The following is a 124220-nucleotide window of genomic DNA, read 5'->3' as shown; positions in this document are numbered from 1 at the left end:
ATAATTTTCTTTATATGAATTTAGTTCATTCTAATTACTAATTACATTGCATTTATATTATTACCATTTAACCAACTCTTATATTTGGTTGTAAATTTGTGGATTTCGGAAGGCGGACCTGTATATGGACTCTTAATGAATCAATACTCCCAGAATTTACTTATTTATTCGATGTAAGACGAATTGTACTACCATGTATGGATATTAATGTGGACATCAGGGTGATTTCAGAATACGGCCTTTAATGAGGGATTAGGTCAATTGTGGACCGAGGTCTATAGAATTTAAACGCGTGATTAGTTTTGAAAACAAATTTTTTTGTAGAATTTCATCATACTTTCTTAATTTTTGAAAGATTTATTAACTGTAAACTTATTTTCTGTATGAGGGGCATAGGAAACCATTCTAAAACATCATCATACATCAAATTTCGTTGCTATACTGATATTTTTAAGACTGCTATGGTCATACAATGATTGTCTTACAATGATTGTATGCAGGCTAGGGTTAAATATTGCCTGACATCTGTCATACTTCCCAACATAATTTACAGGTATATATAACCGACTTCTGCAAAATTTTATAGCGATTGCTACATAAACAACATATTTATTAATGTTTTAACAATAATCCGGGAGGTAATTTATGGGGGCTAAGTGAAATCAAGAACCGATTTTGCCCATTATTAACACAAAACAATATTTGTCATTAATAAGGATTTTTGGAGAATTTCATCACTCTAGCTCATAACGGTCGGAACCTATCCGGGTTTCAACAAAAAGACTGACATACAGACATCCCTAGATGATCTTAAAAACTTATAAAAAATATTTATTACACTCTTAAATTTCAGATTTATACAAATTTTATAAAGATATACACCAAAAAATATATTTTTTAGACAGAGAATTAGACGTAACCGCCTCAACATTGTTTATATCATAAAAATTTGTCTCGGCAAAAAAGACGTAAGCGACAAAAAATCGGATATATCGTCAATATAAAATCGAAACAAACTGTATCCCATATTTTAGATGTAATAATATTTATTAAAAAAAATTATTTATTAAAAAAAAAAGCTCTCCTGTAAAATTTAGTTTTTGCCGGTTACGTGTTTTGTGCGACAAGGGCTCGATATATTGTATATTTTGTTAAATTTTGTTTTGGGAACCATCATAAAACAAAATAAAGATTTTTTGAAGCTGGGTAAAATATTGAATTGAACATGAAAAATCGTGTCTCCCATAGGATATTTTCTTAAAAACTGTCCAGCTCACGAACGGACAACACTGAACCCAAAATATTTTCGGAAACATTATATTACATAACAGGGTATATTTTGAGGGGGTAACTCAAGCACCATTTTTTGTGAGTCGGTCTAATGTACGTATGTATGTACACATGTAAGTAACTATTCACAGTAGAACCAGGGATGTATTCTAAATACTGTTATTTATTTTATGAATATTAGCAGTCAATGGAAATTATGACATGCGCATTTTGCACATTTAAAAGCAATATGTACTTTGACAATAAAACAAATAAAATTAAAAGAAGCAAAGTAAAATAACTAATACAAAAAAATTATTGTAGCACAATTACACCATCTTCCAATTTTGTTTTTAAGTGCGATTAAATTTTATAACTTCTTCAAATAAATATTTTAAAAAGTTAATTTCTCCGTTATCGGTCAGTGAAAATCTCTCTACATATTTTTAATAAGTTTAGTTTTTAGACCAATCTAGTGTTAAAAAATTTAAATTACTATAAAAAATACTTATTCGTAATATAACACTAAGCCTTGATAAAAATTAAATATTTTCAATTCAATATTAACGTATGTATGTACTTCATACGTATGTATCTACATATATATGTATATACGTATGTAAATAAATATGTACATGTGGATTTACAAAGGTATTAAAATAAATACATACATACTTACATGCAAACAACTAACTGGTGTAATAAAAAAGTTATGTGTAAAAACGAAAATGTCAAGGAATTCACACGCAATCAGACAGAATCAGACTTAAATGTATAATTGAACGAAGAGAGTACGTACATATGTATGTATACAGTGGTACATATTATGCATTATCAAATACCAATAAATTTAAAACGGTTTCATTTGAAGGGAAATATTTTATGTGAGCCCATTAGCTAAAGAATGTATTTTAGAATGATTCGCCATTTCTGAGCTATTTAATAAAAGGTGGTAAAAATTAAATGTTGAAAATTGCAAACAAAAATATTTGCAACAAAAAAATAGTAATAAAGAACATATAGAAAATCCTTTTACCCCTATATGATAAAGATTTTTTGTTAAATTTTTGAAATTAAAACATATCGCTCATTTGCTAGAAGACTGACATAATCTAAAATACCGGTTTTCTGAAGTGAACACTACAAAATGTGCGTCATACTAAAGACTTTCATATAAATACACTGAAAAAAATCCATGCCTAATATATACGAAAAATGTCGTACATTGTACGAATCTTTCGTTGTTTCGCACCAAGAAATTATTTCGTAATATATACGAAATTGTACGAAATATTTTAGTATAATGCAAAATAATCTTGGAAAAATTAATTTACATAAATAGAAAAAAAGTGAATTTTGAATAAATATGGTCAAATTTACGAAATATTAATTTATGCAAACATTTTTGTTCATTTTAAAAAAATTTTTCTAATTTTAGTTCAAAATTATGCTCCACACGAATTTTTATTTTTTTTATGAAAATAGTTCGTCAATTATATTATACTTTTTCTTAAATTTTATAAAAATGTAGTAGTTTTATTTTATGATAATATACTTAATATTATTATGTTTAATTTCGCTAGAATTTAAGAAAAAAATATTACGAAAGGTTTTCGTACTTTCGTAAAAATAGAAAAGGGTTTTATTAAGTAATATTTCGTATTATACACGAAATTTTTGTAAATATTACGAAAATATAAGTTACGAAATTTTTTTTCGTAAAGTTGAGCATGGATTATTTTCAGTGTAGTTTTATTTATTAATTTAGAATAAAGGATGTGTGAATGAATTTCTGTTTTTTGTTTGCTGGGAAATTGTGTTAAACGAAATATTATTCATTTGTATGTGTATGCATACAAACACACAATAAAAGAGTAGGGAAATACAAACATACATATATAATAGTAAGTATGTGTGTATGGAAAGACTCGTATATAAAAGTGTTCAAATTTGTTTTAAGTGGTGCAGGTTATGAACCTGTTTACTCCGCTAAGGATGGTTTATACTACGAGTAGGCGGAAATTTCAATACGAATCAACTCCCCCTTTTAGTGGTTCATAGAAATAAAAAGCTCTAATATAGAGCTTTTCGCATATTATCCGTTCATAAGGAACATTGTACGTTTTATATAGAAATTTTAGAAATTGCAATTTAGTATCGTCGCGATTGCAGTGTGAATCAATACTCATAAATAATAGCTTCATATTAAAATGAAATGAAAATGAAATAAAAAAAAAAAAAAAAAATTGGGATAGACATGGTTGTCCTTCACAATATATTTAATTTTAAAATATTTGTAAAATTAAAATAAATGTTGTAATGTGTGACAAATAACGTAAATTAAACTAATCCTATTTTTAAGAATAAAGGAAAAAAAGTAAAATTTTCTGTATAACATAACAATTATGTATTTTATATTTTTTTTCAAGTGCTGTTAACAAAGTGAAATAAATGTATTATATAAAAAAGTTTTGAAACTAATCATATTCCGTTTTTAAATCAAATTATGTTCAAGAAGTGAATTCTGAAAATTATAGAATTTTACGTTCCGAAAATTCGATTTTCTTATGATTTTTAGTATGTACACATGACGATAAAAAGTTGTAGGCACATTGTCATTGAGCTACGTAAGGGGAAACAAAAGCTTTAAGTACTTATTTTGGCAGAATATCTATGAATAAAATACTAAATTATACCATAAAAATCATAATTCATACACGAAATGTTAATATTTTTATTTGAAATCAGATAAAATTAAATTGTATGATTTTATTAAATACACACATAACAATTTTATCGGAAAAAATCAAGGTTCTTAGCTTTTAAAGCGCTTTTATTAAATCGCAGCTAACTTCACTTAACAGTCAAAAAAGCTTTCAAATTATTAACCATTAACTTGTGGTGTTGAAATATATATGGAAGAGGAGCCACCACTAAAAGTTAAATGAAAGTTTGAAATCATATGGATTTTAAATGAGAACATAAATAAACGAATACCAAAAACACTACATAAGGATGAATGGATAAATTCACCATCTCTCATTAAATAAATAAATTTAAGCATATGAATTTGTATTGTGGATTAATAGATGAAGATGAGAGTGTATTTTTCTTGTAGTACATCATTTTCAATACTCGGAGGTGGAAAAGAAAAGTAGGAAAACATGAATTAATACATATATAGTTACTTACATACAACTGTTCATGTAGATGTATGTATGTATGTTTGTATAACAAAAAGAAAATATAAAATAGCGCAAAATTACTATTTGATGAGTGTTTACAATACAATCTAACTTTAATTCAGTTTAAACACATACAAATATTCATAAGCATGTATGTGTGTATGTATGTATGTACATATGTGTAATAAAAAAATTATAATTTCGGCTAAAATTGCTTTATTCGGATGTGAAGCATAAAGGTTGAACCAAACAATATTGAACAATTTTTAATCGCTAGTTGACTAATTAAAGTAAAATTTTGGTTTTGAATTGGCTATTGTTTTCTTGTTTAATTTCAATAAATAGATTTTTGATAGGTATGTATTTAAATTGAAAATAATGGCTTCAGAGCTTAATCTAAGAAATTTTCTTTTGTACGAATGTAATAATGTAATAAAAAGAAACACTTTACTACAAGTTTGATAGCAAAAAAACGTTTTCGAAAAACAGAAAAATCCATTTCGGTTATATTATGACGTTTATAATTAAAAAAATTTAATTAATTACATTAAATAATTCTATTTAAAATGTTAAAAACTTAAAAATTGTCCCAAATATTACGACATTTTTAATAATTTTGCTGTTGTATACAAAATTTTGTTATGTCATTGAAATCGTCTTCCAAAGAACTTTCATATGATACTAAATATGCATGTGGTTTATTTGCAAGAAATATGGTAACACTCATAAAAACCATAAAAAAGGACTTTTTATCCTTTGATCACCAAGCTCACCAAAAATTTACGTTAGGACAAACATTTTGAGAATTAACTAAATTTTCATTTTCGGTGGGAACATCAGCAACTTCCATTTTGGGACCACACTAATGTACATACATGTACATATGTATGTACATTAACAGAGCCATTACAAGCATAGTACTTAAACAATTAAATACTTACATACAATTTAGTTTGTCCTTATTTTCTCTATTTTTAGCTTTAAAGTGTATAAAGTGCACAATTTCAATCTGAAACTATGAATATAAATATGTAATAAAAAAATAAATAAATGTGTATATACATATACAATGCATGTTTTCACACATATGTACATACATATGTATATAAAATGGTATATAATATGTACATAAATACATTTGTAATATTTAAAGAATACTTGCATAATTAAAACAGTTCACTTTTTGGATTTGCATATTTCTAAATTATCTTTAGTATTTTAAAAAATTTTAGCGACTTTTCGTTATATTGTACATATTCTATGTATGTAGTTAAATTACCCATGTGTATGTTCTTAAGCAAAATGTTTTAATTTATAACCCTATAAGATATGGTGACATAAGAAGACTAAAAAATTAAAATAGAAAACAAAATATAACATATCGAAAGAACTGTTAAATTGTAAAATAATACATATGAACATTGGATTAATCAAACAACAGATTCAAAATGGTGTACTTAGAATTTAAAGAAAAACTAAAAAATACAAGCAAACCAATTAAAAGAAACCAATCAAGGCGAAAATCGCTATTAAGGCCAACACTACCACCAGTGCATTTAGATGAAGAGGACGGTATTTACTGTCCATTAATAAAAATGCCCACAACATCTTCACTAAGCAGTCTTTATAAAATATACACAGTATTAAGTAATAGCAGCAGCTGCAAAACCGCCAGCACAATAATTAATACTACTTCTACTGTAACTAGCAATGCTAAAGCTATTACAACTATTGACACTACTACTACTACTGGAAGATGCAGAATTAGCAGTAATCGTCTGTCAATGATGTTCTTACTTTTACTATCCTTAATAATTTCATGTTTAACAACAATTAATGCCTTTCAATTGGATGGTTCCCAGAGTTCATTCGCACAATTTCGGAAGTGGTATGTTGGACTGAATGGATCGCTGGAACTTGAATTTAAGACTGAACAACCAAATGGTTTAGTCTTATATACAGATGATGGTGGAACATATGACTTTTTTGAACTTAAATTAGTAGAAGGTGCTTTGCGTTTACGTTACAACTTGGGAGGTGGTGCCCAGATTATTACAGTGGGTCGCGATCTTCACGATGGACATTGGCATAAAGTTCAAGTAAGTATTATTAAAATTTAAATAAAAATATCAACAGCTTATTTTAACAGCGTTATGTGAGGCACTTTAAAAAAAATATTAGGATGTAGCCTAGGTACTATTAAATTGCATAGTTTTGTAATTTAAAAAATCATATAAACTAATCTCTGTTTCGCATCTCTGCCTAAAGTTGAAACTTGCGAAAATTTAGATAAATCTATATAAATAAAAGAGTAATATTTGTTCGTAATCGATAAACTCAGGAACTAAGGCACTTGATAGGAAAAAAAATTAAAATACATGTTCTAGGGATCGTAAGAAGTATTCCTGTAAAGTTTTAAATTTGTCCGACAGATGGCGCCGATTAAATTAAATATGTATTTCTATACAATAGAAGAGGCATATAATATTTTCGATATAAACAATTCCTATATCCTAATTAAAATATAAACTATTCAATGTATACTTAATGGCGTCTGTAAACATAAAAGATTTTTTTAACTGTTTTTGGAATCTTCACATTACTTAGCATAAATAAAATAACTTTTTTTAAGGTTATTCGTAATGACGAACAAACATCACTGATTGTGGATGGCGTCTCCCAGAGTCGTGCCACTAAGGGAAAAGAATTTCAATTTGGAAAGTTTGCTACCAATTCTGATGTTTATGTTGGAGGAATGCCAAATTGGTATAGTACAAAATTGGCGTTGTTAGCTCTTCCGAGTGTAATATTTGAGCCCCGATTTCGTGGATCAATTAGAAATCTTGTCTATTCCGATCAGCCTGGTGGACAAACCAGGCGACAGGAAATGAAACAACCACGTGATATCAAATGCGGCGATGGTCCTTGTGATCATGGAGAAATGCCGAAAGAAAAAGTTGTTCGTAACTCACGAGGAAGTAATACTACTGATGCATGTGAACGACATGATCCTTGCCAACATGGAGGTATATGTATATCAACAGATTCCGGACCCATATGTGAATGTAGAAATCTTGAATTTGATGGACAATATTGCGAAAAAGAAAAGGCTCCGTCAGAAGCTACATTCCGTGGTACACAGTTCCTTTCATACGATCTTGGTCAAACCGGCGCTGAGCCAATTGTTAGTGCCCAAGACGCAATTACATTATATTTTCGTACACGTCAGCCGAATGGATTATTATTTTACACTGGTAATAACTGTTATTTGTCCACAATATAAATAGATTAATTAAAATAAGAATTTATTAAAGGTCATGGCACCGATTACCTCAATTTGGCATTACGCGATGGAGGGGTCTCATTGACCATGGGTTTGGCAAATGGCAAACAAGAGATGCATATAAAACCATCTAGAGTTCGTTTTGATGATCATCAATGGCATAAAGTTACAGTCCACCGTAGGATACAAGAGATATCATCAATTACTAGTTTTTGTCGGGTAAGTGTTAAACATTTTATTACTCAGTGAAGAATTACGCGAGTTCGTGTAATCGAATAATAAATCTGATACATATTTTAGCTTGTTACCGTGGTCGATGACGTATATACCGATCATTCTCATATTGCGGGGAAATTTACAATGCTTTCCTCTTCCCGAGTCTATGTAGGTGGCGCTGTAAATCCCCGAGCTTTACTCGGAGCCAGAGTTCATAACAATTTTGTCGGTTGCTTGAGAAAGGTATGTTTACTGTTCAGTTTTAGACCAGTCAAGAAATATGTATATATGTATTTCCTTATGCATTTTCAATTTTTAAAAACTATTTGTACAGGTTGAATTTTCGGCAGACACGTTATTATTAAATCTAATTGATTTAGCTAAAAGCGGATCAAAACTTATACAGGTTGCTGGTAATGTTGAGTATCAATGTCCAATTGGCGATCCACAAGATCCAGTTACATTTACGACACGAGAATCTCACTTGGTACGCTAGCTCGAGTAATTTTTAAAACTTTATTCTGAAATATATTACCAATGTATTTTAGGTGTTGCCACCGTGGGAGACTGGTAAACAAAGTTCCATATCATTCAAGTTTCGAACTAAAGAACCTAATGGCCTCATTATATTGGCAACTGGGTCGAAGCAGCCCAGATCAAAAAATGTAGGTTGTGTGAAGTAATAATGAAATTGTTAAGTTTGTTTGCTAATTGAAATTTTAGGCCGTACTTTTCGCAATTGAATTGCTTAATGGTCACATTTACATTCATTTGGATTTGGGTTCTGGTGCAGCTAAAGTGAGGGGATCCCGGAGAAGAGTTGATGATGGGGATTGGCATGATTTCATTTTGCGACGCAATGGCAGAGATGCAAAAGTTAGTGTGGATGGAGTTTGGAATGACTTTCGGACACCTGGAGAAGGAACTATTTTGGAACTGGACGGTCACATGTACGTTGGCGGAACAGGTCCTGCATATAGCAATGCTAATTGGCCTCCAGCCATATGGACGGCCACGTTACGTCAAGGTTTTGTAGGCTGCTTGAGGGATTTGGTGCTAAGTGGCAAGGCAATAGATATCGCAGCATTTGCCAGACTACAAGACTCTGGTAACGTTAAATATATAACGATTACATATCTTTGATTTTAAAGTTTTTATTCGTCACAGCTTCGGTGAAACCTTCTTGCCATGTACAAGCTAATGTATGTGCGGGTAATCCATGTTTGAATGGAGGAAGTTGCATGGAGGGTTGGAATCGACCTATCTGTGATTGTACAGCGACTCTTTATTACGGACCAACTTGTGGTAGGGAATCTGGTACATTGGCTTTTAATGGAACACAGCATATGACCGTTTGGTTAGGAAATGGTCAGGGTACAAAGACTCAAACAGAAGAGCTCTTGCTACGTTTCAAAACCGCACGACCCACAGGTTTATTGTTGATGACCAGTGCGGAATCCAATTCCCCTGATAGACTTGAAATCGCCTTAGTAGCCGGACGTATTCGTGCCAGCGTAAGGTTAAGCGATCGAGAAAAGGTACAATACTTACAGATTTATTGAATTATGTTTTAAATGTTTAACATGAACCGTATTTATTCTAGAATCTTCTCGCTGGACAATCTGTTCTCAATGACAACAACTGGCACACAATACGATTCTCCAGACGAGCATCAAATTTACGTTTACAAGTTGACGGGGCTCCCCCTGTCAGGGGTATGTTATGTATGTATCACCAGCACCTTAATTGCCCTACTACGTGTCGTGCCGTGTCGTTTTTTACATCTTTTTTCATTTTAAATTCAGAAACAATTGAAAATGATTTCAATTTAGGTCTCCGCCTGCACATTTTTTGTACGTCATCCTTGTAAATAGGTTCTTTTTTATATGTGCAGTTTTTTTAATGCCTTCAAATGTGAATGACCTTCACAAAATATTTCAATTAGGTTGTAAATAGTTTTCGAGTTATAAACAGAACTTTACAATCTAACTTAACAAATTACTTATTTTGAGATTTAAGTATGTCAAAAGGTCCTTTATCCATAAAGTGTTAGTTTTAAATGCTATTGTGACTACTTTACATTATCCGACACTTCATATATAATGTACATACATATGTATGTATATGTATATTCGTATTGTACCCAAGCATATACTTTATTATGTAAGTATATACTTAAGGATGTAATTTTATGGCATAAGCAATAAAAACATAATTTTGTAATTTATATGTATATCTAAAAACTTTGACTGGTCAATCGTTATTTGTTTCTTTTTGAGTCCAGTAAATTAAAGTTTTAAACTAAAGTTGACTTGTCGGACAATGTAGAGTTATAGAAACATTCCTATAGTTTCATCACTTTTGTTCATACAGGGACTTTGAAGTTTTTCATTTAAGTTTTTATGTTATTTATTTGTTTTTTTTTTTTTTAAATACTTTGAAAAAAGGTTTACAACTCAAAACTTTTGCTCTGCCCCCTTCTTCCTTGTTCATTGTTAGTGGTGTTCATCAGTTTTTAGGTAAAAGAATAAAACCATAAACTATTTGCAATGAAAATTCCTCCTCTATGAATGTTAATGCAAGTTGCATTACATGTGGAACGATCGATAAACATACTCGTAATCATGACAACAGCAACAACATAACTGATTTTCTGTCTTCTTTGTTATCATTTTATTTTAACGATCTTTACATTTTCATATATCCCATAACCCAGAACTATGAATACCCATCTTAAATCATGTATAAAATTAAAATGGAAAACTAAAACTGTTTGCTACTATCACTCGATTAAAAAACATCAAAACTTCACATGACCAATCCATTCACTACAAAAAGAAAATCTGTACCATTTTTGTAAATTTTAAACAATTCGTTTTAATTTTTTACTTTGTACTTTGTTCGTTTGTTTTTGACAATTTTTGTATGGTTTTTTAAAGTACCTACCTATTTTCGAACAAAAATCTTGATGTTGTGTTCTTTACGTTTGCGCAAAATATAATATTTATACATATTATGTTGATTATAAAACCGTTACTGTAACGATAATCTTTTGTATTGATTTCAAATCCCATTTAGAATTCGTTAACAAATACAAGCAAGTCCATTGATTGTACAACTTAAAAACAGCAGCTTATTTTGTTAAAAAATTCGCTACATTTTACTTTTGCATAAATTAGCTTGAAAGTAGGCAGTAGGTTTTTTAGATAACACTCAGCATACACAATAACACAAAGGAAAAGGACGACTGGAATCTATTACATTACAATGAATAATTTAAACGAAAATTTAACCTATTAGAATGTAATACTAATAACAATGTTTGACAAAACTTTTTATTTTCATAGGATAAACACGTAGTTCATAATGATTAACAGAAATTTGAACTTCAGATTTTTTTTTAATTTCATTTGCAATTGATTTAAATACATACATACATAGGTATTTCTCAATGTTACAAATATTTCACAGTGTGACAGAATTACAAAAAGTGAATGTATTCTGCACATGACCTAGTGTAGTATGTAGGTCCAGTAGGGTAGTTCACAACACCATAATAAAAAGACAACTTCTACTATTTATACCCTACACCACTATAGTGGGGAGGTTATTTTGCGTTTGTGCTGATGTTTGTAACACCCACAAATATTGGTCCTACACCCACTTTAAAATATACCAATCGGCTCTTTTTTAAATGTACAAATTCTAATTATAATAGGGTGATCTACTCTACTAGATCTACAAACCGTACTTAGTCACAAGTTGAGTAATTTTTTCCTGTCACACAGTATTTTTAAAACCATTTAATGTTTCGTATTTTATTTTGTCAAAGTTGTCTACCTAAGTAAAATTTATCTAATTAACTTAGAAAATGGTGTTTTTAAATACATACATACGTATGTATGTACATTAGGGTATAACTTTTAGCAATTTTTGCGAATATCAAAAATACCATAGTAAGACCTTGTTGGGTGTGAACAGATGTTAAGGAATATATTATTTTCTCGTGATCGTGAAAGAAGTTGTCGCACCAAAGACGATAAAGTTATGTATAAATATTACTTATTCTAAATGAAAAAAATAAATATTTTTGCCAATATTTTTTTGCATTTGTACTACGTTATCTTAAAGAGAGCATTGTTCTTTATTGAATTTGAACTTGAATTTCAAACAAATCGCGACAATATTGCATATTATAAATAATAGTGTACGATTATATGAAAATAATTAAAATAATCTTTGTTAAAATAACGAACAAAAGCATCGGTGCGGGAAGTTTTTTCACCGAATTGACCTAAAAAATAGCCTTCTATTATAAGGACAGTATTGGCTATAAGGTAGTGCTGTGGTATTTTGCCGTCCAAAAAAGTTATCACCCTATGTTATGTACTTTGTATTTTCTGAGTTCTAGAATTCGTTCGCGCTATTCTTTATGGATAAATCAAAATCGGTTAAATGGATGTAAATATGTACATTAGAGGTGCCCAAAAAATATCGATTTTGTTTGGATGGGTTTTATTTCGTTCATTAGTGGCTAAATTTTAAAGTGTAAAATTGGGTGAATAATAGGACGTTTTTTGATACATTCAAAAATTGTGCCATTAAAATTGTCTTTTCTTAACATTTCCACCAAATCTTATCTTCAAAAAATTATCTTTTCTCTACAAAAAAATAATAAACAAATGAAAAAGTCCTATTATCAGTGATGCTTATATATATATATATATTAAATGTAATGAAATTTTTTTGTTGGGGGCACATAAAATAAATGTTTAACATGGAATCGTGATACTGCCATAAATCTCTCAATTGTCTTGTTCTTTTTAATCTTAACTGAAGATATATATATATATATATATATATATATATATATATATATATATATATATATATATATATATATATATATATATAGATATATATATATTTTTTTTTTAATTTTTAGGAATGAAATTTCTAGAATTTAAATTTTTAATTTTTTTACTTTCAATTTTACATCATAGAAATCTTCCAACCCTGACTCTTCAGTTAAGATTAAAAAGAACAAGACAATTGAGAGATTTATGGCAGTATCACGATTCGATGTTAAACATTTATTTTATGTGCCCCCAACAAAAAAATTTCATTACATTTAATATAATTATTTTAACTAAGGTTTACTTTTGCGGTTTACTTTTACAAATTTTCAGAACATTAAATTATTTTTTTCAATCCTGAGTTACTGCATTAAGCCCCTGACTACTCTATCTATAAGGAGTCAGAATACATCGCCCTACAGGATTGGCATTATCCAAAAAAGTAGTTTCAAGAAAAATGGATATGAATATTTAATGACATTTAAATATTTTCTTTGATAACTTTTAACTTTTAAAAAAATTCAGATAGTTGAGGTTAATATGTTTCTCATCTAAACTGAAATTCAATTTTTAGTTGTCTAATATTCACGAAAACGTGGGTTTTAGTTTTTACGTTTACAAAAAATCGATTTCACATCGAAAATAATAGACATATTAGAAATTTGATAAATCTATATGAAAGATTTTAGTATGTCGCATGTTTTGGGAAAAATCCCTACACTTGGCATCACTGCCTATTATTTACCCAATTTTACACTTTTCACTTTATCCGAAATGTAACACCAGTTAAATTTAGACACTAATGATTTTTGGGCCCCCATATTAATATATAAAAGGTTCTAAAGAAATATTTATTAATTATTTCAATACTTGAAGATTTTTGAAACAATAAATAAAATCAGTTGATTTGAAACAACTTTTGTGTTAAAATATTGCAATAAGTTTCTTTCATGTTCTGATACTTTTCATGAATTTTTAATTGTTGTTCCTTAAAAGAAAATTTACGATTGTAACTTTTTGATTTTTACAGCAGAAGTTTAAAAGTCAATACAAGAATTTCGTATGGAGTACACTTGCATATTTTAATTTTTGATGAAATCCCTTATAACCTTTTGACATTAATCTGCCTATTAATGAGCATTATTTTTCCAAAGACATATACGTACATATATATACATAGAAACGTTTATTATGTATGTGTATTTAAATAAAGGATCATTTAATGTAAGCTGCATTATTTTAGTTACTGTTTATTTAAAAATAACAAATTTAGTAACATTCTTGAATTTTCAATAATTTCTTGAAATGTGTGATTAATTTCAACTTCATTTAACACTTATGCTAAAAAAAATACCAAACAATCAACATTTATGTATGTATGTTTTGTGCTCTAATTTAATAAACATGAAAGTTTCAATTCAATATTTTCAGCTTATAAACGAAATAAAAATTACCTGCAGAGAAAAAATGAAAATAAAAAATCGACACGCAAGATCGGTGATATAAAACAAAAACATTTTTTTGCTTAAAGGTCAAAACAAAGTTTTCATTTGATTTATTGAAAGTTAAAACCTAAATCAGCAAAAAAATGTTTTGTAAAACGCCAGGGCTGTAATATTGCACCAAATTATTATGTATTTAGTTTAATGTAGAATATGTGTAAGTGTATGTATTTACATATAAAATTCAGCAAAAAATATATTAAAAACTACTACTACTCTACTTAACCACTTAAAATAAAATTTAAATATATATTTTTTTACTTCTACTACTTACTAATACTACTACTACTACATACAACTACTAATACTTAAATGCTCTTGTTAGCTTGTAGAAGCACTTATGATACTCTTACTATATTTTTAATAAATACATATAGTTTTTTTTTCATTTTCATTTAAAAAATGTCCAAATGTGGCTTTAAGTGAATTTTGAGAAAGGTTCTCTCCGATTTGGCTACGTGCGAGTAGTTGGTTGATTCGTGTTGTACAATGTACTTTTTTGTTTATGGTCAAAGTTCCTTTTTATGAACGGGGCCCACTTGGACATTTGCATTCTTCCGTCTAACACGCATATTGAATACTTAAAATAATATATTAAATAAAATGGAAAATAATATTTCCCCACGTATGACGTTTGCATGACAGCACTCATTTTTTTGCAAATTGCATGTATGATTCAATAAAAAAATATGAAAAACTAGTCTGTAATATGGAAAATAGCGTATAAAATGGTTTTAATTAAAAAATTTGATTATTCCAATGCAATACAAGAGGACAGTTTTGCACCCTATCATATCAACTCAAATGCATAATAAATATTAAACTTATAAGTTCACTATTAATAATTTAAACATGTACCCGAAATCTAAATTCTACTCAATTTTTAATATCCATTTTCGACTCTATATCCGAACAAAATTTGTCAGCTGTTGTTTTAGGTTGTATTATGATTGTGTCACTAAAATACGTACATAAATATGTTTATTTTCCTTTATTCGGTTGAACTGCGCAGACATAATTGTTTTCACCTGATATTTCCATTGCAATAGATTACATCACTTTATGAGTAGACACTATCATCCATTGCACCCTAAATATCGTACAAATATCGCACCATACCTTTTCACCAACCACCATTTTTTAATTTCAAAAATACTCGTATATTTTGTATACATATATATGTTAATTTTCGAATTCTTTTTTATATGCGGATTTATAGTTTGTTTTCATTATTTTTATATTTTATTCCGCAAAGGTTGGCGTTACCAGTATTCAGAATTGGTTGAAAAACATAATTAGTCTAATCATAAATAGGTTTATATCAATCAAATTTCGGATAGTTTTGGCCAAAAATCGTTTAATTAATTCTTTGTATTATGTTTTAAGTTCTTTATTCGAAACTATACTGCACTTCCCTAGTTTTTCAAACTGCAAGTACCAAGGTACAACATTTTTTTGTTAATATCTGCTTGAGACAAACATACATATTTTTTGTCAACTTTAAATAGATTTTTTTAAAACTGTGTCATATTATTCAGTGTGTCAAAAATATTTTATTGGAGCAATTCAAGAAGTGTCTGATTTTTGAATGTCGTCATTTGAAAATAACTTAAATATACATATGTGTATTTTAAGATATGAACGACCAATGTTTGAAAATGTTATTATACATATTAATTAAAAATCTATTACATACATATTTATTTATTTATTTATTTATTTCCTAACTTAGCCTTATTTATTAATACAAATAAATATTATAAATATATGTATATTTACATTAAGGTAGCCCCAAAGTAAAAGTTGTTGATGATCCCAATTAATATGAAAGCTTAATTGAATCTAATGCTCAAATTTTGCAAACATACCTAGAGTAATTTCTCTGCGAAAGATCATAAAGTTTAAAATATTTTTGATCACGCTCCAACAAAAATATCCCACGAGTAATTTCAAAATAACTTTTTATCTTATTTGAATCATAAGTGTAAAAATTGAAAAGCTAAATTTGAAAATAAATGTTATACCAATAAAATCAGTCCTATTATTTTAATTTCGCGCATATTAGGTGGAAGTTTGATTAAACTTGCTTGAATTTCAATAAAATACTTTTTTCCTATTTTTACACAATTGTGCAAAACACATTTCCAAAATAAGTAAGTTTTCAGTCTAATGAGGCTCCATTTGAGAAGGATTTTTAAAATGAAAAATTAAATATATTTGACACACTGATTTATTGTTTCGTTTAGATTTGCTTTTTATATGTATGTGTAGGTTGATCTAATACATATAAAAATATTTTTAAGTAATTTTTAACCGTGCTTCTTGTACCTACTACTACTATATACATTTATATAAAACATCTTCACCAAAAATATATTGATTTTAAACTATTTTTTTATCAACAAATAGAGTATAATGTAATTGATGTAATGTTTTTAGTTACATATTTACATTACAATCACACTAAGAGAATGAATTATTATTTAAATCATAAATAGTCTATATGATGTAAAGACGTTAGGTGTTAATAATAAAGTTATGAGTGTGATTGTCGATATTTTCTTAATTTATCGAGATATATAAATGTATTTAACAGCTGAGACAATTTTGGGACGGCATAGTACCATAGAGATACGTTCAATACATTTGGGCGGACTATTTCATGCCGAAGAAGAAATACAAATGACATCTACGATGCCAAACTTTGTTGGACAAATGCAGGGATTTATATTTAATGGTCAGAGGTAGGTACACATTTTGGGATATTAATTTAAAAAAAATTAATTTGCTTTGTGCTTTTTAAGGTACATTGATATTGTCAAGTCATTGGGCCCAGAATTATCAGCTCTGCCCAGCGCAACCTTTAAGTTAACAGCTCGATTTATTAACTCACCACCAGGAAATCCGTATCATGCAGCGACCTTCCGATCCAAACACTCTTATGTGGGTCTGCCTATGCTGAAGGCCTATTCAACAATTTCAGTTGATTTTCGATTTAAAACAGTAGAACCAAATGGGCTGTTGCTTTATAATGGCGGAAGGCGAAATGATTTTGTAGCGGTGGAATTGGTAAATGGCCACATACACTATACATTTGATTTGGGAGATGGGCCAATAACAATGCGCGATAAAACCCGAATTCACATGAATGACAATCGGTGGCATCAAGTCAGCATTAGGAGGCCTGGTCCGAAAACACATACTCTCGCTGTAGACGAATCGTTTGAGATCATTACATTATCGGGCAACAGCATGCACTTGGAATTATCGGGTATCTTGTATATTGGGGGTGTATTCAAAGACATGTATGCGAAACTGCCAGCATCCATATCATCACGATCTGGTTTTGAGGGTTGTATTTCTTCACTCGATTTGGGCGACACATCACCATCACTGACAAATGACGCTGTAGTACCGAGCTCGCTTGTTGTGTCCGGCTGTGAGGGCCCAACAAAATGTAGCCAAAATGCTTGTGCAAACAGAGGCGTTTGTGTGCAGCAGTGGAATGCGTACGCCTGCGAGTGTGATATGACTTCATATACGGGTCCCACATGTTATGATGGTAATTGATCAATTTCAATTTTATAAGCAGCAAAAATTTTATAAAATATTGCTATTTATCATCAATAGAATCCATCGCATATGAATTTGGCAATAATAAGGGAATCATCCAGTATACATTTCCAGAAAATGCTCAAGCTGATACTGAAGAGGATAATATAGCATTGGGTTTCATAACGACCAAATCTGATGCTGTATTGTTGCGCATAGAGAGCTCTACGACGCAGGATTATATGGAACTGGAAATTGTTGAAGGTAACATATTTATGGTGTATAATATCGGTACAAGAGATCTGCCGTTGGGAGAGATTGGAACAAAAGTTAATGACAATACATATCATGTGGTGCGATTTAGCCGACGAGGTGGAAACGCCACATTACAATTGGATGATTACAATGTACAAACTCTAACACCACAAGGTTTGTGCATGAACCACATTATTTTGGATGACATAATCAGCTTTAACTATTGCTTTGTTTTTCTTTAGGACATCAGTCTACCATGTTCAACACCATGGCTAACATTCAAGTTGGAGGGAAATTTAGTCGTACAGGTCGCACTCGCATAGAGAGACCTTTTGCTGGTGTAATTACCGGTCTATCAGTGAATAAGTTGCGTGTCCTGGATTTGGCAGTGGAACGTGATCCCCATATAACGATACGAGGAGATGTTCAATTGGTAACTGGAGTATTAGATAGAAATGATCTGCAAAGAATGCAGCAGGTTAGGGATTTTATTTTTAAATAATTTGAAATCTCTTCAAACTTTTTCAAGTATTTTTCTCATCGTAACAAATTTTTGCTCTGTCGTATTTAACATTAAAACAAAAAATCTCTCTCAAATCTCGAATCTATTTGTCGCTCAAGTCAATTGAGTTTTTGAACCATGTTTGAATTTATTCACAAACTTAAATTCTAACAAATATATTTGGGAAAAGCTGAACATGGTTCTTTAACTGTAAATGTGTCTGTCATAAAAAATATTTACTTAGAATTCAATTATTGTGTATTTTGTGCAACAAAAGAATCGTTTTATTGTTTCTTAATTTAAACTATGTTTACGAATTTAAACAATTTTCAAGATTAATCGCTTCATTCAAACTTTTTTCCAATATATTTTACATACATATGTACATAGATACTATATATTTATTTATTTATAAATATGTGTAAATGTACATTTTATACATATGTAAATTTATATCGTATATTTAATACAGCACTGTGCACTTTAATTTATTTTCTAGATTTTTTCTTTTTTTTATAATTTTACAAAGATATTTTTGCCAATATTTTTACATAATGTATCCCGTATGCCTCCTCTTATTTGGATTAACATCAATTAATATTTTCTATTGTTTTTCAATTTTATAATGCACTCTTAATATTTCAAAACTATGCACATTACTTACTAAATACACACATAAAAGTACTGCTTAAGTACTCTACAGTTCAGTACAAAATTTTGCATGCATTTACACTTACATACCTAAACGCATTGTATACTACTAAACATGTACGAAAATTCATACATACATACATATATACATACATAATTTTGGGTCGTACAACCACAGTACCGAATAACAACTATTCTACGATTTAATGGTAAAAATAGGGTAATGGAAGGTAGGAAGTCAATTTTTAAAATCTTTTTGAATGCACACATAAAGTTTTTGACGATTTCCTTGCATTTTTATAAATTTAGCATCAAAACAAAATTAAAGATTTCATGAAAACTTTGATTATAAAAAAAAAATTTCTTATAAAAAAAAGCAAATTAGGGATTTGATCCCCATTTTAATCGATGTGAATTCTAAGTATTTTACGGAAACTTTCATTACAAACAATTCCATTTCTCACTTTATTAGTAAAATAATCATAATATTCCCTTAAACAAAGAATTTTATATTAAAATGTATGTCTACTTAATAAAACTTACATATTTATATTTCCGAAAATAATTTTTTAAATGTTATTTTCATTTCTATTCCAGGATTTTTGTATTTGTAAATTTTGTACCCATTGAATTGGGTATTGAACGTATATAAAATGTTAATATGTTTTAGCTTTTAGTTAATAATGAAGTTTAGTGATCCTCCGTATTATTTTTTATAGAAATTTTATGAAATTCGTTATATCGAGTACAAAATTTACTCATTCACTCGTAATATAAGGTACTCAATAGAAACAATTTTCCCGTTCGTTAAATCGCGAATTCGCTAAACTGAGTATTCGGTAAACCGGGAAACCAGTACTTGTATATAGACTGGACAATAGACTAGTTCATATAACAGTCAGTTAACTATACAATAGACTAGTCTATAGATTTGTCCATAGATTAGTCATTCTATCACTCCATAGGATAATCAATAGATTAGTTAATAAACATTTCAAAAGACTAGTGACTATTGCATAGCCTTGTCCATTAGAGGTGTCCAAAAACATAGATTTTGTTTAGATGGGTGTTATTTTGTTCATTAGTGTAAAATTGGAAAAAAAATCCTTTTTTGATTTCTTCAATGCTCTTCAAATTATATTTTTAATATTTGGAAGAAATCGTTTCTTCTATAGAAAAAAAAACTGAGAATATAGTATTCTTTATTAGTCAAATGTGAGCGCACAAAAGTATGATTATTTTAAACATGTATGAAATAGTAATATAGTTACTAATCAAATAATTTCATAGAATTACAACATGAATACAAATTTTATTGTTACATATGTACATGCAAACATATTTACATACATATGCATACATATATATACAAAAGAAACATATGCACATAATAACTGTACAATTACATGCAACACAACAGTATCTTTAAGGAGACAATGTCCTAAAATTGATTAAAATTACACCTTTTATTTTTTATTATTTTTCTTTTTGTGTTTCTTATCTAAGCAGACACCCGCTAGTGGTTATCCTGGAGCAATAGACGATTTAATATTTTCTGGTGCTGGTTCTGGTTGTCGTGGCGATGACGAAGACGAATGTACTCCTCCATTTGAGTCGAGCGGAGATGATCTAATTACACCAGTCTATGTACCGCCTACTAAACAAACAACAATGACCCAAAATGTTAGTACTGATAAAACAAATGGCACCGAACGAGCTTGCGACGATGAAGACTGCATTCATGGATCTGGGGATTATGGCGAAACAACTGAACAATTCACTTCTACAAGTACCGCCAAAGGTTCTGGTAAGTATTTGATTATTAAAACACATCCAATCAAATTTCGTCGCCGTCATTTCATTGTATGTCATCTTTTTCACAATCACAATGAATTTATTTCAATTACCTTTCCCTTTATAGGCTGTAGTAGTATGCATAGAGATAGAATATGTAAATATTTACACTACTTTCAAATTCTAATAGGATTTTTCATCAGCATTTATTATAATTCCTACATAGAATTAATGGGAATGACAATATGTAGACAGTTTTGTATTGTATTTTTTAAAATTAATATTCACTTATGAATACTTTAGCACAAATTAAAAGATGATATATTCATCATTGCCTTGAATGAAAGTAAAAATATAAAACTCTTTAGAAACCATCCCAACGAAGTACTTCCAAAAGAATAACATTTATTTCAAAAGTAGCACTAATTTAATGTTTTTACCTTTTGAGGAAGTGATGTGTTTAAAGACTTCCGAAGAAGCAAAAATAATTATATTTTTTCAATGTTTTTTTGTTCTTAAATTCTTATGGGATAAAAAATGTTATATTTGGGCTTTTATATTTCATGTGTCTATTATCCTAATAAATGTTAATATTATTTAAGTCAAATTAGTTGTATTCTATAATACTACAATTTCACTTACGAATATCTTCCAAAAAAGAGCATCATTCTTGAGAATGACTTCAGAAGTAGTGATTTTGGAATCAAATATAAAGGACATCCCTCCTATGTGTTAAAATCATCACTTTTTCAGTACTTCTATGGAGTAAATTCTACTTCTTTTTCGCTTCTTTGGAGGTTCTTTTTTTGCTGGGCATGTATTGAAAATATAATCACTTATGTATGTATTGGTATCAGAACTGTATTGTTTTAAGTTTTAGAAAAAGAATTTCAATAACGATTTACAAATTTTATTAGTAAAGCGAAATTAGACTTTAATGGATATTTTATTATTTTATACATATCAATATTGTATTCCTGCTGATAGACAACAAAGTTATTGATCATAAATTAAGATAAAGGATGCATTACTGATATAAACAAAAATTTCTACACAAAAACTCGAATAAAATATTTGTGAAAAGAAAATTCCTATTTGCCACTTGATATTAATATTTTACACCTTGTTGGAAAGATAATAGAAGAAAATTTAAAAAGTCTTATTATTTACGTAATTTGAAACTTCTCAATCGATTTCTGGCATGGTTTTCTGTTATGCGATTGGGCTAAAATTTAACTTCAGTTAAATTAGACACAAATGAAGAGAATAAGACCCGTCCAAACAAAATCAATTTTCAGGACCTCCAATGTACATACATATGTACCACAATGTACCTGCATATGCTTTGTTAGTAAATATATGTACATATGTATGGGTGAAATGAGTCATAGACTAATATAACTTGTTAATTGATTTATTTTGTTAGAATTATTTTTCATATAAATGGAAAAAACCAAATAGATTTTTATTTGTTAATGCATGAGTTTAAAAATTATAATATTATATTCTTCGGTTTTTACTACATACATACATACTTCATAAAATACTTCTTCAGAGAACGTTTATTTTTAATGATATATATGTACATACATATTTAGTAGTCGAAACTGTTAAAAAAATAAATAAGGAGCTGTTTTTGCAGATTCCATTTTGTACTTAATGTAGTCTACACTTCTTAAATACTTTAAAGAATCGAATATTTTGGTCGAAGACCAATATTATTTTGAAACAAAATAGTATTCAATCGCATGGATATAGCAAACCATTTATTTGATTGATATTTTTATACAAAATCCAGAAAAATGGAAAACAAATTTATATTTAAAATAGATTTTTGAATAAAAGTCGTTCCATGATTGAAAATTTATAGAACATATATTTTAAAAAATAATTCACATTACATTTAATGCTTACTTTGAAATTAACTCACAAACTCGTTTAATTCTAAATAATACATATTATTAAATAATACAAAAAATTTTACAGCTATTTTTTTAAAGTTTTAATAACAAATGTAATTTTTTGTAAAAAAAAGATACATACACATACATACATTGACTGAATGTGGAATGAATGGGTTAATAATTTTTTTCTTATTAAAAAGGACAAGTCTGTTTGTTTTAATTCAAAAACATCTCGTAGAAACCGTAATTGTTCAGAGTTGGATTAAATTAATAAATACATAATTATGTATATTCACTTTTGTGCATAATTGACATTAAACCTATTCATGAGAACTAGTAAATTCAATCAAGTAAATAATATTAAATGTACAATGTAATGCTCTGGAATGTTGTAAATGGATGTTAAATTTGTTTGCTTTTATGCATTAACTTGTCTTTAAGGGTATATTTTTTTTATTAATTATTTTAACATGCCTTTATGCCTAAACATCAACAAAATGCTTTTTCATCCATCATGGCATTATTTAAAATAAGATCGTTATTCATTCATGTCAGCCATGGACACAAAACCACAAAATGCTAAAAATAAGAAAATCAAAGAAAAATGTAGCATTACAGTTGGACTTGTTTCTTTCAGAAATTAAATCCTGCTTCATAGTACTGACTGTGATTTTGCACCGGCTGCTCAGTAAACCGAACTGAATAACAAAATAAACTAAAAGCACTTGTAATATAATATATTTATACACATTAAACACCAAAATATACCGAAGTACATACATATATACATACATATGTATGTATGTACAAACATATTTATAAATATGTACATGTAGTATTTATATGTATTACTAATTACATAATTAAAGCAGAGCTGGACAAATGCATCACAATTTTTTGGTTCTCTCTAGTATATAAGATCATTCTTAAAACGTGTGAATGTTAAAAACAACGAATAAAACAATGAACAGCACCACCAAATGTATCTACAAATATTCATGTGACATACATACATGTACATACATATGTATGCATACATTAGACTTGTCCTTATAAATTTGATTTTCTTTGGATACGTAATAATTTGTACTGTCAAAACAACAACTATTTGGTGTAAAATTTGAAGCCAATCAGATTACGACTCCCCATGGAGTTTAATTGGGTAAATAACTGTACTATTTTATGTGGCAGCAAAGAAAAAGCAAAAATCTCAAGTTATCTACGTATTTTATATTTTCTATTTCTGTTATCCTATATTCTGCAACAAATCAGACCAGAACTATCTGTATTATTTAATATAATTTACAATAGTCCAGTTTTGTAAAGAACATTTGAAATAAGTTTTAATTTCAAAAGGTAACTATCGTTTTCTATCTTAAAACTTAAGCAGATTTCGAATAAAATGTTTTTTATAGAAAATATAATTCTCTCTGGAAGATTTGTTTTAAAAATTGTAACTGAACAATTAAGCACCAAAGTACAAATATTTTAAGGGCATGTAGAATGTATGTATGTACATTAGAGGTTCCAAAATTATATCAATTATGTTTAGATGAGTCTTATTTTGTTCATTAATGTATAAAATTAACTGGTTTTAAATTTTAGTCCAATATTACAATGGAAATCAATTAAAAAGTGTAAAATTGCGTAAACGATAGGATTTTTGGGCACCTCTAATGATGATGAGCAGAATCTATTTCTTGGGAAAAATCAGAAATTACGATTTGAATAAGGATATTAATTGTAAGCTTTTATAACTGCAGTCAGAATACAATGAGGCTAGTTTTCAAATGTCGAAACTAAATTCTTTATATTAAAAAGAGTTTCTGATTTTTCCATAACTGGTTTCTTTGAAATGTTTCCATGTCATGTGTGTTTATATGTCGAGTGTGAATATAATGTATTTATGTATATTATTACAACGATATGTATGATTATTGAAACATTAAGTAAAAGTTCCTTGATTTATTTCAAACGGATTAGATAGAGAATTACAAAGTATTTGACTTAAGCAAATATAAAATAATATATATATATATATATATTTACAATAACTAAATAATAACAATTACAACAAATATTTGATGAATGCGCGTAAATACATATGTACCTTAAAATAAAAAAAAATGTATTTAAATATTAAATAAAAGTTAAACATTTGTGATGCTTCTTTAAATTACTAATTATTTCTTATTTTCCATTTTCGTATTTGTTTTCGACAAAATTAGTTATTATTAAGATTTGTGCAATATACATATTTATGTACATACATATCCTTAAATTTAAAACTATATGTATACACTATCATTTGCATATACATACATAAGTTCATATCGTTGAATTAATTAATAAAAATAATAATAATAATAAAATTATAAACGGATTTATTAATTTTAATGGTGTTCAAGAAATATTTTTTTCGTCTAATATTCTGTGGTCTCATTTTGCATTTTTTAGAGTTGTTAATGCGAATTATTTACACTTTGAACATATATGAATATCGCTCTTTTAGATTCAAAGTTCCACAAAATATCCGGTTGTTAAAAAATTTCACGCACCAAACGCAATAAAGTTTTTTATTATATATTTTAAAAAATTTAAGAAGAATATATTTTATTCCTTCGTTAAGTTGTTTTTATAATTAATAAGAACTGCGGACATACTTCAAAAGAAAATTTAAAATAAGGAATGTATCCCTCACACTTGGAAACAAATTTGCAATTATTTATATAATGACTGATTCATCCTCGCTCAGCCCAACCGGTAAAGCTATAATCATGAATTGTTGGTATTAGGTTTCTTTACGAATGGATTATTGGAAGCTCGAATGTTTAGGGGATGAAATGGGTAAAAATGAGGTATAAATTGGTTTATTTAAGAAACCGGTATTAGTGCGTGATGTTTTGGATTCCAAATGACCAAAAAAAATATATATATATTCATAACTTATACAGCATTGGCCATCACTTGGTGGTATGCCGAAAATGTCGCAAAATTTGTTATACCCCTAATATACACACATACGTACATACATATATAAATGTTTTGATATAAACGAGATTCTATTCAATTCAAATATTCAAAGAAGTTAAAATGTACGTAATTAATACTTATAACAACAAATTATGTCCCGTAAAATATAAATAACTTGAGAATTTTTTAATTATTTTGCTAAAAATTTAAATTTCTATGCATTAAAATGACGTAAACATATCGCAAAACGGCTTATGACTATAATTGTAATTAAAATCGTAGGGTGGAGTGTTTTATTATAAGGCAGTAATGTATTTTTCTTTCAATTTAAATATTAATTAATAAAAGTACTTTCTTCAAGTTAGTTATGACACCATATTGTCTACAAACGATTTTATAGATAAACATTGAATATATGTACATATGAATTGTAAAACTATTTTGTTGAATTTCAGAATCGCATAATGAGGTAACTACGGACAGCAACGCGCGTAGACAAGATGCAACAACTGAGCTGCAACAGTCTACGTCCACAATCTCACATACTACAACGGCACAGCAAACTACTGCTTTAAGTACGACTGTAACAACAAGTCAAACGTCGGCACCTACTACAATTGTAACAACATCAACACAACGTATAACGACACCAACTACAACAACGTCAACCACAACAGTAACTACAACGGTCGCAACCCCATTGCCCGAAATACGAACGGCATCAACTGAACGGGATACAACCACATTCGATGTCGTTCAGGTATTCAAGCATGACGAAGAGGAGGAGAAATCAAATATTATTTATACACCACAAATGCCAGAAGAACGGCCACCACCTCCTCCACCCATTCATGAACCTGAACCCGGCCTACCTTACTACCCACTACCACAACCACCTCCACCATACAGCAATAACAATTATCGTCCAAAGGGAAAGGGAGGCCGCATAAACTCAATCGAGGAAGAACGGACCGCTATGATCATAGGTATTGTTGCAGGCATATTAATCGCAGTTATTCTAGTTATATTGCTGGTGCTATGGCTGAAATCGAATGGTGATCGTAATTACAAAACATCCGGTGAGAAAACCATTTACGGTACTCACAATCCGAATGCGTCTTTATTGGGAAATACCAGCACCAACGGTTCATATCACCAACAAAGGCAACAATCAAATAATCACCATCAAACTCAAGATACACGTTCTCGTTCTCACTCGGGCATAGCTATGCGAAATAACGGCAACACCGACATGTGCAACAGATCGGCGCCGATGAGAGTTGAACGCGTCTACCATGACTCAACCGACCATAGCGAAGGTGAGGATCGTCCGGGTTTGGTGAAAACGAAAAAACGTGATTCAAAAGATGTTAAAGAGTGGTACGTCTAAATGACCGAATATTGAAATATATGTTTCGCGAATGAACCAAACGTCAAATTAGCAATAAAAAACTGTGCATAACAAAATTAAACTAAAAAACCTAAAACTATTGTTAATCACTATCGTTATATTGGGCGGGTAATACTTAGTGCAATACATAATACAATACTTATTATAAAATATTATTAAAAAAAAATCCAACAAAATAGAAAAATCAATAAATCAATACTTATAATGAAGAATGCAAACACTTAGAAAATGATAAAAACATAAAATAAGAATAACATCAGTTAATGTACAAATAACTCATTAAGATGCAATGAAAATGATAATAAGTATAGAATATTTCAGCGACCAAATTTTTCACTCTCAATTGTTGTCTTTGATGTCTTTTGTTTAAATTAAATTAAAAATGTTTTTAATAAAAATGAAATTGGTGGCTGAGATGTTTTATAAAACCAAATATTTTTCAGTTTTCATAATTTTGTTACACATACACACCAATAAATTATTCAATATAAACGTTATACTTCACGAATATATTGCACTGGGAAAAATTAAAAGGAAGTTAATGCACTCAGAAACTATAAATGTTTATTCAATTACGAAAATGTAATTCCATTAATCCCTTTAAATCTGTTTCAAGTTATGTTAGTTCAATTTTTTAAATAATTCAAGTACGAACAAATTCTATTCAAATACAATATTTTTTGAATAAATAAGATAAGAAATTTGTATTTCGTGAATAGTCTTAGAAGATTTTTTTTAATAAATTTAACAATTTGACAACGTTGATAAGTTGTATTGATGTTTAATAATTCAATTTCTTTCCCATATATCTGCAACTAAAATTTCTAAAAAAAAAACTGTTGAATATATTTGAAGTCATTTTCTATCGAGAATATAAAAATAGTTGTTTTATAGGAATTTCAAGCAACTATTTAAAAAAGTATGAAATTCTTAGAAAACATATGAGTTATATTGTTTTCTTAACTTTTTCTCAGTGTTTTTATTTTCTGTGTCATTACACTCAAACAAATATTCACTAAAACATGTATTTATGTATATGTATGAAATGTCATACATAAATACAATACATACACATTCTCAGTTTACTAGATCTATCAAGCATTACACAAATAATTAAAAAATAATAAATTAATAAATAAATACTTACTTTAGCTAGCTTTTAGGCACTAAATATTATTAACAACTACAAACTTAATATCCTTTTCCCCCATACACCTTATTACGTACTTACTAGTTTAATTAATAAAAATAATACAAAAAATTATAATAAAAATAGAAAAAGGAACGATTCGACATCCCACCCCACCCACATGGAGTGTTAGATCCAAGTGTGTTGTGGTAGATGGATGCTGTTGTGAGTAGTATTGGGTGTGTTTTACAAGATCTAAATAGAAAAACCACGTGAATGTTATATAATGATAGAACATAAAAATTAAGATATTGTGCCATAGTAATTTAAGCATACCTAATAATTAACAATTGGTATATTGTATGTATGTATATTATTAAAATTATAATAATTATTATTAAATAAATATTAATATTATAATTGAAATTAATATAATCGATTGTAGATAAAGATTGACTAGTTAGATGTAACATGTATATGAGAAAAACTATAAGAATAATTAACAAAATGCTTTAAGAAAACAACAAATATAATTAAAAAATAATAACAATAATAATAATGAAAATTGGAATAGAACAGTAAAAACCTCTGAATAATGTATAAGACAATAGAAATACATATGTAATCGAAAAAATGTAAATTATATAAAATATCATTTGAAAAATGTTAGAAAAATTAAAGTAAAAGTCTTATATCCAAATTCTACAACACAAAGTTCTAAGTTGAGTCAAACAATTTCGTGTGTTTTATATTTGTTACAATAACAAAACACATGCTAAATTTTCATTCTCTTAAAAAAATTGTAAAACAGATACTGGTAGTTAATAAAAATAGGTTCATGCATACATGCAAGTACATGTAAATATTAACTATTCCTGCCAACGTGACAATTTGTCACGAAAAGTAATGCCAAAAATGTAATAGGTACCCAATGTATACATATGTAAATACATACATATGTACATTCATATATGTACTTACTTACATCAACTTATTTGGCAAAAATCCAATTTCGAATTAAAAATGTTTTTCCCGTTTCACCAATTTTCCAATCCTATTTCAAAACCCAACTGTTCCATATTTGATATTTTTATGTATATAACCAAATTTCAGCTTTGGAAACTATCGTATTTTGATTGATTAACGGAAAGAAATTAATTGATTTATTCGGCATTTCAGAATTTGCAGTAAGACAAAAATCCCAACAATTGAATACTCTAATACATAGACATTATTTGAAATTTAAAGAATATTTGCTAATTGTTAATTGTTGTTTGTTAGCGAAAGAAGGGGTTTTCTAAAAACTAAGACAAAATCTAAAAAGTGTCTCTAAATTAATACATGTACGAGTATGTATGTTAGAAACAACACCATTACACTACACAAAAAAAAACACAAAGATACACAAACTTACATACATACATATAAACATGATCCCCACTATTCAAATAAAAATAAATCTCAACATAAACGTTTTCTTTAATTTTTTAATTTACTAACATAAGGTGCTGTAATTGTTTATACATACATATAATAATTGTAATAATAATATTAAAAAAAAAAACAATTTACATTTCAAAAGAATAAATAAATGAGTCAAAAACCTAGTAAGATCTATTACAAATATCCTAAATCTATTTAAAAGTTATTATCTTTTTTTAATCTGAATAAAACATAAAAAATTAAATATTATAAAATTAAAACCTTAAGAGAGATTCAATTTATTAATAGTTCATACAAAAACAAACAATTATTTCGATGCTTCATTTATATTATACAAATTAAAATATAAAATAATAAGAAAAAAAAAAAAACAAAAAATATTAAAAACGTGCAGCTCAAAGTGCTTTTGCTTAAATGTTTTTACAAACTTGCAATTTGTTTTTTTGAATTTACATTATGAAATGATGAAAAAAACTGCACAGATTCAATATTATAATTTTATTCATATACTCATACTTATTTACTCAATATTACATATTATTCCCCTTATTTATAAACAACATTTTATTTTATAAAAGGTTTATAAAACAAAATGTTAATACAAAATTTTATTTATAATCGTTTATAAAATAAAAATGTGTTGATGAATAAGGCCTTATACATATATACATTAATAAGTTTTTCATTCCCGAATCAATTTTACGATTAATTTTAATAAATTGACAGACATATGTATGTATGTATGTTCATATATACATATAATGCATTTCCATTCTCTTTTTATTATTCATTTCTGCCAAGTAAAACAAAATGATAACATCATTTTCAAACGACATTGTTTTAGATCGAATCAAAATTCAGCATGAAAATATCAGTGACAATTCAACGTAAACAATTTATGCAAAAACTAAAATTCTTGAAAGGCAAATCAGAATTTTACATCAATTTTATTATTTACATATTTGTGCATAATTATTACATACATACATATTAAAATTAATATTAATTATTTTTTACTTATTTTTACGACATGAGATGATGTTTTGCATACATTTAAATAATGTATGTCTTGAATAGACTAAATGGAATAAATAAAAACTTGAACATATCAATCAACATTTATTTAAAGAAAACAATGAACAATTAAATTATTAACAAAACAATCGAAAATATGTTTACTTAAAAATACTAAATACATATTATGTATTTCCTTTCTAGTGTTTCCTTTTCTAATGCACATTTAATAAATTTTTTGAAATATGAAAAATATGTAAATATGCATATATGTACATTTGGTTGCTTTTATTTTTGCCCAAATATAGATTATTTTAAATTAACAAACAATGTTAAAGCTGCACAAGGAACTTTTTGCATTTAATGATAAATTTTTTAATGTATTTCTTTTTAGTTATTGATAATAAAAGGCATTGTTACAAATAAAAACTAAACCGATCCGTTTTTTTTTTTTCTTAAATAACATCAATAAAAGAATACAAAGAATTACATATATATATTGATAGACGATATTCTTATCCCCTTTTTGATTGGAAAAGCAGAAGATTTTATAATAAAACCCACCATTTATTTTTGCAAAATCTAAATATTAGTAAAAAAATAAACAAACAACAACACGCTAAGCTGTACTATGTAAAAGAAATAAGAATTTAGAATAATAAAAAATGTATTCGAAATGATCTCGTACTTTAATAAAAATTATATATACACAAAGTAAAAATTAATAAATCTTTAATGTTTTAAGGCTTACAACAACTAATTTTACACGACAACAAACACAGACAAACATATGTAGATATACCACTTTCTCTCACTTACATAAGTTATACATACATACATACATATGTACATATTTCTACAGTCAAACTCAGTTATAATGAGTTCTCGTAAGATAATCTCGAACTTGGCCGACATGGCCAGACATCAAAATGTCCCTCTCAAACTATCATTTAACACAATCAAAAAACTTACCATTTGAGAGAATAATTTGATGTGTCGCCAAGGCGCTTTATGTAAGGCATATACATAGCATACATGGGAATTTTTCATTAAGCATTAAAATTTCATTACCATTTATAGAAAAAATTGTAATGAAAAATATTTTAAGTACCATTTAATGAAAATTATATTTTTTTCATTATAACTTTTTTTGATAATGGTAATGAATTTGATAATGAATTTTCAAAAACGAATTTAATTAGTATTTATAATTGTCGAAAAATATATTAAGGAAAATTTTTCGAAGATTCGAGGTTTGAAAGCTTTTAAAACCAGTTCCCGTAGCCCAAATTGGCTGAAATTTTGCAGTCATAAGTACATCTGATGACAATACAATAATATGTTCGAATATTCGAAATTAAGTTCGAAAATTCGAAGTTATTTTCGAAAACTTTTTTATGTTTTTAAATTAATCTCTGTGTCATAAAACCTAAAAAAAAAATTTCGAAAATTCGAACTTGTGTTCGAAAAACTTTTAAAGCTGTTAAAACTAGTTCTTCTAGTCCGAATGTGCTGAAATTTGGCATACATGATTTCACCTAATGACAATACATTATAATGTTCGGATATTCGAAATTAATTTCGAATTTCGAACTAATGTTCGAAAATTTTTAAAATCTATTGAATAATGGTAATGAAAATTTATTTTTATATAATTACTAATGAAATCGTTTCATTAAAAACCATTACCATTAGACAAAATAATGCTAATGAAAAAAATAATAATTATAATTTTTTTCAATTTAATGCTAATGAAATCGTCAATTAATTAGTCGATATAATTAACTACTCCCATGTATGATACATAGCAACCATTAATTCAACAAAAATCACGAAAATTAAGAATAAAAAGGATATTTATGTTTCTACCAATTTGGCGACTTCAAAACATTTTAATTTTTTCAAACAACAACATCTTACAACAATTCTACAAACTTTGCAATTAAAACAACCTTTTCATAATGTATAAGTGGATATACGCGTATGCCTTACGAACTTCGCTAATAACAAACTAATTCCGTATATCGGCAGTGAAAGGCGATCACTACGAGAGGTAATGATGCCAATTTTTTTTCACTCGATTTGTATATTTAACACAGTCAAACTTGTTTATAACGAATTCTCGGTTAATTTTCAAGTATTGACATTTTGGTAGTTAGTTAGTTTGAAAGGAGAATGAGTATTAGTTTCACCAAATCCGAAGAAATACACCTAGGCCACCATCGGTCCTGTTGGGCGTTCCCTCACCAGTGCCTCATACACAACCTCCGGTCTAACTGATTAGAACACTAATCTACCGGAGTCCACGATATTTTGGTAACCATTGGGCTTAACGTATGCTCGGCAAAAATTAATTACTTTCTTAGTCCCATTAATATACAAAAGTACGTATTTTCATACAATTGAATAATATCAGGCCAATATATTTATGGAGTGGAGTCAAACTATTAATGTACTGATACTGAATTTGAATTTGACTATTCAAATACAGTGCAATGTCCGATTATTTACCGATTAAGTTGAAGCCTCGAAAACTTGCTTAATACAGTTTGATTTTTCAAATCTTTAATTCTGATATCGATATCATTACACAGTTACATACATTAATACACAAAAAACACATATTTATTTCATATATAGATATGTACATACCAATAGAAGTACATACATACATATGTGTGTACATTGTTTGTTAACATACATATGTATGTATGTTAATAAGGATTCTCCAAAAAAAATTTGTCAATGTACCCCATTAAAATGACAGTTTAGCTGATCACAAGATATTATTTTAAAATACATATTTTCGTTTCAGAGTCAAATAAATTTTAACTAATGTAAGAAACATCGACAAGTTTTTTTTTTTACTCCAGTGGGTCATTCGAATGCACATATGTATGTGTGTATGTATATAAGGACTTATAGATTATATATTGTATTGATTTTTTTATATTTTTATGTAGAATTACCGTCATTGTTTGTCAAATGGCTTTGTTTGTTACTTTTTGTAAAATTTATCGAACAAATCTCATTATAAATTAAAATCTTATAAAACAATTTACATATAAATAAATATTTTTAAATTCTATATTATTAAAAAAATAAACAGATATATATATAAATAATAAATAACAGAACGACTGATTAATACACAAAAACCAAAAGAAATTAAAGGAAATTATTAACTAAACAAATGCATATAAACAAATAAAATAAACCAAATAATCATAATAATACTAGAAAAATTATTAATTATAAAGTATTTATTGAATAATAAAAAATAAACGAACGAAAAGAAAAACTTTTATTTTATTTTAGCTTATGGACATTTTTGTGTCAAGTCACCAAACTCAAAAAATCGATTTCGATGACATTTACATCGAGGTTATTGGGTAGTAGGCTAAAAACAGTTCAATCTGTCAAGAACTGCCGGAGTTAGAGAGGATCAAAGTTGGACATTTTGGACATACAGAATTTTTTTCAAATGAGTGTAACTTATCACCTATTGGTCCTAACAAAAATTGTCCAGAGTTTAGATAGCTATTTTTCACTGTTTCCAATTTTTTTCTTAATTTTTGTTTAACATTTTTTTGGTTCAAAATGATAGATACATATGTCCCTTAAATCCCACTAAGTAACCACAAAGCTCTTTCCTCCGAAATCTTGAGATACGGGTAAAAAAACTATTTTTCGCACCTTTAAGCACTTATAAGCATTTAGCTTAGTTTAATCTAAACCGATTATAAATTTCTTAACGGATTTAGAAAGCATAAGCTGAGATCTTTATAATGACATATACATATGTACATTAGAGTGATTCAAGCCTGTATGAAGAAAAAAAATGTGTGTGACAGGCCGTCCCCCTCTAGAATTGTTCTATGGGTTGTAAAACTATGTCATACAAAAAATTATGCTGATTGGATAACGTTAACAGCTGCCGTAACGGCTCTGAAGTTTCCAAGTGCATTTACAAGGGGAAAATATCGATTTTTTCAGTTTTTGCTCAAATTTAGCCATTTAGTAATAAATTTTGAACTTTATTGTAAAGGGATCGTAATGTGCATTTCGGAAAGATATAAAACACAAAATTAGCTTGAAAACTTTAAAAGTTATTGCAAATTCCCCTGGCCATTAACGTGTTTCACAGCACATAAATTCGAAATGTGACAAAAATTGGGATATATTCTAAAAAACCATTTTGTTACTTAAAATATATCTATAATTAATCGAATATTAGTTTTGCCCTTATAAGATAGCGCTAACTCGTTCTCACTTATGGTCAAAAAAGTTTGATCTAATCTCTAATTTCAGTTTTTTTGATACTTTGTTAAACAAATTTAAAAATTTTTAGAAGATCTCATGGGGATTTATAGTCAATAGATAAGTCCAGGGTACACTAAGGGCCAATCTTTAGGTGAAAGATTAGCGATTAAATTAAAATTAATCCTCGAAAAATGTTTTTGAGTACTCAATTAGTTAATTTTGTTTGCAAGTTTAAGCGCCCAATGGAGGTGGTTTAATCTTAAGCACGAAATGCAAAAGTGTAAACAGCTGATGCAAAAAAATTAATAAAATTTTTATAAATATAAACATTAAAATGTTCTATTTATTGATTAGTATAAATTATGGACACTTCAAAATACATGTTTTTGTTTTTAATTTACGTTTTCATTAATTTTCATATTAAATTTATAATTGTCTTCTTCTTTTTTTATAAAATATGCATTGTTTTGATAACAAACAGTGACATTTTCTGTTGTTTTGTATGGCAACACTGCGTAGTTTAATCTTGTACTCAAAAACATCAAAGGGGATTAACATAAGATTAAATTTATTTTTAGATTAACTAATCTGATTATTAATTGGCATTTGATTACCATCTCAAAAACCCGCTCTAAACAATACAAAAACAACATGTATTTTGTTTTTGTACTTGTATGAGCTCAATGTCAAAATAAATAAAAATATTTATTGATGTTCGTATTTAAAAAAAATTCTTAATTTTATTTCAAAAAATATGCAGTGATTTTAAATGGAATTTTAAGGGATATGCATGTTTATATACTTATATTAAGCTGTGTATATGGATCCTATTGGTAAATGTTACAGGTGACCTGGCAATGGACCCAAAAAAGCAAGATTTTTGATATCTGAAATTACTGGATTTGTGCCACTAAATTTGTACCTTTAGCTAAAAGTTTAGCTAACGAAAGAGGAACAGGCAATGGGCGCAATACTAAAGATTGTTGATATCTGAATTGGCCTGATTTGTGCCAATAAAGTTGTGTGTGGTACACTAAAAATTCCCAAATCAATTCCCAAATGTCAGATTTTAATACAACTTCGGATATATATTTTGTATTATCTAGAATACTCTAATAATACTTTATTTTAAATGTGCATCAGTAAAGAATTAATAAGTATTCTCTAAAATATTACAAAAAAATGTGATTTTCCCGAAATCCTCCGAGTACAAATCGCAGGTACAGCTAAACTGTAAGAAATATTGATCTATTTTTTTTTACCGTTTAATAGCTTTATCTATTGACCATAAATCCCCATGAGATTTCCTAAAAATTTTGACATTTGTTTAACAAAGATTCAAAAAAAACTGAAATTGGAGATTTAAAACGGCCGTTGAAAAAATCAAACTTTTTGACCATAGCTTAGAAGAAGTTTGCGTTATCTTATAAGGGCAAAAACTAATATTCAAGTTATTATAGATATATTTTAAGTAAGAAAATGTTTTTTAGAATATATCCCAAAAAAGTAAATTTTTTTGTCACATTTCGAATTCATGTGCTGTGGGACACGTTAATGGCCTAGGGAATTTGCAATAACTTTTGAAGTTTTCAAGCAATTTTTGTGTTTTATATCCTTCCGAAATGTTTACTCTGTGCACATTACGATTCCTTTACAATAAAGTTCAAAATTTATTATTAAATGGCCAAATTTGAGCAAAAACTGAAAAAAACGATATTTTCCCTTGTAAATGCACTTGAAAACTTACGTGCCGTTGCGACACTTGTTAACGTTATCCAATCAGCCTAATTTTTTGTATGACATAGTTTTACAACCCAAAGAACAATTCTAAAAGGGGGGATGGGCAAAATTTGCAACTTCGTTTTTTTGGAGCTCTCTAATGTACATACATATGATGTTAAGTAACCTGGAGAAATATGTGTGCATTTCATCGGCAAACATATTTATGATTTTTGTTTTGCAAATTTAAATTATCTTTCCCGTAATCGCACAGTGTCAGATTTTGCAATTTTAGGGGAACTAAACTCTGAAATTATTAAGCATAAAGCTATGAAAACGTCAATAGGCTATATAACTTTTTTATCTTTGACCAGAAAGGCACAAAAAGGGGGAAAACGGGTAAAATTAGTATTTATATAATGTTAATTTTTTATTTTAACGTGGAAATATTTGTGTTTTATCTCTCAAAACCTTTAAATATATGTATTAGTAAAGTACTTTGCCAACCTTTCAGGGTGTAAAAACGGGCAAAATAGGGCATTCTACATTCATTTGTAAAAAATATATTTATAGAGTCAAAACTTTAAATATGAGTGAAAAATTCAATTAAATATTAATCTTTAGAAAGATTTAAAACACAAGGGTAAAAACGGGAAAATATTTGTATTTTTTGGTACTTTTTGCACGTTTTGTACATGTTCTAATTATGCCAGTACATGTTACAAACACATAAATTTTGAAAACTTGATATATCTACACTAGGAAGCATCAATGGCTAAATATTTTTTTCCTAACATGGCCTAGAAAGGGACAAAAGGACCAATAAAAATTGGTACTTTTTTGCTCATAAACAATAAATATATTTTTTCTAAAGTAAAAATTGTCGATTTTGCTAATATTTTAGTGGTTTTTTAAGTATATTTGTTTTAATTTTCACTGGTGTTATCTCGTAAAATAAAATCCAAGACTTTATGTAAGTTTTAAATGGCACAGCTGATGATTTTGAGTCCATGAAAAAATGTCTCACTTTTTAAATATACTTACAATTATAGGTTAACTTTAAAAGACGTGGACACCTCATTCTCAATCATACTTTTAAAAAAGTAATTAATTGCTATTATTAAATATAATAAAATAATAGTTCAAAATTAGGGAACATGCAGCAGGTAAAAATTAGTTTTAATTTTCTGTAATAAACACGACTTTTGAAGAACCGTTATTCTGTTTTGGGTCAAATTTCTTTTGTTTACTACTTGGACAATTGTCTTTCATATTGAATTCAAACAAAGGCAAAAAATAATCAAAAAATTTTTGAGTTTTTTCCCCCTAAATTTGCAAAATCCGACACTGTGAATCGGCTGGAAATTACGTATTTTTTGAGACCCATTTCTAAAAGACTGAAGTAATTTTTTTTCTAACATCTTGTAATGAGATCAAGATTTTCAATCGAAATAAACTTGATAAATTTATTGTTTTCAATAAAAACGTTAATATACATAAATAGTACAACAATAGTGTTATATGTGTGTGTTCTGGCTTCCGAATTCACAAGACCCGAATTCACAAGTTCCCGTTCACTTCCGAACAAAAAAATTAAAATAAAAAAATTAAAAAATTAAATAGAAATAGTTAGGTGAAAGCAAAACGAATATACTTTTTCATTGCGAGAAATCGCTTAAGAGTAAAATAAAATGTCAAAATCTACCACTTTAGAAATTAATTTCTTTAAATAAATTATTTTTTTAAAAATTTAATCATTTTAAATTCTAAAAAATTGCATTTTAAATCAATGCAATAGAATAAAAGCTCCAGAATTTTTTTATTATTTTAAAAAATTTTCATTTATTTTTACGCGGGATATAATTACAATTGTGTGTATTGCCAAATTTTTCTTTTACATTTGTTAAACTTGTTGTAAAACCAAATTTGAATCCAAGTGAAAACGGGAACATCACATTTTTAATTTCGTATGAAATCTTGATTTCATGTGAATTTGAAATGTTGTGAAAGCCAGAACAGACATAATAACCTTGTTTTCGATAGACTTAATGTAAAACAAAGGAAATTACACAAGATATACATATATGTATATTGATATTAACCCTTCAAAATAATCAAATTAATAATTTAATTAATATGGATATTTTTGATTAATTTCATTAATTTAAATAAATACCTGATTATTTTTAGATTACATATTTGTAATCGTAATCAATTAATAATCACACATTTTCTACCAGAGAATAAATTAATTATTACGATTATTTTTGAAAAATAATTTAATTGATTATTAAATATTAAAAATTATTTTTCCAACAAATTTGTCTGCTTTGATGGTTTGTTAATAAACAAGCATGTACATTAGGGTATAACTTTTTGCAATTTTTGTGAATATCAAAAATACCATAGCAAGACCTTGTAGAGCGTGAACAGATCTTAAGGAATATGGTATTATCCCGCACCAAAGGCGATGAAGTTTTGTATAAAAATTACTTTTTCTAAATGAGAAAAATAAACCTAGCAAAAACTGGAAATAGCTTGTACATAACCACTTACTTTTCAATTAATACTACTTACCGTTTTCATTACTTTTAACTACTCTTATAATGACTTACATATAATCAGATAAGTACTTAATTTTGATTTTTGCCGTTATATTTGCAATTTTTATTGAATTGCGCCCTAGCAACTGTTTTTCACACACATAGAAAGAAAATAGCTTTTCTGTGAAAACCATTACTGGACGCACAATAAAGTTTATGATGGGATTTATTATTTATTCATTTATAGCAATGTTTTATTCCTTATTGGAAAGATAATTTTTATTTCACTACGGTTTCAAGCGAATTTCCCAATATTGCTTAGCTTTAGTTTAATATTCACAGTTTATGGGTTAACATTTTTCGATTTTACTAAAACTTCAGATACATGCTTCCTATTACCTTGAATTTTGTATATATTCTTTAAAAGCTTATGTAAAATGCATAACAGTAAAGAATAAATACTGTTTTTCAAAAATTTAAACAAAAATAGTTTTCTCCGAAATCCTCAAAATTCAATTCGCAGGTACCGCTTATATGTGAGAGGAATCGGCCTAATTTCTTTATTATTTTATTTCCTTCTTTATTGTCAATAAGTCACTTGGAGATTTTCTTAAAATTTTTAAATTTGCTTAACAAAATTGCAAAAAGTTTGAAACTGGATTTTTGAAAATGCCGTGTGAAGGATTTATGACTATAACCCAAATACGGTTTACTCTATCTAATAAGGATAAAACTCACATTTGAGTTAATATGAATATATTTAAAGTAATGACATGATCTTATTAGAAAATTTCCCGAAATTAGTTTTTTTAAATATTTCTCATTTAAGTGTTTTGTGACACTAAATGATCGTAGGAATTTGTAATAACCTTTTACATTTTTGACCGATTATTGTGTTTTATATCTTATTGGAACGATAACTGAATGTATATTCCAATTATTTTCTGTTAAAAACCCAAAAAATACATTTAGTGCCAAAATCGTTGTAAAAATCGCTTTCCTCATCAGAGCCGTGGCGTCACCAGTTAATGTGGTCTATCGCGATAAATTTTTCAGGAATGCACTTCTATAACTCTAAGTATAAGTCTAAAGGCACAGAGGCCGTTATTCGCAATTTCTGTAAAAGTACAGAATTTCATATTTGGGACTCAAGTATATAGTCAAAAGGAATAAAGGATGATAATGTGGAAGATTGGTTGGAAAATTTACTTTTTTATTTCCATATTCGGAATCAGCACACTAAATAACACTGGGATTAGTGAAATCATTTAAAAAGTTTTTTCATCGATGGCATGTGTTATGTTTGTATAAAAAAAATGTCAAATTATTTACCGGATTTTACCCTTTTCAAAAGATTTACAGCACCGGTTCCCGTTATCCGATTGGACTAAAATTTAACACCAGTTAGTTTTATTAATAAAATAAGAGCCATCCAAGTAAATCGATATTTTTTGGGCCCTTCTAGAGTACGCTTTTACCTTGTTAACCGAATCCAAATATTAGGTCGGACGATATTTATTGAAAAAGTAACTGATATTCGGTCGTTGAAATTATTTGCAAACCTCACAACCATGGCACACTTAACAAGGTTCCAGCACTTGAGAAGAAACGCACGATTGTCAATTTTTTATATGGAGTTTGACAAACACGCGGTTTATGCCTGTATACTAGTCTATGTATAAAAAATTGTAAACAATGATCAGCTGGGCTAATAATGTCACCTTGTATTCAGTACACCCTGCTCACAACAATAGAATTGATAAGAAAAACAAATTGATAAAATGCACAAACACTTAAATTCTGAATTGTTGTGAGGGGTATTAAATGGTAAACAATTTGCACTATATTAGTTGATGATTATAGAATGCCATCTATAAAATCCAAGGTGCTTTAAAAACGTTCGGTTAATTCACTTAGAGCAGTATTGTTGAGAAAAGAAAAATGGATTTTATTCCAACGGGTAAGTTTTGACGAGTAATGCATACATGTAACATCTAACTAAATTTAAATATTTTAGAACATCAGCATAGACGTTTAAACCCTTTGACAGGACAGTGGGTACTTGTGTGTCCCCACCGAATGTTAAGGCCCTGGTCGGGACAACAAGAGTCGCCCCAAAAAAATGATTTGTTGGAATTTGACCCAACCAATCCGCTCTGTCCTGGTGTTACAAGACCTAACGGTGTCGTAAGGAATATTAATATACATACATATATCAGATTACTTGATATTTCACAAAGTATGATTAAACTTTCTGTTCTTTTAGGTAAATCCTGTTTATGAAGGAACTTTTGTGTTCACTAATGATTTTCCGGCTTTACTGGAAGATATACCGTCACCACCAGAGAGCGACGATCCTCTTTTTCAGTCAGCTGCTGCTAGAGGTACTTGCAGGGTAATGTGTTTTCATCCTAAATCTAATTTAACTCTTCCTCTAATGACGCTTCTCTCAATTGAGAATGTCATTCATGAGTGGATTAATCAGTACAATGAGTTGAGTCAGAAATATACTTGGGTGCAGATATTTGAAAACAAAGGTTCTGCAATGGGTTGTTCAAATCCACATCCACACTGTCAAATTTGGGCTTGCTCATTTTTGCCTTCCGATCCAGCTCTTAAAAATGAAAATTTGCAGAAGTACTATAGACAGCATAAAAGACCATTGCTGGATGATTATGTTGTTAGAGAAATAGATCGAAAAGAAAGAATTGTAATTCTAAATCCAGATTGGATCGTTGTTGTTCCATATTGGGCTGCATGGCCTTTTGAAACAATGATTATATCCCGTAATAAGAACAAACGCATCAATGATCTTACTGAAAAGCAACAAAAAAATTTGGCCAAAGTTATGAAACAGTTAACAACCAAATACGATAACTTATTTAAGTGTTCATTTCCTTATTCAATGGGTTTTCATGGTGCACCCTCTGGTGATATGTCTACAGACGATGACAGCCATTGGACTTTGCATGCCATTTATTACCCACCTCTGCTACGATCTGCAACTGTAAGAAAATTTATGGTGGGTTTTGAATTACTGTGCCAATCTCAAAGAGATTTAACAGCAGAACAAGCGGCACACCGTTTAAGAGAACTAGATGGCGATAATCACTATTTAAACAACTAAATATATTCCACAAGTTCTTGTTTTTTAATAAAAAATTCCATTAAACATAATAATAAAAACCTCTAACGAGTAAAAATCATTGCAAATCAAACCGATAAAACTGTATGCCTTTAAACAAGAGCTTTAAAACTATTTTTCATATAACATTCAAATAAGGCCTAAAAATTAAATTAAATAAATTTTTGTAAAGTGTAAGTATAATTACACTTTAATTTTTGCCATTAATTTTCACAATTGTCCATACATTAATGTTCCATTTAAGGTTACAAACATAACTACATACAAATATTTATTTTTAAACTTTAACCCATTTACAGCCAATCAAAAAGTACAAGTTAAATTTTTGAATCTTCAAGGTATATTTATTTTCAACAATGCAAAAAAGCAGAAACGAAAAAAAAAATATTAAAAAATATGAATAATTAGGACATTAGAGGGGATTTCCGTTTTTATGTAGCTCGCGTTTTTTAACGGTTTAGAACCGTCACAGAAACTAGAAACGGAGTGAAATGGCAGACACGGGCATTACTATGTTATCAGATTATTTTAGACCGTTTGTTTTAAATTAATAACTGTCATACTTTGTTTAAAAAATTATAACAAATTTATTTTATGACATGTTTTTAGTATATTTTTGGCCACTGAAGTTTAATAGATTATTATAACAATAACATTGAATTTAGTTAAATTGTTTGATTTAATATTTATTCTGAGCACTTTCCTCTACTCAATAATGCAAAAATAAATAAACCAGAGTTAACCGTTAATATTTATTAATTAATATTAATATTTGAATAATATTATTTCAGTACATATTTCGCTTCTTTAGATCGGATTCGAAAATACTTGATACAAATTTATTTTAGTGCTAAATATGAAATGCGATTTCAATAATTCGACTCAAACTATTTGATGTTCACAATATAAAAAATTTCATAAAAAAAGTTTCTTTAAATTTAAAGTAATAACAGAAAAATTCAAAATATAAAAAGTTTTATATAAAATCGAATCGAGTTAACAAACATAAGATAATCATAAATAAAAACATAAGTACAAATAAATATATAGAAACATTTTTAAAGGAAAACAAGTATGAAATTATAGTCGCGCGAGGCCGACCATATAATACCCTACACCTGTTACAAAATTAAAATGTGATTTAGTTTTCATAATAAAGCATTTAAGTTGAATTGTACCTTGTCTCAGATGTACTTAAGCCATTTATTGTTGAATAAAATTGTGGATATTTAAGTCAAATTTTGAAGGGGGCTTTGTATAGGGGCTATGGTCAAATGAGACCTTATAATAATAAAATTCATGAGTTTTGCAGCATAGAAGATCATGGGCCAAATTTCATTGAATTATCTTCAAAATTGCGACCTGTAGTTTGATTACAAGGTTTACAAGCCCTATTCGGGGGTTCAGTTGTATGGGGGCTAGGTGAAATAATGGACCGATGTAAACCATTTTCAATGGGCTTCGTCTCCGATACTATAGAAGATCGTGTGCCAAATTTCATTGAATTATCTTCAAAATTGCGACCTGTAGTTTGATTATAAGGTTTACAAGCCCTATTCAATGTTTCAAAAAAAAAAATAATAATTTTTTAAATTTGTTAATAAAAAATCAATTTTTAAAAACAGGCTTTGTGGTCACTTAGTGGGATGCAAGGGGCATATGTAAAAAACAAAAACTTTGCTTTTTGATATAAAATATTTTTTTGATAGATACCCCAATCGCATCCCACTAAGCGACTATAAAGCCCTTAAAGAAAATTATATAAGCTTTCTTTTGAGCAAAAAATAAAATTTTTTTAAACAAATTTAAAAACTAAATTTAATTCTTTTTGGAAACGGTGAAGAAATGGATATCTAAACTCCTTTGGACAACTTTTGCTAGGACCAATAGGTGAAAAGTTACACTAATTTGAATAAAACCTTGTAAGTTCGGCTGTTCTTGACCGTTAGAGCTGAAAACTTGCATCTGGCCTATTATCCAATAGTACTAATCCTGGAGCAAAAAACGAAACACAGCGATTTTAAAAGTTGGGTCACTTGATACGAAATTGCCCATATGATTAATTTATTTTTAGAGATAAGGTGAAATCTCTTATTAAGCATACAGACATTTACATCCATGCATATGTCATCGACACATTTATGCATTGGTGGTTGTAAGTAAAAAGTTCAAGAATAGTTTGTTCACTTTTTGTATTTAAAAAACCACATTATTTTTAAGTTTAATTAAAGTAATTTTCTTTATTTTTTGATTAATAAAAATCATTATGCTTCTTATGTAGTATGTATAACAAATTTATTTAAAAGCATTTATATTTTTTTTTGTTTTGGCTATAAGTATTGCAAAGAGTAATTTTTAAAACCTAAATAAAAAATCCACTCTGTAGCATGTATAATATTAGTAGCTTTTATAATAGGCATTGTACATCTTTAATACCTTGATACTTATAGGAATACGTGTAATACCTATATCGTTGTAATTATGCAAATCACTAATTAACATTCAAGAATTCCGCATTAGAAGCCGAAAATTATTAAAGCAAAAATATAAATACATAATTCCTATAAAGTTATTAGTCTTAATTAGAGCTATTTATATTTTTGGTAACGATATGATACTATAATGACAGCATTATTATTACACACCTATATGTACTTATGTGTAAGTATTTCTGTGTAAGACACTTATAATAATGTAATCAAAAGCTGTCCATGAAACGGTCTTAGAATTTCTTCATTACTGCACGCTGCTCTAGAGCTTGGATTTCACTAAGTAAAAGGGCCACATTGTAACGTAATCGATGAAACATTGACAACGGTAGTTCAAGAGTGCGATAGCGCCCATCTGATAACTGAAAGTGCAAAATTATTGTTGGCGTGACAGCAGATGGGCCACGCGACAGTCTTTACAGGATGGGATATTGTAAGAAGACAATAATAGAGAAGTAGGTATGAATATTTATATCAATGCTACATAATATATGTTTATTATACCTCTGATGTAATGATATATTGATACGCCATTGCAAGTTTTTGGCACAGGAACGTAACATCTTTGCTTCAACAAAATTTTTTGTAAGTGAAAAACGGTGATTGTGTAAAACTTTTGTTAGATCCTCTATGCACTCGTCGCTAAATCTATAGAAATATCGGCAATTAAATCATTTTATATCAACTAATAATTAGAGAAAATAAATTCACCTAAGATCCTCCTTTAAACAATCTCTTAATTCATCCGGCTTGACAGTGCCCTTGGGAGTACGTAAAAATATTTGCATTATTTGTAAAACTGCAGCGAAAAGTTCGCAGAAGTTGTCGGGAATGTTATGTCCAGCATGAGTAAGTTTATTTAACGCTAAATCCAGAACTTCGGGGGAACATTTGCTGCTTTCAATATAATGGACCGACACCTGAATGAGGACCCTCATTACGGGTTTTGTTAGTTGAGGAAAATATTTCACGTATGGTCTTATAGTTTTGACAACAGTGTAACGAAAATTACTTGACATTTTGAAGATGTTTTCTACAATAAAAGTATCGTTTTGTCCGATTCCCAACCAGACGATGTATTCTTAAATTTGTTTGTTTTTGTTTACAATTTCTTCAATAAAAGTACAACTTTATCGCCACTAATAAAAGTAACGAGTAAATAACCATTTGCACATACATATGTTAAGTACTCATGAAACAGGGTGTTTCATATTTATGGATAAAAAATATTTAGATTTTCGAACAATTGAACCTATACATGTACCTGCTGTCGATAAAAGTCGAAACAATTATTATTTTTTGCACATTGGGGTCTCCTTTAAGTAAACATGACATATATTATTTAGAATTGATTTTTTGATAAAAATTTAATATGCTTTATTGGACTTACATTCTTGTAAATAAGTTTTGCAAAAATATTAGACGGAATCTGTTTGTACCGAAAAAATCCTAAGAGAAACTATCATGAGAGTTTGGTATCACTTGAAATGTTTTTAAGGCCTAGTACACCAGTATATAAACCACTTATTATTATGTTAGCGATTTTTAGTAATAAAATATAGGAAATAAAACTGCTCTTCATATAATTCCCTATTTAATTGTAAAAAGAACTTTCCCTAAAAAACCAAAAATCTTCCAGATGCATTAAATTTAGTCTTTCGCGAAAGTAATTGGGATATGTATAAATGTAATAAAATTATTCCGTTAATAAAATTTTGAAAAATTTTGTTTTGAAAATTTTGCAAATTGCATTAAGTTCAACTTTTTCTTTTTTTACTTCGTATCTAGAGGACTTCCTCTATTAATCGATACTGATAATTTATACCAAAACATTGTAACATTGTATAATTTGCAAAAAATAAAGTAATATTTAAAAAAATATTTTCGAAAATGTTACAAGATATGTTTTAAAATTCATACTTTACGGGCAATTGTTTAAGTCAGTGTTGATCAATCCAGTCGCATTTACACCACCTAATTAGGAAATCTCAAATCGTTATAAACGATTTGTGTAATTATTTTCATTATACAAAGTCTAAAACTAGGCATTTATACAAGTATATAAAAATCACATCTTAAAAACTAGTGTTTATAAACCGGTTAACCGAAAAACCAGTTTTTATTGCATATTTCGGTTTTTCGCAAACTGGTTTTTTTAAAACATTGGTTTTCGGTTAACCGGGTTATCCGGTTTTTAAGTCTCGGTTAACCGGTTTCAAAAAATTTAATTTTTAGTTAAAATTGTATGTTTTCTTTGATTTTTTATTGTGATTTTTAAAAATTTTGGATAGATAAATCTAAACATTATTTTCCGTTTGTGCATAGAAAACAGACCTAACCCAATAAACATCGATTCAAACCTGTGAATATTTTTGAAATTTTTCTTAACTAAATAATGTATTTTCCAAATTGTTTTCAAATTTTAAAGTTTAACCTTTGAAATAAACATGATAATTTCAAAAAACGTTTAAAAAAATATAATGTGTGATATTTATAAAATTTTCAAAGTTTTGTTTTAATTGAACTTAGAAAAGTTTCTTTCAAAAAATAAATTATTTTAGAAAAATAAAAACAGAACATTTTTTCTACAGCAAAGGAGCGAAAAAACGTTAAATATAGGAGAAATAATCGGAGATATAAAAGAAAAATATGCTAAAATAAATGTATGAATGTTTTATTTTCAGGTGATGTAAAAAAATATATGAACTTTGCAATAGTTAGCATTATAATTAGGGTTTGAAATATGTATGAAAATAATAATAAGAATACTTGAAATACGTTTGAAATTTTTTTTAGTTTCAAGCTTACCTCTAGCCTTTTTTTAAATTTGAAATACATTTGAAAAATACGTTTGATTTCTAACTGCCTTTTTGTTTGAGAAGGCCATAATTTTCCATTTGAAAACAAAAATTTTCAAATTTGTTCTCAAAGGCTATGTATGAAATTTGAATAGGTTTTCAAATATATATTTACATCATTTCAAAGGTTTTTGCTTATTGGGAAGATTGTTAAACAAATGTTAGGAAATGTTAAACATAGGAGGATGCACTTACTTGTGTACTGCGTGAGTATAATAAAAATCGAGAAGTTTCTCAAACGTTCTCAAAACGGACTTTATTTATCGAAACATAAGGATTATTGTTGCTGTCCGAGAATTTATGCTGCTGTGGTTTTTCACAAGCTGTAATGGCACTTAGGTTGATTGACAGGAAGTCAGAATGACACCTGTCAATATCCCTAAGCGTCATTCACAGTAATTTGAACAACCACAGGCGTAGCGAGGGAGGGAGGCACAATTAAAGCAGGGGCTCAATGTCTATGTCAGTCGTCGTCTACTTCCGTTCCCGATGAATCGTCGCGAGCCGGAACACTATTTATACTTGATAGTCCTGGACATAAATTTTTTTGTTAATATAGATGCATTATATATTTAAAGATCAATTTATTCCTCCTATGGCAACTTCCGTTTTATGATATATTAATGTACATATCTATACTAAAAAGTGCAAATATCTTATTAAGTAATTCATAATATTTCGCAAAATGACATTTCCAAACATTTCGGTTAACCGGTTTAACCGGTTTTTTATACTCGGTTAACCGACAAACCGGTTTTCTATAAATGGTAAATTTTCGGTTAACCGAAAAACCGGTTTTATATAAACACTATTAAAAACCAACCTTTATAGTTTTTTCAAGCACTTATTTTAATTCAATATAAATTATAATTTGAGATAACATATTAACAAAATTTGTTGTTAAAAGCACAAGAATTTTTTGAATCTCGATATGTTTTTCGAAAGCTGTATACAATTTAAGAGTTTGCAGAATTTCATTTCAGCACATAAAATTTAAGTAGGAATCCAATAAGCAAAAACCTTTGAAATGATGTAAATGTGTATTTGAAAACCTATTCAAATTTCATACATAGCCTTTGAGAACAAATTTGAAAATTTTTGTTTTCAAATGGAAAATTATGGCCTTCTCAAACAAAAAGGCAGTTAGAAATCAAACGTATTTTTCAAATGTATTTCAAATTTAAAAAAAGGCTAGAGGTAAGCTTGAAACTAAAAAAATTTTCAAACGTATTTCAAGTATTCTTTATTATTATTTTCATACATATTTCAAACCCTAATTATAATGCTAACTATTGCAAAATTCATATATTTTTTTTACATCACCTGAAAATAAAACATTCATACATTTATTTTAGCATATTTTTCTTTTATATCTCCGATTATTTCTCCTATATTTAACGTTTTTTCGCTCCCTTGCTGTAGAAAAAATGTTCTGTTTTTATTTTTCTAAAATAATTTATTTTTTGAAAGAAACTTTTCTAAGTTCAATTAAAACAAAACTTTGAAAATTTTATAAATATCACACATTATATTTTTTTAAGCGTTTTTTGAAATTATCATGTTTATTTCAAAGGCTAAACTTTAAAATTTGAAAACAATTTGGAAAATACATTATTTAGTTAAGAAAATTTTCAAAAATATTCACAGGTTTGAATCGATGTTTATTGGGAATGAATTTTATTCAACCTAGAAAAAAAAAAAAAAACAATAAACATCTGGTATAGTGATATTACCTTATAAATACGTCATGATTATGTCATTTTTATGTCAAGAATGAGAGTAAATCTTAGTTTTACATGGAAATGTCAAGAGAAAAATATTGTATGAGTGCATTAGGAAAATTGAAATATGTATAACTGCATTAGGGCAATTCACACCTACTATACTATAGTTTAGCAACTATAGTACAAATAATTATGTTTATTTGTTCAATTAACATCACTGTAATTTGATTTTATTTACGTTTTATTTTGTAAAACGAAATACATACATATATTTAAGCTACGTTCACAATGACTGGAGTGAACTAAAATATTGTTTATAAAATAAATACAATTCGCAAGAGAGCTTTATCATTGTGAACGTACATAGCTTTAAACGTTAGGAATTTTTTCCATAATTTTTACCCCTTCATCTTCTTTAGATTGGGTATATACATAAGTTTGTCATTCCGTTTATAATTTCCACAATAATTTTCCCATAATGTAATGTATATGACATTACATACATCCGAGTCGAGTTGGGGTCCAAATCTTAAATAACTCTATAACATATGGTTACGAGGAGATTACTATTTAAAATCGGCAAAATTCCGAAACAAACAAATTTATAATACATTTCGGATACAATGCTCGATTCACTCTAGACCATTCATTTTATAATGTCTAGGGAAATAATTAAACATATGTTCTATATCTGGATATAGTAAAAAGATATGGGTTTTTGGGGATTGTAATAATTTTTTTACCTTTCATGCACAGAATATGAATTTTTTATTATAATAAAATTGAAAATTGAAGAAAAATTTAGAAAATGTTCTTAAAAAGTTTTGAAAATATTTTTTAAATTGAAAAAATATATCGAGGGACTATAATTAATAGTCGCTATCTGTAATTTGCATGAAAATGAGATTTTGAAGGCAAAATATCCAGCAAACAATCCCGCATCAGTGATATAAATTTCAAAGACAAAAACATATTTTTGGTTATTTTATAACATTTTGAAATTTTTTCTATTTAAAAAAAGAAAAAAATTTAAATGCAAAACTCTCTATCTATTCCAAAAATTGCTTTAAACTCTATCCATTTTGCATAATTTTTTAATTTTATAATCTGGTGCTTTTTTAACAATTCGGTTTCTTTAACTTCACATAATATAATATTGGTTGATATTAAATCAAATAAAAATTTTCTATTTCTATGAAAAACTCTCTATCTGTTGGTTGTATGAACGTTTTCGTAGAAAAAAACTCTATCTGATATCAATTTCTGAATAATATATTATAAAATAAAAATGTTAAAAATCTTCACGAACTAGCAAAATAAACTGTTTTTTAGCTCTCCTGAAAACTTCTTATATTAAACAAGTAAGAGTGTTATATTCGGCCATGCCGAATCTTATATACCCACCATCAAACCTCGTTTGACTCGAATGAAACTTACATATGTCGAATTTCATCTGTATACTCGTATTTTTTAGGCCAGTTATAAGCGTTAAAGTAATTTTCTGAAGGGGACCTTATATAGGGGGGTAGGGTCAATTATGGGTCGATCCTCAGAATTTGGTTCGTATTAAATTTATTTGAGTCGAATTTCATCGCTACACTCGCATTTTTAAACCATTAATGAGCGTTGCAGTCATTTTCTGAAGGGGACCTTATATGGGGGGTAGGGTCAATCATGGACCGATCCTCATAAAATTTTTTAGATAGATTTTGACTTGTATGAAACTTACTTATGTCGAATTTCATCGCTATATTCGTATTTTTAAACAAGTTATGGCTGTTAAAGCTGCTTTTCGAGGGGCCACTTGTATGGGGGCTATCCGAAAACATGGACCGATATTGCCCATTTTCAATACCAAACAAACCTTACCTATAAGAAATATTTATGTGAAATTTCAACCCTCTAGCTCTTTCCATTGGGACTCTATCGTGCTTTCAACAGACAGACAGACGGACAGACATGGCTAGATCGTCTTAGAATTTAATGAGGACCCAGAATATATAATGAGGACCCCCCATCTTTTTTGATGGTGGGTATAAAAATATTTAAATATACTATGGTGAATGGTATAAAATAATCTAATGATTAGTTGCACTGCTACTTGTTTTGATCTAGTTTAAAATTTTAAATAAAATTAAAAAAATATCAGATTATGTTCCTTATCATTATACGTATGTACATAAAAAAAAACTTAAATTGTACTTTTTGGAAAAAATTTCAGTTTTCACAATATGAGTATGATACATACGCAAAATTGTGAATGGGATAAATGAAATAATAAAATTTAAATGTATGGTAGTCACTCTCAGAGTACATAGTCTGCAAGTAAGCTGAGAACACAAAGAAACCGTGTTTGTGGTGGTAGTTTAGTATCTGTGCGATGGTACAGAGTTTTAGCTTGGTTTTAGCCAAATTGCTGTTCGATTGCTCAACTTTTACTTCAGTTGTTTGTGAAACGTCGGTTGTGTCGGTATTGTTTTATCATTTGCTTGAAGTGACTCTATAAGGAAAAATACACAAGGAATTCATTGGAATTTTTGTGTTGAAGCTAAACAAGCGCTGAGGGTGTATGTGCCATTGTGTGTAATACTAAGAAATATACTAAGTAGTTTGATTTACAAAAAATATAGATTTTTCTCAAAAAAGAAGAAAAAACAATAAAAATAAATAATTAAGAAATGAAGCATTAATTCATATAATTTATAGTATAAATTATAAATTTTATACTTTTGTAAATAATTTTGGGTTGTTATCATTTTTATGTTTTTTTTTAAGTATAATAAATTGTTTATGGAAAAAACTTCGCATTTTGCTTCTTCGTGGGAAGAACAAGTGATTAAAAAGAATTGCATAATTACTCCCATTGAAAAGGGTTCAAATTGTTAAAGTCAAAGTACTTAATGTTTAAGAATTATTCCAACTTTTAAAAAGATACAAATTTTATACCTATATTTTTTTACTATTTTCCATTTTTTGAAAAAAAATAAAAATATTCAATTGGAATGAATACATACTAAATGTTAGTGACATAACTGTAAATTCTATGAATAACGCGAAAAGGATGTAAAAGTCCTTGAAAATATTAAAAAAAGAAAAAATAGTAGTTGTTAATCTGTTTCTGTCCAATTTTGGAACGCAATTGCTTCCTTCCGAGCACTGGACATGAATTTAATATTTTTTGGAGTTTATAATTATGAACGACCTGTAATAATTTAACACACAATAATGTTTCCGGAATTAAATGCATATATTTTCAATGACTCAAAATGATGTCAGATTTTATTGTATTTATTGTCGTTAGGTCGTAAGAATCCTTAAGAATGACAAGTGCAAAATTTACAATAAATAACAACCATTTAAGGGAAAATCAATTTTTGTGTTCTTAAGTTTATTTTTAAAGACAGGGGAGGTTTTAACATACATATACATATGGAAGTATATATGGACGTATGTACATAAAAATAAAATATGTATAGAAATATCATCTAGACTTTGTTGTCGTTGTCGTCATCGTTATTGTCGCTGACGAAAAGCGTCCAATAAACCGAGGCAATAATAAAAACAACAGCGTTTGTCACTATTACAATTTTACAAAACTTATATAACAATAACTTGGGGTTGATTCGTGTTCGTTGCTTTCTTTAATTTCCTGCTAACTTTCAGTAGTACTTCTGTCATTAAAATTATATCCATATCGGACAATTTCTGACATTCTGAATATTAAATAAAGATTTCAATCATTCTAATTTATTGTATAGATTTCGAGCGTCCCTTGGATTGGACTTGTGCGAAGAATAAGCTGAATTTATGTAGCTATAGTAGTAACTTATATTCAATTAAACTTTTTTGTCCCAACATCACCGTGAAAAGAGCAATAACAACAATAACAACAATAACCAATATAACGTAACAACAAAATATATTCAAAAACAAAAAAAATAGAAAAGAAATACAGTAGATACATACATATGTATGAATGTTTGTATAATAAATACTAAATAACCAAACCCTTACAAGTTTATAAGAACTTAAACTATATTATCGTACTGCATAACGTGTTTGTGTCGACGGTCTTGTTAATAATTCGCTTATACGCAATGAGTTTTCGTAGTGGTAGAAGTGGAGGTGGAAGTGGAGGCGGTGACAGCGGTTGTGTTCACTCCGTATTGTATTTGCAGACATTATTTGCATTTTCCTTAATATTACTACCGCAATTGGCAGCGTCAACTGTTTTAGATAAATTGCGTGATGATCCAGATTTATCACAGGTAAGAAATAATATGATTTTACAATGAACTATAAATACATTTAGATAAACATAGTTACATATATATGTATGTACATTTATGTGATTCTCCGTATGTAATTAAAAAAAATAATTCAGATATTTGTGATATTTTTATTTCAAATTCTTTAAATGGACCTGTTATAATTTCATATTGTTCCTTTGGAGAAAATGTAAAAAAATACAACAATTTTAATTTCTCTCAGGGACATTGATATTTTTACCCATATGTATGTATGTATAAAATACATACATCTATAGCCAACTCAACACAATTTCAATTTCAAAAATTATGTATATTTTTATGCAATTACTGTTACTTCAGCATTTTGCTATTTAGATCTTTTACTCCATAATTCATTTCGATTTAGATTTCATTAGTAAGCTTGGTTAGTATGGTCAATTCGACTCTTTTAAATCGAAATAATTGAATGTTATTATTCACTTATATAGTTAAATGATTTATTTGTATAATTGGGTCATATGGGGTTTTAATAAATTTATACTGAATCTATAAATAATTTCTCTCTCTTCATTAATTGATATTAAAAATTAAGTTCAAACGAGGATCATTTCAAATATTTGAACTCGAGCAAATAAAATTTGTGAAAAACTTTTAAGAAAAATGTGCAAAATTCAATTCTCAATACTAAATGGAGACTATTGATTTTTCTTTGCAAAAAATCTATATTATCTATTTATGTTTGACAATAGTTTATCACTGTAAAACTAATTCTCAACATTACAACAATATGGGATTATAATTTATATGTAGTTATGTATGTATGTATCTATTTGTATTTACCTACATATTATTATATATTAAAAACACAAGTACATATGTATGCACATATTTCACTTTAATACCTATACCTGTGGTAACTTTCTGACTTTTCTATTTATTATATAAATACAAATTTGTATGTATGAATGTACAATGTTACCAACAAGTTCGTTTTATAAATGTGAAAAGTAATTGTTGTATTCAAAGTACATCACACATTTAAAGAAAGGGAAAACAGAAGTAGAATTCTGCTTAGATGAAAAAGGAAGGAATACATACCTCTAAATATTAAGTTTCTTTCTTCTTTTAAGTTTCTGGTCACTTGTATCCATTTCCAATTTAGACATTTTATTAATACATTACAGTACATACTTGCATAGATATTCATAAATAATATGTACCTAACAATATTACATACTTAAATACTGTTATTTTATTTAAAAAAATCATGTTTTCTAAAAAGGAGAGTGTGAGCATAGTGTTTTCTTTTCTTATTTCAATTACTTAGTCTGTCCTACACAGAGACATACATTTTTAGTTCCTTGAGTATCCACTTTAAAAAGGGTTATGTATATCTTTCTCTGTTTTAATTACAGAATTTTTCGTTTCCTTACAATATAACATTTATTCTAATAATACATCCTTTTATATCCGTAATTTAAAAAAAGCAAGGGAAACCAAATACATATACTATATGTATTTGGTTTCCCGTGGAAAATAATGTTAAAAAGTTTAAAAAATCAATTAAATTGTCATAAAATGTACGCAAAAAATTAATTAACGTTTGAAATTTATTTTAAATGTCAAATGATACACAAGTTGTAAAATCTATGTTATTTATTATGACGTGTTTAACAAAATATCTATTTTAATAACAATTAATCTCAGTTAGATATAGCAATTATTTTTAAGAGATTAGTTTTCTTTGACAAATATAAAATAGCATTTTTCTAAGGAACAGGTGGAACAGTGGATCTATTGTTTCCGTATTATATACACCCGACCTTAGTTACTACAGTAATTACATACAAAGGAACAGGTAGTATTGATTTTTCCAAAAAAAAACCTATAACAAGGTCAAGGATGTTTAGCAGGTTTGCTGTATACCTTTTCCTTTTGTTTCAAATAAATCAACCATACATAGTAAATGTACTTAGTACGCACGTCGAGTCTTAGATACAAGCAACTACATAAATATACAAAAATGCATATGTATATATGACATACACATACATATGTATGTACATACTAAAGTCAGAAAAGTCGGATACACTAAAAACAATAGTAATATTACAGAAATGGCAAATAGTAATTTATTAGTTACTTGTATTCATGAGTTAGTTATTCGCAAATAAATACTATTAAATTTGTAATATTGTTATACTAACAAAATATTTTAATAATGATACTTTTCCTTTTTAAAGCGAAAACATAGCAAGACGTTGAAAGTTATGATTACGAATGGGATCTCCTTCTTATATTTTAAGAATGAAAAAATGTTGCGCAAATAGATTGCATTCGATTAGCCCTAATACATATACATATTTGGGTAAATATGAAGAATAATATACATATGTCAAGGATTTAGCAGACGTACCTACATATATGTATAAGAAATTATGCGTAATAGTTTTATTTGTTGTTATTCTTTTTGGACTTCAAATAAGGAATAACATTATTCACAATTTAAATTTGTTGAAATGTAATGAAATGTGGAAACAAAGTTCCTTGATATTTCTAGCTGATGTCCTTTTAAAGATAATAATAAATATATGGGCAATTTCGTGTCAAGTGACTCAACTCAAAAAATCGATTTTGTTGAAATTTCTTTTGAGCAAAAAAAAATTCAACAACAACAAATGGAAAAATAGGGGAAAATTAAGTGCCAAATATTGAAAAAAATTTATTCTTGAGCTAAAAAATAATTTTTTTGATAGATATCGCATTCCATTATGGTACTATAAAGCCCTCAAAGGAAATTGTTCTTTCTTTTAAGCAAAAAAAAGGGTCCATTTTGAAAAAAAAAATAATTTTTTTTGGAAACAATGAAGAAGTAGCTATCTGACAATTTTAACTATATTTTTAACTTTTTTAATTTAAATTTAAAATAACACAAATTTATTAAAAGCAAACAAAAAATATCATTAGTAGCAAAAACTACATCGATACTTTTGCAATTGATCGATTTATACTTCCTTTTTAAAAGTAATTAATCATAACATTCGAATAAGTGAAAAATATGATCTGAATGACATTTTCCAAGTTATAATTATGATCGTTCTTTCTTTAGTGGGAAGTTATATTAATATTTTTCTGTTTAATAGATAATAATTCAAAAACTTAAATATCTGCAAAAGCAAAAATTGTAGCAATACTTACAAGTAAAAATATTAATTTTAAATATCACAATGAATTGTTTATCATTTTAATTTTGTTCAGCGTCATGATTGACCTTTTAAATTGTCGTTCATTGTCAACGAACGTTGGTTTATGTTTTATGACCTAACTTCCTGTGTATCTGACATTACATACACTCTTAGCGATGGCTGTGATGACACTGACAATCATTAATATCATCATCATAAAGAATGCACACAAAATGCTTCTACTTTTCGTCGTTATTTATAAAATGTATTGAAAGTTTCTTCTAAGTTTATACATGTAGATCTATAAATTTTGCTTTTCAACTTATATCATGTTTGTGTTGATTAAGCTACTTTTACATTATACCACAAGTAATATGATCTGTCAAAATATTGTGTAGAAGAGAACGGATGGGATAGTCTAAACGCAATATGTAATGAAACCATCACACAATGAGAGAAAATACGGATGGAAAATTTGACAGTCGTATGGCTCTCTTCATTTAATGAAATGATTCAAAAAATAAGCTTGTCGCTTATTTTTGATCTAATGCGACAAGCTTATTTTTTGAATCATTTAATTAAATGAAGAGAGCCATACGACTGTAAAATTTTTTATATAAAAAAAGAAAGAGCTATTGTATGATGCAATGGACCATTTTCAATCAAAAAATCATTTTACAATTTTCATATTATTAAATGATCAAAAATTTTAATGAATGATAAATTTTTAAGAACCGATCAATAATTAATCCAGTTGTAGAATACATTTTTGAAAACACATCTCGAGTATGATGCAATGGACCATTTTCCGCCCTTTGCATTTCAGGTGACGATATATTATTATCTATAGTTTTTTAATGCTTTTTATTATCAGGCATGGATACGTTTTATTTCGAAATTTTATTCTAAATAACGTCTAGAATACGGTGGATATACATATGTACTAGCTATGAGAACATTTTTTATGTCCATTGATTTGTTACTTGATCATTAAATGTAATACGCATTATATTTTTGAGATTCGGAAGATTAACATTTTTATAAACTCGTAAAATTATTTTATAAACTACTTTTTTCTCTAATATTTTGTCTATTATCTCTTAAAAAGTTTAACGGCAAAAATGTACAATAGCTGTGAGCTGCCCATCTCCGATATCTGTAGTGAGAATGTAAATGTACAATGTATTGTAGGCGTTTATTTCATCCCATAACTATCATGTATAGCTGTAGCTATGAATGATAATAATAATAACAATAATGATGACGGTGATAATGATAATGATGACGATGATGCACTCATTTGTTCAATTAAATTTAATTAAAGATTAAAGCAGAAACGGCGTTGACCTTAATGTTATTCATGTCGATAAGTGTTCCAAACACACGCTGCAATTCAAAAAAGTAAATAAGAATCTTGAAGATTGGAACTGAAATAAAACAATATCCACATTCACATGAATATTCATACATAAACATATCGTTATGTATGAATTAGCTTTGCAAACAATGCAAAGCTAAACGTTAAAAATAAAATTGTCTAATGTTTATAATGTTTTACAAAAAGTAAGAAAGTATAGTTGGGCATAGCCGACCATATGATACCCTACAGGAATTATTAATATATTTTAGTGTGAGATTAGTTTAGTCCATTTTTTGAGAGATAACGAAATATTAAACATAATTATGAGCCTCAAAGCGGTATTTGGGGGTACGCTTGTTGATCGGTTTTCTTTAACGTGGGTGTAGGACCAATATTTCTGTATGCACAAACGCATAATACCATTCTCCTTTCTGTAGGGTATAGCAACTAAAAATTATACAGCCAGAGCTTCTTGAAAATCATACTAATTTTATATACTACATACTCATACTCTTGAGAATATTATAATAAAATATTTGGTGGGTTTGTTTTTTGACTGACGATATATTACACTACATAGAAAGAATTTATCTAACTATGTTGTAATGCGAAACAGTGTTAGAAAATCATTGGTAATCTTAAACAATTAATATAAAATGTTTTAATTTGTCTTTATTAACAATGTAATTGCCACATTTTTTTTATTAAGAATGTTTTACAAAAGTGTACAGTTAATGCATGAAAGCGAAATGAAATTTAATTTAGTAATTGTATCTTGCATTCCATAATTAAAGAAACTTAAAAAAACTGAACCCTCTACAAACAACCCCTATTAAACTAGACATTTTTAATAAAAGTTCTTTAATTTTTTTTGAACTTATTAAGAATAAATGAATATGTAGTTATTAAAAATAAAAAAATATATATTAACATTGGATGATTTTCAATTCGTTTTCAATATTTCTGTGGAGTTTTAACAAAACTTAAGCAAGCGAGTAAAACATTTCAGAAATATTTTTAATATTTTTAATTCTAAAAAAGTTTGTATTGTATTAAGATAGGATTTAAGATAATTTTTAATTTATTTTTGTTAAAAAAGAAATGATTTGTATGTATTTTTTAAAATTTAAAATATAAATTAGAGAGTTTTTAAAAGGAGTTAGCATTTTTCCTTAACCTGTTGATTAATTTGAAAATCATAAACTTCTGATAAGATGTGATTCTCAAAAACGGGGAAAAGTGTGGAACAAAGTCTAATAGCTTTGCAGTTAGTTAAAAACAAAATGTTTAGAGTGGTATTTTAAAATAAATTTAATAGATCTATACAAATCGGAGTTCTTTATAGAGGTGTACATTGTGGCTTTAGTTATCTAGTAAAATGTTCAATTTGATAATATACATACATAAATTGTACTTATCTTATCCAGTTAGTTTATATGTATGATGCTTCATTGTCCTTTACTCACACATACACACAATTACAAAGATAAAGAAGAAGTACTTTAAAAGAATCATACAACAAGACATTAAAATCCTTTAAAACACTCATGAAACTTATAGACAACCATAGGGACAGTCATGCATAAAACTCCCCAAAACATACATACACCCTAAAATACGGTTTCATTTTGGCCTTAATGGAAATGGTTTTTTTAAAAAACGTGTTTTATGGCCTTTTTTTCTTACAGACTGCATCATTACGGAAACTAATGCCTGTTAGGGTAAGATATCCCAAAAATTTTAAATTAAACAGTTGATAAGTTTGTTACGTTACGTTCGTTGAGTTCTTTGTTTTCTGTTACTTTCATCAATATTTTCATTTTGTTTTTTTTCTTTTAATTTCCATTTGTATCCTGGTAGTATGGAAAAATCAATTTATATGTATTTTTTAAAACATACATACATATATATAAATATATGTAGATGAATATTTACTGGACGTTGTACATGTATTATTTTATATTTTTTGTATTAATATATTTAGTTAACAATTTCGTTATACATACAATTTATATTTTGTTACTGTTTATTTATTGTTGTATTTTATTTATTGTAAGTTGCATTTAAGGCTTGGCTTTTTATAACTACTTACTGTAATAGGGTTGATTTCTGCCGACCTTTAAGGTGTACATACATATGTTACTTGCCACTATACCGATAGTAACAGTCAGTATTTGTTGGGTGGAAAGGTGCAATTATATACCATATGTCCAATATTATTACCCGCAAAATATTTTAGTGAGGTTATAAAAGTGTGAACTTTCAAATGTACTTAACTTCGATAATATCCCTGAATTGCATTTAAATTTATAGCATTTCAGTCGACTCATCCCAATTTTTTTATGAAGACAGCCACTTACATGACATAAACACTCACCTAAATATACAATTTTCATATGAATTTAGAATTTAAATAAAAAATAATAAATAAAGAATTTAAAAAAAAACGCACTGTTGTACGGTATTATATGGTCGGTCATCCCCGGCTGTACGTTCTTACTTGTTAAAAATAAATAAAGTGAAATTTATATGCCCCTTATAACACACTGAATGTCGTTTTGCGGTCCAGAAATACAATAACAAAAATTTGAATTATTCTTCTCGCGATAAGATCAAAATTACAGAATTTTTGAGACCCATTTCGAAAAGATTGCAGAAATTGTTTTGAACATATTGTACAGAGATCAAGATTTTCAGTCGAAGGTAGGGAACTGAGGACCTTTACAAAAAAATAGTTTTTTATTTGTGTAGTATTCAGTACATTAAAACCCATCGTTTGAGAGGTATTCCTCCAAAAATGTGGTCCACGAGACACCTTAATGTACATACATACAAATATTTGATTGGTCTGAACGTACCTTATGATCTACTAGCAATAAACTAATGAGGGTTATAAATATTTCAAAAAATTACATAAACATTTTGAACAAGTAAGAGTGATATAATTGGTTATGCTGAATTTTATGATAATTTCATAATTATTGATTTTCCGTAGGTGAGGTTATATGGGGAAGTCGTGATAATTATGGTCGAATTCTAATAAAATTTGAATATCGAATTTCATTGCTACTTTTAAGCCAGTTATTAAAGTTAATTATTTTTCGAAGGGGACTTTATATGAAGGCCACGGTCCAATACGAAATAATTTTTGGATGTACAAAACATAATTGTGAAAATTTACAATCTATAATCCTATACGATCCATAGTTAACAACCAATATGTATAAAAATTATGGGTTAATTCATTATTAGAAGTATAATACCTAAGTTATCGTTTAATTTATAAATTAAGGAATCATGGAATTCCTAAACCCTACTCAGAGAAATATAACTCGTGCACTATTTTTATGAGTCGGTCTAATGTGCACACTTTGTGTTTGCAGGAAAAATAAAAGGCTTAACAATTTTAATAATTTTATCAATAAAGCTACATATAGTTTTACGAATTTTGTTTTTAAAAACAAACAGAAACCGTAAGGTGGAATGACAAAAGTAACATATGCCACTTTGAGTAGCATGGTGATAGATGATTCTAAGACTGAAGCATGTGCTATAACCAGTAATTGCAAGGGCAGGTGACAAAACTGTACGCTTTAGGGGTGATTTTTAATACCAATTTAATAAACCGAAATGAGTCAATATTTTTACACAATTAATTTGGAAAGTGGTATGAGTGTTTCATTATTGTTTTCAAAAATCTATAATTATAATAATAATTTACCTATGTATTTATATTTGTTCTAAAATGCGTTCAAAATTTCAGTACCCGGTTATTTTGTTTATTTTGGTTTAACCTAGTATTATTGGCCGGTTAAACTTAAACACAATCGACAAATCCTATAAAATAATCAAGTCGGAAGAAGAAAAAATTTTAAGTAAATAATAGTAATTTTATGATTTGTTTTACCAATATTATTATTTTTTTCAATGTTTTTAATTGAAATTGAATTACTAGAGTCTGCGTAATATAAGCGAATTTAAACTTTTAGCTGAAATACTGACAGAATCTCAGTTGTTTTTAAGAATAGTTCAAATGTTTCGATGTTTATCTTCGAAGTCAAAACTGAAGTTGGAAGTGTATTTCAATATTCAATAGAGTGTTTTTCACGCATGCTTTTGTTCCGTTATGTCAAATTTAAATTTTAAATGTTTAAATTTAAACAATAAAAATGCACTGATGTTGCCGGGTTTCAAACTTAGATTACCGATTTCATATAACGATAATAAAATTTTGAAGCACTTCTTAGTTCACTATTTTCTCATTCCATTCTTATTTTTCTTCCCAAATCTTTGTAAATATCAAACAATAATTTGAACAAGAGTACATGCTTTAAAAATAAAACTGTTATATTTTAAATATGTATATCCTTCTCTTATTTTCAGTTTTACAGCTTGTTGGAACAAAATCCTATTGCGAATTCAACATTATCATTAAGAGCCTGTACATTGTTCGTTCCCACAAATGAAGCATTTCAACGGCACCATGATACAACCTACGTCCTCTATCACATGGGTAAGAGTATTGTTAAATGAATAGAAAGGGAATTTTCTAATACTCTATTTTTATAGCTACTGTCGCGATGACTCAGGACCAACTTACTAAGACCATACCATCAGATATGGATGGAAATCCCCCATTGTATATAACGAAAAATCGTAACGGTGATATTTATGTTAACAATGCTAGAATCATTCCATCGCTGTCTGTGGAAATGACCAATAATGACGGCAAAAGACAGGTTTGTACTTTAATTGTAAACGGAATACAATGAATTTGAACATTTCCCATCTAAACATTTTTAGGTAATGCACATCATAGATGAGGTTTTAGTACCTCTTACATCGCTACCAACTTCCAAAACGGAAATTACAAATCCAGACGCATTTCAATTTTTGCAACAAGCTGATTTACTTAACATAGGAGAAAATCGTTTAAGGTTGGTTGAGAGATTCTAATGTTTTCGCATTAAAAGTATTAAATATTAATTTCTATTTAGATCGTACCGTTCTCAAGTCACTGTGATGCGAAAAGAGAATCTATATCAGTCTCCCGGTGGCCATACCTTCCTTATTCCGGTGGACGAAGGTTTTAAGGTAACAGTATTGCGATCATATTTTGAATATTTTTTAACTGAATAATTTTTAATATTTTAGCAAACTACCCGTAGCAGTTTGGTAGATAATAAAGTCATTGATGGCCATGTTATTTTAAACAATGTGATATTTACGTCGGCTGCTCAAATTGAAGTGCCTCAAACCACTGCCGCCTTTGAGGATAATATTAAAGTAACAGTTAGCTTTTCCAAACAAAAAGAAGGAAAAAGTAAGTCATTAACCGTTATGTCAATACCCACATACCCGGGTATGTTTTTCATTTTTGAAGTGATATATCTCGAGATCTATATATCGTATCGACTTGAAATTTGGACTATGCTTTCAGAGTAATGATTGCTGAATTAGTTAGATATATATTTTTTAAACCGATTTATGACCGATTTTCTAATTTTACCTCGTACATCAGTACCCAACATATCCGGGTATGTATAAAAATTATATGTCAGTTATCGGACAAAAATTAAGTTTCATTATAAATTTTATGTTTTATTATTAGAATTATATATATTCTTGTATCTTATGAAAAAAATTAAGATAAATAACAAATTTTGTTTCAAATACAGGGTCATGCGTCATTGCTTATATAATAACATTTACAAATATGGACCGATTTTGTTGAAATTAATTTGTTTATTGTATATGACTTAGTAAAGTAATATTATACCGATTATAATAATTTTCTTCTTATATTAGCAAAAATATTTAAGTTTGAATTTTCAAATTTTAATTTTTGACCATGACTTAGCAATCTTTTTTTGCAAAAAAGTTCCCTACTAACGAAAGCAAAAACAATTTCTTTAATGTTAATTGATTTTATATACCTTAATGAATAATATAGAAAAAAGATTTTTCAATTACCTTTCCCGGTCACTGAGTAATAGCTTCTTAAAGTCAAAATTTTACAAAGTCAAATTCTGCATAATGTACATACATTCTACGTTTTTTTAATTAAGAAAGCAATGAGAAAACTTAAAAAAAAAATTAAATTTAATGGTATGTGGTCAAAAACTATTTAATTTATTTATTCATGGGTTTTATTAAATTAGTTTTAATATTTATCTGAATTATACACTAGAAATATATAAAAAGATAAAATAGCCATATAAATTGTGTGACATACCCGGGTATGTTGGGTATTGTAATTTTGCTCGGGTATGGACACGACTTAAGTTTAATTTAATTAAATTTTTATTCTTATTGGGTTCTTGAAGAGACAGTCTTCTAACATATCGAGGGACTATATTCATAGTCTCTATCTTATATAACACTAGCTATCAGAAGAGCAAAACAACCTTTTATTTCGCTAGTTCAAGAAGAATTTAAAATTTTGCATTATTTGCAAAATTATTTAAGAATTTAAAAAGCTACTTTCTACGAAAATTTCCATACAACCAACTAATCGAGAAAAAAACTAGTTTTTAAAAAAGCACTACACAGCAATAATATTAAACTAATTATTATAACGAACGCTATCTCGAAAACAATTATTCCGATTTTAGATATTTTATATGATTTGAGTTCAGCATGTCCAAATATTAAGAAAACTTTTTGTGCAGCAGAAAATTATCCTAACTAATAGGATATAAAGCGATTTTTGTATAGAAAATTTTGGATTCACAAATAAATCTGAATTTTTTTTAAATAATGATAAATAATAATTATATAACTCGGAGCTAATTAAATTTCAAATAAATAATCATACTTATAGTTCTCGAGTTCTCTTGCGATCTATGGAGCAAATCCCCACGAATTAAAAATATTTACATTAAATTTTATACTTTGACTATTTTGCATTTCATAAGTTCAGTCCAAAAACACAGATTTTTGAATTATTACCTTATTGAAGTGAATGAGCGATAGAACTTCATTGAACTAAATCGTACTGCGTTTTCCTTTCTAGTGTATGTTAAATCGAATACTTTGCTGGGAGATTCAAAGCATGCTACTGGTGTGGTATTAGCTGAAATTGTTAAGGCAAATATACCAGTACGTAACGGTGTTGTGCACTTAATACACCGGCCACTGATGATAATTGATACGACCGTAACACAATTCCTACAGGTAAGCCAACAATATCTAAATACATAAACACAACTAACATCCAACAATAACAGCAGAAATAAAACAAAAGACATAGATACTTTTCACGTTGTGTCAAATAGTTTTTAAAAATAAAAGAAAAAAAATCAAATCCATAATATACACACATAGGCAAACATTAAACATGTACATATGTATGTGTATTGTGAAAGTAGATATATTTATCTAATCCTTGACTCAGAAATGCCTCATAATCGTATGCTCGTACATACTTACATACTATTTCAAAGTAGAGAAATGGGTAATGGGGCAGAAGTATCAATGGGCTTGGTTTAACTAAACAGGATTAGTTGCTATATACATAAATAACCGTATACATAAAGTTAAGACTATTATAAAAAATATTAAATATTTTAAAGGATAAATGTAACTTGATGCTCCGCTAAAAAACACATGATCATGTATGGCTTTGTTTTTATTTTGGGTCTACAACATATTTAATCACACATAAAATTGCTTAGAATATTTATTTCTAGCCTTTTCTCAAGAGACTCAAATAAGAACAAAGCTTTCTGAACGTCCCTCGAAATTACACATTACACACAACAACACATACACATATACAGACATACAATAATAAGAAACTAAAAAAAATGAAACCCAAAGACAGATTTTACTTGAACTGAATATCTCAGAATGTTTTATGATTTCAACATTTTCAAACGATTTAATCAAAAACTACATTCGGTTCTTAGTAAAATCAAAAGCAAAATTTTATTTTAAAATAATTTTTAAAATATAAATTTTATTTTAAAAAAATTTTGGGTGTAATGTAAGTATTCTAATAACAAAATTAATAATGAATATCATTTACAACTCATTCAAAAAATTTAACCTTGTAGTTACCTTAACATTAATTACTCTATGAATGTGAGCAATTTACCGATCCTCATAGAATTTGGTAGACAAACTTTGACTCGAACAAATCCTATTCACGTTGAATTTCATCGCTTTACACGCATTTTTAAGTCAGTAATGAGCGTTAAAGTCATTTTATGAAAGGGGACCTTATATGTGGGGTAGGGTCAATTATGGACTGATCCTCATAAAAGTTGGTAGAGAGATTTTGGTTTGCATAAGACTTGTTTTTGTGCAATTTCATTGCTATACGGGTATTATTTATCCAATTATGACTGTTAAACCTGTTTTCCGGGCGGGTCGCTTGTATGGGGGATATGCGAAAACGTGGACCGATATTGCCCATTTTAAATACCAAACAACTTGCATCAATAAGAAGTATTTGTGGAAAATTTCTGCCCTCTAGCTTTTTCCGTTCGGACTCTATCGTGTTTTTAACAGACAGGCGGACAATCGGAAAATACAATTTGACATGTTGCCTATATAGATACATACATACATAATATTTAATTGATCTCGATTTGTTTTAAAAGTATGTATGTATAACTCGAACGTTTTGTAATACTATTAAAGAACTACAAGGCTAAATACACATTCTATTGCATACTTCCTTTACACTTTCAAATTAAAAATTAAAAGAAATTACAAATTGTTGCGCGTAATTGTTTAGTTCGGGGTTTGAGAAGAGTTTTGTTTAGATAATTGGCTAATTACAGACTTTGGTTTTATTTCTTTTTATTAAACTAAATTATGTATTTACGAATTGGCATTTCATTCTTCTACAATATATTTTAAATTATGCTCGATTGTTTTTACAAAATTTTTTTACATATAATTTAATTACATCCATATAAATAAATAGCTGTATCATTTGTATCTTTTTGTTTTTGTCATTTAAGAAATCTTTTTTCTTGTACATAGTTTTATTTTCTTGTTCAATGTAATTTTCAATATTTTATACTAAATATCTATTTTTTTTTGGTAAAATTGTGTTTTCGTCAATATTTTAAACTTGCACCAACTGGATTTCTTTGTTGTTCTAACTGCAATTATTCTACCAATGTTGTAGTCATTTAAGGTAAATATTGAACTATTTCCTAATACTTGTTTAAGTTTAAATACATAGAATAATGTTCAAATAATTATATATTTTAGTATAGACTTAAAAATATCGAAAGTTTTGTGAATCTATGCTAAACTTTTTACAACAGGCAGTGATGCCAGGAGATATTTTTCAAAAATCCCTACGCTTATGAGAAAAATCCCTATTTTCACTACACCTACTTTTTATTTTCCCTACATTTTTGCCTACACTACCCTTTAAATTTTTTCAGGTTTATTAAAAAAAATAACAAGAAAATAAAAAGCTAAAGAATTAAATTTGTTTATAAGATATACATATATAATATATATTATTTTTTTTGAAATTAATTTTTAAAATTTCCATTTTAAAGTTTTATTTTTTTACATTAAATTTTACATCATACTCCAACTCTGACTCTCATATAAGAATCTGAACATAACATTGAAAACAAAAAAACCATTGCAGTCCCTAAACCATTGCTGCCCCTAAAAAATATTTTCATAAAATTTTCATATAATTGCAACTAATGCCTGCTTTTATAAATTTTCAAAACTTTAAATTAAATAAAAATATCTCAACAGACAGACGGACACCGCCAAATCGACTTTGCTATCTATAAGGAATCATAACAAGACTAGCATAATCGAGAAAAAGTTGTTTCGAGAGAAATGGCATACATATTCAGATAGTTGAGATTATTATGTTTCGCATCTAAATTGAATTGGTCTCTATCTAATATTCATGAAAAAAAATTGTTTTATTCGCTAAAAACTATAAAATTGAAAAAAATCCCTACAATTTCACAAAAGTAAGAAATCATTCCCTTTTTCCATACATGTGAAATTTAAAAAAAAAAATCCCCGCAAAAAGGGAAAAATCCCTACACTTGGCATCACTGCAACAAAGTCTCTTTTAATTTTTAAAGTGTCCAATGAAGAAATAACTATTTTAATAACACAGCGCGAAAAAATCAAATTAATTCATTTTCTTGGTCTAATGGAGCAGATCACGATACTGTATTAAGAATTTTTGTTAATCCTGGAAAAATTTTTATATGGACTATTTCGTATATGTATAAATTTTTTGAAATATTTAAGTCTTTTGGATAATTTTTGCCATGTCCTATAGGTGAAAAGTTACACTACGGCAGTTCTTGACCGATAGAGCGGAAAATTCCAATAGTACTAACCTTGGTTCAAATTTCATCCAAATCGATTTTTTAAGTTGGGAAGAATATATCGTCACTTTAATTATTTACCAAATAAAAACTGTTTAATAACTATTTAAAACTGCATTAAAATTTTCTTTCATCTTAACCATTGATTTTTATCATATTTCTTTCACCTTGGGAAAAAAAAGTAAATGTTAGTTATATTAAGGTGACGATATAAAAATATTTATTTTGTTTTATGCAGCTAAAAATGTAAAATCTGGTTAAAGAATTTCGTTTTTAGGGATAAATGTTAGTTTTTGGGGTAAATATTATAAATATTATAATCAGATGCGAATAGGGTGAACATATTGTCACTGAAGCTCTGTATAATGGAAAAAGTTAAAAATAAATAATAATTTAATTTTCACAACTTAAAAATTTGTTACGAATATAAAAAGCAGAACCTGCAAAGAAGGGATATTTCCAAAATATTTTAAAGTATCATTAAAAAACCCTTTAAAAAATGTTATAAGTTTTACGAAAACTCCACATAATTCCGCATATACCGTAATCGGCACCTAAAACGAAATTTCATACATTTGCACTGAAAAAAGTTAGCTTTTCGTTATTATTTAGGTTATTGAAATCAAAATTATATTGTTCCTAATATTCATAAGAATTTTATATTCTGGAAGGGCGTTAAATATTAAAAATATATATATTTTCTTCATTGTACTAATTTAATATTAATTAATAAAAATATTAACTTAATTTTCAAACTATATATTTGTCATTATAACTTGGGAATAAAATAATTTGTTTTTTTTATTAAATGGCGCGATGAACTTCAAATTGTCAAAAATAAACTTCAATAATCAACTTAATCTCAAATTTCAAAATCAAAATACACAATACATAGGCAATAGTAAGTATCTAACACTGTATCAATAAGTAATATATTTTAATATTATTACACATATCCACTACTTAAGTCACATACATACATATACGTATTAGCCGAAACATAGAATTTTATTTCCTTAATCACTGCTTTTATCATTACTTCAATGTAAAAAAAAACGAAAGATATCATTTACATCAAAGTAAATCGGTCAAATCTTTATTATTTTCAATACTTTGTCATATTTATATGTATGTATAGTACGTGTTTATGTAATGCTTTGATTGTATCAACTTCTGATAATTAACGTGACTATTATCCGAGATTTGTGCGCGTTTATTTTCAGTAGATGATCAAAATGTTTGCTATAATTTTGTCCTTTTTGTATGTAGTATGTATCAAGTATGTACTTGCACGATGAACAAAATTTAAAATTCTCCAATATGCTTTTTTTCATTTCATTATTATGCTTTTATGATCAAACAACATTATAATCCGTACAGAGTATGGCTTTTGTGAATTACACAGAAACAACATAATTAAAATACTTTTTTTTATTATTACATATGTATAAGAAAACATCTTGTTATTTAATATTGTACTTTATCGCTTTCAAAAAAATCACGTAAGAGTGATGAAGAAGCATTTGCTCGATACGGTTGCTCATCGAATAAATTCAAGACAGATAGGAAAACTTAATAAACAATATTATGATTAAGTATATTAGTTATACTTTTGTTTCCTTACGGGTCTGGGATTTACAAAATAAATAAGATTATATTCAATAGACTGGGTCCGAAAAATTCAAACCTGGTGCTATTCTATAAATTGCAAAAGAAGATATAACATTTTGCAAAACAAATTATGGAATTTTACTAACATTCTTTTAAAAAAGTTAAATTACATATGCGTTTTAATTTTAACTGCCAAGTGGGATTCGCCAAAAGCATTTCATTCATTAAAAACATAATCGAAATATATTTTCCCACATTACACTAATACATACTTATAAATAGCAGAAATCCTTTATTTCCATTGTTTGTTCTTATCATTCAATCAAATACCTTTAGAAAAGATGTAAAGTTCTCATAAATGCAAATAATTTTCACACAAGTACTTATAATCAATTGCAAATTAAAAATATACATAGAGTATAAATAATTACTTTGTTAAACATTGCACGAGCATTTCAACGAATAATATTACAATTTTAAGTTTATAAATTTAATTTTTTTTCATGTAGGAAAATGAGAATGGAGCTTTGCGAAAGTTCCTTGAAGTAATTATGGACATTGGTGGCCAAGTCTTAGATGATATTAACAATTTCGGAGATGTTACAATTTTAGCACCCAGTAATGAGGCCTGGAATAATTCAGCTATTAACAATATTATTAGGTTTGTATCGAGTTTTTGTAATTTATTCAGAAGATCATTTTTTAAAATTACTTTTAAATTTCAACAGAGATGTTCCAAAGATGCGGGAGATATTAAATATGCACATTATTAAGGATCGCCTAAATGTAGATAAAATCAAGGAAAAAAATCAAAATTTAGTAAGTCTGAAGGAATTTTAAATGCAAATTTCTATGTTTAAATATGTACTTTTTTTCCTTTCAAAGATTGCACAGGTTCCCACAGTAAATAACCGTACATTCCTCTACTTCAACATTAATGGCGAAGGATCGGATGAAGTGATTACTGTTGAAGGCGGTGGAGTGAACGCAACTATCTTGGAAGCAAATGTCGCCAGCACTAACGGTTATGTTCACATTATCGACAAAGTTCTTGGAGTTCCTTATACTACAGTGCTGGGCAAATTGGAAAGTGATCCTATGCTAAGGTAATACTATTCGCAATAAACTTATACACAGAATATCAAATAGCACATCAAATAACTTAAAAATATCTCTTTATAGTGATTCATATAAATTGGGACAATTTTCAACATTCAACGAACAACTGAATAATACACAAAGACGTTATACGTACTTTGTTACACGTGACAAGGGCTGGCAGAAAATAGGATTAGATTTCCCTTCAGTGCATAAGAAATTATTTATGAAAGACTTTGCCTATCACGTAAGTAAAATTATTTTTTAATAATAATTGTCATCGATATTTAGCGTTTGCCTTTATTTTTAAAGTCTCGCTCAATTTTGGAACGTCATTTGGTAATTGCTGACCGCGCTTATTCCATGAAAGATATGGTCGCTATGACAAAAGAAAGTGAATCAATTGTTTTGCCAACTTTCCGAGATTCTTTAAAAATTAAAGTAGAAGAAGAAGCTGGACGTAAGTATTAAAGAAATCTTAATTATTTAATCTTTTTGCGATTTGTTCTAATGAGCTAATAATGTTATGGGAGGTAATAATTTCTAATTTTTAATCTTTACCTTTTTTATAAAATTCAAAACCAAGATCTTCATGATGAATTCGCTTCTCATGATTGGACTGGTGAGTAGGGATACATTTTTAACATAATCAAGCAAAATTTCATTTTTAGAGAATTTCATTTGAAACATTTCCTAGATAAAAACAATGAATTTTTTGTGTTCTTTAAATGAAAAGTTAGACAAGAAAACACATAATTAATTGTAACATGTACATAATTCAGGAAAAAATAAAATAATTATAAATAATTTTGTGGGTCAAAAATACTCTAATTCCGCAATAAACCCAAAATTTAGAATTTTTGAGGCTCCACCACCAATCAATCTCGCGCTAAAAATAAATAATTCCTTATTTTAATAGAGGATCGAAATATGTTGAAAAATAAATATAGCAATAACAAATATCTACTATGGATGTCAATCGGGATTGATTTTTAGAAATACCAGATTTCGGGAATTTTAAATAAATCCCGAAACCGCTATATCGGTATTTCGGGCTTTCAGGATTTCTAAATCCCGCAAAATATAAATAAATTTTCAAGAAATCTTAGTAATTTACCGACAAAAAAATCACATTTTCTATTTCATATTACAATATAAATAGACTTAGTAAGTATTTACTAATACAAAAAGCTTTCCAATAAGCATTTTGTGAACTTTAGAAAAACAAATTAACTCAAAGTATAAAAATAATAAAATGCAGTCCTGGGACCTCCAGGATCATAATGGAAAGGAAAGGGGAAGAACATAGATAATAGGAGCAGATCGAAGAAAAACAGAAAATATTAGGAGATATTTATATATACATAGTTGCATAATCAACAGTTATAAGAAACTGAGAATAACTATGAACAATGAATTCATCCATTTCGACAAATTTAGAAATTATTAATTAATTGATTAATCATTTAATTGAACATTTGACAGATAAGAGAATAATTCCACCCTAATGTCTGGTAACTAGCTGTTTCTAGAACATGGAATATGAGTACCTGTTTCTCCTTCAAATTGATTTTAACAACTTTTACAGAAGTCGTTATAGGGTAAATCCATGCGCCTTGTATGGCTTCCAAATTTACAATTAGTTGAAACCTACTATTTACGTAGTATATTTTATGAGGATCCATACGAGGCTACAGCGTCTTAGCAATTGCGCAACTGTACTCATGTGACCATCCGTCTTGAGCTGAATATCGGATATATGGTTTTTAATGGCCGATAGGGGAACGCTACAGAACTGGTCTATACCAGTATAGCCATTGTAGTTCCAGCTTTGGCACATGTATCAGTAATATAATTACCAGTTATAACTCCGTGTCCTCTTACCCAAATTATCGTTTCGCCATCTTATTAGCAGAATGACTGCCAGCATAGATTCTGATATACCCATTAGATCTATGCCAATTTATTGTACTTTTTATTTTTTTATCAAAAACTATTAAAATCTTTAATTTAGTGGAAAAACACATTTTAAAATCCCGAATTTCGTCGGGATTTTAAAAAATCTCGGTTTTCGGTATTTTCAAATCCCGACAATTCCATGATTTTCGGGATTTCTAGTTAGTATTAAAATATTTGATTGCTAAGGCAAACGACTACATGTAATTTGAAGGCTTTATTTTAATATTACCGCTAATATACAGTGTTTTGTATATTGTATATTGTAACATAGGTACATACATACATACATATCTAAATATTTATATCAACAATGTTAATATAAGAACTTAAGTATTTCATATTTAGATTTACATACTCAATTCATATCTACAATTAGTGTTTAATTTTAAAATTTCTGAATTGTATTAAATAAATCCATTAAAAATTTTACATTTAATTTTGTAGGTTATGTCATCATTTGGAATTATAAAAAAATTAATGTCTATCGCCCGGATGTCGAATGTACCAATGGTATTATACACGTGATTGATTATCCAATGCTGGAGGAGAAGGATATCGTAGTGAGGGGAGGTAGTTATCAGATTAAATCTAACTTCTGCATATTGTTTGCAAATCTCTTCATAATAGCAATAGCAAAACTTTTCTAAACCAAAAACTAATTTAAAAAATTAAACGAACCAATTGTGTAAAAAGCGAAAAACAAACTTAATTAAATATAAACAAAATAATAAGTTCATAATAAAAATTTGAATTTCATACATAATACTCAAACATCAAAATACACATACATAATTTAACACCCCAATAAGCAAAAACCTTTGAAATGATGTAAATGTGTATTTGAAAACCTATTCAAATTTCATACATAGCCTTTGAGAAAAATTTTGAAAATTTTTGTTTTCAAATGGAAAATTATGGCCTTCTCAAACAAGAAGGCAGTTAGAAATCAAACGTATTTTTCAAATGTATTTCAAATTTAAAAAAAGGCTAGAGGTAAGCTTGAAACTAAAAAAAATTTCAAACGTATTTCAAGTATTCTTTATTATTATTTTCATATATATTTCAAACCCTAATTATGATGCTAACTATTGCAAAATTCATATATTTTTTTACATCACCTGAAAATAAAACATTCATACATTTATTTTAGCATATTTTTCTTTTATATCTCCGATTATTTCTCCTATATTTAACGTTTTTTCGCTCCCTTGCTGTAGAAAAAATGTTCTGTTTTTATTTTTCTAAAATAATTTATTTTTTGAAAGAAACTTTTCTAAGTTCAATTAAAACAAAACTTTGAAAATTTTATAAATATCACACATTATATTTTTTAAGCGTTTTTTGAAATTATCATGTTTATTTCAAAGGCTAAACTTTAAAATTTGAAAACAATTTGGAAAATACATTATTTAGTTAAGAAAATTTTCAAAAATATTCACAGGTTTGAATGTTAATGTGTGATATTTATAAAATTTTCAAAGTTTTGTTTTAATTGAACTTAGAAAAGTTTCTTTCAAAAAATAAATTATTTTAGAAAAATAAAAACAGAACATTTTTTCTACAGCAAGGGAGCGAAAAAACGTTAAATATAGGAGAAATAATTGGAGATATAAAAGAAAAATATGCTAAAATAAATGTATGAATGTTTTATTATCAGGTGATGTAAAAAAATATATGAATTTTGCAATAGTTAAAATTATAATTAGGGTTTGAAATATGTATGAAAATAATAATAAAGAATACTTGAAATACGTTTGAAAAATTTTTTAGTTTCAAGCTTACCTCTAGCCTTTTTTTTAATTTGAAATACATTTGAAAAATATGTTTGATTTCTAACTGCCTTTTTGTTTGAGAAGGCCATAATTTTCCATTTGAAAACAAAAATTTTCAAATTTGTTCTCAAAGGCTATGTATGAAATTTGAATAGGTTTTCAAATACATATTTACATCCTTTCAAAGGTTTTTGCTTATTGGGTTGGGACTAAACAAATACACTCATACTTTTACACACGTACGAAAACACTACATAGAAATATTTTAATTATTTTTTCAATAAAGTTCAATTATTTTTTAATCATGTTCTGTATGAATTTCAAATATAATAAATTAAGCCACTTTAGCCTTCATCACGCATTATGCATAAATACAACCTATATATACTTATAGTATATCAAATGAAACCTTTCATTTTTATTATAATTTGAATATTTTTTTTATATTTATTTGAAAATGTTGTGCGTTTATAGATACAAGTTATTTATCCAGAATTAATCATTAATCAAAATACCTACGAAATTTACATCTTATAGTTTTATTTTTTCATTTTCATGCATTATTTTTGAAGATTAATAATATTAATTTTCATGAATATACACACATATACATATATGTATTTGTATTCAATATTTGTTGTTTTTTTAGTCAAGCACCAGCAGAAACGTTAAAAAAATTTCCTTTTTTCATTAATTTTTAATTTTATTTATAACTTTTACGAGAAATATCACCGCGTTAAGCAATAAGTGAGACAGACATTTTTCATCACTCAATAAATTCATTCAAGTTTTATCTCAAAGCCATGAACGAATTTATATAAACTTCTTTTTAATATTTGTGTTCAACGAATCATTATATTAATACAATTAAAAATATTTTTTAAAAAAATTTTCAAAATTAAAATACACGCAACTAAAATTAAATGGAAAGTACAACAATTATGTACATGATAAAAATAATAATTACTTAAAAACTGCCGTTAAATTAAAAACACTTCAAATAAATAAAAAATCTTTTTTTAAAGAAAAACTCATTTGTAAAATAATGAATATGTACTACAATAATTGATCATAAAAAGAATCACAATCGAAAGCAATCATAAAATATCATTGTCATAATTAATTTATGAGTTTTAGCAAGAAGTATTTAAGTTCATGTATGTATAATTTTTCGAAGTATTTCGATTTACATAATTAGATGTATTAGAAATGCAATTATTTCACTATTATTTGATATAGTCTTCATTCCATTCCAATGAATGCATTGCAGTTCATACTTCATATTATGCAACAAAAACATGCATAATACCCTATACACAATACATATATACATATTAGATTAAATATTAAATTTTATTTTGAATTTGATACAACCCTCGACCATTCGTTCAATTTTATAGCCGCAAAAACTTTCCTCTTCTATCCTTTCACATTGGCACTCAAATCCCATATACTTCTGCTTTTCTTCTTTTAATATTAATTCTAATACTAAACTAATAATGATGAGATCATGAAGATGACGATGAATAATAATAATAACAATAATTAATAATGATGATAAATCAACTAAATCGTATATATATTTAATTTTATAGGTTAGACAATTAAATAACAATTTAAACCAAACAAATTCCCTTCAAAATACCAAAAAAAAAAAGTTAAAAAAATCAAAACCTACGAAAGAAACAATACAAAAATATAAAGAAAGCAAACAGCACTTCTTGTCATGTCTGATATTCTCAAAGAAAGGTTTGAACGAATGAGATATGCTCTCTCTTCTCTATGTCTCTCTAAAAGAATTACAGATTACATTTTTATTTTCCTTCATTTAATTATAAAATACATACAATTATCTTTTAGTTTAATTAACATTTAAAAAGATGCTTAGTATTTAATGTAAGTACTAGTTATAATTCAATTTAATATTTAATAATTTAATTAATAATATCTAATGGATTAAGCAAACTTCAACCTTTACATTAAGAAACAATAAACACAATACATACACCTAAAATTATGCTACCAAAACAAAAAAAAAAAAAAAAACAAACAAAAATGTAAGTGTGTGTGTGTATAGTTTTGACTCTGTTATTTAAATTAAATTAATGATATTTTAATTGTATGCTAAATCAAAATCATTTAAAATAACATATAATATATGTATGTATGTATAAAAAGTAGATTCTCAAAATACACAAAACACACCACACCCACCAATATAAAAAAAGTTTTAAATCATTTTAATTTAAATCATGATAATTTAAAATATGTTTGAATTATAAGAAGGTAAAATAAAGATACTAAAGGACGACCAGCAATAAACCAACTGGCTTTGAAAATTTTTAATTGTACAAGTTCTATAAAAGAGTTGAAAATACATACACAGTTCATAAAAATTGGTTTAAATTTAACCAGTCGTTGGATTGTCATTGGCTGTCCTTTTCAGGAGTTAGTTCAGTTAAATTGTTTATAATATAAAGCTTTAACTACATATGTATGTTCTAAAATGATCACAGTGTTGAAAAATAATCTTTTTTTGTCAAATGAGTAGTAGTAGCAGTAGTATCAGCGGCAGTAGTTGGAATATACAATCATATAAAATAAATTGGATATAAAAAAATGCTTTTGAGATCATAATACCTACAACCAAACAAAAAAGTTTTGAACTTTGCTAAATAAGAAGCTTTAAATAACCAAATAGCAAAATGTAAAACGAAAAGAAAATCGTATAAAACCGTAGTCAGTAGTTACACGTTAAAAGAAAAACACAAACAAATTGCTAAAAGTAAATCCAAGTATATTTAAAATCGAAATATTAAAAAAATGTATTTACAATATATATATACATGACTATATACATGACATACATACATAGATAGATTAACGTGTAACTAGTGCCTTACTAAAGTTTAACTCATTACCTTAATTAAGAGTACACTGTAAAAAACAAATTTAGATTCATATACTATAATTATTAATATACATACATTTACACATAAGAGCATAAACATTATTTAAAATTATAACTAAAACCAAATATTACAATTGAATGAAACTCAGAAATACAAAAAGTAAAAGAAATAAACAATAAATAAAAACTCTAAAAAATATTTAATATTTGAATACTTCTTGAAACCAAGTGCTTTTTTATTTAACAAATTGTATTTTATACTTAATTTTATGTATTTAAAATATCTAATTATTTACTGAGATCTATTTAGTTATTTTCAATGCATACCTACAAAAGTCATAAAGTTTTTCTATAAGAAGAGTATTTTAACTGAAGTATCGTACCTAACTGATTTAATATTTTCATTTTTATTTCAATTTTTTAATTTACTCTGTAATTGTAGAGTTTTTTCATTGACTCCGCATTGGGGCAATCTCATATTGGAGGAATAATAAACAATAGATCTCTATAAGAATGAAATATAAACTAAACGATATATATGTATAGAAAAGGCAATAAGAGTCTGACTATATAAAGCGTACATATTGTTATTATTCTGTAAATCAAATTAACATTCGTAGACATAAAACCATACAATATACATCCATGTATACATACATACATAAATACATACATACATACATGTAACAAATATTTATTTTTCTATACAATATTAAGAAAATCCAAAAATAATTAAAATTCATCAAAATAAAGTAATACATACATACTACTTATACTACTATTCAAATAAAAAAGTAAATAAAAATGTACCACTGTAGGCAGGCCATCCACATGCAATTTTAAATGAAATACATAATAATGAATGTCACGCTTTAAAGCCAATAAAAGAGATTTTTTTAACTCATAACAAATTTTACTTTATTAAAGGGAAATATTAAACAGGTAAGAAATTTTATATCGAATCTAGTTTTGGCAGTAACAATAGAAATAAAAACTAAAAATTTTGGTAAGTAAATGTAAAAAAATAAAAAAAACAAAAGGTTTAATATTAGAATATATGTAGAAGAAATTTTATTTTTTCAGGAAAAAATTATTTTTAAAACTTTAAACTTCAATATTAGAAAATATAGGAAATATACATATTTATGTATAATCCTCGTGTTATTTAATGTTTTTATCAGCTTTAAAATTCGACGTTAATTCGTAATTTCGAAATCCTAAAGAACAAACGTTGAACATGACTTCGAAATATCGAACATAAGAATTGCATTATTGTGTGGTGTCCGTCCTCATGTTTGTCATGCAGTCAATAATTGGTCATCATAAATCGCATATAAATCGCACATCCAAAAAATCTCCAACGTCATTATTTTAAAATTGTTTCATAACTGGTATTGAAAAACGAGAAATCAATGAAGAAAACAGCGTTTACAGATTTTAAAAATATGTATGTAAAACAAACAATGTAAAAAAGGACTTGTAACGTTTGCGTACTAAGCTAACGATTTGTTGATTTTCTGTGCTTTTTTTTCCTCTGAAAAATCATAACTATCACGTATACATAACATAAAATAGCAATAATTCACAATACGAAAAGTATGTAGTGTGACAAACGTTGAAATTCTATAAAAAAAATCCGCATAATATTAAAATTTTTTTGTTTATGGAACTAACCCCCGGTTGTTATTCTTCCAGTAAAGACAATTTTTGCATAAGAACTGTCAATATATCTTAAAGTTAAACAAGTAAGAGTGTTATATTCGGCTATGCCGAATCTTATATACCCACCATCAAGCCTCGTTTGACTCGAATGAAACTTACTTATATCTAATTTCATCTATATACTTTTTAGGCCAGTTATAAGCGTTAAAGTAATTTTCTGAAGGGGACCTTAAATAGGGGAGTAGGGTCAATTATGGGTCGATCCTCATAAAATTTTGTAGATAGAATTTGGTTCGTATCAAATTTATTTGTGTCGAATTTTATCGCTACACTCGTATTTTTAAGTCATTAATGAGCGTTGCAGTCATTTTCTGAAGGGGACCTTATATGGGGGGTAGGGTCAATCATGGACCGATCCTTATAACATTTTTTAGATAGATGACAAGAACCATATTTAGTGGTTGAATTTAAATGATGCGCGCAAAAATTATAGCGGTTTAAATTAAACATTTAAAAAAAAAGTAAACATCTATAAGGACTATCAGCGCATGTTAAAATAGTTATAGCAAATTTCATATTTCAGAAAATACACTGATAATTAAAAAAGTTATTTTAATTTTTTTTGCCAATCCTTTCCAAACTCAAAATAATGCAAATAAAAAAAGCTCGAAAAAATTGTCATAAAATTAGAGATGATTTTCAATGCATTGCAAAATGAACTAAGTTAATATCTCAGTCGGTTTGAAAAACATATGCATTTGAAGTAGCTTTCTCGTATATTTTTATACCATATCAAAGTACAATATTAATATTTTTAATATTTTTTTCGCCGCATTAGAAAACATAATTTTAATTATATGTCATTATTTTGTATGAATTGAAATGAAAAAAGAGAGCTTTTATTTGAAACTTAAATTTATGCAAATCATATGGCGCTATAGTTGTCTGAAAGCAAAATGTTTTTTTTCAGAAAAACTCTGCTAGAACCGCTATAAAAGAATAAATTTTATTTTTCTTTCGCTATATCTTTTAATCCATCAATATAACTTACTGCATAAAATTTACAAAATTTTTGCATCACGTCTTTAGTTAAAAATACAAAGAAAAATATTGAAATTATTATATTAATTTTTAAATGTCCAAAGTTGTTTATAAAGGATGGAACTGTAAGATATGAACTAAGAGTAAAGTTTTGAAATTTATAAAAAAAAACTCTGGTAAATTTCAAAGCATTTTTTAATTTTTAAAATTTGAAATGTTCATGAAGTTGAGAGGTAATAAGCTAGTGGTCTGAAATTATGTTCATACATGTGTTTTTATATATTATACCGAAAAGCAACAAAACATTTACTTATTTTAATAGATTAACGCAAATACGAGACATTTTAATTCAGTTTCAACGATTCTTAAAAATATTTGATTTTGCTCATATATTACTAGAGAGACACAAATGCATTTTTTATGAAACTATTTTGTTTTTATAAACATTTTTACAAGGATTTAGAGAATCTTTATCGCCTCGAAAATTCGAGGCGATAAAGATTTATAAATTGATGGTAAGGAAATTTCGGCACAAGCCGATCGATTCAGAATCACTTTTTGAGTCGTTAAGACATGTCCGTCCGTCCGTCCGTCCGTCCAGCTGGCTGGCTGTCCATGTAAACCTAGTGCGCAAGGTACAGGCCGCAATTTTCAGGATAATTTGATGAAATTTGGACCTAGTATGTTTTTTGTTCATACAACCCCCCTTCAAAAAATGTCTTAAACGTTTAAAATTTACTTGTAACCATTTGTATCGCAATGAAACTCAACATAGCTATTATTTAAAAATATATCCTTTTCCCAAATTTAATAAGGATCGTCCCATGTTTGACCTATACGTTATATGTTTTTTATCAATAAATTGCTTAAATACTTTGGAATTAAGGTAAAATGCAACATAAAAGTTTCTTTATGAAAAATAAAAATTTTTAAAATATACTCATGGTGTGAGGTATTAATTATATGGTCGGCCATGCCCGACTATACTTTCCTACTTGTTTAATACTTCTTTTGTGTCACACTGTCTGCCCGACTTATACACTTTACGAGAATGAATATCGGAAATATTTTGAATAACAAATGGGTGAGGATAGTATGGAGGCCACTCCAAAATTTTTACATTGTGGCATCAAATACATCCTTTTACATCCCGGGGGTATGGATCGGGGCATTTTATTTTTGAAATATCACGGCAAGAATTTAAAAATATATGAGAAAATGTGAAAAAGCTGTCTTCAGTAGGGCTTTACAATTATTACTACTATACTACATATACTATATACTATACTAGATGAAAGAAACTGAAGCTCACATGATTCATAATATGAAATTGCTCCCCACACCATCCCACTTCGCTCACAGCTATGCAGACAAGTTAGGTAGATCTCATCCTTTAAAAAATCATAAAAATAATAGTTATATCCATCTGGACCTTCTAAATTAAACGTTTTTCATCCAAAATAACAAGATGTCGGCTATCGCTTGTTATAACCCATGCAAACTGAATTTCTCTTTACGAGTGTCAGTTAGTGTGGGTATTTTTAATTTTGTTCATCTGATCAAAACCTTGGCTTTTTATACCATACGTTTTACTGCGGCTAGACTTTCTGTAACACCCTCTTTTTCTTTATTTTTTTTACTTAGTGGCAGATTGTATGAAATATCTTCTGTCCGCTTTTGTTATGACTTTATTAATAAGAACCATTAATAGTTTGTAATGACCAGAGATTATTCTAATAGCTTAAATTATTTTCCAACATTATTTATTTTTTTTTTTTTTGTATTTCGAACAAAAGTTCAAAATACATGGTTTAATTAATTTGTTAAAGTTTAGAAAGATTCCATTTTACGCTCAAATAACTAATAAATAATATGAATAATAGCCACAATTGGTTCCTAAGAAAACAATTCCCAAAAAAGAAGTTGTAAAACAGGCCGTAAAATTTTAAAAATAAAGTTTTGAAAAAAAAGATTAAAAATTAAATTTAAATTTAAAAAGTTAAAAACAATTACATAATTATAAAATATCAAAATAGGTATGCGCTAAAAACTTAAAATATGCTCTAAAGAACTCGAAATATGCCTTAAAAATGCTATTCAAATCAAATAAAGCTAAAAATATGCGTTAACAAATCAATGCCAAAATTAAATTGTTCTGAAACGTGTAAATATGTTATCCATGAGTCCACACGACACACCATAAAAAACATGCAATTGCATATGGGCATTTCCACCGAAAAGTACATTTTTTGTCACATCACGTCACGCTCATTAATTGACAATATCTTAGGACCATTTTTTTATTGCTCGCACCTTTATCCTATGCATAGAGCTATTAGAACTCTACATAAAAATATAAACAAATTAAAAATATGTATATTGTTTCCCTAGATATAAGCAGTTAATTGTGCGTGACGTGATGTGACAAAAGTTGACTTTTCGGTGGAAATGCCCATATTTTATTATTATAACTTTTTGTGCTTAAGAAGAGCTTTAAAGTCTTTTAATCAAATTTGAATGATATTCCATAATAATACAAGTTGAAATTTTGTTTTTGACGACTTTTAGTTTTTGAGTCACGGTGAACTTTTACGAAATTTTTTAGCGATCGGTGTATAATTGTTCCTAGCCTTCTTTAAGGGTTCCTTAACTAAAAAAGTTTATCATTACTAAATCGCATTAACATCTACATATGTATATCAGATTATTAAATCCGAAATAAACGCATTACTGACTATTTATTATAGCAACTATTTCCAAAACAGAGCTTCCTTGTATAGACCATATTATTGGCAAATATGACAGACTATGTTTTTGTACTTGTTTAGTTTTTTTAACATTTCTGTTCAACTATTTAAAGTTAAAGACTTTTCCTTTTTTTGTAGAGCAATATTTGCCCAATTATTAAAGCACTGCAGAATTTATGAACTTTAAAATATTGGAGTAATGTGTTACAGATTTTTTACTTTTAATAATTAAGTAGAGCAACCACTTACCAGTTTTAAAAATTTGTGAATGTCCATTGAAAAAAATGCACTTGTTCGACATAACGCTTACAAACTTTTAAAAATGGCTTCAATTAAAGCGAATGAAACATCGTTGGCATGGAACACAGAAAATTGTGTTTATCCTTTTGAGATGCATGATTACATGGACAACGTTCGCACATATTTATATTATAAAATACAACGTTCATAAAAAAATTGTATAACACTTTCATTTCTTTATGATACACAACACAATGACAATTTAAATGCAAATTTACAAGAATTTTTTAATATAAAAATATTAAGCACTGTTTAAGTTTAAAATTAATTTTCCCACCAAAAAGTATTTTTGCACTTGTATTTTTTTCCGTGAAAGTTTCATTTCTGACATTTTCTTTTAAATTATTTTCGTAGAAATGGCATCTCTAATTAGAGTGTGAACCCAAAGTTGTATAACAGTAATATTGACGCCGTCATTAAAATTTTTTCGTTGACTTGGAATTAATTGCTTGTGAAAAGATAAATTTAATTATTTTTTCTTTAATTTAAATTTCAATTTTGTTGTTCTTTGTCGGTTTATGATAGTTGCAGCAAATAAGAATAGAAATATATGATACACTTTAAGAAAATAAAGAATAAGTTTCGTTTAATTTATATGTAATTATAAATGAAAATATTAGAGAAAAACACAAGTGCAAAAATTCAATCCAGTTAGAGGCGTACGTGATATAAACAAGATACACTATGGTGGATACCAAATGCAATTTTCTAAATAGTAAATATAAAAAGTCAGAATGTAATGCATCCAATACGGATGTTACCAATGAGGACGAAAGTTTACTTAGACAACCACTTCGCACATCATGTGCAGGTTTTTGGGAAGCGAAAAAGGCTTACGAAAACGGTACAGATGAGGTAAGCAGACAAAGTATACCATAATTAAATTGTACATATAATTCAAATGCATGCAGACAATCTGCATTGGGCCTATTACATTTTTTAACAACCTAGTGAAGAAAATGGAAATGATTTAAATGTTTATTAAAATTCCAGGTACGACGTCTGTTAATACAAGAATGCTCTCTCATCTACGAGTGCAATATGTGTCGCAATATGTTTCGTAGTTTGGCAAATTTTATTAGTCACAAACGCAGCTATTGCAAAATGACTTCGCAAGATAATTTCCACTCCTTTGCGGTAAGTTTTTTAATATATTTTTGTATGTAAATGCCCTATATGTAAAAGTCTGTGAACAGTATGTTGTTGCATATTGTCGGCTATCTTTCTTTAAACGAGTTGGGATTTTAAAGGGACTAAAAGTTCGAACTAATTATACAAAATTTCCAAAATGACTACCTACAACAAATAGAATAACAATTTATTATAGGTATTCTACTTTTTTATAAGATTTTTATATGCTATTTATAATGATAACGATACATTTTTAAGAGAGCTTTAATTTTCAAATAAAACATTTCTAACCGATTATTGGTTACGATTTATAGAGGGATATACTCTATATAATATAAACATTTTATTGATATTATAAATAGACAAGGGCGATAATCACTCAAAACTAAATATTTCATCATACATAAATCACATTTTAACTTTAAAACTGCGATTACCTTGTTGATAAGAATTGTTAAAAAAAACTATACTTAAATTTAAATACATAAACCATATATGTATGTAATTTTATACAAATGCTATATAATTAAAATTTATTGTTAAATATACACAATTTTCTTTTAGGATCGTAATTCTAGTGTACTCATTCAAACAGTGGAACGTTCGGAACCATGGCTAGTTAAAAGCCGCAGCACAGGTTCATCACCTATTCCAAGCCCTAAAACTTCAAATCGTGATTTGAGTACAGTAATTGAACGTTTGAAGCGAGTAGAGGTCTCTCCGGAATGCAGTAAAAATAACACTTTATCAATGGAACACATAATGAATCCGTTATCGCCAGAGCCTAAAGCTCCCGATCCTGTCTTAGAACTGGAACGTGTATCATCAACTGCTCACGCAGTATATCAGACTTTAAAAATGCAAAATGATTCTGATAGTATAAAAACAGAATTAGATGAAGTACACAACCTTTTATCAAATCAAAAAACTATGCTCGGCCCCGATGGCAAAGTAATAATTAGTCCAACTTTAATAACTTATACTGCAACAAGTGAAAATGACAGCAATGGACTAAATGAACTCAATTACGAAGTCACTACAATATTGGGAGGTATTTCTTGCGAAATATGTAATATGACCTTTCAGACAGAGAAGACACTAAAAATGCACGTCCAAAAGAAGCATACATCGTCAACTTATGTATTTCAGTGTCCAACATGCTCAATGACATTTTTGCAACCTGCTGCTGTTATACGTCATTTGGCCAATGAACACAAGTAAGTACATATTGATTAGTTTAAATATAATAATGTACTTGCCTGATATGACATTATTTAAAATTCATCAAAATTGATATTTCGTTAAATTTTGTCCAGAGGAGTAACGTTTCGCCGTACTTGTGAATTTCTGTGAAAATAATAAATTTTTAATTATAACATTTGTCTTTTTTCATTTTTTTTTTAAATTTTCTGTCTGGTGATTCGATTTTTATTTATAACATTTGTCTTTTTCCAATTTAGATTTGTAATTTTCTATCTGGTAATTCGATCCGATTCACCAACTAGTTTTCAAATTCACAAACCTCAGGGTGTATACATTTTTAAAATTTTTTACGAATATAGCTTTAATTTTTCTACCAAATCGGGCTACGGGAACGGCTTGAAAATTCAGTAACAAGTTTAATAAAAGCTAGTAAGAAATAAAAATCAGTGTAAAAACACCTTATGACCATAATCTAGGTGTTTTATATTTTTTTTTTATAAAAATTTTACATATCGTCACCTAAAACGCAAACGGCCCTATCTAACATTTTTAAAATTTTACAGGAGAAGCAAAAAACTATTGAAATTGAAAAGTTTGTTTCTATCAACGCGATTTATTTGTAGTAAATAAAAAAATTATTTAATAGTATTGTATTGTTGTATTGTTGTTGCTGGGGTTGACAGCCCTTGGCCGAATAATTCGGGTCATTCCGGTACGTAGAACCGGCTGTCGGGGAATAAAACCTATCAGTTGTTATGATAGTTGACAATGGCGTATAAAAAAATGGATAAATTGGACTTTTTACGTTTAATATTTAAATGTGTTTGTAGATAGGGCCTTTTGTTTTTTGTGGACATTTGTTTTGATGCAATACGTTATAATCAACAATAAAATCGATTTTGAATTTTTGGTTAGTTAGGGCCGTTTGCGTTTCAGGTGACGATATAATCATAATTTTCGTTCCCTGGTCTAAATACATAGTTAATTTTTGGTTGTAGATTCCACATATCTTTATTATAAATAGTATTTTGGCAAAATTATTAGTATTTATTAAATACTAATAATTTTGGCATTTTATCAGAGATGGGGGTAGTGCACTAATTTTTAACTATCACTAATAATTAGTGAAAGTTCAAAATTATTCACTACTTTTACTTAAGTTTAGTGATGAATTGAAAAATATAAGCCTCACTCAATAATAGTGATAGTGACATTTAAAATTTTTAACTAAAAATATTTTCAAAATAGTTAAAATATTTGTTTTTACAGCCTAGTGAAATAATTTTTTCTACACTAATTTATTAGTTCAAAAAATATTCCTGCACTATTTTTTTTCTACGGAGAAATGTTTTACTCAATTGAAAGTTTAAGTTAATAGGTCAGTCTAGAAATGGTTTAAGTCAACCAAGAACTCATTGGACGAATATTAATAATGAATAAAACTTTCATTATTTACAAAATTTCCAAGCTATTGCTTAAAAACATCCAGTAACCACATCATTTTTGCATAGCCAGTTGCTATGTATTTTCTGTTTTAATAGGTGTATCTTATTGTCTTACAAATTCCTTAATTTTCATTTAAAAAAAATTAGTGCAAAAAAAATTATTGCAGCCTTTGTTAGTGACTCTTCAAATTTTTAACTATTAGTGAAAAATATATTTTTTGAAATAATTTTTAGTGCTAGTGAAATATTGATTTAACTAAAAAAATAGTGCATTACCCCCATCTCGGCATTTTATGAATACATATTAGTAATATTTAATTAATATTTTAAATACATTTTAATATTAAGAGAATAAAAAGTTAGATTGTGTAATATTTAAATAACGTTAAAAATTTTGTTTATCGGAGACGACAAATTTTTCATGAGATTTAATTGTCTTTTACTTTTATGAAGATTGCATACTAATTTCGATCATTTAGCATGGATTTATAATTTTTAATTCTGCAACGATGCATAGTGTTTTACTAGAATACACTGAAATAACAATTATCAATAAATTCATGATAGAATAATTAGGTTTCTTTTATTGTTTGTAGGAAACCGATGCGAAGAATACGCAAAATGCGCGATACTATTCTTAAGAAACGAATTCAAATTGGAGATGTTCAAGTGAAAGGACCAAGTCGTGAAGTAAAACGTCTTAAGATGAATAATACCGAAGACAACGATGTGTCTAATTCACTAGATCAACAAAATGGAAAATCTGTCACATCATGTTTGTATTGTTTGAAGAAATTCGAGAGAAGAGCTGCTTTGACAACTCATCTTTCAAACTGTTCAGCACGGAAGACATCATTAAACAAGACAGAAATGTCAAAGAAACTAAATACTTTAGATTTACAAATCAATGAAGAAAAACTACAAAAAGAAATCTCAAATCAAATTTTAGAATCTAATAATCAAAATGATAAAACCGTGAGTGGAGAACAAACCGAAGCTAAAGTTAACATTAAGCAAGAGCCTCAAGAAAATGAAAACTCGGGAGTCAATGCAACAAATATAAATGAATTATTTCAAAATTTGGAAAATCAAACATTTGGCAATGGTCTACGTACTGTTTCTTTGGAAAAGTTGGAAATACTGGTAGACGCGAAAGGTATCGATAACACAAATCCAGGAGAATGTAATAATGGTTCTTACCAAGTCCTTTGCTCTTACGGCGAACAAAATAATGAAAAATCAGTGAAGAGAAATAAAGCTATCAATAGTGGAAATGGTATAAAAAAAGAGAAGACAAAACGTTTTCGCATTATATCTGCTTCAAAGCAATTAACTTGTCGTTGCAAAATATGCAATAAACAATTTAATGCCCTGAGTAATCTTAGACGACACATCTCAATGTTTCACTATAGATCGAGGAGATTTGGCTGCAGTTTATGCGATTATCGTGCCTTTAGACGTTATGATATAGTAAATCACTTGACGTTTGTTCATAAAATGACGGAAGAGCGCGAAACTATGGCTGTGGAGTATGTAACGGTCCATGAAATAAAATATTCAAAAGACGATGTTGAGGGTGATATTGTCGTAGTTAGTGATGAGGCTACTGCATCTGAGCAGAATAAAATACAAGAGCAAGGACAAGTAGTAGTCCACGAAAATGCCCTAAGGACATACGTAAAGCGGGAAAAACGTAAGAACGTACTTTTACAGCCAAACAAAGTCCTAGAACATCCAAACAAAGTAGATTCCATTGTAACCAAAGATGTGTCTCACGTAAAAGTAATTCGTAGAAAAATGAAAAAATCTCTAGACCAACAAGTTGAGGGTAAAAAGAGACCAATTCGAAATCGCATAAAAACTGTCAACAAGGACTTTGTATATGATCTCCTCACAGTCAAAGAAGAACCTAAGCAATCGTCACGTGTAGCTTTCAAGCGTCGTAATACGATGTTTACCGATCAAAACAACACAGCAAATGTTCATCTTACACCACCCTCCATAAAACTAACACCATACAGATTGAGAACTGAGCCTTTAATACCGTTAGATAAAAGTGCTGTAAAGGGCGTTGCATCTAATGTTTGTCGTAATGTAATCCATGAGGGCCTAGCTGCTTCTTCAACATTGCCCGAATTGCCTGCTGAGCGACCACAAATGCGACCTCGTCTGATATCATCTTCACGTAATGACTCCAGTACTGTACCCATTATTGAAACAACTGAACTGGAGGCCGCTCGTTTAAAATCGACACTCTTTGATGACTCCTTTTTAGAAAAGTTTGCAAAGAAATCAAATCCCTCGTTTAAAATGAAGCCATTGTTGGCACTACAACATAGTCCACTCAATTCCATACTTCAAAAGTTCGATGCAACTCAACAAAATATTCTGCAGAGAACAGATAATAATAATTTCTTTAAGCCGCCGGAAAAGACCAACAGCACTCCACCAAATTTCACTCTATGTTCACTTCAACAAACAACTCTGAAAGAAATGGATATAACACCAAATGGAAAACAAGTTATGGAAAGATCTTCGCCGCCCGCCACTCCCAAAAAACGTATTACTCTAATGCAACGTCTTGCAGAAAACAGAGCCAAACGAAGAGACAGTGTCATTCGTACCGCTTTAGAAAATTAATTTTAAGTTTCTTAGGTAAGCCAATAAATAAGTGACATTCTGGGTTTCTTAAACATTTTATTTAATTCCATTAACAAATATACATAACCGTTCGATACAATTTCCAATACAAGAAATCTGTACATATAAAAGGTCCTTCAAGTACTTATTAAATATGTATTCATCACTGAACGTCTTTCTGTTGTATTATTTTAAAAATAGTATTTTCATTAAGCTACATTAAAAACCTTTAGGGGTTTTTCCAAAATTAATACCATAGCTAATGTACTGCTATGGATAGTTTTCTAATTTAAAATAATAAAATTACAAAAGTAAATTTATAACAAAGAACGTTCGAATTTGTCATAAATAAAATTTCGAACGTTTTGTTTACACATACAATTATTTGTATACAATTTTAAATCGAAAACATACGACTTCGCTCTGAAACCAAAGATAAAATTTTAAAAGTTTGTTCAGAATTTTATTGAAAGTAAAAGTAGTGAATTAATTATATTTATCTATATGAATGTGCATAAGTACATAAAACTAAGTTATTTGTGCAACTATAATTTATTCAAACCAATTTTGCATTCCTAACTGAAGTTGGCGTACATTGTACGAAATACTTCATGATTTTGCAAATCAAAAGTAATGTGTAAAAGGACTTTTTTAATATGTACGAATTTATAATCTTTATCGGTGGAAAATGTATTTAAAAAATTATTGTGATTGATTCAATATATATTACATATACAGTGTCTCTCATAAGTATTCGAATTTAGGTAAACTATGAAAAGAAACCAAATTAAATAATATATTTTGTGTGCAAAAAAAATAAATTAATTTGTTATATTGTCTAGATAGTCCTAAGTTTTGATATCACGCCCCTTAAAACTTGAAAACTTTACATTTACTTAAATTAGTTGTGCTTTTTTTAAAAAAAGTCCATGAAACTACTTCACAAAAGTATGCGAATTTTTCCCGTATTTCATATTTGATCATATTATACGATACACAAATTTTAGAATCGCATGGTTTTATGCTTAATATTGTTTTGAGGGGTTACTATCAACCGCATGGATATATTTTTGACCCATTTGGTCCACAATTTTGGGGGATTTGTACCCTCTTTTCATGTAATATCATTAAAATGGCGATTTTTGGCTATATTTGTATGTTTCTCACCCTTTTTCCAGAGATAAAACCAAAATTTAATATTGGATTTTAATAGAACCCATAGGGTATCTAAAAATAATATTTTTTGTTATAAGGATCTGTACTTAAACGTTCCAAGATGTATTTTTGGTATCGTTTTTCAGTTTCTAATTGAATTATCTGGATCATAAGTCCCTTTTCGTACCTCTAGGGACGATATTTTCCGACAAAGTTGTCTAGTGTATATTCATGTACATATTGGCACTAATGTAATTTAAATTTTCAATATTTTATAGCGGTATACAACCCCAAAACATGCCTTAACAAAACGTCATCCTATATAGTAGATTTCAGTTTTTACTACTCGTAACTTTCACGCTTATGTAGCCCGTTACAATAACACTGTAAGTCCTAAATTTTGGTTTTAATTTGATCATAGTAAATAATATTTAAACACATATCACACATTTTTGATGTGATCATAATGATATCGTGCCATGCAGCATGGAGGCCATTGGTATATAAAAATAATGATTTTACTATTTTGAATGGTGCTTCTTCGAGGCATGTTTTGGAGTTGTACACTTCCACAACACATTGAAAACTTAAAATGTATAAAAGCTGATATCTAAAAGAATATATACCAGAAAACTTTCCCCGAAAATAGTTGATCGTAGTATTATAAAAATGGACTTAAGTTCCAATATATTGAATTAGCGACAGAAGAATGATCCGAATAATTTATCTTGGAACGTTTAAATACAGATTCTTGTAACAAAAAATATTATTTTTAGATACCCCAAAGGGTCTTTTAAGTCCCAATATCAAATTTTTGTTTTATATCTGGAAAAAAGGAGAAAAATTTGCAATTATGGCCAAAAATCGCCATTTTAATGATATTACATGAAAAGAGGGTACAAATTCCCCAAAATTGTGGACCAAATGGGCCAAAAATCTATCCTTTCCGTGGATAGTAACCCCTTAAAACAATATTACGCATAAAAACCATTCAATTCTAAAATTTGTGTTTCGTATAATATGATGAAATATGATATACAGGAAAAATTCGTATACTTTTGTGAGGCAATTTCATGGACTTTTTTTAAAAAAGCACAATTAATTTAAGTCAATGCAAATTTTTCAAGTTTTAAAAAGCGTGATATCAAACATAAGGACTATCTAGACAATATAACAAATTAATTTATTTATTTTGCACACAAAATATATTATTAAATTTGGTTTCTTTTTATAGTTTACCCAAATTCGAATAATTATGAGAGACACTGTACATATTTAGTTACGCTCTACCATTTTATTATAAAAATATAACTTAAAAAGTAAATAAAAATAAGAATACAAATATTTAAGAAAACAAATTTAGCTTTTCAGCCTATTAACTGCTAAACGATATTGAATTTCAAGAAAAAAGTAGTACACGTTAAAAAAACTAATTAATATATTATTCACAATAATATGCATATGTATAAAAAATGTACTAATGTTTGAATGTTTTTTATAAGTTGTCAGACATGCTTTCGAGAAGTTCCTTTCTATCAGCAAAATCGGTCCACAAATAACGGAAATATAAGCAAAAATCCGACAAAGTATTAGAAAATTTTGTGAAAAAAAAAATACTTTTTTTGCAGACAGAAGAAATAAAACAACAACAACATGCAGGTTTATATGGTATATGTTGTACTTACACTAAGTTTGCTTGTTTTTAAAAACTAAAAAGTATTAAAGAATTAACTTTGGAGAAGGGTACATAAGATTCGACACATACGAATTATTATTTTTCAAAATAATTCACAGAAAAAACTAATACATAACTGTAATGAATTTTGTAATAAATAGTATGAATCGAACATGACTTTTTTTTTCCCAAACCATTTTCATTCAGAATATTAATAGTTCATAAAATGTATGAATTTGTACATGACGAAAAGTTTTTGAGTTTTTACTTATTTTCTTTGATATTCATTAAAAATAGCAATAAATGTCCCTTACCTATTAATTTGTTACCATATTATTTAGATAATAATCATATATGTATTAGCTAAATTTTTATGATAAATAAATAAAAATCTTGAAAAACAAAATCTGAAATAAAAAACCTCAGTAAACATAGTTAAACATCCATTCTTAATGAAATTCTGCAAATTACCCGCACATTTCATCGTTTTCAAACTAAAATTCATAAAGAAATAAAAGATTTTCCAAAGAAAATTTCCAAAATTTTTTAACAAATAGAAAAATATAAAATAAATTTTAAGTCAAGGCTTCTAAATTATGTTTGAAAAAATAAAGATTAAAAAAAATTCATACAATGTAGGAATTTAAAGGGCCCATACACAACACCAGCATGCTGGCACAATAATTTGATTGTGCTTTCTTGCTCGAACCATATATGACACCAGCATGCTTGTACAATATTTATTTTTTCAGAAGTTTTCTGTTGTAAAGGTCGTTGCGAATAATACAAATATTACAAAGAACTGACCTATTTTGTTTACCGCAAGCATGAACTTGTAGGCATAAAACAATTATCCCCAAAATATTTTTCTCTTGGAATTCATAGACAAACTATGATTATTGCTCAAAAAATTGTATTTGTATGATCAAATTTCCCCATACACAGTACAAGCATGCTGGCACAATCACATAAATATCAAATTAATTTTGATATCACACAATCAGATGGCACAATAGAGTTTTATATACTAAACTTGATTTAGATATAAAGTTTTAAACAATTCTGAATGTCAACTATAAATTTATCGGAATACAGTGGACGTCCACTAGTACGAATTATATAGTGTCAGGCCCTTTCGTAATACCGAAAAATTCGTATTATTGAACAACACATTTTGTATGTTTAAATTCAAATAATACACATAAAATATTGGATTATATTTATTTTTGTTTTATTTTTCATGAAAAATTACATAAAGGAACAAAATATAATAAATGTGTATTATTTTAAATAAATTTCTTGTACATAAACAGGCATAAAAGGGACATATTTACGTATATGAATTGTTAATTTTGAAAGTATCGTGAGTCCAATGGTTGAAATGAGATATATGTAGAAGGTTTTAAATTTTAATGTTTTTAAAAAGATGTGTGCCAAAGACAATTTGCAATTTACATATGTGCTCTAAAATATATTAAAATGTTCAGATTACATAAAGCTTTTATTAGAAACTTGAATGGAATATACCACAATTCTCTAATTTATAATTTTCTCTTAAAAATTAGAATAGTTATCCTTAAACCCATTGTTTAGAATGTGGAGTCACACTACTTTCAAAATTAACAGTTCATACATACATATGTATATAAATATCATTTTACTTATTAAAAAATCCATCATTTAACATCGATTTGTTTTTTTCAATAACAGCGCTTTTGAGGCTTCAATACTGTTCTCAGCAGAGTTATTGTCGGGAACTAATAAAATACTTTCCTCATTGGCGTTATCATCCAATTTAATTTCTTCTCTTGGATCATCAAAATTCCAATAAAATAAATTAATAACACTAAATAATTGTTGATTTGTAAATAAACATGCAGTAAATTGTGTGTATAGGATTTTTAAAAATACAAAACACTTGTAATAAATACAAAAAAACTTCAAAATTACTGAGCTTAAGGTGAATGTTACCGAAATAATAAAATAAAAACATAATAAAAATATGTAAATAAAACCAAAATTCCCATAAAAAATGCGTTATTCGTACTATCGAACAGAAAAATTGTGACTTTATTCGTACTATAGAGTAGACAATGCAACAATTTTGCCATTCGTATTATTGGATATTCGTAATAAAGAGTATACGTACTATTGGACGTCCACTGTATATCCTCTTTCAACGTGACGAACGTGACATTTAAAAGTCTATGAAAGGAAATCGAAAATTTTACTTTTACGGATCTTTGCTTTTTATATTTGTATGTTTTAAGATAACAATTATTCCAACAAATAATTTCCGATAAAAGTCAATTTAAATATAAGCCTTTAAAATAATAAAAACTAGTAAAACAAAAAAAATATGCCTGAAATATTATTGTAACTTTCGATTCCGATTTCTCATCATAGTGGTTAAGAAGAGCTTTGGTTTCTTTAATTTAATAAAATTTGAATCTTTTTCTATAATAATACAAGTTAAATTTTCATTTTTGCCTGACATACTGACATAACTGAAAATTAGAGTTCTTTGAACTGAGTACAAAAGAAAATAGAAGCCGCTCTAAAGTATTTAGAACAATTTTAGTTTTAAACGTCAAAACTAAAACTCATAGAATCAGTTTCTGATTTATTTATGAAATATAAAACATTCAAAGCTGTTTTCTCGAAACGATACTTTTTGAGTTATGACAGTATTGAAGTAAATGAAATTAACGTATGTTAAGACTATGATGCAGCCATTACCATGTAATTGTTATATTATGTGTTAAGAACAAATTTTAAAAAAATATAGGTACCTAAGCTAAAATCGATTTAATTTTCTTCCTGAATTTTTCTATTTGCTATAAAATATAGGGTGATCGGCCCTGAATTTTAGTGTATGTGTAATACGTATCTGCAAGATGTTCATAAATGTGGCTATATAACCTACTTACAGATAAAGGTTATGTGTAAAAAGTACATAATATTTATCATTGTATGTACTATGATGTTTATGTACAACCAAAATGACAAACCTTATTCAGGCAAATGCTCACCCGCACTCATCCATACAGATAAAAAATGATTCAATGTATGAATTGCGGTCAAAGTCGTGTTAAAAAAAAAACAAACGAGATAACAACTGTTTTTAACGTTATTGTCTCATAAGAGTGCAGAAAAGCTTTAAATGAAAACTTTCTTTTGAAAAGCTTATGTAAAAAGCTCAGAAAATAGAGGACACTCGAAATAAACGTTTGAATGAACCATTTAACGGTGTTTATGATTCTATAATTATTTTAATTTCCGTTTGATACTGATTTGTCCAATAACGTTTCATATTTTGTTAACATTTTGTTATATTAAGCCAAATTAAAAAAGTTTGCCTTAATACACACATTATTTCTTAAAAATAATATTAAAATTATTTTTCTAAAGAGTTTAAAACTTTTATCCGTACACAAGTTGTCAGTCTCTTTTTACTATCTATCTCTCTCTAGCTCTCTTATTGTTTCTTTGGCATACAATATTACAAAACGATGTATGTATGTAGGTCCTATTTCTGTTTGTAAGAAAGTCTGTAGAAACATAAAATTTTTTGTGTGTGTATGTCTGTAGGTATGTATGTATGATGTGTATCTGAGGTTGTTTTGAGCCAACATATGTTTTCGGGTCGTTGCCGCTAAAGCTGAGCAGTTAACGTATGTAAGATAGACACATGTTGTATGTTCGACCTAGTCAAGACAACAAAAACATACAAATTATTGAATTGAAGGACGCCAAATATGTCTGTTGTTGTCAGTTATGCAAGGATTACAAATACTTATTCAAACTTACATATATGTATGAATTGCTGAAATACAAGCACTTTCTTACACACAAATAATATGTACATATGTTTGTATGTATGTATATGAGTTTTACAATTTTTTTCTTGTACATGTGAGGACTTTATAAGCGAATTGACTGACAGACTAATGATGACAAGTTTTTATAAGAAGGATATACCACTTAATAAGAAAATTGCAAAATTAATTTCTCCTTGAAAATAAGCTGTTAAGAAATTTAATAAATATTAAGTTTTTAAACCATTAATTTTATATTCAAGATGTTGAGTTGAATCTGAAGTGAGATTCATTAGGATAACTTCTCCTCGTTTTGGAAAACATATTAAAGCTTTTTGCTAATTCTGCCAACGCTGAATTTAACATCTCAGTAACTGCGAGTAGGAGTATTAAGAATCTCTTGTGAGGTTTGTCAGACAATCACTTTTACAGTATCCATCAGTTGAATCTCGGCCGTTAACTTAAACTGAGGTGTGCGTAAGAGTAAGGCAAAAAAAAAAAAAAAAATATTGCAAATCTAATGATAAAAATTTCCTCAAATATCTAAGTGAAAAAAATGAATCATAAAATGAAGTTTTTGCTCGTTTAAAACTTGAGAATCCCTAAAATACATCATATAAATTGTAAAATTAAAAATAAAAGAAACAAATCTACAATACACAAAAACAAATTCTTTTGTGTATTCCTTAATTTATATGCAAAAAAGAAAAATATATATTCAATCTATTATTTTTTATTGTTATATAGCAGAGAAACAATAGATGGAATTCAATTGAAAGTTATTTCGACTCGCCACAAAAGGCTTCACTTCACTCGATACTCTACAACTACCCCGAAATTTATAACGTTAAAATATAATGATAAATAAAAAAAGAAAAATTACATACATATTTGTTCCTACATACATATATGTATATGTGTATGAGATATCTATATTTGTATACAGCTATACATAACAGATTTATGTATATATCGAAGACAACAAGCACTCATCATATCTCATTTTATTTATTATTACTATCTTTGTAGTAGTTGTTTACGAAGTTGTTTTAACAAATTGCAAAATCTTCAAGAAATTAAAATATATACATGACATACATACATACAAACAAACATACATACATACATACATACATACATACATACATACATGCATACATTCATACATACATACATACATACATACATACATACATACATACATACATACATACATACATACATACATACATACATACATACATACATACATACATACATACATACATACATACATACATACATACATACATACATACATACATACATACATACATACATACATACATACATACATACATACATACATACATACATACATACATACATACATACATACATACATACATACATACATACATACATACATACATACATACATACATACATACATACATACATACATACATACATACATACATACATACATTTTATTATTTGACAGTTTTCAGATATAGTCTTGCTTTGGTGGGCTTTTTTTATACCCACCCCAACAGTGTTTCTAAGTCAGTATTCATTAAAACAAAGACCGACCGACAAAACAAACACATAAACGAACCAACCATGCCCATAACAGACTCTCATCACTTTATCAATAACCTCACTTACCATCAATGTCACCTCAATAGAAAACATTCATGTATGTACGTACCCTCACAAATCATCTATCATTACAAAGAAGGACAAACATAAACAGAAGGCAATTTCAGTAAGCTCACAACACAATATCACACTCATATCTTCATACATATATACGTATGTATGTTTGTATGTTTTTTTAAAGTGTTACACACACACTCCTTAAGCGTCGAACAAATTGAAATTATATTTTTAAAATAAATATATTCACTAATTGTTTTCTATTTAAAGAAAGTTATCATTTCTATTCTTATGAATAAGAACTAATAAGTGATCTCGTAGTAACATACATTTTCATTTACTTTGATCCTGATATAAAACTACAAAAATTTGTTATTTAATAAAAAACAAGGAGATCTAAGAAAAGCAGTCATTATGTTCTCCATGTGTTCCAAAGTTAAACCCCATAATTCTATGAATTTACAACAACATCAGCAAACAACGGGTAAGTACGAGTAAAGTTTAAAATTAATGGAGCGTCGTTTGCTTCCACCCACATATACATTAGGGTCATAACTTTTAAATAATTTCTAAAAATTTCAAAGCCGCCCTGTCCATTTCACATAGAGTACGCAAACAAATTATATCACTTTTTCACGAGCGTTAAAAAAGTTTCCGCGGCAAATGCTTTAAAGTTTTCGATATTTACTCTATAGGTTCAAAATATTTAATTTTTTTATACAAAATAGGACATTTTTGATATAATCGTGAGTCATTGTTTAACATACGACATTTTCACGAAGAAAAAACAAAATTGAATACCCAAACATTTAGAATAAACTATAAAAAATGCGTGTAAGTTTTTTCTGAATGGATATAGAAAATCGATTTGCCGCGAAAAGTTTTTTGACCAAATCGACTCGAAAAAATGATTTTTGTTATTGGAACACTTCTGGCTCACACATATTAATAGAGCCTTATTTTGGTTATACCCTAATGTAAATACATATTACGAAACAAACACAAAACACAACATCTTATTTGTTAAAGATGAACAAATAATAAAAAAAAAAATAAAAAAAACTTATCAAAATTAAGACTTGTTTCTTTGTGTTCCTATAAATTGTCTACACGGATTTAGTTCAATCATTTGGAAATTAAAGCGGATCTTTATCCGTACCCATAACCTTTAATTTTATTCTGGTATACATATACTGTTAATATTAAAGATTTTAAAATATTGTATTTTAAAAAGTAGTGTATGTTATACTGTGTATACATATGTATGTATATAGTACATACGTACATAGATAGAAATACCTGCTTGCGAACAATTACGAACACACTCACTCAAGTTTACAGAAACTTATTAATGGCGGGCACTCAAATTTTTCTCAATGAAATTACACACTCACAACACCAACCCTACAAATACATTGAAAATAAATACGACCACAGCAACAACAAAGATTCAAAGCAGTATCTAAACGAAGGAGACCCTACAGTTTGTTGATAGAAACATGTCTCCTCCACTTATTTCTTCGCTCTTTGTTAAATCGAACTATGTGTGAGTGAAAGTGCGAAAGTATCTGGTACATTTTCTCTCTGTAATATGTAACCTCGTCCGGTTTTCTTGTTAAGTAAGTTTATTGAATTTTATTAGAGCAAGTTAATAGTATGGACTAAAAACATGATCCGTTTGCCAAAATTCACACTAAAATACCAATATACGAAAATGAAGATACGATCGCAATAAAAACTTCACACAATCGTAAAGCATTGAATCGAAATGGAATTGCTTCCTCTCTTTCTTACGATTCCGTATATTGTTGGAATATCTTTTTCCGATAATTGCCTAACTGAATGCGGAAACGTAATGAAAAGCACAATAGGGGGAATTAAAATTTAAAATGTGATCGCTACAAGTCTTTGACGTGGATGATTTTAAACTATATTCTGAAATCATATGTAAATATATATATTATGAATATCCTTATGCAGCAGTCATACATGCATATTTTTAATGTATTGTACGAATTGATAGCAGTACACACATACATATAACAATATACATACCCTGCAGTTCGACAAAGAGTCAATGCATCCGAAAAAGACAGTGATTTCCACTAACTTCTAACCATCTGGTTGGCTCTAATTCGTCTTTCGTCACTGATGTACTCTTTGTAAACGAGGGTGAAGATAATCGTCACTTTAGTGTCCCCTTTGTAAGCGAGAGAGGGGACACTTAAAAAGCACTTGTCTGCCTCATCGTAACCTACGGGGTGACGATTGACTTCCTCGTAGGACAAGCACATGTTAAAATAACTAGTCACCTGGACAGTTGGTGGCTGGGTGAAACCCTATGTGGTAGGTTAAATAGGCAGTTCGGGACTGTCCGACCGAACTGCTGGGTAGGTATACTATAGACTCGTAAATACCATAACGTCCTTCAGAAAATTCTCTTAATAGTAGTAAATGCGACAGCCAGCGACTTTTTAATCTGTCTGCAGCATACCATACAAAAATTGTGTTTTTGTATGTATATGTGAGCATGTACATATATACATATACATATTTGTATATGAACTTTTGTAGTTTGTAGGTTTGGGGCTGGGAATGGTTTGCATGACATAGTTGCAAACAAGTGCATACTTACTTTTGTATGTATACATGTATGAATGATACACAAATGCACATTAACACACACATACGCACATACACACAATAATGCACATCATGTTTGAACTAAAACATTGTTTGAATTGTTTTTATTGGGGTGTGGTACATGATGTGATCATGCATGGCTGTAGCTTTTTGTAGCAAAACAAAACCAAAGGGTGCTTCCAAAACATGTCTGATAAAGAAAGACACATTACAAGCTTTACGAACCCACATTTACATATATGTATATTTGAGTATATATACATATACAACTAACATATTTCGGAAACGACCATATAATTAATTATTAGAAAACCAAGTAAGGACTTACATCAAATCCGTAATTATATTTTTACGTTTTTTTTTTTAAATTTCATATATTCCAACTGTTCGAAAGCCGATTTTCGGAAAATGTCGAATAATCGATTACCCTAGTGCCTAATCAATGTTTTAATCCATCAGTTCCTAAATGGGTCCCGCGAAGACAAAATAATAAAAAGAATTAAGAATATTCCGCCTTTAACAAAACTTTTTCATTTCTTTAATAATTCGATATTATCAGATTTACTGCAAAACTCCATACATTTGTAATTAAATGTGTTCCCTAGTATGTAAAACAGGTCTCCAAAAATTGGGTCTGATATATTTTTTACTTTAGTTAAAACCCTAAGAAACTGACCCAAAACAGTGTTGGGCAATGGGTATTATTTCAAAAATAAAGGTTTTTTATTTTTCTCGTATTCAGTTCATTAATAAGCTTCGTTTCAGATTCTTAAAATGGCTGTTCCTCGGTAAACTCTAATGTATAGTTAATATAATCAGTTAAAAGTAAAATCTCTGTGGAAACTTTTTTATAATACATAGCAATATGATCAAGTTTTTTTAGTGTTTCAAAAACAAAAACATAATTGTCACGGAAACTTTTTTACCGATCATGAAAGCATGACATACATTTAGAACGTAATTTTTTTTTTATATTTTCATAAATAATATAAAAGCTATTGCCCTAATGAACTTGCTTATGTTGAATAATTGTTTGTATTCTTATTTTTTTATAAAAATCTATTGATAATTTTGTATAAATCAATCATTTTTATAACTTTTTTCACTTTAATTTTTCTACTTTATTTTGTTTCTTAAATGTTTTAATTTGTCAATTAATGTTTGCTTGATATCTATCCTATGTTATTTGCATTTTTTACTTAAATTGTTTAAGCGTATACGTAACGATGCACTGCGAACAATATAAAGTATTGCGTATACGCATAGGTACAATTGTAGTTAATACTAATTTTTAAAGATTTAGATATAGTACATATGTATGTATGTATGTATGTATGTATGTATGTATGTATGTATGTATGTATGTATGTATGTATGTATGTATGTATGTATGTATGTATGTATGTATGTATGTAGTATGTATGTATGTATGTATGTATGTATGTATGTATGTATGTATGTATGTATGTATGTATGTATGTATGTATGTATGTATGTATGTATGTATGTATGTATGTATGTATGTATGTATGTATGTATGTATGTATGTATGTATGTATGTATGTATGTATGTATGTATGTATGTATGTATGTATGTATGTATGTATGTATGTAGTATGTATGTATGTATGTATGTATGTATGTATGTATGTATGTATGTATGTATGTATGTATGTATGTATGTATGTATGTATGTATGTATGTATGTATGTATGTATGTATGTATGTATGTATGTATGTATGTATGTATGTATGTATGTATGTATGTATGTATGTATGTATGTATGTATGTATGTATGTATGTATGTATGTATGTATGTATGTATGTATGTATGTATGTATGTATGTATGTATGTATGTATGTATGTATGTATGTATGTATGTATGTATGTATGTATGTCTGTCTGTATGTATGTATGTATGTATGTATGTATGTATGTATGTATGTATGTATGTATGTTATGTATGTATTATGTAGTATGTATGTATGTGTATGTATGTATGTATGTATGTATGTATGTATGTACATTAGACCGACTCACAAAAATGATTTGCTCCCCTCAAAATATTCGCTGTTATGTAATATGATGATACCCAAAATATTTTGTGTTTAGTGTTGTCCGTTCGTTTTCAAGAAAATATCCTATGGGGGACACGATTTTTATACCCACCATCAAAAAAGATGTTGGGAATATTGGTTTTGTCACTCCGTTTGTAACACATCGAAATATTGGTCGTAGACCCACAAAAGTATATATATTCTGGGTCCTTATAAAATTCTAAGACGATCTAGCCATGTCCGTCTGTTGGTCCGTCCGTCTGTCTGTTGAAAGCACGATAGGGTTCGAACGGAAAGAGCTAGAGACTTAAAATTTCCCACAAATATTCCTTATAGGTAAGGTTTGTTTGATATTGCAAATGGGCAATATTGGTCCACGATTTCACATAGACCCCATACAAGTGGCCCCCCGAAAAACAGCTTTAACAGTCATAACCACTTAAATATACGAGTATAGCGATGAAATTCGACATAAATAAGTTTTATATGCGTCAAAATCTCTTTACCAAATTTTATGAGGATCGTCCATAATTGACCCTACCCCCCATATAAGGTCCCCTTCAGAAAATAAACGAATATAATATAACGAATCTCTACCAAATTTGTAAGGATCGGTCCATAATTGATCCTACCCCATATAAGGTTCCCTTGAGCAATTTACTTTAACGCTAATTACTATCTTAAAAAACGATGAATTTTGACATAAACAAGTTTTGTATTAATGAAAATCGCATTACAAAATATTATGAGGATCGGTCTAAAATTAAACCTACCCCTCATATATAAAGCCACCAATAGAAAATTACAAGTTCTTTACGTTGTACTCGCCATAAAAAGATTTTTATTATAATTCTTCATTCCGAATTTTATGAGGATTGGTCTTGGATTTAAAATTTTGTTTTAAAAAATTAATATTTTGTTACTTCGAAGATCACGTACATAATTGACTTAAGCCTGATCTCCCTGATGTTTACAGTAGAACATTCCTTTTACGGCATACGATTTGATGGTGGGTATATAAGATTCGGCATAGCCGAATATAACACTCTTACTTGTTCATGTTCAATTCAATATTTTACTCAGCTTCAAAAATCTTTGTTTTGTTTTATGATGGTTCCCAAAATATTTTTAGTCTATCGATGGGACCAGCTCACGTGGTCTCTTTCTAGTTATATTTTTAAATTTTACAGTTTTTTCTTAAACAAATTTGCAAAAATGTGCATACATTTTATTTTTATTAATGAAAGACCTAACAATTTTGGACGTCCTTTCAAACGATACCCCATATTGAATATACAGTGTCTCTCATAAGTATTCGAATTTAGGTAAACTATGTAAAGAAACCAAATTTAATAATATATTTTGTGTGGAAAATAAATAAATAAATTTGTTATATTGTCTAGATAGTCCTTAGTTTTGATATCACGCCCCTTAAAACTTGAAAACTTTACATTTACTTAAATTAGTTGTGCTTTTTTTTAAAAAAAGTCCATGAAACTACTTCACAAAAGTATGCGAATTTTCCTGTATTTCATATTTGATCATATTATACGATACACAAATTTTAGAATCGCATGGTTTTATGCTTAATATTGTTTTAAGGGGTTACTATCAACCGCATGGATATATTTTTGACCCATTTGGTCCACAATTTTGGGGGATTTGTACCCTCTTTTCATGTAATATCATTAAAATGGTGATTTTTGGCTATATTTGTAATGTTTTCACCCTTTTTCCAGAGATAAAACCAAAATTTAATGTTGGAGTTTAATAGAACCCATAGGGTATCCAAAAATAATATTTTTTGTTATAAGGATCTGTACTTAAACGTTCCAAGATGTATTTTTGGTATCGTTTTTCAGTTTCTAATTGAATTATCTGGATCATAAGTCCCTTTTCGTACCTCTAGGGACGATATTTTTCGACAAAGTTGTCTAGTGTATATTCATGTACATATTGGCACTAATGTATTTTAAATTTTCAATATGTTAAAGCGGTATACATCCCCAAAACATGTCTTAACAAAACGTCATCCTATATAGTAGAATTCAGTTTTTACTACTCGTAACTTTCACGCTTATGTTGCCCGTTACAATAACACTGTAAGTCCTAAATTTTGGTTTTAATTTGATCATAGTAAATAATATTTAAACACATATCAACATTTTTCATGTGATCATAATGATATCGTGCCATGCAGCATGGAGGCCATTGGTATATAAAAATAATGATTTTACTATTTTGAATGGTGCTTCTTCGAGTCATATTTTGGAGTTGTACACTTCCACAACACTTTGAAAACTTAAAATGTATAAAAGCTGATATCTAAAAGAATATATACCAGAAAACTTTCCTCGAAAATAGTTGATCCTAGTATTATAAAAATGGACTTAAGTTCCAATATATTGAATTAGAGACAGAATAATGATCCGAATAATTTATCTTGGAACGTTTAAATACAGATTCTTGTAACAAAAAATATTATTTTTAGATACCCCAAGGGGTCTTTTAACTCCCAATTTCAAATTTTTGTTTTATCTCTGAAAAAAAGGAGAAAAATTTACAATTATGGCCAAAAATCGCCATTTTAATGATATTACATGAAAAGAGGGTACAAATTCCCCAAAATTGTGGACCAAATGGGCCAAAAATATATCCTTTCCGTGGATAGTAACCCCTTAAAACAATATTACGCATAAAAACCATTCGATTCTAAAATTTGTGTTGCGTATAATATGATCAAATATGAAATACAGGAAAAATTCGTATACTTTTGTGAGGCAATTTCATGGACTTTTTTTAAAAAAGCACAATTAATTTAAGTCAATGCAAATTTTTCAAATTTTAAAAAGCGTGATATCAAACATAAGGACTATCTAGACAATATAACAAATTAATTTATTTATTTTGCACACAAAATATATTATTAAATTTGGTTTCTTTTTATTGTTTACCCAAATTCGAATAATTATGAGAGACACTGTATATAAAAAATAATAATCACGAATGGCCATCGCTAGATTTAAAACATTTTGGGAATCATCATAAAACAAAACAAGGTAAATTTTGAGAGAGGTAATATACAAACATATGTATACTAGAGTGTCCCGAGGAAAAGCCTTTTTAAGAATTTCATGTAGGAATACCTCTCAATTGATGCGTATTGTGTACTGAACATGAGAAAAATAAAAAATAATATTTTTCGAATGGTCCTTTTTTAAAAATAAAATATCTTCGATTTTTTGAAATGGATCTCAAAACTTCCGTAATTTTGAGCTGATTATGGGAATAATAATATTAAAATGTTTGTAGAGTATTTTTGGTCCACAATATTATTTTTAATGGGTTGGAGAGACATATTATTTTCGCTTTTTATCGAAATAGGTGTAAAAAATTTCGTAATTTTTGGCTTATACAGAAAAATATTTAAAAGATAGTTTTGCATTTGATTTAGTCCATTTCAGAATTTTTTGAAATTTATTTATGACCCCATAATACACAAAAAGTCCTTTTGCAGACCAGTAATACACTAACAAAAATTTTAATTATTTTTCCCGCGATAAGCTCAAAATTACGGGATTTTGAATAGCAGATAGGGAACTGAGTACCTTTAAAAAAATTGTTTTTTTATTTTTCTCGTATTTAGTACATTAAAACGCATTGTTTAAGAGGTATTCTTCCAAAAAAGTGGTCTACGGGACACCCTAATGTATACATGTATGTAGTTAATCCCTATAGAATATTACATTCATTTTGGACTATTTGTTTAAATTAAATTTAAAATACAAAAATTTTAATGGAACGTAATGTGTAAACATTGACTTCGATCTAATTAACATGTTAAAAAGTTTCTTAAAAAATTTGAATTAAGTTTGCTTGCTCAATATATCATGCGATATTACCTGATAATGAGTTAACAAAATGTTATCATTGAACGGATCTCGTCGTTTGAATCTCTCGTTCGTTTCAAGTAGGAGTACCTATTATTTTATAATTATTCTTTTTTTATTTTTTAACTCAATTTTATTTTCTTTGTTATCTTTTTTGCTTATTACTTACAGCCATTACAAGCAGTTATATTTTTTCATTCTCTTGTGGTTTTTGCATCATCTTAAAAAGCAATTGTGGCAAATGGAATAAATTACCTTGAATAAGTTTATTGTTCAACCATTAGTAGTTGTTATAAATTACTTTAGCAATATCTATATATGCGTGTACATTAGGATTAACTCCTAAAAAATATATTGTCTACTGAAGTTTGAGATTGAGAATTTAGTACTACTGAACTTTTTAAGAACTCAATAGTTGAAAAGATTATTTTTTTAAAGATCACGTACTTTTTGTAAAATATTTGATAGGTGTGAACTCAGATTGAAGAAATAAAGAAATGTTTAAGGGCCAGCCTAATGTACATGCTTACATTTGCTTAAACAACATCCTTGTTTATAACATTACACCTTATCATGTCTAGTCTATAGTCTAGTCTATAGTCTAGTCTATAGTCTAGTCTATAGTCTAGTCTATAGTCTAGTCTATAGTCTAGTCTATAGTCTAGTCTATAGTCTAGTCTATAGTCTAGTCTATAGTCTAGTCTATAGTCTAGTCTATAGTCTAGTCTATAGTCTAGTCTATAGTCTAGTCTATAGTCTAGTCTATAGTCTAGTCTATAGTCTAGTCTATAGTCTAGTCTATAGTCTAGTCTATAGTCTAGTCTATAGTCTAGTCTATAGTCTAGTCTATAGTCTAGTCTATAGTCTAGTCTATAGTCTAGTCTATAGTCTAGTCTATAGTCTAGTCTATAGTCTAGTCTATAGTCTAGTCTATAGTTTAGTCTATAGTCTAGTCTATAGTCTAGACTATAGTCTAGTCTATAGTCTAGTCTATAGTCTAGTCTATAGTCTAGTCTATAGTCTAGTCTATAGTCTAGTCTATAGTCGAGTCTATAGTCGAGTCTATAGTCTAATCTATAGTCTAGTCCATAGTCTAGTCTATAGTCTAGTCTATAGTCTAGTCTATAGTCTAGTCTATAGTCTAGTCTAGTCTATAGTCTAGTCTAGTCTATAGTCTTGTCTTATCGAAAATATTTTGGGTATGACTTCAAAAATCTGTCAAATGTAAACCACATACAAAGAAACATTTTTTAAATTATAAAGCAAATCAAACACATTTTTCTTCATACAAAGTCAGTTTTTAAATTGGTCTGAATTCTGGGAAAATTCCACACAGTGAAGTTGAATTTATGGATTCCATAAGTTCAAAAACTTGAGTTATGCACATTTTCTTTGTATCTTTTTTTTGCTTTTAAAACGTTTTTAATTTAGAAAAATGTAATTATTTATCTTTTTATAGGTAATGTTGGTAAACAAATCAAAGGAGGATACTTATTGCGCTATAAAAGTGAGTACCTAAAGATACTTATTAGTCAAAATATAAAATATTATAGAATGTATTGTAAAAATATTAATATACACAAGTTTTGGAGACAAAATTTATATTTAGCATATTTTCACGACTGTGATTTAATCACAAAGATTGGTAATTCACTGGTAATTACTGTGAATAAAATTATCAAATAACAGTTACTTGCAATCTCATTCTTTTGAATTTTTAAATTCCAAAATTTGTTGAATTCATTTTATACCCTCCACTTAAGTATAAATAGCAGAGTCAATTTAGTTGAAATCAGTTTTCGGAAGACCCCATCGAGATCCGAATCTTCAATAATTCTATCCGACATGCTTGCGGGAAGAACGCTATTTAAAGCAAAATCGGTTCATAAATAACGGAGATATAAGTAAAACTCTGAAAATGTTATCAAAAATTTAGATTTATTCTGCATGCTTAGATTTTAACAACAAATATCTTCTTGTTTATAAAAAAAAAAAACAGAGCAAGAACAACACGTTACGAATGAAGGTGCAATTAAGAATGTAGAGCCCGGAGTAAGTAACAACCAATAAAAGGGGACTTTTTGGTACTTTTTTGTTCTTCAAAAGGTACTTAGAGAGTTTTCTATTTTGATGAAATGGATGAATGAATTGTACGAATGGTGGTGGAATGAAAAATTTATATTTTCTCGTTTTTCAATTAATTTTTTATTATTTTTTTTTAATATTATATCTAGCAGAACCCTGATAGAATGAAAAGCTATAAGAGGGGACTTTCTAGTACTTTTTCATTTTAATATATTAATATATTAATTTATTTTACAATAGGTATTTTAGATTTTTGTAAAAAAATCGTACTGACAGTTTTTTTAAATATACTATGGTGAAGGGTATATACGATTCAGAATAGCCGAATATAAAACTCTTACTTGTTCCATATAAAAATTTCCTCTCGATCGACAGATAATAACAAGAATGGCGCAAAAATTCCAAATTAACACAAATTAAGAAAAAATTATTATATTTTATATTAACGTTTAAAAAATTATTTGACTTTTGTTTGTTTTATTTTTCCATATGTTATAAATACATCCTGATAGATATCATTCGTTATAAGAATTGATACGAATTTTGGATTTCAGCAAATTGGGGATTTCTGTGATATGGAATCAATATTCAGGTTCAACACATATCACAATACAGCAAATATCACGAAATACATATCGTCACCTAAAACACAAACGGCCCTATCTAACATTTTTAAAATTTTGCAGGAGAATCAAAAAACTATTTAAATTGAAAAGTTTGTTTCTATCAGCACGATTTATTTCTATAAAATAAACAAATTGTTTAATAGTGAAACCCATTATTTTTTATGATAGCTGACTGATACTTAAAAATTGATAAATTGGACTTTTTACCTTTAATATTTAAATATTTTTGTAGATAGGGCCTTTAGTTTTTTGTCAAAAAAACATTTGTTTTAATGCAATACATTAGAATCAGCAATAAAATCGATTTTGAATTTTTGGTTATTTAGGGCCGTTTGCGTTTCAGGTGACGATATATTGAACGTGTGACACTGCTCATAACTTAAACAAAGGCTGAGTTTTACAATTCACACTAAGCGAATAAATTTGAAATTTGTGTGAAGAATCATACTTAAATAATATTTGTATATCGTCACCTGAAACGCAAACGACCCTAACTAACCAAAAATTCAAAATCGATTTTATTGTTTATTCTAATGTATTGCATTAAAACAAATGTTCACACAAAAAAACATCTACAAAAACATTTAAATATTAAAGGTTAAAAGTCCAATTTATCCATTTTTATATAGACCTTTGTCAGCTATCATAACAAATTATAAGTTTTACTAATAAAAATCTTGTTTGTTTAATAAAAATAAATCGCACTGATAGAAACAAAATTTTAAATTTAAAAAGTTTTTTGCTTCTCCTGTAAAATTTTAAAAATGTTAGATAGGGCCGTTTGCGTTTTAGGTGACGATATGGGGAATTTTATGTCAAGTGATTCAATTCAAAAAATCGATTTTGAAGAAATTTATTTTATTTTACTATTGTATAGTAGGTCAGACACAAATTTTCAGCTCTATCGGTCAAGAACTGCCGGACTTAGAGGGGGTAAAATTTGGAAATTTTGATCATACAGGGTTTTATTCTAATGAGTGTAACATTACACCTTTAATTTTTTTTTAAATATTTTTTTTTGCTAAAAAGAAAGCTTATAGAATTTCCTTGAAGGGCTTTATAGTCTCCTAATGGGATGCGAGTGGGATATCTATCAAAAAATGTATTTTTTGACTCAATATTTGGCACTTAATTTTCCCCTATTTTTTCAAGATGGACTTTTGTTGTTTTTTTTTGGTCAAAAGAATGCTTAGACCATTGCCTTAAAGAGCTTTGTGATTACTTAAAGGGATGTGAGTGGGATATAAACAGTTGCCGTCAAAATAATAGCACCATTTCGCAGTTCGATTTTAATTTTTTGATTAAGTTATTATCCGTCAATATTATTCTCCATAATTTTGTAGTATTATTCCTAGAAGTCTATAGTCTTTCTTATAAAGTAAACAAATGTTCCAAAATTAATAAGTGAATTTATAAAAAATACGTCCAAACGCTTATGTGCTCCAATTTGGACCTGTCAAAATAATAGCACTAATAAATTCATTTTTGGCAAAAAAGCAAAGTAGAGTATAATATTTTATTAAAACCCATTAAAATAGGTAAGCTGCTATTTGTATTATTAATTATTAAATTCGACTTTTATTTGATATAAAATAATAGGCTATTTCATCGGAAGACATCGATTTTTAATGTTGGGTCACTTAACACGAAATTCCCCATATATTTGCACATTTATTAGGGATGCCACTGGCTTTTACAAATCCCGGGATTCGGGATTTTGAAAATTGCAATCCCGGGATTTTTCGGAATTTCTGAATTTTAAGGGATTTCGGGATTACATAAATTTAATTATTTTATACATGAAAATCTTAAATCTTCATGTTTGTGAAGAAAATTGTTTAATCTTGTGGAAATTAATCGACAGAAGATAAATTTAAATTAGAGCAATCCAATTAATTCCAATTCTTAAATAAAACTTTTAGAACTTTTATTTTTGTAGATTCAAATCGATTCTATTTTAAAAATGAATTTCAGCAAATAGCTGATTGTAATGTATTGATATTAATATTGGCATCAAGTTGGTTTTCAGAGGAGGTGCTTTTAGGATTTCTTGTCTTAATTTTGGTCCAAATATGAGTCTACTATAGACAAAGAATGTGTATACTTTTTGGGTCTACGACGAAATGAAAAAATAAATTTGTATGTACTATTCAGGATTCATGATATCCTAATAATATCCATATAATTTTTAAAAGTTAAATTCATCTGTATAAGATGTGTAATAATACATACATATTATGTACATACATATATTCATTAGACCGACTCAGTGTATGGGAAGCAAAATCGTGTTTCTGTTATACCTCTCAAAATTTATTTTGCTATGTTTTAAGATGATTCCCAAAATATTTTAAATCAAATTATAGTATTTTTTAAACAATTTAATTATATGGAGTACCATTTGCTTTTAAACCCTTTCAAATGATACTACATATTGCATATTTTGTTTAATAAAAAACTGCAAATTTAAAAAAAAAATTACTAAAAAGGGCATTTTTTGCAACCGGTTCAGCTCTTGAATGGCCATCGATAGACTCAAAATATTTTGGGAACCATCATAAAACAAAGCTGTGTAAAATGTTTAAATGAACATGTTAAATCGTGTTTCCCATAGGATATTTTTTTTTTTTGAAAACTGTCTAGTTGACGAACGGACAACACTAAACCAAAAATATTTTGGTTAACATCATACTATATGACTCAAGCACTATTTTTTGTGAGTCGGTCTAATGCACATATTTACACGTATAAAAAAACTTAAACACTTGAAGACAAGAACATGAAAAGCAAAAAAGACAATATCACAGCAAATGACTATTTGTTTTTAAAAGTGCGGAAATAATATAAAAACCCTACTCAACAATATCCAAGCTAATGATTCTCCTGTACCTGTGAGTATCTGTTAGATATGCAGACATAAATACATACAAACACAAACAATTAAAAACATACATACATACATATGTATGTATATATTTATGTACGTAGGAAACATATGTACATAAAAACTTTTAATTGGCATTGAAATTTCAATGCTAGTGAATTTCTTTCAAGTAATGGTGGTAACTGGAGAAAATATCGCTTTTATAGAAAACTATTTGAAAATATGTATAGTTATTTAACGATTAACCCCCATTTTCACAATGTCTAGTTATTTTTTCACTTTTAGATATATTGACAGTTCTCATACAAAAATTCTTTTAACAGGTTAAACTATAACTGGAGGTGGTGAAAATGGGGGTAAGTGATTTTGTCTCGATATGGTTATTTGCTAATGAATTATATTCATGTAATTGATTTTCGGAAGTGTATTTTATGTGGGAACTATGGTCAACTATCAAGCCATCCAGGTTTTAGTTAGTAATGCAATTTCTATTAATATTATATTCATATATACAAAATTATAAATAAATAAATAAATAAATAAATAAATAAATAAATAAATACTGATACGCACTATCTAACATTTTAAAAATTTTACAGGAAAAAGAAAAAACTATTTAAATTGAACAGTTTGTTTCTATCAGCGCGATTTATTTTTATTTAATGAACAAATTGTTTAATAGTGAAACCTAATATTTGTTATGGTAGTTGACAATGGCGTATTTAAAAATGGATAAATTGGACTTTTTACCTTGTATATTTAAACGTTTTTGTAGATAGGGCCTTTTGTCTTTTGTAATTTTGTTTCGAGGAGTCCAATTTTTTGTCTGAACATTTGTTTTGATGCAATACATTAGAATCAACAATAAAATCGATTTTGAATTTTTGATTAGTTAGGGCCGTTTGAGCTTCAGGTGACGATATATACAATCCTTCTCACAAAGGCGAAGGGTATAAAAATAGGTCGCTCATTTATTTTTTTAAGCAAGAAAAAAATTTAAAATATTTGGATTTGTGCGCGTACAAGTCCACAAACGTGCAACATACAAATCGCACAAAAATTCTGAAATAAATCTATTATTTCCAGTCCGGTTTGAATTAAATTTCACGTGTGTAAAGAGAAAGTGCTCGGCACTGACAGAGTTCATAAGTAGGATTCTTCGGGTATTTGAAATTTTTAAAACAATTCAATTTCATCGGTCCGATTTCTAAAAGAATATATAAACATGCTTGTCGAATAAGTACTAACCTCGTAGTTATATTCCCATTAGAAAATTAAATTTTATACTTTTTTATTTACACACACTACTTTTTCGATATTATTAATTACACAAAAAACGTAATTTTGGGTCATAGAATCTAGATGCATACTCCGTTTTGACATAGCCTTTTAAATCGCAGCAATCCACTAGATTCTTCGATCCAAAATGAAGTTAATGAGCATCGACTTTTTTCTGTGTCATCTCAAAAGTTATATAGTTATATATAGTTTACCTACAGTGTTAGAATAATCAGAATTAAAATTCTAATAACTATTATTAATTTACTAATATTGGTAAAATAAACATTAAAACATCATATTAGAATCGAATAAAAATGTATTTTGAAATGTTTCAATATTTAATTTTAGAACAACTCCTTTGGAATAGATGGGCTGAAGAGTGGGTCGTTCTGTATGATGATTCAACCATGGCTTGGTTCACCGAACCAGGACGTTCATCGCCAGCAGGAAAAATCCTTGTAAAAGAAGCACCTGAAATGTTAGCCATAGCACATTGGACGGGACAAATTCCGAGACGTCCGCCACTACCTGAGGGGTGTAGTGTCTCACAACTTATTGCATTGGGATCACGCAGAAAACGTTCAAAGGTCTATTGGATGTTGGCCAAATCGGAAGAAGAAGTTAGGTACGCACTAGACAGTGAAATTTTGCTCTCAGTAATGATTAAAATATTTTATTTTATATTTTTAGTGAATGGATCGATGCCATTACAAAAACAGTAAGTATGTACAATTTATTGTTGTGCATTCACTTAAATAACAACTAACTGAGATGAGTGAATATTGAAAATGGAAAAATTTATAAATAAATTTCTTCTTTTTATACTTTTAGTTACCACCACCCCCACAAATTGAACTAGTTGTGGATAAGCCTCATTTAATGAATGTTTTACGCAGACCTTTGGTGCGCATAAGACGTAAGTGCAATCAGTTCAATTCTCATATACATACGTATGTACATATATATACATATGTAAATGGGCAATTTCATATCAAGTGACCCAACTCAAAAAACCGGTTTTGACGAAATCTGCACCAAGGTTAGTACTATTGTATAGTAGGCCAGACACAAATTTTCAGCGCTATCGGTCCAGAACTGCCGGACTTAGAGGGGGTCAAAGCTGGACATTTTGGTCATATAGGGTTTTATTCAAATGCTTGTAACTTTTCACCAATTGGTCCTAGAAAAAATTGTCCAAAGGAGTTCAGATAGCAATTTTTGCTAGGACCAATAAGTGAAAAGTTACACGCATTTGAATCGTGAAGACATCGATTTTTAAAGTTGGGTCACTTGACACGAAAAGACCCATATGTATAAACTTACATACATACATATATTGAGATATTCACTTATAAATGCAGTTGTACGATTGACATAATATCTATTTCAATATTTAATTTTTCTAGCTGCAACTACTTCGGAGGTTAAACAAAGAAAGTCATTAGTAAAGTCTAGTAGTAAATCACATTCAACTTTGGCAACTCAAAGAGCTTTTTACAATCAGAACCCTCTGGTAAAGAGTGATGCTGCTGTTGCTATTTTAAGTAAAAATCCTGATTCTAAGGCATCACTGGCGTGCGCTTTACCCTGGGGTCATGGCTGGGGCTGGGCAACACTTCCCAACGGAGTATGGAGTGGAGGTGAGCATTCGGAAAACTTATAACTTGCACCAAGTAAATAATGTGTAATATTATTTTTAATTTTTAACAGGATTGACATGGTCTCAATGTGAGGACACTTTCACTCTGCACGCACTGCCAACCACGCACTGCACAAATTTAATTGATACCTCTTGTAGCGGAGCCGTCTATCACACCGACATAGGCGGTTTCGATTTTCATTCATCTACTGTTGAAGACCTAGGAGGTGAAGACTTCGATTACGCTATGGATTGTGGAGATTTTATATTTTAAGTCTGGTTATTAATAAAATTTCAAATGCCAAAACCAACCCCACCCTAAATAGAGAAGCGTTCTTAAAACGTGTTATGCCAGCCTCTTTGAGCCAACTCTATTTCAAAATAAAAAATATTAATACAAGAAATTTAGATTTGAGTCATAAAGGTATAAAAATATAAAGAACTGCAGACAATAGTTGTAGTAGTTGTTCGTTCGTTCGTTTGTTCGAATTATTTGAATTGCATTGAATGGCAAAAATTCAAATTGTTAATGCTCATTAATTTTTCATTTATATGAGAACCTCAAGAATATAAAACACTAATGATAATTATATACGGGTATATTTCATTTAAAAGAATTTATTTTATCAAAAATCAATAAAAATTATTTTACAACTCCCATCAACTACATACAAGAACAACCAACAATAAAAATAAATTCTCTTTAAAAGCTAAAAACAAAAAAGAAAAACTCAATTAAAATGAGTGAAAATAACAAAAAAAAAAAAACACACACACACAACAGTATTTAAATGTACACACCAACCTCTTAAACCAAAAATGAAATGAAAAATAAAACAACAACAATAAATTAAATAATATTAATAATTTTATAGCTACTTATTAACAAAAAACAAGAAATCCCTTTCTTTAGACAAGAAATCTATGTTTTTAGAATAAAAATTATACACATTCATACAAATTTAATACCGAAACAAAAAATGTCGTTATTTTTTGAAAATTTGTTGTAGGAGAACATTAGAATAAAAATTAAAAAAACCAATAATTAAAATTTAAAAATACGCGTAATAATGAAAAAAAAAAAACACTTATAATTGTACGAAATAAATCCTTTACATAGAAAACAAATTGTTTGCATGTGTGTGCGTATGTATAATTGTGTGATTGTGAGTGTGTTTGTAGATGTATTGCAAGAATAATATTATAATGCATTAATTAATTAGGGTGGCCCGTATTTAACTGACAAAATAATAATAATAATAATTTATAGGTAAGTAATTAACTCTGCAGGCAGAATAAACTTAAAATGCAACGTCAAAGTCAGTATATGTATATGAAAAATTTTATTATTAAAAATATAAAAGTTTCACCACTATTTAGAATTTTATTCTACTGCCAAAAGAAAACATAATAATTGAATCCTACAAGTGGTGATTTAAATTGAATTGTAAACATGTTTTTATGTTTCATATTTTGGTTTTTTATACAAGACCGATCCACCCTAATAAAAATTAATTTGCATCTTATACGTGGTAGTGAAAGCGAAAACAAAATTTAAATAGATAAATATTTCATGTAGAAACAAATATGTAGAACAAAACAAACAAATAAGAATAATAATAATTACAATAAATACCTTTATAAAGTATAAGTGGATCCCCAGCTTTGCTTTCCTATATTTTTATGACAAAGACACATTTATTACTTTCGGATTTCTTTCTTTCGGATAGTCAAATTTGCGTAATCCATATTGAGGAAAATTTATGAAATCATTAAGAATGGCTTAAATTTCTAATAATTTAATTCATTGAAGTGAACAAGTGCACATTAAGTTATTACCAATACCTTAAATACTATATTAGGAATCATTGGAAATAGAAAATATGTTTCTTCTTTGTCATTTTTATATTGACATGAAAATGATTACACTCTGATTCCTTAACCACAATTCCCCCTCCAACAACCAACCACAAAAAAAAAAACAGGTTTCAATAAAATAAAAACAAACGTATAAATAGATAAATAAGCCAATGACAGAAGGAACATTTTCACTACCTATAATTACGATATAGGGCAAACAGAACGAAGTATATGGAGTGGAGTAATGAGCCAAACGAAAATAAAATTTATGTAAGAATGAAGAATCGAAAGTAATTGCAAATGTTAATTTACACACCAATCAAATTTATATATGTATGGAGAAATACATACATTACATGCATGCATATGTAAGTATAAATATATACTTATGTGTGTGTGTGTGTTTATTGATGATATTCAGCTTAAATTAATATTATAGAAAATGAATAAAATATTTAATTTTAATATTATGATTTAATTTAATTAATTGTAAAAACAAAACAAATAAGAAAGAATGCATTGTATATAAAAACATTTTCTGTAGACTAAAAAAGACTTAAGCAATTGTCGTCAGGACGTTAAATAAATTAAAAAAAAATATATTAAAAAAAAAACTATAGATGAAATAGAAAATAAATGTCTGTTAATAGAGCATTAAATGTTGGCTTTATCGAAAACAAAACAAAAAATAAATAAGTGGTATTATTAAAATGTAGAATGAAATCGAAATAAATTAATATTAATTGAATATGTATGATTGTGAAATGAAATAAATGTAGAAAAAATAGACTTAATAAATAAATTTTATATGTTTTCACCAGAAACAAATTAAGAACAAAAGCAAAAATAAACACACTAAAAAGAATTGATTATACATACATATTACAATTATTATAATATTTAAATACACAATTAACAAATTAAGTTTAAATGATAAAATAAAACAAGGAAAAACAAAATGGATGCGCAAACAAAAACTCCGACAATCACTGTTTTATATAAATTAATAAAAGAATAAATAAAAAATAAATAAATGTCAACAAAGAAATAGATTTTATCATTTAATTATTTACAGACTTGTATTTTTAATAAACTGAAACGAGTTCAATTTCATGGGCGTAGGGACCAATAAATTTGAATGGATTTATAAGCTATTGAAATTATGGCATCATAATTAGATTGAAAAATATGCAAATCTTATATATTGTGATTTGTTAACAAATATCAATTATAAACCACGCCTACAAATATTACTAAACAATTAAAAAGCCTGCCTTTAATTAATGTGTTCATTGAATGAAAATATGTATTTATAAATAAAGCGAAAACGAAACTAAAATTTTACATTCATATTTATATATTTACATATGTATATTTATTTTACATTTTACATACTTAATTACGTTCACTTTAATCAAGGGGCGAATGAAAAATGTTGACAAATATTCAAAATGAACTCGTTGTGGAAAAAATGTAGAACCGCCCTCAGATAATATTGCCCTTGAAGGATCTAATTTTGTTTTGTTTTTTTTTTTTTTTTTTAATTTGTAACCTAAACCATTTATCGGATAATAGAAATTTTGAAAACGTACATACATATGTATTTTGGTAGTGGCGCTGATGAATATAACAACATTCTTACTTGTTATTTATTTAATAACTTTAAATCACAATATATTTAATTAAAAATCTTCACTGAAATTCATGATTTTTAATAAAAGAATATCTTTTTATCACCATTTAACTTTGAAGGATGTGTATTGGTAGTCGCAGTGCAACCGAGTCCAAAATGGTTTATTCGAAAAATATATTTTTAAAATACAGGTAACAGATTGGAGATTTAATTTTATGTTCGTTTATTTCAACATTAACTATAAAGAAAATTGTTTGCGCATCCGTGTTTTAATTAATAAGTGTTTCCCTATAACGTTATAAACCAAACAACAAACCGTAGATAGATGTATATATGTATTTACAATTTCTTATTCATATAAAATTTATGAATTAAAAAATCAAAAATTAAAAAGTATTGCTTAAACTCTGAAAATTAATTTAAATTCATTCGCGATAAAAATTTATTTTCTTCGGCGTAGAAACAAAAGGAAGCAATCTCCATTCTATTATTAACCTTACCAAAAACCTTTAGATCTTATTTGCTAACAAACTTATTTTTTTTAATTTGTTTTAAACCTGCTTTACATCTTTTTCTAATTCCATTATAAGATATAAATATATAAAAAAATCTTTAGAAATAAAGATCAATTAATTCGAAAAATACAAAAATGGAGATTATTGTCTTTGTTTCTACATCACTCAATTCACAATATAGTATTTAAGACCATGTGGGGAGGTTTTTGGTAAAAAGTCATGCAAGACTAAAAAGTTGAGTTAAATCAATCTTAGATAAAAATCTATTATCTTGAGTTAAAAGAGTTCTGTTATAGTACTTCAGTTTTTGACTCTATAGATGGGTACTTGTTGATATGTACATCGAAACTATCTTAGATAAAAATCTATTATCTTAGACAAAATAGAGGAATACTATTTTAAAATTGTCATTTAGATTTTCATACACCTAAATCGCCATCGCCCCATTTAACATTTTGAAAATTTTATAGGAAAAGTTTTGGATTTCAAATGAAAATTCCAATTTCAATAAAGAGATTTATTTTTCTTTAATAAACAAATAGGTTAATCGCTTTTCGTAATAAATTCGCTACTTATGTTTGGAGGATTCCAATTCATAACACAGACCATCGAAATGAATTTTTGTGAAAACTTTTCAAATCAATTCGACTGATTTTAATGTATTTTTAGCTGCTGAAACCGAATCCGATATCTGTTTTTCTTTGTCGCCCACAATGTTCTTTCAAAATGGCGTTGAATATTTAGTTCATATATTACGGATATTTCATATAATTATAAAAATATATTAGCGTTTAAAGGTTAAATTAATTTTTTCGATGCCATCATATTTTTCTCAAGTTTTTTCAAGAAATTTTTCGAATATTGCATAGTTTGAATTCGAAATTATAGTTTATGGGTTAACATTATTCGATTTTACTAAAACTGTAACAGATGTATGTAAATATGTTTCCTATTATCTGTAATTTTATATTCTGAAATGGTTTTATATAAAATGCATAAAGTAAGGAATAAGGTTTATTTAAAAAAATTTTACCAATTTTTTTCTCCGAAATCCTTAAAATTCAAATTGTAGGTACCGCTAATCTGTGAGAGATATCTATCTAATTTCTTTACAATTTTATTTCCTTCTTTATTGTCCATATATGTACATGCAAATATTCCAATTACTTGCTGTTAAGATCACAAAATATAAATTAAGTGGTAAAATTTTTGCAAAAACCATCTTTCACTTCAGAGCTGTGGAGGCACCAGTTAACGTATTCCTCTAGTCCGAAAAATTTCCAGAGTGCACTCTTATACCTTAATGTTTAGGTATATATGCAGAGATAGTCAATAGTAAAAATAATAGAATTGAATATTTGGAACACAAGTATACAGTCACAGGGACTAAAATATCAAAATGTGGAAAATTGGTGGGCGATACGACTTTTTTATTGTAATTTTTGGTATCAGCACACCAAAAAATAGAAAGATTAGTGAAAATTATTTAAAAAGTTGTTCATCGTTGGCCCGTGTAATCAATCCAGTCCATTTCGAATTTTTAGTTTGTTAGGGGCGTTTGCATTAGATGATATACATGAGAGTGGGCCCAAAATTAAAGTTACTGATGTTCACACCGAAAAAAAATGTTGGTAAGCTAGATTAAATAATAAAATGGTCATTTCTGACTTTTTCCATATTTCTTACCAAAAAAATTATGTAAGAATGTATTTTGAATCGATATAAAAAGGGAAAGGAATTTCGAATGGAACTTTTTTGATTTGATATTGCAAAACATTCCTTAGTGTGTAATATAAAAAAAATTGGAAAAACTTTTTAAAAGGATCCAACTAAACAAATATTGACCTCACGGTATCTTTCATTTTCGGTGGGAACATCGGTACCTGATTTTTTCTTCTTTACATATATTTTGTGTTTCTATCGATGTATCTTCAATTTTAAATTTTACTCTTAATAAATAGATATGAACTTTTGATTTAGAAACGTTTATTAACTTGTCTTTTTACAAACCATTATTTGCGGCAATTTGTTAAACAATAAAAGAAAACCAAATAAAATCAAATAAAAAACAAATGTAATTGTATTTGTATGTAAACTGTAAGTTAGTTGTCATCGTCGTCGTTGTTGTAATTTGTTGTTTGTCGTCATCGTCAATGTATTTTTGCGTGTCGTTGATGTCATTGTTACAAATGTATTTTATATTTTGTATATTTGTACTTGTATGTATTTATGTATATACTTGTACACCACCACACAACCACCTTAGCTCAGAGTAAAAACCAACAAAAACCAAAACCAAGAAATACGCTTAAAAACAAATAGATAAATTACACTCTACACCAATTCCAACACTGATGCAAAAAAAACACTTAAAGTAATAACTAAAATAAACAAATATTTAAATAAAAGTTATTAATATCGTAGAAAAACGAAGGGACGTTAACGCAATCGTTAAAGTCAATACAAAAAAAAAAACAAAATTTTGTGACATAAAAGTACAATAGAGAGCTAAATTTGATTATAATTTTTTTATTCAGAACTATTTTCTACCGATTTATTTTAAAACTGAGAGATCGTCGTGGTTTCATTTGCGATTACGTACAAAATTAGAATTATTTTAATTTTTTAATTACCACCAGTTTTGTATGTACATTTAAATAAATAAAATATATAATGAAAAATATATGAATACATTTATAATTTAAAAAATATGAAAAACCAAATATGAAACTGAAGACAAAAATCTCATGTATGTATAGAGTTAAGAGTAGTTTATTTTAAGTAAAAATTATATTGGTAAATTTGTAATTGATTTTTTAGAGAGTATTTTTTAATAAATGTTATAGTTTAGTTACTTTCCTGTGTCTTTTATTTGTTTTTTTTTTTACATGGTCATGATGGGTAAAAATATTGGGTTTAGCATTTTTCTTTTTTGAGAAAAATCATTACAATTCGTACTTTGAAAATATTCCAAAATATTTTAACAAAATTTAAAATCCCATATTCACAAATGATTAATAAAATTATTGATTGTTCATTGTAGGAATTTTGTATGGAAAATGTGCTTATAAATATCTAAACTGAGGTTAGGATTTATAAACTGCTAAGTTTAAAAAAATAGGAGAATACATGGCTAAAACTTTTTTTCGGATTTGCCATCTTTGAAGATATAACCGAGAGTACATTTCACAGATCGCCAGATTTGAAAAATAAAGTAATATGTTTCTCATCTGAACTTAACCTTACTTATCAAATATAGTGAAAAATCGTACACCGAAAATTACACTGTGTGACACTAAAAAACACTCGTTACGCGATATAATGCTTTTTATAGACATAGATGAGTAGATCATTTTACCATTTTTAGAATCTTCAATATACCCTAAAAATCGGAAGCTATTGGAAAAAAACGCTTTTTGTTGACTAGACAGACCAAAAAAATTATATCTCCAAATTTTCTTAACCGATTTAATATTTTTCAACGGTTTTGAAAAGAGTGTATTAATTTTTTGTAATTTTGTCACACCGTGTTATTGTTTATGAATAACGCCTCTAGTATTTAGTTTTGAAACGCCGATTTTTGGATTATGCCAGTCATGTAGGAAATGAGTGAGAGAACTGTATGGAACGCAACATTTTGAGGGGGGTAACAAAGCCCTCATAAAATTTACATTGCTTTGTTTGTTTGATAATTCGGAAATTATTTTATTTTCGTTTCATTTGTTGGATGGAAAATTATTAACTCACAAATTGACATTATAAACATGATCGAACGGATTACAATAAATAAACATTTTTAAATTTTATTGAGGGCATTGAATATTTTATTCTTTGGTTGATAACATCAAGTATTGAATTTTTTTTAAAATTGCAGTTTTTTTTTTAAATTACATGCATATGTACATTAGGATGACCCCAAAATGGAAGTTGCTTGTTCCCACCGAAAAAGAAAATTTAGTTCATTCTAAAAAAATTCTCAAAATTTTTTTGTCCTGACGTTAATATTTGGTGAGCTGGATCAAAGGATAAAAAGGTTTCGAAATTCGATATGTTTTGTATTTTATTTAAATATTTTTGATCCTATATTCTCCCCGGTATTGTGCTAGCTATATTTATCTAACGTAAATAATCCGTATAAGCGCAATTCCATTAGCTTTACATTGGTATATAACATTTTATGGTTTCATTCTATTATAGATCAAATTTTCCAGTTTAACAAAAATATAAACACAATTTATCCCAAGCATCTACTTGTTTGTTATGCTTGCTTTGTTAATTACGGTTTGTATGTTGTTGTTTACTTTATTTTGCAATGTTTTGGTAGTGCACATAGAGGACTATAAATTCAAAAAACCTGCAATCTAGATTGTAATTTTGAAAAATGAAAAAAAAAAAAAAAAAAACGTTTCCGTATATTACATTGAGGAGCATTATGTATTAATTTCAACGAATGATATTAAATTCATCTGTGTTAAAATGTAAAAATATCA

At 27.9% G+C, this 124220-nt stretch overlaps 5 protein-coding genes across 27 annotated transcripts; 4 read left to right on the top strand and 1 right to left on the bottom strand.

Moving 5' to 3' along the window:
- The first annotated feature begins 3443 nt into the window (after nucleotides 1-3443).
- Nucleotides 3444-31393, top strand: LOC119615990 (neurexin-1). 4 transcript variants are annotated; one of them, XM_037972089.1, is made up of 16 exons: nucleotides 3444-3646; nucleotides 5687-6553; nucleotides 7087-7708; nucleotides 7769-7956; nucleotides 8038-8196; nucleotides 8288-8440; nucleotides 8502-8618; nucleotides 8677-9061; nucleotides 9121-9491; nucleotides 9557-9668; nucleotides 16908-17055; nucleotides 17116-17873; nucleotides 17942-18292; nucleotides 18361-18596; nucleotides 20781-21078; nucleotides 26398-31393. In XM_037972089.1, exons 2-16 carry the CDS (start codon nucleotides 5903-5905, stop codon nucleotides 27330-27332), a joined length of 5484 nt encoding a protein of 1827 aa, XP_037828017.1. In that variant the 5' UTR covers nucleotides 3444-3646; nucleotides 5687-5902; the 3' UTR covers nucleotides 27333-31393. The 4 variants fall into 4 exon arrangements, with proteins under 4 accessions (XP_037828017.1, XP_037828018.1, XP_037828016.1 ...); XM_037972090.1 differs by having other exon boundaries at nucleotides 9557-9677; nucleotides 18361-18551; XM_037972088.1 differs by having other exon boundaries at nucleotides 9557-9677.
- Nucleotides 31394-41186: 9793 nt separating this feature from the next.
- LOC119615994 (probable galactose-1-phosphate uridylyltransferase) lies at nucleotides 41187-42816 on the top strand. Its single transcript, XM_037972097.1, has 3 exons — nucleotides 41187-41424; nucleotides 41482-41651; nucleotides 41731-42816. Exons 1-3 carry the CDS (start codon nucleotides 41406-41408, stop codon nucleotides 42589-42591), a joined length of 1050 nt encoding a protein of 349 aa, XP_037828025.1. The 5' UTR covers nucleotides 41187-41405; the 3' UTR covers nucleotides 42592-42816.
- Nucleotides 42817-44873: 2057 nt separating this feature from the next.
- LOC119615996 (COMM domain-containing protein 5) lies at nucleotides 44874-46248 on the bottom strand. Its single transcript, XM_037972099.1, has 3 exons — nucleotides 45810-46248; nucleotides 45603-45746; nucleotides 44874-45512 (listed from the first exon to the last, which is right to left on the bottom strand). Exons 1-3 carry the CDS (start codon nucleotides 46115-46117, stop codon nucleotides 45332-45334), a joined length of 633 nt encoding a protein of 210 aa, XP_037828027.1. The 5' UTR covers nucleotides 46118-46248; the 3' UTR covers nucleotides 44874-45331.
- A 5813-nt stretch (nucleotides 46249-52061) lies between these two features.
- Nucleotides 52062-77955, top strand: LOC119615991 (fasciclin-1). 13 transcript variants are annotated; one of them, XR_005232490.1, is made up of 20 exons: nucleotides 52062-52259; nucleotides 53439-53948; nucleotides 60164-60196; nucleotides 62859-62988; nucleotides 63045-63214; nucleotides 63279-63412; nucleotides 63473-63569; nucleotides 63630-63798; nucleotides 65491-65651; nucleotides 66445-66462; nucleotides 67618-67626; nucleotides 69705-69710; nucleotides 70930-71081; nucleotides 71149-71239; nucleotides 71306-71526; nucleotides 71603-71765; nucleotides 71831-71978; nucleotides 72105-72140; nucleotides 73922-74275; nucleotides 75458-77955. XR_005232490.1 is itself a non-coding variant. In XM_037972092.1 (20 exons), exons 2-20 carry the CDS (start codon nucleotides 53778-53780, stop codon nucleotides 76847-76849), a joined length of 2040 nt encoding a protein of 679 aa, XP_037828020.1. In that variant the 5' UTR covers nucleotides 52062-52259; nucleotides 53439-53777; the 3' UTR covers nucleotides 76850-77955. The 13 variants fall into 13 exon arrangements, 3 of the variants coding, with proteins under 3 accessions (XP_037828020.1, XP_037828021.1, XP_037828022.1); XM_037972092.1 differs by having other exon boundaries at nucleotides 73922-74047; nucleotides 76845-77955; XR_005232491.1 differs by having other exon boundaries at nucleotides 52108-52247.
- A 6368-nt stretch (nucleotides 77956-84323) lies between these two features.
- On the top strand, nucleotides 84324-118376 carry LOC119615961 (zinc finger protein 800-like). Of its 8 annotated transcripts, none has more exons than XM_037972022.1 (8): nucleotides 89903-90344; nucleotides 99007-99099; nucleotides 108667-108714; nucleotides 114432-114708; nucleotides 114774-114801; nucleotides 114915-114999; nucleotides 115490-115723; nucleotides 115794-118376. In XM_037972022.1, the coding sequence occupies exons 1-8, from the start codon at nucleotides 90152-90154 to the stop codon at nucleotides 115994-115996; spliced, it is 1161 nt and encodes a 386-aa protein (XP_037827950.1). In that variant the 5' UTR covers nucleotides 89903-90151; the 3' UTR covers nucleotides 115997-118376. The 8 variants fall into 8 exon arrangements, with proteins under 8 accessions (XP_037827947.1, XP_037827949.1, XP_037827948.1 ...); XM_037972026.1 differs by lacking the exon at nucleotides 89903-90344 and adding an exon at nucleotides 97407-97460 and having other exon boundaries at nucleotides 98886-99099; XM_037972027.1 differs by lacking the exon at nucleotides 89903-90344 and adding an exon at nucleotides 97414-97460.
- Nucleotides 118377-124220: the final 5844 nt, after the last annotated feature.

The sequence above is a fragment of the Lucilia sericata genome, unplaced genomic scaffold (assembly GCF_015586225.1).
Source record: "Lucilia sericata isolate MDLA Ls3-8-SP2 unplaced genomic scaffold, ASM1558622v1 Contig000051F_arrow, whole genome shotgun sequence".
NCBI classification, from domain to species: Eukaryota; Metazoa; Arthropoda; class Insecta; order Diptera; family Calliphoridae; genus Lucilia; species Lucilia sericata.
Note: the sequence above shows the minus strand (reverse complement) of the source record. Positions and strands in the feature narration are given on the sequence as shown.

Excerpts from the sequence above, each read along its gene's own strand:
- LOC119615990 (XM_037972088.1), top strand. The coding sequence starts at position 5,903 with ATGGTGTACTTAGAATTTAAAGAAAAACTAAAAAATACAAGCAAACCA. Across the intron at positions 8,619-8,676 it reads AGCAGCCCAGATCAAAAAAT|GCCGTACTTTTCGCAATTGA; the intron begins GTAGGTTGTGTG and ends TTGAAATTTTAG. Across the intron at positions 9,062-9,120 it reads TGCCAGACTACAAGACTCTG|CTTCGGTGAAACCTTCTTGC; the intron begins GTAACGTTAAAT and ends TATTCGTCACAG.
- LOC119615994 (XM_037972097.1), top strand. Across the intron at positions 41,652-41,730 it reads TTACAAGACCTAACGGTGTC|GTAAATCCTGTTTATGAAGG; the intron begins GTAAGGAATATT and ends CTGTTCTTTTAG.
- LOC119615996 (XM_037972099.1), bottom strand. The coding sequence starts at position 46,117 with ATGTCAAGTAATTTTCGTTACACTGTTGTCAAAACTATAAGACCATAC. Across the intron at positions 45,747-45,809 it reads TGTTTAAAGGAGGATCTTAG|ATTTAGCGACGAGTGCATAG; the intron begins GTGAATTTATTT and ends ATATTTCTATAG. Across the intron at positions 45,513-45,602 it reads AATATATCATTACATCAGAG|ACTGTCGCGTGGCCCATCTG; the intron begins GTATAATAAACA and ends CATCCTGTAAAG.
- LOC119615991 (XM_037972092.1), top strand. The coding sequence starts at position 53,778 with ATGAGTTTTCGTAGTGGTAGAAGTGGAGGTGGAAGTGGAGGCGGTGAC. Across the intron at positions 63,570-63,629 it reads CGGTGGACGAAGGTTTTAAG|CAAACTACCCGTAGCAGTTT; the intron begins GTAACAGTATTG and ends TTAATATTTTAG. Across the intron at positions 71,527-71,602 it reads GAAAGTGATCCTATGCTAAG|TGATTCATATAAATTGGGAC; the intron begins GTAATACTATTC and ends ATCTCTTTATAG.
- LOC119615961 (XM_037972019.1), top strand. The coding sequence starts at position 84,595 with ATGGTGGATACCAAATGCAATTTTCTAAATAGTAAATATAAAAAGTCA. Across the intron at positions 84,766-84,903 it reads ACGAAAACGGTACAGATGAG|GTACGACGTCTGTTAATACA; the intron begins GTAAGCAGACAA and ends TTAAAATTCCAG. Across the intron at positions 85,048-85,605 it reads ATAATTTCCACTCCTTTGCG|GATCGTAATTCTAGTGTACT; the intron begins GTAAGTTTTTTA and ends ATTTTCTTTTAG.